The sequence below is a fragment of the Mya arenaria genome, chromosome 11 (assembly GCF_026914265.1).
Source record: "Mya arenaria isolate MELC-2E11 chromosome 11, ASM2691426v1".
Lineage (NCBI taxonomy): Eukaryota > Metazoa > Mollusca > Bivalvia > Myida > Myidae > Mya > Mya arenaria.
This window is the reverse complement of record NC_069132.1, coordinates 45619752-45763930: the sequence shown is the minus strand read 5'-3', so window position 1 is coordinate 45763930 and position 144179 is coordinate 45619752. Positions and strand designations below refer to the sequence as shown.

The 144179-nt window shown below is 35.7% G+C and overlaps 11 protein-coding genes and 3 long non-coding RNA genes across 15 annotated transcripts in view; 7 read left to right on the top strand and 7 right to left on the bottom strand.

The window, feature by feature from the left end:
• LOC128208581 (uncharacterized) overlaps positions 1–2504 on the top strand; it is a 4394-nt gene extending 1890 nt beyond the window's left edge. The window contains exons 2-3 of the mRNA XM_052912137.1: positions 34–168; positions 577–2504. Of these exons, the coding sequence (XP_052768097.1) occupies positions 34–168; positions 577–962 (521 nt within the window). The 3' untranslated portion in view covers positions 963–2504. The remainder of the gene's footprint in view (positions 1–33; positions 169–576) is intronic.
• A 6460-nt stretch (positions 2505–8964) lies between these two features.
• LOC128207122 (uncharacterized) lies at positions 8965–10793 on the top strand. The gene is made up of 2 exons (XM_052909887.1): positions 8965–9257; positions 9957–10793. Exons 1-2 carry the CDS (start codon positions 8975–8977, stop codon positions 10367–10369), a joined length of 696 nt encoding a protein of 231 aa, XP_052765847.1. The 5' UTR covers positions 8965–8974; the 3' UTR covers positions 10370–10793.
• A 10103-nt stretch (positions 10794–20896) lies between these two features.
• Positions 20897–22818, top strand: LOC128209236 (uncharacterized). The gene is made up of 3 exons (XR_008256963.1): positions 20897–21239; positions 21582–21981; positions 22227–22818. It is a non-coding gene; the product is annotated as an uncharacterized LOC128209236 (long non-coding RNA).
• Positions 22077–23425, bottom strand: LOC128209237 (uncharacterized). The gene is made up of 3 exons (XR_008256964.1): positions 23311–23425; positions 23036–23111; positions 22077–22323 (listed from the first exon to the last, which is right to left on the bottom strand). It is a non-coding gene; the product is annotated as an uncharacterized LOC128209237 (long non-coding RNA).
• Positions 23426–28869: 5444 nt separating this feature from the next.
• LOC128208580 (capping protein inhibiting regulator of actin dynamics-like) lies at positions 28870–31938 on the bottom strand. The gene is made up of 3 exons (XM_052912136.1): positions 31746–31938; positions 30985–31092; positions 28870–29132 (listed from the first exon to the last, which is right to left on the bottom strand). Exons 1-3 carry the CDS (start codon positions 31936–31938, stop codon positions 28870–28872), a joined length of 564 nt encoding a protein of 187 aa, XP_052768096.1.
• A 758-nt stretch (positions 31939–32696) lies between these two features.
• LOC128208579 (uncharacterized) lies at positions 32697–37951 on the bottom strand. Its single transcript, XM_052912135.1, has 4 exons — positions 37948–37951; positions 36428–36493; positions 35603–35794; positions 32697–33585 (listed from the first exon to the last, which is right to left on the bottom strand). Exons 1-4 carry the CDS (start codon positions 37949–37951, stop codon positions 33380–33382), a joined length of 468 nt encoding a protein of 155 aa, XP_052768095.1. The 3' UTR covers positions 32697–33379.
• A 21204-nt stretch (positions 37952–59155) lies between these two features.
• LOC128208578 (big defensin-like) lies at positions 59156–65068 on the bottom strand. The gene is made up of 3 exons (XM_052912134.1): positions 64928–65068; positions 59827–60034; positions 59156–59522 (listed from the first exon to the last, which is right to left on the bottom strand). The coding sequence occupies exons 2-3, from the start codon at positions 59978–59980 to the stop codon at positions 59398–59400; spliced, it is 279 nt and encodes a 92-aa protein (XP_052768094.1). The 5' UTR covers positions 59981–60034; positions 64928–65068; the 3' UTR covers positions 59156–59397.
• A 16004-nt stretch (positions 65069–81072) lies between these two features.
• LOC128207667 (uncharacterized) lies at positions 81073–84689 on the bottom strand. Its single transcript, XM_052910722.1, has 3 exons — positions 82734–84689; positions 82203–82519; positions 81073–82059 (listed from the first exon to the last, which is right to left on the bottom strand). Exons 1-3 carry the CDS (start codon positions 84292–84294, stop codon positions 81664–81666), a joined length of 2274 nt encoding a protein of 757 aa, XP_052766682.1. The 5' UTR covers positions 84295–84689; the 3' UTR covers positions 81073–81663.
• Positions 84690–90703: 6014 nt separating this feature from the next.
• On the top strand, positions 90704–99620 carry LOC128208939 (uncharacterized). Its single transcript, XM_052912663.1, has 10 exons — positions 90704–90936; positions 91720–91833; positions 92218–92350; positions 93456–93582; positions 94230–94358; positions 95378–95516; positions 95905–96012; positions 96559–97965; positions 98157–98249; positions 98788–99620. Exons 1-10 carry the CDS (start codon positions 90861–90863, stop codon positions 99618–99620), a joined length of 3159 nt encoding a protein of 1052 aa, XP_052768623.1. The 5' UTR covers positions 90704–90860.
• A 220-nt stretch (positions 99621–99840) lies between these two features.
• LOC128208938 (uncharacterized) lies at positions 99841–113215 on the top strand. Of its 2 annotated transcripts, XM_052912662.1 has the most exons (16): positions 104680–104811; positions 104946–105084; positions 107049–107219; positions 107326–107654; positions 107826–108044; positions 108186–108493; positions 108882–109002; positions 109184–109375; positions 109535–110234; positions 110419–110636; positions 110969–111136; positions 111400–111658; positions 111844–112004; positions 112189–112289; positions 112718–112854; positions 113075–113215. In XM_052912662.1, the coding sequence occupies exons 2-15, from the start codon at positions 105000–105002 to the stop codon at positions 112785–112787; spliced, it is 3102 nt and encodes a 1033-aa protein (XP_052768622.1). In that variant the 5' UTR covers positions 104680–104811; positions 104946–104999; the 3' UTR covers positions 112788–112854; positions 113075–113215. The 2 variants fall into 2 exon arrangements, with proteins under 2 accessions (XP_052768621.1, XP_052768622.1); XM_052912661.1 differs by lacking the exons at positions 107826–108044; positions 108186–108493; positions 108882–109002; ... (7 more) ...; positions 112718–112854; positions 113075–113215 and adding exons at positions 99841–100271; positions 100465–100566; positions 100677–102012; positions 102987–103060; positions 103267–103368 and having other exon boundaries at positions 103642–104811; positions 107326–107464.
• Positions 112826–118526, top strand: LOC128208577 (uncharacterized). Its single transcript, XM_052912132.1, has 5 exons — positions 112826–112854; positions 113075–113244; positions 113448–113638; positions 113829–114039; positions 114218–118526. Exons 1-5 carry the CDS (start codon positions 112826–112828, stop codon positions 116239–116241), a joined length of 2625 nt encoding a protein of 874 aa, XP_052768092.1. The 3' UTR covers positions 116242–118526.
• A 5049-nt stretch (positions 118527–123575) lies between these two features.
• Positions 123576–127094, top strand: LOC128207768 (uncharacterized). The gene is made up of 3 exons (XR_008256761.1): positions 123576–123668; positions 125967–126040; positions 126962–127094. It is a non-coding gene; the product is annotated as an uncharacterized LOC128207768 (long non-coding RNA).
• Positions 127095–133510: 6416 nt separating this feature from the next.
• Positions 133511–135674, bottom strand: LOC128209788 (big defensin-like). Its single transcript, XM_052913995.1, has 3 exons — positions 135648–135674; positions 134416–134662; positions 133511–133770 (listed from the first exon to the last, which is right to left on the bottom strand). The coding sequence occupies exons 2-3, from the start codon at positions 134648–134650 to the stop codon at positions 133646–133648; spliced, it is 360 nt and encodes a 119-aa protein (XP_052769955.1). The 5' UTR covers positions 134651–134662; positions 135648–135674; the 3' UTR covers positions 133511–133645.
• A 2505-nt stretch (positions 135675–138179) lies between these two features.
• LOC128209442 (uncharacterized) lies at positions 138180–141429 on the bottom strand. Its single transcript, XM_052913467.1, has 3 exons — positions 139754–141429; positions 139179–139495; positions 138180–139078 (listed from the first exon to the last, which is right to left on the bottom strand). The coding sequence occupies exons 1-3, from the start codon at positions 141312–141314 to the stop codon at positions 138659–138661; spliced, it is 2298 nt and encodes a 765-aa protein (XP_052769427.1). The 5' UTR covers positions 141315–141429; the 3' UTR covers positions 138180–138658.
• Positions 141430–144179: the final 2750 nt, after the last annotated feature.

Below are 144179 nucleotides of genomic sequence, written 5' to 3'. Positions count from 1 at the left end.
TGAGAAAGATATTACCTGATGTACCTGTTATAGTGCGACAATTCTGCGCCACAGTATATGAAGAGTTGTTAGAAAATTTGACAGAACAAGGAAAGGAAGCAGTGGAGGAGATAAATCCATGGTTGATGGTGACTTTAATTGACGTAGACAATCTGGATGAAGTCATTTGTAAGACAGCCAAAGGAAATGCTTTTTCAGAAAATAATTAGATTTAAGTCAAGTCTTATAACAAACTTCCAATTCACCAAGGCAGACTTATAACCTTGGAAGAATGGAATTACCATAGAATCTATATTAAAAGTTATTTTGCATGTTAGTTTGTCGTATACAATATTTGAGACATTTTTCATGTTTATTAAAGCACATAATTTTTTTTTTACTTAGAAACAGAAAACTAATTGCTGTTCAGGAGTCAGTCCATTTTATCGGCCTTAAAAATGTAAAATATTTTTTTCATCACAACTTTAAGTTAACTACTATGGACTGTCCCTTTAATTTCAACTAAACTAGTTAAAGATAACTGATTTCACCGTGTCTCAATAATACTCCTTAACAAAACATTATACTACATTTTAGTTGCTGGGAGGAAAGATTGCCTTTTCTATGAAGAACTTGACCAGCTTCTTGGCAAAGATCCAGACATTTCACCAAGGGTCACATTGAGTTCAACAGCATCAAGTACTTCAAGCAAGCCCACTGATTCGGAGAATTCAACAGCATCAAGTACCGCTAGCAAGACCAGTGATTCAGAATCTGATAAAGACATGCCAGGAGAGTCCGGTAAACAGAATAAGAAACCTGTGAAGCGCCGCAAGTCGCAAGCATCACATATTGAAGAGTTTCTAGAAACATATGTTGACAGGCAGGAAGAAAGACATCAGAAAGAAGTTGAAGAAAGGAGAAAGATGCATCGTGAGAAGATGGGCATTTTAAAATCTCTGTGCAGTGATTTGAAAAAGTGAACTGGTTAACACAAAAGCATAACCTAGCTGGTATGACATCTAGATAGATAGCCGTTTATGCAGTTGTTGAATGGACAGCTGTTATTTGTTCAGTTTAAAAAGTTAAATGTTTATAAAATTGTTTATCTGATGCAGATTAGTTCGGTAATAGCAAAGTTATTGCCCTTGACTTAGTCAGAATTTGCAATTTTAATTTTGTATGTTGCATACATTTGAAAGTGTTTGAGCCACAGTCAGGAAAATTTGCAGCTATATTGATCAGCAAAATTAGTTGTGCACCTAGTGTTTCACTTGTGAGTCCTTTTAGTTATTGCAGAGTTATTGCCCTTGACTTAGTTTAACTTGACAATTTTAAAGTGATATGTTGCTAGACCATTTTTTAAATGAAACTCATAATGAAAGAAAAGTATATTTTCAGGTTTGTCATAGTAAATTAGTAAAAATGTTTTTATGCAGGTTGAATAAAGAATGTGGCTGCATACATTGGACATGTTTTAATAGACTGGTAAAGTGGGGCATCTGTGTCCTATGGACAGACATTATTGGACACATTTCAAGTTTTATTGGAATTTCTGATTATATGCTTTAGGAATAAATTAGTAGACTATATGCAAGATGTATACAAAGATATTTGAATGGTGTAAAACTTCTTTTGTCTTCAATATTACATTAGCTAAATTGTTCTATTTAAGTATTTTGAAAGGACCAGATGCTGAAAGTATGCATGGCATTGAAAGTCAAAACCCTATGCTCTGACAGTAATGTTTTCTGGTATCTTGTTTGTTGTGCTGTTGGGTATTATAAAAATACACTTTTGCTTTTGTTTAACGTTTAGCATGGTGTGATAATGTAAGAAAAATGACAAAGCTGAATAACTGTTCTGTATTTTGACCGAATTATGTCCCTTATTTGTATTTGGAAAGTCTGTTTAAATTTTGTTTGCAAAACAAAAGTGGTTGTTTATTTAGGTCTTACCCTTATAGTTGCTATTAGGTCCAACCAGTTAGGTTGATTGTATATATTCAACCAGTGCAGTTGTTTGTTTAAGGTTTTTGCTGCAACAGGCATTGCATTGACACAAATATGTTAATGGGTATACTATAACAGGCTTTGCATTGTCACAAATAAGTAAGTTCCATACAGTGAAACCATTTAGGCTCTATAGGTTGGCATATTGCCTTGTATTCATCTGTTAAGTTTGATACATTTATGTGATTTTTATTACTAGTCAGTGTCATATCAACTGATATTATAACATGTTGTTATGTCTTTTATTCAATACATGTTGTTTTATGTAAGCATCATATTATGTGATAAAATTTATACATTAATTTTGAAACAAAAGCAAGACCAGAGAATTATGTCATTATCTATTGTTATTAACTTGACTGGGGGTAGCTCAGGAAACAGTATTACCTTATTTAATTCATAATGTGATGCTTCTTGTTTAAACATTTGCAATACAAATTTATCATTTTTTTATATTTATTTCTGTTTATACTTGAAAGTACAAGTATTGTTTTGAACACCAAATAAAGTTAAGAAAATCTACACATTTCAGTTGTTCTTTTTACTGTAAGTTGGCTGCAATGTTATCCCTTTTCAGAAATCCCTCTGCAGGAGGTCGAATTCCATGACCAACATTTAATCTGACGGGATCATTGTCTCTTTGCATAAATTCATCTATAATATCTGATTGCTGAATGCCGACATTATGCAAAACACAACAAGCCATAATAATGTCTACTGCTGTCTCTACCTTATTCACAACCAAGCTTGTAAGGCGTGGAAATCTACCCTTTAAAAGCCCAAAAGCTCGTTCTATGGACACTCGATTTGAAGACAGCAAGGAATTGAAATGTCGCTGGTTTTGGGTTAAAAATCCATTGTCCCGGTAGGGTGTCAATAACCATGTCTGCAGTGGATATCCACCATCAGCTAAGATATGATCATTTCCGCATAGCTCTTGTCCATGATCCCATAAATCAGAATTTTTCAATATTCTTGAATCATGAACACTCCCGGGGAAACCGGTAAAACAGTGAGTAAATGTTAAATCTTCTCTACAGACAGCCTGCAGTTGAATAGAATGGAATCCTTTGCGATTTATGTATGATTTTTGGTTCTCTCTTGGTGCACTTATTCTAATGTGTGTGCCATCTAAACTCCCAATAATATTGGGGAACCCATTTTTTTCTTTCGTAATGATCTTTAATGACTTGTTTTTGTTGCTGTGTTGGCCAGCTTATAATTTTTGTTCTCAAATGTCTTATAACTGCTGCAATAACAGAGTCCCGGGAGTTCAGGATGGTATCTTCTGAAACCCCAAACCTATCTGACAGACGGTGTATTGTATCGTGTGTCCCTAAGTACCACAAGATGATCATTAACTGTTTAGAGACTGGAACTGCTGGTCGTCCTCCGTGGCGAGCTGTTACAAAAAACTCTGGACAGTCTTTTAAATGATCATGAACTGTGTTGAATGTATCACGAGACAGTCGGATATGCCTTTGAAAACTTATGTCAGAGTAATTCGGGACAACATCCTCGACATATCTTTCTACCCTTATTCTGTCCTCTCGTATCCTATATGAAAAGAAAGAATATTTTGCTTGTTAAGACATTTATAACAGTAATTTTACTCTTTGAGAGATAGAGAGATATTAAGTTCATATTACACCAAACGACAATGAACCTTTCTATAATTGCATGGTTTCATTGAATTCCTCAGTTTCCACGATAATTTTTACTTTGGTTTATACAGAATTTATTTTAGTTCGATTGTGCAGGAAGCTATAAGCTTATAGACACACTTTCGAATCCGTTCCTGGAACCAAACAGTACTGAGCAATGAGTGTAACTTAAGTTTCTTGCTCAAGGAAACAACGACTTGCCCCTGTCAGGGCTTGAACCCATGCGGCTAGCGATCATTAGATTACTAGTCCGAAGCGTTAACTACTCGGTCATGCTTTACTTTCTCTTCATTCAGTGAAGATATTATTCTATTATAGTTCAGTGTCCGAATTTACCAATCTCTGATAAGGGAACTTGCAAGTTACCATACCAGTACGCTTTAAACAATGAAATACCGATTTGTCAACCATACTGTATTACTTCATAGCGGCTGCAACAGCAGGTAAAATTACCGCTGCAAAGAATTGTCTTCGAAATTGTCATCCGAAGAACTGTCAAGAATTTCGTCAAATAATAGAAGTTTAGCCGCCATTACTATGATTCAGTTCCGACAGCCAATTTCACTCGTTTGGCAGATTCTGTGGAAGAGTCGGAATTTGATTCTGGCATAGTTCCGACAGCCCAATCGAGCGCGCCCGTTAAGTCAACAAAGTTATAAACTATCTTTAATGTTATCTTTAAATTTGTATTACTCTGAGTGTTTCATGCACATGCTTTTTATCTGCAGTACTTCTTACACATACTTAACCGTTACATCTTTGCTAATTTAAATCAAATATATGCCTATTTTTAGTTTTTCGATAAGCACTTAGTTATATGACGGGTTAATACAGAGTATGCATGCCTGATAATATTGTAAGCAAACATTTAAAGTCATTATACTCATTAATTTGTAATAATCAAACACCTATATAACTTGTATAAGTTATGTAACTTTTGAACATGCATTGTTTATATTGTTCATTGAATTACATGCCATGTCACATATATTTTAATGCACCAGTCAATTGTAACCACGCCCCCCCCCAGGTCCGGGGAATAGCGGGGACATTGACATTCGGTCCAGTCAACCCCGGCTAAAATCCGCGTCCTGCGGGAACGAACTGATGGTAAAATCCTCGCAAAACGCCCCCGCACCCCAGGGACTCTTGGTAAGGCCCATTCCCCGCTATATTGAAAGCGAAGACAAAACCACCGCATTCACCCGGCACTGCGGGGACACCTGAAAGGTAAAAACACGGCCCATTCCCCCGGCTATCCCCGGTATACCCCCGGACCGACCGGGGGGCGTGGTTACAATTGACTGGTGCATAATAATATGTTAAATCACAGAAAAGTGTAATAAAAGAGAATATATAACGTTGTTAACTTTAGCAAAGTTCCGGAAAATCGGCCTATTGCCATGTATTTACACTATTCGTACTTTTTTTTATTATACCTAAGTTAGCTTTTAAAAAATATGTTCTTTCAGAATCGAACGTTTTAGAAGTATTGCCAATTGCAGAAAAATATGACGTGGAGCCTTTGAAAGAGAATTGCAAACAAAAATTGTTAAAATGGCTACAAAGATGTGATTCGAATACCAGTGAATCACAGGGGTGTGTGGACGTTATACTACCCATGTTGAAGATCTTACATACTGTCGTTCTATATTCTTACGAAAAGGTAACCGCCAACGCGATGTATAAAATTGCTCGCCGCGGTTCCGGGTTTTTTGCGTTTGAAGAGTTTGACTTATTCACAGAGCAATCTCGATTTTACAATTTTTCCGGCGAAAGTCCAGTGAAAACCAAGCATAAAGAGTGTGTCAAGCTTTTCAACGAACTTCCTTTAGAAATTCAAATAAGAATTTATCGACAGAGGCTTTTAAAGAAAGATGACAACAAGTTAGTTAAGTAAGCACTCCAAAAACATATGTAGATATCAAACATACTAAGCATTTGATTTTGACAACGATATCCGGATAAATGGGATGATGTTGATATACCTGCTATGGTTTGGGCAGAACAATGACAGTTCCACCACACGGATATATGTATTGAATACATTAAACATTGTGAACCAAAAAAGGTGCATCGGAAACCGATTAAATCAGCAATTATCGAATGTAATTAATCAATTAAAATTGCCATTCTTTGTGAGTATCCATGTACATGTTTAGTAGAAAGTTATAGTTTGTATATTAGTAAATCCAAACAAATACTATCTTTTATAGTTTTAGAATCTTTTTTCGATATTGTTATGGATTCATGATAAGCTCAATTATGTTGCACTTATTCTTGTTTATATTCACTTACAAATGTTAATTATTTATGGTGTTCAAATTAATAAACGGTATGTACGATGGCAACTGCATGAATTATCAAAAAAGTTTTAAAGGTACTTGCACATGTTTTTGGTAGTGATCTAAAAAAACGATCATTAATCCAACATTCGTTTCAAATACTTCTTGATTCAACCAAATTATATTTTAAAATTCACTTAAGATATCGTCTGCATCTCCAGATGTATTCATAAGAACGAATCCCACAATGTGACGTCACGCAAGTATTTTTCCTCTCAGCGAATCATATTTATCCACACAGTCACGTGCGATTGCATGAGACTGGTAAGGAGCATGTCCTAGGACCTTGGGTAAAGGAACGTTTTGACCACAGGATCATAATTTGATCTATTTAAGTCAACAGTTACTACATGAGGCTACATGCAAATCATCAAATTTTGGCCTTGTGTCTTTAAGTGTTTCGTATATGAGTATAAAGGAAATCGTGGACCGCTTAGGCGAAGCTACTTTTGACCACAGGACCGCCTCGGTGAAGGACCACTACATGAGGCTGTATTGGTTGGTGGTCACTGGGCTGGACATGTGAGCTTCCTACAGTGCAATCTCAACACAATACCACTCTCTCGCACAACATCATGCCAACGAAAGTGACTTAGTATTTATTTTACAACCATAGTCCATTTCACTCTCAATTTTACCGACCTGTCACCGAAATCAACAGACGCTATTATCCGAGAACAAGGTCGTCTGGCCAATCAAATGCTGGTAGAAACCCCCCATATATATAACTTCTGAAATAGAAATACAACTGTAAACATAGTTGTGATATTGGGGTTCGAACGTGTGAACCAGGAAATAATAATAATCACAAATTGCTTGGATAGGGGTTGTACAAATCGATTTCAAGCACATTAGAGTCGACTTTCATGTAAAGATATACACCTTTGCAAAGAATGGTTGCTACGGGCTTGATTGTTAACATAAATGTAAAACGTGACGTTCAAACAATGTCAAGGAAGATGAATTGGGTCAGCACATTTTGAAAGTGAAAGACTGCATAGCTTATTCCTACGCTAAATATTCCAGTTTTGTTTTTGCAATGATTCAAACAGGCCGCTCCTAAATACGTTTGATTTGTATGCAAACTTTGATTAATACAGGTTGGAACATAATTATTTAATACATCCCTATATCGGGTCTTACCTTGTCATTTTTACACATTGCACCCTTATACATCAACAATTTATGTGGATATGTGTACTGATACGTCCTAAATTATTATTATTATTATTATTATTATTATTATTATTATTATTATTATTATTATTATTATTATATATACATACCGTAAATGTCCTATTAAATATGGATACCCTAATAAAACGCGCTTGAGGTATCTTTTCCAATTCTGTGACATGAACATCTTAACCCTAAACACCTATAAAAGTCCTCACATGACCGTTATTCTAGAGCACCTGCTAACGTCATGCATATATGGATAAACATACCCTATTGTATACATTTGAAGGTGCCATAAAAATGCCAAAGGTTGCGTATTGATATATTGAAGCTATGTATTCAGTGGACCATTTTCTTTATTTACATAGCAAGGTATATACAGCCACGCTGCAGCGACTGATCGGTATTTCATGTTTTTGACTCGAATTTAGAGGATTTTTTAAAAGTTACTGAATGGGAGTTTTTACAAAAAAAAACACACGCTTCCTGTGCGTTTAATATGACATATATTGTATTTTCCTGATTTAAACTGAAGGTGATGTTATTTTGATGACATACATTTGTTTAATAGCAGAAAATTATTCCATCATTTGATTTGCGAAGGCAGTCATGTAATTATTCGCCACATGACTTATAATACCGAAACTATCTGTTGTTTTGCCTAACCACTGTGAAACGGACTTACGTGAATAAAGTTGTAAATACTGGTAAAATGATTTTTTTTCAAATTATTGCGAAACAAATCAGTCTTAGCTGATCAGTAAAAAAGTGTCAAGGTTGGAACTGAAATATATCAATTTGCAATCAACTTTTGAAGAATCGTCAATAGTTTGTGTTTTTGATTCCTTTGATCCAGAAGATATTATTTCGGCAAACATTGGCATAGCAATTCAGAACACTACCAGGCGGTCTCGCCACAAGCTAGCCTCTGCACTAGTTAGACTTTACTTTCGATCAACTGGTTAAGGCCTTTCGGTCAGACGTTAATGACAAATTCTGCTCCTGAACCAGGGTCATAAAGATGTTTGGTCCTGGTGCTAAAATATATGTCATTATTGGAGGATAACTGGTAAGTGTAAATAATTAAAGTTGTTTGTTTATGATGTTGATTAAAGATACATTTATTGATCAAGCACGTGTGTTTTTCATTCCTGTCAAATATTCTATAGTTAAACATGAATCTGCCGCCATGTCATTTATGTTCATTTTATATACCTCATTTGCCATATATTATGGTATGAGATAATAAACGTTGTTTGACTTGACTTGACTTTGACTTGAAAACAGTGGGATTTTATTAATTTGATAATATTACCTAATGGGCATGGAAAGAATACATTCAAAATGTTAGATGTTAGTTTCCCTGCTCTGGTCGATGTATTCAGAGAGGGACCCTGTGTTAAACATAAATAGTTCATTTTCTTATATAACAAGACCGTTCAATTGCAGATGTAAAAAAAAATCAGATATAAATCGGATTCAAATGTGTTGGGATTGGTGCTATTTTTGTATTTCGGATGTGTCGACTGTTTCGAGCTTTTCCCATAGATCCTGACATCTTCGACATAACGAGTTTCGACTGTAATTGGATTCCCATGTTATCAGAATGGTTAAGATATATATTGCCTATAGAATGAGTTGTGTTTTATATCATTCAAAAGGTTTGATAACATAACACATGATTTAGTTAAATCACTGCTCACTTATCTTATCGTACTGTACTTAAGATTATATCTATGCATTGCGTATCGACGGATCAATATTATGAAAATAAGACATGTTTAATAAATTTAAAATGGCTGAAAACAAGACACCAGAAAACGATAAAAAGAGTGTTTTTGAAGCGAAAGGTTTTGGAAGTGATGAGGTTGTTTTTCAATTCGAAACTGAGGAAGGGTGTGAGGAATTATACGCACCGAGATCGATTTTGGTATTAGCTTCACCTGTGTTTAAGGCTATGTTTGAGGGTAACTTTAAGGAAAAATCCGAGGGCGTCGTGAAAATCACAGATTTTTCAAAGAAGTATTTCTTGGAGTTTTTGCTGTGGTGTAATCCGGGCACTAAGCAGCCGATCGACGGTAATATATTAGTATATTTCATCCGCATTTAAATAAGAGAATTAGAAAGAGGTACTTCAGTCAAATTAAATCAAACTACAATTTTAAGACATGTATAGCGATGCAGAGCATTTGTAGAATATTGTATGTATAAATGCATAAATGGTCTCATTTCTATTTAACTGATTGTTTAGAACTGTTAACACAGTTATAAACGGTATCTTTGTTATCTTTTAAATATTTATTACTCTGAGTGCTTCTTTTACATACTTGTTATCTGCGGTACTTCTTACAAATACTTAACTGTTACATCTAAATTAAATCAAATATATGCTTATATTTCGTTTAACGATAAGCTCTTAGTTATATGGCGGGTAAGTATAGAGTATGCATGCCTGTATAGATTGTAAGCAAACAATTGTAGGATTACTGGTAGTTCAATCATACTACATGTAATCAATAATTTGAAATTATCATACACCCATTTGACCCGTATAAGTAATGTATCTTTTGAACCTGTATTATTTATATTATTCATTGCATTACAAGTCATGTAACTAATATCGTATGTTAAATCCCTGAGAAGTTGAATAAAAGAGAATATATAACTTTGTTAACTTTAACAAAGTTCTGAACAATCGCACTATTGCAATAAATTTACACTATTCGTACTTGATTTATTATACCTAAGTTAGTTAACATATTTTTCTTGCATTACAGAATCGAACGTTTTAGAAGTATTGCCAATTGCAGAAAAATATGACGTGGAGCCTTTGAAGGAGAAGTGCAGAACAAAAATGTTAAAATGGCTTCAAAGATGTGATTCGAATACCAGTGAATCACACGGTTGTGTGGACGTTATTCTACCCATGTTGAAGATCTTACATACTGTCGTTCTATATTCTTACGAAAAGGTAACCGCCAGCGCGATAAATACAATTACTCGCCGCGGTTCCGGTTTTTTTGCGTTTGAAGAGTTTGACTTATATACATACACTTCTTCTGCCTTTGGTCCAATGAAAACCAAGCATAAAGAGTGTGTCAAGCTTTTCAGCGAACTTCCTTTAGAAATTCAAATAAGAATTTATCGACAGAGGCTTTTAAAGAAAGATGACAACAAGTTAGTTAAGTAAGTACTACAAAAACGTATATAGATATCAAACATACTAAGCATTTGATTTTGACAACAATTTCCGCATAAATGGGATGATGTTGATATACCTGCTATGGTTTTGGCACGACAGTGACAGTTCCACCACACGGATATATGTATTGAATACATTAAACATTGCGAACCAAAAAAGGTGCATTGGAAACCGATTAAATCAGCAATTATCGAATGTAATTAATCAATTAAAATTGCCATCCTTTGTGAGTATCCATGTACATGTTTAGTAGAAAGTTATAGTTTGTATTTTAGTAAATCCAAACAAATACTATCTTTTATAGTTTTAGAATCTTTTTTCGATATTGTTATGGATTCATGTTAAGCTCAATTATGTTGCACTTATTCTTGTTTATATTCACTTACAAATGTTAATCATTTATGGTGTTCAAATTAATAAACGGTATGTACGATGGCAACTGCATGAATTATCAAAAAAGTTTTAAAGGTACTTGCACATGTTTATGGTAGTGATCTAAAAAACGATCATTAAACCAACATTCGTTTCAAATGCTTCTTGATTCAACCAATTTGTATTTTGAAATTCACATAAGATATCGTCTGCATCTCCAGTTGTATTCATAAGAACAAATCCCACAATGTGACGTCACGCAAGTATTTACCCTCTCAGCGAATCATATTTATCCACACAGTCACGTGCGATTGCATGAGACTGGTAAGGAGCATGTGCTAGGACCTTGGGCAAAGGAACGTTTTGACCACAGGATCATAATTTGAACTATTTTAGTCAACAGTTACTACATAAGGCTACATGCAAATCATCAAATTTTGGCCTTGTGTTTTTAAAATATTTTAAAGTGTTTCGTATATGAGTATAAAGGAAATCGTGGACCGCTTAGGCGAAGCTACTTTTGACCACAGGACCGCCTCGGTGAAGGACCACTACATGAGGCTGTATTGGTTGGTGGTCACTTGGCCGAACATGTGAGCTTCCTACAGTGCAATCTCCACAACACAATACCCCACTCTCGCACAACATCATGACAACGAGACTGGCTTAGTATTTATTTTACAACCATAGTCCATTTCACTCTCAATTTTACCGACCTGTCACCGAAATCAACAGACGCTATTATCCGAGAACAAGGTCGTCTGGCCAATCAAATGCTGGTAAAGAAACCCCCCATATATATAACTTCTGAAATTGAAATACAACTGTAAACATAGTTGTGATATTGGGGTTCGAACGTGTAAACCAGGAAATAATAATTATCACAAATTGCTTGGATAGGGGTTGTACATATCGATTTCAAGCACATTAGAGTCGACTTTCATGTAAATATATATACCTTTGCAAAGAAAGGTGGCTACGGGCTTGATTGTTAACATAAGTGCAAAACGTGACGTTCAAACAATGTCAAGGAAGATGAATTTGGTCAGCACATTTTGAAAGTGAAAGACTGCATAGCTTATTCCTACGCTAAATATTCCAGTTTTGTTTTTGCAATGATTCAAACAGGCCGCTCCTAAATAAGTTTGATATGTATGCAAACTTTGATTAATACATGTAGGAACATAATTATTTAATACATCCCTATATCGGGTATTACCTTGTAATTTTTACACATTTGCACCCTTATACATCAACAATTTATGTGGACATGTGTACTGATACGTCCTAAATTATTATTATTATTATTATTATTATTATATATACATACCGTAAATGTCTTATTAAATGTGCATACCCTAATAAAACGCGCTGGAGGTATCTTTTCCAATTCTGTGACATGAACATCTTACCCCTAAACACCTATAAAAGTCCTCACATGACCGTTATTCTAGAGCACCTGCTAACGTCATGCATATATGGATAAACATACCCTATTGTATACATTTGAAGGTGCCATAAAAATGCCAAAGGTTGCGTATTGATATATTGAAGCTATGTATTCAGTGGACCATTTTCTTTATTTACATAGCAAGGTATATACAGCCACGCTGCAGCAACTGATCGGTATTTCATGTTTTTGACTCGAATTTAGAGGATTTTTTAAAAGTTACTGAATGGGAGTTTTTACAAAAAAAACACACGCTTCCTGTGCGTTTAATATGACATATATTGTATTTTTTTCCTGATTTAACCTGAAGGTGATGTTATTTTGATGACATACATTTGTTTAATAGCAGAAAATTATTCCATCATTTGATTTGCGAAGGCAGTCATATAATTATTCGCCACATGACTTATAATACCGAAACTATCTGTTGTTTTGCCTAACCACTGTGAAACGGACTTTCGTGAATAAAGTTGTAAATACTGGTAAAATGATTTTTTTTCAAATCATTGCGAAACAAATCAGTCTTAGCTGATCAGTAAAAAAGTGTCAAGGTTGGAACTGAAATATATCAATTTGCAATCAACTTTTGAAGAATCGTCAATAGTTTGTGTTTTTGATTCCTTTGATCCAGAAGATATTATTTCGGCAAACATTGGCATAGCAATTCAGAACACTACCAGGCGGTCTCGCCACAAGCTAGCCTCTGCACTAGTTAGACTTTACTTTCGATCAACTGGTTAAGGCCTTTCGGTCAGGCGTTAATGACAAATTCTGCTCCTGAACCGGGGTCATAAAGATGTTTGGTCCTGGTGCTGACAATACCTACCTGAAGTGAATTTAGTTACATCTTAGTATATATGGTTTACATATAATACAAAATGTTCTGGTTCCATCCTCATTTCTGTTGATGCAGTTCGCATAAGGGCAGAAAATTATGAAAACTATGAAACCATATACTGTATTTTGTTAATGTGTACTTAACATGTAAATGATTTAAATTTATAAATTGTAGGTTATACAGTCCTTTTATCAATGCCTACACCGGCATCACTTTTATTATGTCAATCTTTCTAGCGCTTTTGTACATGTTCATACATTTGGCTTCATTGATTTAGAAACCGTATGCATAAGTATGTGCATCTTACTAATTAATTATTTAATTATTTTTAATTCGATGACTTCCATTTGCAATGTTGCAATGCCGTGCCACGAAATTGTGTTGCATGTACTATTTTGTGTCAATTATTCCATGTTACTTGTTAGAGAAAAATTAATCCATATGAAAATGTTAATCATTGCATGGATGGAAATTATGCTGAAATCGGGCAGGCAGGTTCTGAGAATAAGTTATTCATTTTGGTTGCCATGTCAACCAGATTTCGTCATGGACCACGTGTTTTAAAGGAATCCTAGAGCATTAACGAATGGAACATTCCTGCGATGTTAGTATTTATGCAAAAAAGCTACAGAAACAAGCTCAGTAGCAAAACGTTTAAACATAAACCCGGTTTAGTGTCACTGGGCAAACGCCAAAGACATAGAACACAAAATCACAAACAAGAAACATAGAACAGCACAAAGTTGTTTGAGGTAAACTGCTGACGACAGATGACGGAAGGAAGGCGATGGACAACGGACGGACGATGACAGATAATCATCCTATCACAACAGCTTATCGATCCATATTTGATTTAAAAGTCATAGTTTACACCTTCAATGATGAAAGGCAAACAGAAAGAAAATACAAAAAAAACCCCAACAACATCTGACAATTCTATAAAACCATGCAACACCTGTAGTAACTACACACATCGGTGTGGCACCGGTTGATGTTCTTGTATGGGCAACATGTCTCGTAGCGCTAACCTCAGATACCAGCTCACGAGTGGGACTAGACTCTAGTCTCTATCAGCATGCCTCTGTTACACATTCTCGCCCCCCAAAAAGTTTTTTCTTATCTTGCATACAGTCCAAACTCGCTATGCCGACATCGCTATATTCCGGTTCTGTCGAACTTTGTCCCCTGTCCCTTATTCTTATTATTTATAAAATGAATCTGCTTATGTCGAATGTTCTTATCTCGAACATTTTGGTATGTCGAACTCCTATTTCAGTCCATGTGATCGAATTTCTCACATTGTCTGTGTTCTTTATGTGGAACTGCAGATCGCTCTGTAGTTGCGAAGCGTTTATGCAAGTTTATGGTATGTCGCTAAATTACCGTGCTTGTCAAAAAATATGTCATTATTGGAGGATAGCTGGTAAGTGTAAATAATTAAAGTTGTTTGTTTATGATGTTGATTAAAGATACATTTATTGATCAAGCACGTGTGTTTTTCATTCCTGTCAAATATTCTATAGTTAAACATGAATCTGCCGCCATGTCATTTATGTTCATTTTATATACCTCATTTGCCATATATTATGGTATGAGATAATAAACGTTGTTTGACTTGACTTGACTTTGACTTGAAAACAGTGGGATTTTATTATTTGATAATATTACCTAATGGGCATGGAAAGAATACATTCAAAATGTTAGATGTTTGTTCCCCTGCTCTGGTCGATGTATTCAGAGAGGGACCCTGTGTTAAACATAAATAGTTCATTTTCTTATATAACAAGACCGTTCAATCGCAGATGTAAAAAATCAGATATAAATCGGATTCAAATGTGTTGGGATTGGTGCTATTTTTTGTATTTCGGATGTGTCGACTGTTTCAAACTTTTCCCAAAGATCCTGACAACTCCGACATAACGAGTTTCCTCTGTAATTGAAACACCATGCTATCAGAATGGTTCAGATATATATTGCCTATAGAATGAGTTATGTATTATATCATTCAAAGGGTTTGATAGCCGATCACAAAATATTTAGTTAAATCACTGCTTACTTCTCTTATCGAACTGTACTTAAGATTATATCCAAGCATGTGTTACGGATCAATATTCTGCAAAAAGGCTTGTTTAATAAATAGGTTATTTAAAATGGCCGAAGTCATGGAACAAGTCAACAACAATGATAAAAAGAATGTTTTTGAAACAAAAGGTTTTGGAAGTGACGAGGTTGTTTTTCAATTCGAAACGGAGGAAGGGTGTGAGGAATTGTACGCACCGAAGTGTTTCTTGGCATTAGCTTCGCCAGTGTTTAAGTTATGTTTGAGGGAAACTTCAATGAAAATTCCAAGGGTATCGTGAAAATCACAGATTTTTCAAAGAGATATTTCTTGGAGTTTTTGCTGTGGTGTAATCCGGGCATTGAGCAGCTGGTTGGCGGTAATATGTATATTATGCACTTTCATTCGTATTAAAATAACAGATTTTCAAGTTACTTATCGTGGGTGATCACCTCATTATTCAACTTTATTTACTTAAGAGAATCATAGAACTATTTAAAACACTGTTGAGAACTTGTAAAAATTCCAGTTATGGATCATATTAAGGTTTGCTTAAAATGTGTTACTTATTACAGAATCGAACGTTTTAGAAGTATTGCCGATTGCGGACTTTTATGCCGTGGAACCTTTGAAACGGAGGTGCATAAACTTAGTGTTAGAATGGCTTCAAAGATGTGATTCCAGATGTACCCGATCGTACAAATGTGTGGTCGAAATTCTGCCCATGCTGAAGATCTTACATGTTGCCGTGCTATACTCTTACGAAGAGGTCACCACAAAAGCGATTGATACAATTGCTCAACACGGATCCGGTTATTTTGCTTTTGAAGATTTAAATCAAACATCTAATAATCAAATCATAGAGTGCGATACCTTTGAATCTTGGCACCAAAAGTGTATCAAGCTTTTCAACGAACTTCCTTTAGACATCCAAATAAGAATCTACAGACAGAGGCTAATAAACACACGTGACAACCGGTGCAACGTTTTGCCCGTTCCTTCAGTATATTGATAAAACAAAACAATCGCAAATATGTGCATTTAATGATCGTTCACATTTAGCACGCGTTATTAACAATAGTGGCCTTATGTAATTGGATGATACCGTGGTTTGGGTAGGTTAATTGCAACCACAGCACGGCGATATGCATTGAATATATTATATAAATATTGCATGGCTTTCAGTGTGTCAGTACATATTGTCAGTATGTGGAAAGTACTGTTACCAGAGGCGAAGGCTAATGTAACCTAATTTCACCAGATATTACACCATTAAACTGATCACTCTCATTGGCAGAGTGTGATATTGTTTTGTGAGGTAAACCGGAGTCCATTGCAAACCAAACTCACACGCATCAAGACCGGGAATCGAATGCTGGTCGCCTAAGTGACAGGCGAGTGCGCTAACCACTGCGCTAACCGACATTTTTTGTGTTTAGTTGACTTAGGTATCTCGTTTTAATTATGGTGTTATAACACCATAGTTTCTCGTTTGAACAGCCAACGTATCTAGTTAAAGCAATTTTGCGTTGGTCACTTTAACGTGATAGTAGGTCGTTTTAACGAAAAAAAAACATTCGTCACCTATGGTACCGTAGACATCTTTTTTGGTTTTGAGAGAAATCAAAATGAGAGATTTGCAATTTGATTTCAACGGTTGCATAGAGGTGACATACGTGTTATGTGTTATATCGTAATAAACGACTTACAAACATTGCTTAAACGACTTAGTAACTCCTCTAAACGACTAAGGTTTATCTTCAAAACGTCTAAATTTCCCGTTAAAACAACTAACGTTTCTCGACTTACTACTTAGTCACTCGAATTGATGACTGACGTATCTCTTTAAATCGACTTGATATCTCGATTAAATGACTAACGTATCACGTGTTTACGATTTAGTAGCTCGTTAAGCGTCTTCATTTTATGTTTACACAACTTACATGTCTCGTTATTGAAACACGATAACGACATACGTACCTCGTTAAGGTGACTTTGCGTGAGTAGCATTAACGAGATTCTACGAGTTGGTAGGTGCAGGTTTTAACGAGATAACAAATACACATACTTTTTCTCGTTAATGTATTTCAACATACGAGTTTTAGCAGAAATATCTTGATTCCATATTTCCTTTCAGTATAAAAAAGCATTCTTTGGAATGCAAAAGAGAGTGCGCATGTCGATCCGTATTAATATGTTTATCCAAATGTTATGGTAAGCTTAAGTTTGAGTAACGTATTCCAATATAGTGACATCAAAACTTGAAATTTTCAAAAACTATGAAATGTAGATAATCAGTATGATGTCATGACCCAGTGTGTGTACGAAGACTGGCACGTAAGTTTATGAAAGAAATACGGTGCACGAAATACTTGGCTCTGATCGGTTTGTTTCTCGAGTTGAATTTTTTTAATTGCCCAAGCCTATTTGATGGATTTATGGTTAATATCTTGTTATTCAGCTATGTCTAAATATAAATGGTAATTAGTAAAAAACGACGGAGCTTATTTTCCAATTACATATTAAAATGTGACAAATTTTTAAGTGATCTTATCTTTATTGATATTGATCGGACGTTCTTTTTGTGTATTTTTGCTTTTAATCTTGATGACGTTTGTGGCTATGCGAAAGCTATGCTACGCGGGATCAAGCACCCAATAGCGGAATCCATGGCAATAATTCAGCTACGTCTGATTGACGCTTATTGCGCATATATTGGTATATGTTTATGTATGACATACGAGTACTTATTAAATATTTCAGGGAAATAATTATTTTTTTCTTTAATGTGAAAGAAAGTTGGATTACACTCAGTGTTAAGACTTAATTCCCATTAAAATAATGCAGCAAAGGCATTGGGGAAGGTAGATTACACTCAGTGTTAAGACTTAATTCCCATTAAAATAATGCAGCAAAGGCATTGGGGAAGGTAGATTACACTCAGTATCAGGACTTAATTCCCATTAAAATAATGCAGCAAAGGCATTGGGGTAGGTAGATTACACTCAGTATCAGGACTTAATTCCCATTAAAATAATGCAGCAAAGGCATTGGGGAAGGTAGATTACACTCAGTATCAGGACTTAATTCCCATTAAAATAATGCAGCAAAGGCATTGGGGAAGGTAGATTACACTCAGTATCAGGACTTAATTCCCATTAAAATAATGCAGCAAAGGCATTGGGGAAGGTAGATTACACTCAGTATCAGGACTTAATTCCCATTAAAATAATGCAGCAAAGGCATTGGGGAAGGTAGATAACACTCAGTGTTATGACTTAATTCCCATTAAAATAATGCAGCAAAGGCATTGGGGAAGGTAGATTACACTCAGTATCAGGACTTAATTCCCATTAAAATAATGCAGCAAAGGCATTGGGGAAGGTAGATTACACTCAGTATCAGGACTTAATTCCCATTAAAATAATGCAGCAAAGGCATTGGGGAAGGTATATTACACTCAGTATCAGGACTTAATTCCCATTAAAATAATGCAGCAAAGGCATTGGGGAAGGTAGATTACACTCAGTGTTAAGACTTAATTCCCATTAAAATAATGCAGCAAAGGCATTGGGGAAGGTATATTACACTCAGTATCAGGACTTAATTCCCATTAAAATAATGCAGCAAAGGCATTGGGGAAGGTAGATTACACTCAGTGTTAAGACTTAATTCCCATTAAAATAATGCAGCAAAGGCATTGGGGAAGGTATATTACACTCAGTATCAGGACTTAATTCCCATTAAAATAATGCAGCAAAGGCATTGGGGAAGGTAGATTACACTCAGTATCAGGACTTAATTCCCATTAAAATAATGCAGCAAAGGCATTGGGGAAGGTATATTACACTCAGTATCAGGACTTAATTCCCATTAACATAATGCAGCAAAGGCATTGGGGAAGGTAGATTACACTCAGTGTTAAGACTTAATTCCCATTAAAATAATGCAGCAAAGGCATTGGGGAAGGTATATTACACTCAGTATCAGGACTTAATTCCCATTAAAATAATGCAGCAAAGGCATTGGGGAAGGTAGATTACACTCAGTGTTAAGACTTAATTCCCATTAAAATAATGCAGCAAAGGCATTGGGGAAGGTATATTACACTCAGTATCAGGACTTAATTCCCATTAAAATAATGCAGCAAAGGCATTGGGGAAGGTATATTACACTCAGTGTTAAGACTTAATTCCCATTAAAATAATGCAGCAAAGGCATTGGGGAAGGTAGATTACACTCAGTATCAGGACTTAATTCCCATTAAAATAATGCAGCAAAGGCATTGGGGAAGGTAGATTACACTCAGTATCAGGACTTAATTCCCATTAAAATAATGCAGCAAAGGCATTGGGGAAGGTAGATTACACTCAGTATCAGGACTTAATTCCCATTAAAATAATGCAGCAAAGGCATTGGGGAAGGTAGATTACACTCAGTATCAAGACTTAATTCCCATTAAAATAATGCAGCAAAGGCATTGAGGGAGGTAGATAACACTCAGTGTTAAAACTTAATGCCCATTAAAATACTGCAGCAAAGAGATTCGGGAAGGTAGATAACACTCAGTGTTAAGACTTAATGCCCATTAAAATACTGCAGCAAAGAGATTCGGGAAGGTAGATACAACGACTTGGAATGAATAAATGATAGTGTATCATGCATAACGCTTTGAATTTTATATTTATTTAACTATTTAAGACTATATTCGAAAAATATGCATTTTTATAAATAAACTAACTTACATATTTTATTTACATTTATTTTATTTTATACTGCCCGTAAATTAGTTACATTCAAATAAATATTGATTTTCTTTATTAAACAAGAGGGTCAAGATGGCCCTATATCGCTCACCTGATTGAACAAAGGGTTATATACATATTGATCGGACATACTCGACATCTCCCGCCCGCCCACATGTGTAACTATAATATTTCCTATTTTTTAAGGGGCATGTTTAAACACGAAAAAAGTATTTGTTTAAAATGGTACAAAGGGCCATAAATCTTACAATATTTTAATTATTTTGGTATAAAGGTCTTATTAGGAAAGTTTATGTGAACATATATGGTTACCTTAGGAGCATTTCTGTTTCATATTTTAAAAATAGTAAATGGTTTCTGAAGAGAAGAGAAGATTTTCAAAGTTTTCCATTTAGACATGTAGTGGTCACTAGCCCCGCCCCTGGCTACCATGTTTTTTTATGAACTAACATGGCTTGAAGCAATTTGACAGAGGGTTAACTTAGAACATATCTGTGAAATTATTGTGAAACTGGGGGAATAGTTTCTGAAAAGAAGATTTTCCATAAAGACATATGATGAAAAGTAGCTCAGGCCCGTGCCCCTAGCGGCCATGTCTTTTACGAATCAACATGGGGTGAGGAAATTTGATAGAGGATCACCGAAGTAATATTTATGTGAATTTTTTTTTATCGGGCCAGTTGATTCTGAGGAGAAGATTTTCAAAGCTTCCTTATAGATGTCTATATAGACATGTAATGAAAAGTAGCCTCTCCAACTGACTGCCATATTTGTTATGAATCAAGATGGGGTGAAGGAATTTAAAAAAGGGTCATATAAGGATCATTTTTGTAAATTATTTTTATATCGGTCAAGCGGATTCTGAGGAGAATATTGTCAAAGTTTCCCAAGTAGACATATTTATCGAAAAGTATCGCCGCCCCTTGAGACAAGGAATTTTTTTACGAATCAACAATAATGGAAGAAGTTTGGTACAAGGTCACCTAAGATGCATGTATGTGAAATTATATTGCAATTGACCTTACGACAGCGGCTTCTAAGCCACGCCCCCTGATATCAAGGGAGCGAACTCTGTCTATGTCCGTCAAACAAACGAGGAAGTAATGGCGTCTCGTGTCGTTTCGCTTTCCGATATTCCTGACAAATTATCATAAATGTGAAATTACAATGCGAAAAAAATAGAAGTCAAAGGAATTTGTCACTGGCTGCTACATCGGAAGGCTCGATATATCTTTAGAAAATGACGATATCTAACATTTACGGGGTGAAATCTATCCAAGTCAGAGAAAATCGGATAGCCGCCATGTTGTCAATATTGACATCGATACAAAGGAAAAGCGTGTGTGTGACGCATACTGTACATGCAAACAAGGGTAAGTTTAACTTTTAATAACACCGGTCCTTCTTACAGTATTGTTGAAACACAGATTAAATCATCGCACAATATGAGTAAATCATAAATGGCCCGAATGGGGAACCCGGAAGTGACATTAAATAACAGTTACATGCCAGCTATACAGTATAATCTTGTATTCTATAGTATGAGCAGAAATGGTTTATTGGGGTTATGCATAAAAAGTTTCAGTTCTAAGCGATTGAAAACTCTCCTTTATGAATAATAATGTAATAGTTGACAAGTGACAATCGTGGGTGATACCAATCTGTAACTTTTGCATTGCTCAAACATTCACATGCTTTGATTTTTGTTCTTACAGAAATTGTGGAACATGTTCACACACTCTGGCTGTAAAAGTAGACCTGGGAGGAAAAGTGCCCCCGGTGTGGGGCTCGAACTCACAACCACCAGAACCGCCCGTCACTCTAACCAACTAAGCTGACCGGGCAGCTGGTTCTAACCCACACACACTACCCTCCCCCATTTACCGGTTTAGGCTGGTGGAGGGTCTCCTGCTATTTACCGTTGACACCATTAAAGTATTCAGATTGATGGAGATAAGGAAGTCCCCTTATTATTGTCTTCAACAAGCCTACCGCCACAGGGGACCTAGCATAAGACCGGAAACCGCCCCGCCCCCCCACACACATGATATTTGCCAGTCCAGGCAATGTCAACCGCAAGAGAAAACCAGTGATGACAAGTTTTACAAATAATCGGTAGGACCTATTTTAAAGCTTTTTATAATATTTAGTTTTACTTTGCTACATACAAAAGTAATGGACTATTTGTTCAGAGAAAAACAACAACCACAAAACATTAGCTATTATCTTGTCAATATTTCATTATGATATACATGTAGAAAGCAAACATCAAAGGCAGTAGCATTTACAGCTAGTATTAAAATATTTAACAATACATGTAACTGATTTATTTTAATATTGGCATCTTTTATTTATTTCAGGAAAGTGTGGTCTTTTGAAGAGAGTTCTTGAAGTTGTTCAGCATGTTGTTTTGATGGATTCTTGGAAGGATGTACCTCAATGATGTTAGCTTCAGTTCTGGAGTATAACACCAGTTGTTGCATATTTAATATCAGATTTATTAAATACATTGTTGTTTTGCAAACATTACTTAAACTTTGATATTTCTTTGGTGTTTATGTATGATATTGTAGGTGAATATCTCTTTATTGCAATGGCAAATATATTTTAAAATATATAGCATTAGCAGAAGTTATTTTTCACTGTTAAAGCTGCACTTTCACAGATTGATCACTTTGACAACTTACACAGGATTCGATTGCATTTATCATATTTTGGCTCGGAGAAGTTTGCTTTGTGATTTATATATTGGGTCTTAATTTAATGAATGCCAAAATAAGCCGATTCTGAGACAAAAAGTGTCAAACTAGAATTCTGTGAGAGTGCAACTTAAAGAATACTGTTAATCGAGTGTGCATGTGATCCGGACTCTAAACATTGGATGAACTATCATTAAATATTGTAGATTTACGTAAATGGCCCAAAATATAAGAATAACAATGAAAATATGTACATGTTTGACTTGTTCTTTATTCATAATAAGTCTAAGTCTTTACAGCACATGTTTGGCAGAATCAAGTTCTAATGAACATAATAATTGATTTAAATGTACAGTGAAATAAATTGTTTTACTGGTATACAGAAAATAATACCTTAACGATTCAGACCGATCTGTTCTCGTTTTGTTTTGGTGGCTCAAATATTTATCTGAGTTTTGGAGGAGGCCTACCTGGTGTGAGCTGGTCAAATACAGTAGCTGCTTGAGGGTCAGGGTTTTCTTGATTGGATTTCCCGTCGACAAAGTGCTGATATGAAAATAAGAAATCTATGAAATGTGTCGGAATGACAGCTCCAAAAGCCATTGTTTACATAGGAACCATACGAGTAGATGAGATTCGGAAGCATGCGATGGTTCGGACAAAAATTTAGTTGTACGATATTTCCTGATTTACTTTGAAAGCAAAGCAGTTTATAAAAACTACATAACGGTATCAACAAAAATACCTCTATCTTGAATGAAATCAATCGTGTCCATGTTGAACCGGATATTAAATGGCCATTAATGCCGATTTGACAACACAAGCCAAAGCATAAATGTACGATGTTTATAGTTTAAAAATAGTAACACTTATTTAGGTCATGCACGGACAATTTCAGTATTAAATAAATTTTGAGTGGATTGAAATAAGTAGTTTTGTTCAAAAAAATACTTTTGTACAGACGTATAGATGTTTCGCCTTTGAACGATGTTTCAAAATTTCCAAGTTCAGCTGTTGATGAGGTCTTCCACAGAGTCTGATACAGCACTTGCATTTTTCTAAATAACTCGCTGGTTTCGAATACGGAACGAATTGGAAGCCATCGTTAGTCGGCCTGGCTACCTTGTATCCGAATTACAAGTGCCATGACAACACCTTTTTACCATAATACTTAAAAAGGCGAGGAATTGCCAGCGCATGTATATGACGGACTCTGGTCAGTTTGACGGACAAAATGGCGGATAGCAACACGGCTTATCAGCCCTACATTCTGATTGGCTGATAGGACCTGTCAATCAAATCCTGTCGTAAGGTCAATTGGGCCAGCGGTTTCTGAGAAGAAGTATTCCTTTTGCTTGCCATGGCAACCAGAGTTCTGCATGAAGCCACTTTTTTAAGGAATCTGAAAGAGGACCACCAAAGGAACATTCCTGCGAAGTTTAGTTGAAATTGTCGAAGTGGCTAAGGAGCAGAAGTTATTTGAAGGCAAATGCTGACGACGAACGGACGATGACGGACGACAGACGGACGACGACGGACGACGGACGGACGACGACGGACGACGGATAATCACCCTTTCACAATATTTAATGAAGTGCTCAGCTGAGGTGAGCTAAAAAAATGATAGGATTAATATATGATTTTTTTTTTGTATATACCTCCCATGATCAAAGGCGCATTGAACAAAATATACACAAAAAACATCTGACCATTCTTTAAAACCATGCAACACTAGTATAGTATCTACACACATCGATGTGCCACTAGTTGATGTTCTCGTATGGATATGTTTCGCAGCTCAGACCTCAGTTACCAGCGCGGGGGTGATTGTGGGACGCTATAAAATGTAATAAAATACAAATGTGAGCTATGAAATGATTTACATTAAACGCTTATTATTTGATCAAGCTTGTAAAGAAAAGTGCAGCGTAAAAATAATTGAACAGACCAAAAAAGAACAACACTGTTATTGAATGAAATCCGTAAATGGTAACACGTATAAAGTCGGATCCAATATACCTTTCTGATGACAAATTGCAAATTAACTAATTGTATAATATTATATTATATACATGTGAATGCTTGACCGCTTATTAATAGCTGCAGTAGCACTTTCTTAACTAATCCCAGTCTAATTAACAAGACTACAGTTTACCAGCATACCAAGTTTGAGGAACCTGGATACAAGCATTCTTCAGTCATTGAACGAATTCAGACTTTCAGCTCAATGTCATAACGACCTTGACTCTTGACCAACTGACGTCAAAATATTTATAGTGCTTGTCATGTTAAGCCATTTCAATTATTGATAGGACACTGCGTATTTTCAGTTTAAGGTCACAACTACCTTGACCTTTGACCCACTGACCTCTAAAGCAAGAGAGCTCATCTGCTGGTTATGACAAACCTGCCTACGATGTTTGAGATCCTTGGGCCATAGTGTTCATATATTGATCAGAAACCGATTTTCAGTTGAAGGTAATCTTAAGGTCACCATAGCATTGACCTTTTACCAACTGACCTCAAAATCAAAAGGCTTTATTTGCCGTTTATGACTAACCTGCCTACAAAGCTTACGAACCCTGGGCCAAAGCGTTCCTCAGATATTGATCGGAAACCGCGGGGACGAACGGATGGACAGATAACTATGAGCCACCTTTTTTCATAAATCTCAGATGCTGTAATACTAACAATTATGGACTAAACGTTTAATGTTTTGGGTTATGAGTTAAGGGTGACACAAGTTTTGGGTGAATAAGGGAAAGTATATACCCTTCTAGTTTGTAAGGAAAACTGAGCTGGTGAAACATCTTAAGTCATTTCTTAACTTTAGTCGATTTCCTTATATGTTCATGGTCAAATTAAGTAAAAAACTACAAGTTTTTTTAACATAGAAGTATGTTTATTACATAATTAAAGTGCGAATAAAGGAGTTCAGATAACTTTAAGTTATTATATCATATGACCAGTGAAATACTTAAACTATGAAAATGACTTTAGTAAGGAAATGACTTAAAATGTTTTATGAAAACCAGCCAGCAGGAGCATATATGAGAAAATAAATTGAAAGTAATTGTAACAAGTTTATTTATAATAAAACCAGTAGTATCGAATGCTTTTATTTTGTCGTGAATTAATAAGACAGCAGTCTGTTTACCAGAATAAGCTTGATTATTCTTTTTTGGGGGTTGAGCTGGAGCCAAAAGCCTGGGGGCTTGAGCCAACGCGATGTAATGAATGTAGTTTCTTTCTTATTCCGGTGATTTGCTATGATGGTTCATCTAGTACACATTAAGATAAGAATATATAACTATTCATGAGTGCAAAAAATAAACAGATTTCAGTGGTAAAAGCATGTTGATTAAGCCAAATATGGTCATTGAAGACCTGTCTGTTTAATATGAAAGAACAATAAATGTAAATTAAGCTCTACAATATATTCATCTTCATTGTGCTGAAGTTATGTGAATATCGTTTTATAACTTTCGGCCAGTCAGCTAACGAAGGTGTTTATGGATCGAGGCGTTAGCCAGGGTCCATTCACCTTCGGGGGCTGACTGGCCAGTCCTTATAATGCCATATGGCCCGAAGTGGTGTGTAAATATTTCTTATATCATACCGAACACTTTATATTACCATTCAATAATTTTAAAGCACTTTAGATGTGTTTTATTGAACATAACTTATAATGTTTACTTGCGACAATTTTTGCCGTTGTGAAAAAAGCAAGCCACACTTACCAGTTGTATGACGTCAGCGGTCCATATTACATTTAGACGAGGTCCGGACCGGCCAAAAGTATGATATGGACCGCTGACGTCATAAAACTTGATTTTTATCAAAATGCAGTGATATACGGACCGACCGACTTTAAAAATACAAAGAAGGAACACATTTATGTAAGGTATAATATATATATATATATATAAACTCTTTACAGATTGCTGCAATACAATATATTAGGCAAGTGAAATACGTAATAATTGCTTTGTAAATACACAAAAATCATAAACATATAATTATGGGACCGCCTCGCTTCAATTACGACCAATTCAAATTGTGAAGTAGCTTGACCGGTAAATACAAGAAGTCATGCTTATATCTAAGCGAACGCTCTATTATTTATTACCAACCTCAAGACATTAAGTTTCAGACAACAGTATTGGCAGGTTAACACACAAAACTCATAATGTCTAGTGATGTCTAGTAATGTCTAGTGATGAAACGATTATCGAGTACAATCGATAAATCGTCGCTGACAATGCTATGTCGGCGACAATCGATAGTGGTCGCTAATGTTACTTCCGGTAAGTACGTATTTTTTGTTTTTTGGTAAAAGTCGAGTAAATGTCAATTTTTCTTTCAGGTAAATTCTCGTTGAGTTGATTTTAACAACGGAGGTCACTCTCTGACACAAATGCGTTGAATGTAAATACTTTTGCATAAAAACTTACAATCTCTCCCAAAATTACAAATTATTTATATATTTCATAAAATCTTCTTTAATAACATGTCTCTATGGTGTATTGGGAATCCCGGCTCGATGCATTCTGTTTTTGAAACCTCTTTTGGTATCGTTTGTAATTACAAGGGAAGTAATGTCAGGTGTGTCCAGGTTTCCTGGTTCGTTGTTTGGGGTGAAAAACGTCCTCGATTCGGTGAGTATAACCATTATTTATTTTGTTAAAACGATATTTTTTAGAAACGACCTTGTGCACCGAACGAAGAGCAATAAATTATTGCTAATTTACGAAGAAGCTTGTTTAAGATGAAAAGCATGGCCGTATTAAAATATCTCGTAAAAACAACGCACGTTTTAATAGGCTTACCGACTCACTCAATGCACTTTTTTTTCAAAACAACGATTTTATACCTTTCTCTTTCGTGTAATTCTCATCTGATACCGTGATATGGTCAATCAAAGGTATTGTTATTTTTCCGGGTGCAGATCGCACGTTTTTGGAGATGGATCAGCACATTTAAGTGAAATAAGATTCACAATTTTGACTTAAATTTCGAATCATAATAAACTTAAGACATTTCTAAACAACTATAATTTCCTTTTTCCTGTAATGATGCATTTTCTGCATTAGACTAAGCAAAATTATTGTTTAGTTTCTCGGCCACTATATTTCATTTTCATTTGCGTCATGTTTATATCAACTATTTGCCCAAAACAGTAAATAATAAATAAACGAACATCTTCATACGGTGTTTAAGTATTTGAAATGCTGCTTTATGCGGAGCACCGTTACGCGACCTAAATGCAGTGATATGTCTGCCGCATACTGTATGCGGCGGCGTGGTGCCTTCATGTCGCACTGTATACGGCAATGTTTCAGAACTCTTCATAATTCAAGAGTTAATCTATCATTTTCTGTCGGTATACACGTACAGTAATATTTTCATTCATGGCCATATTTTCGCACCTTTTATTGTGATGGCCAAAGGCATTACTGTATATCATTGTTATTATAATAATACACTTATTTATAGAATATTTAATAATAATATAAATAGACTGAATAAGCAATAAACGGAAGGCATAAAAATAAAAAATAAATTGCTAAAATAAGGCAATTAACTCATTTTTGAAGAATTGTCATTCCAGAATAGAGCTCTTAAAATATAATATTATTACATGTAGTTTTTTTTAGAACCACTGCATGAATTTATACAAATATCATTTCCACGGAAATGTAATATAAATCTGCCATTTAAACCTTCAAGTTTTGTATTATGATAAAATCCCAGGGTTTCAAATCTTGGGTAAATTTGTACGGGAACTAGCGGTGCTGGTTCTCGAGCCTGGCTCTCAGAGCCACCGCTCGTACGTGTGGTCGTGCATGGTACGAGATCTGTCTCCTCTCTTCTGTCTTTCCTTCTGGCTCTATGAGCCTCCATCGTACATGTGTATGTGGTCGCATATGTTTCGAGATCTATCAAATTTATTTATTTCTTAGCTTTGCCTCCCTTCCCAACACGCTATCTTCCCATTACACACCATCCCCTCTCTTCTTCTTAAATCTCAAAAACTTTCTTATGTGCTTTCAACCTCTCAACTTCCGCATCTTATCTCCTTCCTCACTCTTCTTCCCCAGTAACTTTAGCCAGTATCTCTGCCATACCTCCAACAATATCTTTACCACATTCTCTTCTCTTTCTCCTCTCTCTCAATTCCCTTTCAACTCGTATCTCTTTCCCCTATCTTTTTTCCCTCCTCTCCCCATTTCTTCTCCTCTCTACCCCCAATCTTTCTCCCCTCCCCTTTCTCTCCTCTCTTTTTTCCCCTCCTCTTTTCCCCTCATTCTCTCCTTCCCTTTCTCTCCTCTTTCCCCCTCTTTCTTCCCTCCTTTTTCTCTCCTCTCTTTCCCCTCTCTATCTCTCCCCTCTTTCTCTCCTCTCTTTCTTCCCCTTCTCTTTTCCACCCTCTTTTCTCCCTCTTTCTCTCCTCCCAATCTCCTCTTTTTCTCCCCTCTTTACCCCTTATCTTCTTTCCCTCCCCTTCGTCTCTAAGACTTTTCCCCTCCTCTCTCTCCTTTCTCTTTCTCCCCTCAGTTTTTTTCCCTATAACAATTTATTTTTAATCGCATAATTTCAATAAAATAAAGGCAGAGGCGCGGAAAAATATTTTATTTCATACATATTGTAAAGTTGCTTTAATACACGCATAACTAATGAACTTCAGACGAATGGTAAAATACTCTTCGAATATTGACAGAATCAAGAATGTCAGATGTCAGTTCTCAAGTGTTCTTTATAGTCGCCTTTACCAGTTGGTACCGAGGCTCCACTGACGGGGACAGTTGAAGGTCATGCCCGACACCTCCTACGGAGCATGGGAACAGTGGATACTAGGAGCTGCATCGTAAACATTAGAAGGCATAACATATTTTTGCTCAGCGATTTTATAGCATTCTAATGAACTTATAGGGCTTATTCCAGCAACCAATCAGTTAAATCCATTTGGTTACAATGAACATCATGTCCAGTACAAAATACCTTCTGTCCATTATATGTTTTAGAATGCGCATGCTACGAATTGTTTCGACTCTTAACATTTAAACAATTTGTTTTATTATTTTACACGAGCTGCCTACTCAATCTTTCTCCTTAAAGCTGCACTCTCACAGATTGGACGTTTTGACAACTTTTTTATTTTTTTTTGTCTTGGAACGAGCTGCTTTTTTTGCGAAAATCCATGGAAACCGCTGACAAAAAATTAGATAGCAGATTTTGATTTTTAAGTCCGAAAATTGATGTTTTTTTTGCATTTAAATGGCAATAGGTGAACGAACAATGATTTTTTTTTCTGATTACTATTTCAATGTGCGTTTTGATTAATAGATCAATGAGTTGAGGTCCGACCTATGAAACAATTGCTGATCGTTTGCTCATGTTTTCGTGCGGTCATATTTCACACATTCATTTTGAGGACATTTACTAACAAGGACCCACACAGCACAGCATCTTTAACGAGACATCTACTGCAATGTATGTTATGAAATGAAAATAAACAAGTGAAAGAGAAGAATAGTTGACTGCGACCATAAATTAATCATCAACTGTGCATTACTTTTAAATTGCAGTCAGAGCTTTTAGACATAATTTTCGAATAATTGTTCTCCAAAAATGTTATGCTTTAAGAAAATTAAAATTAAAAAGGATGATTGTGTTCATTTTCTTTCAGACGCCTTGTAATACATTATGCATTAGTTTGAGAAATTTGAAAAATCTAACGGTTAGTTTTAAAGACTCACCGAGTATAATTTCTACAACTGAGTTGTGGCGTTAAATGCCACAGTAGGATTGCCAATACAATGCACTACTAAAAAGTAATATTTAGATATGAAAATTAATAAGATATCATGGTCAATATCACAAATTGTACGAGATGTTCATGTTCGCATAGTCTCGAATACTGTGTGCTAGTACTTAGTTGCCAGAATTGTTATCATCTTTTTACAAAAGTCTTTGCTTCAGAATTCGAATTTGAATGTTGGAAGCTTTTTGAAAAGAGCAACGCAATTTATGTGCCAGGTTTTCATGGAGGCGTCAACAACTGCCTTGGCACCGCTAGATAGGTTGACAGTTTCAAAAGCAAAATAACCAGATCCGCACCGAGCAATATTTGCAATTACTTGTTCTATGACCTTCTCGTATGACACTGAAACAGCTGCATGTAAGATCTTTAACAATGGCTTAATTTCCCACAGGATTCGTGGCCGTTGTTTTCGACCCTCGAATTACACCTTGTAAGCCATTGTAACATTTCATTAATGCACTTCACTTTCAAAGGATCCACGGCATATTTGTCTGCAATCGGTAATACTTTTAAAACGCTGGATTCTGTAATGTAAGAAATATGATAGAGTATACATATCTAACACATTTTACACAAGCGTCAGCGTCTCGGTACCTGTACATGTTTCAATTGCAGTTGAACTATAGCGGTGTTTGAGAATCTCTCTTTGAACATGTTTGCTCACTGACACTCCTACTCCAACCTTTGTGATGAAGTGATAACCTGGTGAAAGAAAACACTTGCATAAGTTTTACTTGCATTAGCTTATCCTCAAGAAGCAGAGTCAGATAAAAGTCTCGTTTAGAGTACATAATGTTAATAGCAGTTAATAATCATGTTTACACAGTATTTAGTATTATAACTTATTGCATACATTTTTTGAAATATTTCGTATATTAAGATATTTATTTTAAGCACGGCTTCCCCAGATATATTATTCTCCTGGGTACGAGACCACTGAGTTTTTGTCCCACAAAATGAGATAATATGTCATCATATATAAAAAGAAGAAGGCGCAAACAATGATCCATCTCCAAGGCAACGGTTATTAACGAGGGTTAACACAAAAAGCAGAAGGTCACATATTTAACATGTGCCCTCGAAACCGGCTGGAAGCTGTTCATTCGTACAAGTATTTGGATAACTAAGTACTCCAAAAATGATACGCGCGAATTAAAACACGTACAAGTAGTTGTTTCAACCTTTCTTGCAAAAATTCAAACATGAATTGTCAATAATAAAAAAATATCAAAAATAATTTAATAGCTCAACTGGATGCTTAAAAGCGGAAAAAACGTTGTCTATATCATTACACTTTACTATTTGTTTAGACTGATAACTACTGTTCACATATACTTTAAAGCGAACATTATTACCACTGATCCCCTTCATAGTACCCGGATCCAAACACAGCAAAAACTCCAAAAAGTTCTTCTTTGAAAAGTCGGTGATTTTCACGACGCCCGTACAACTTTCCTTAAAGTTCCCCTTAAACATAGCCTTAAACACAGGTGAAGCTAGTGCTAAGAACGATCTAGGTGCGTACAACTTTTCACACCCTTCTTCCATTTCGAACTCAAAAACGACCTCCTCATTTCCAAATCATTTTGTTTCAAAAACACTTAATTAATCGTTGTCGTTTGCTAAAACCTCTTTTTCGGCCATTTCAAATTATGTAAATACTTCTTGCATAAAACAGCAATTGAATGTTTGCAGACAGATACTCCAACGTAAATCAATACTTTAGCAGTTCATATGATTTTATGTTTTGAAAACATGATAGATTTCGATCTAGTTATCTTTGGGTGCGATAAATGATTAAAAACAATCAACGATTTAAAGGGAAAAAATGTTTATTTAACAAAATAAATATCGATAAAGTCTTAGCTATTTGATATTGGCAAACGTTTAGTTTGGTCATATAGGTATGAACCATTTTTCAATTTATATATACTTAAACTCGCCAACTTATTGGGACTATAATCCTATCCATATTTATTGGGACCTACTAGATATAATAGTGATACAGGCGTCACTGTCCTATATACAGTATAGATTGACTGTTGGAATGCTATGTATATCAATATACATCAGAAAATCTTGAGACATAGGTACCTTTTTAGTGTCACCAACTTCTTGGGTCAGACCCATCATTTTACTGGGGCTTTAGACCCAATATGTTATATATAATATATAAAATGCATTAAGCTATTGGGTCGAATCGGTATGATTCCACGCTTATCTTTGACACTAGGGCTGAATGAATTTAAAATTTCAAAATGTATGGATTTAGATATAACATGTCTTACTTCTAGTAGACATGATGATCAGATCTGTTAACAAAATTGGATCAGGAACCAATTTCCAAATTGGCCCACCAAGAGGCTTAAGTCGTTTCCTGAAAGTGGGGACAGTTGGAGGCAATCAAAAACTGACAGCAAGACATTAGTTTTTTTTAACTGAATATTGTAAAAAGAACTTCTGGATATAAAGAAGTATGAACAATCAACCCTGTAACCAATTTGATATGTAAATAGTTTGGACCCCGTCGAGACAGCATCTGTAGTTGTTTCATCAGGATCCTATTTATTTGCTTTGAAGGTTTATATCACTTTGAAATATAAATAGGTAATTTTGCCTCCGACTTCTAGATAAAATAGAATGTTTGACAATATTGACAATATTGTCAGAAAAGAGCATCAAAATATTTTAGTGATAGTTCTATTATCAATTTTAATTATTACATAATGATTGTCCAATTTGTAGGGCTGTGGATCGCCGGTCAAGTGGCGATCCGATTCGATCCACGAGTCAGAGATGACGATTCACAGATCGAACCACGAATCATCAGCATTAATTAACGACCACATAAACACCTTACGAAAATCATTTTCTATAAAAAATCGTTTAAAGCTACGCTTCATTGTCAGAAAGCAACACTTTAAAGTTGCACAGACATCATCTAAAGATGGAACAGTCATGTTCTCCAGTTCCTCTGTAACACAGGAGATTATTTTGATTTCCCCAACTTCATGTTGTTTAACTTGGACCTTATTTGAGCCTTTGATCTTTCAGATAATTCGGCACATGTGTTTTGAGCCATGATTATGTCTGTATTGTGGACACTAGCTGCTTTTCTGGTGAGGTAACTTTTGAAAGCTCTTCTCAAAAATTCCTCAGCACTTTTTGTCCAAGGTCTCTTTTCCCCCCGTTTTCCTGAAAAAAATTACTAATCTGTCACATTGATCAATGCAAGATATAAATATATCCCATAAACACATTTAATATTTTACTCCTTATAGTAGAAGTGCATTAGAGCAAGTGATGCAATTGCAAAGCCAGTGCAGTTTCTAACTAGAGGTGTTTTCTGTCACTAAAAAAGGTCTCCCCTGTTCCCCTCTCCTTTATTTAATAATCAGGGGCAGTAACTCCATAATCATTAGCAGAAGACTGTAGGAAAATCCATGGTACAATATAAATCAATATTTTTTTTAGTCTTAAACATTTTAATGAACTTAATGTTTGACGTACACCAATCAATTTCGGAGTAACACAAGACACAAAGCTTAATACACAATTCTAAGTTATAATTGTCAATAACTCTGTAACTGTCTTTAAGAGACCAACAACTCATGGTGAGGAATATTCCCGTCAAGTTTGATGGCTGCACCCCAATCTGTTTCAGAGTAATGGGCTACACAAAGCCTATACAATTCTAAGTTATAATTGGCAATAACTCCGCAATCGTCTTTAAGAGACAATCCAAACTAGAACAGTCACTGAATGTGACAAATACCCCATCCGCCTCCTTGTCACAAACCAAGATGCCATCTGATACATATAAGTAAGCACTATATAAAATGCCTCAGTACAAGGGCAGACAACTCTAAAACGTCTTGGGGTATATGCACTAAAACTACGTCTTGCACTTCTACCATTCATGTTGATGATGTATACCAAGTATCATTGCAATCCATCAAAAACTGAAGGAGAAGTTCGCTCCACAAACTAGCTACCGTATTTAACAATTGTGCACAATGTTGCAAGAAAACAGCCTAAGTTCAAGGGCAGATAACTATCAAACGGCTTGGGGTATATGCACCAAAAATATGTCTTGCACTTCTACCATTCATGTTGATGATGTTTACCAAGTATCATTGCAATCCGTCAAAAACTGAAGGAGGAGTTCGCTCCACAAACTACCTACCGTATTGAACAATTGTGCACAATGTTGCAAGAAAACAGCCTAAGTTCAAGGGCAGATAACTCTGAAACGTCTTGAGGTATATGCACCAAAAATACGTCTTGCACATCTACCATTCATGTTGATGATATATACCAAGTATCATTACAATCCGTCAAAAACTGAAGGAGGAGTTCGCTCCACAAACTGTATATGTTAGCTGTGGACAGACCAACCGACCAACCGACAAACAAACCGCCCGACAAACAAACCGCCCGCCCGACCGACAGGGTGATTCCAGTATACCCCCCTCAAACTTTGTTTGATGGGGGTATAAAAATAGTAGGTGCACAACAGCTAATGGTGGTAATATTTCTGTCAAGTTTGATGCTGTACCCCAGGCCATTTCAGAGTTTCGCACAACACAAAATTTGTAATTCTTATACACCTCTCACATTCTAATTTTCAAGTTACTGTTGCATGTGGTTGCATAATTATGATCAATATTAAGTTATATGTAAAAAAATATTTTTTGATAGATCTCAAATGAGCTTGACCTTTAAGGAAAATGTAACCTTGACCTCTGATCTAGGTGAGCTTTGCTCAGGTGAGCTAAAAAATTGGATAGGAGCTTTTTTGAAAAAGCAGGAAAAAATAGAAACCATCTCAAAAAGGTAGGGAAAAAAAGAAATAGTAGGAAGAAAGAGGAACGCTGGAAAGCCTGTATTTGTCACCTGTTTTGATCTTATTATGTTTTACACAGTGAACCTAAGTTGTGAGTGAATAAAATAGCTGCTTCATACTGGTACTTGGCATGTATGTGCATCTTACAGTCACACATTTTTAAGTGTTCATTTATGTAGGTCAAGGTCACAGGTCTATATACAATGTATATAGGTCAACAAATGAACAGGGAGGGGGGTCTAAGTGTATATTTCTTTTTTGTCGATCTAATTACAAAAGGACATAACTTCTTTACAACTGTGAATGAGTTACATCCTTTTGGAATTAGATCGACAATATATAGTGACAATGATAAAGACAATTTACCACTAGATGTTGCAGGATCAGTTTCAACACTAGTCTCGGTCTGAGAGTCAACTGCCACGGTCTCTATGGGATCAGGATCAACAACCGACTTGCTTGTCTCAGTTTCTATAGGATCAGGACCTTCAACTGCCTCGCTAGTCTCCGTCTGAGAATATACTGCCTCGCTAGTCTCATTCTCGAAGGGAACAAGACCTGAATAAAATCACAGTTATGCATAAAAATCTGCACCTGAATGAGCATAAAAAGCTGCTTTAATAAAAGATATCATTGCAAACCTGCAAAATGTATGATGTCAGAAAACAGTGGTTACTATTATAAGGTTAAATGATGAATTGGCAATATTTTGATTATATTTATTTATACACGATCAGGGTCAACACACTTGTTGTTTTCCATTACCATCTGCTGAATCGCTCAGGATCTGTTGGAGTACGGCTCAGCCCATCCTTTGGGTTTCAGCAGATGACAATGGATGAAAAAACATATTGACCCTACAGTGTTCTGTTGATGGTCTCTGTCTACAGTACCAATCTTAACACATATTCCAACAGTTCTGAAGGTTGTAAATAAATAGTCTCTAATCTCCATCTGGTCTCCATGTAATCAGCACCTTTCAAATATCAAATTTATAAAAAAAACTCAACATTTTTGCATGTTTTAAATATAACTGTTTGTTGAGTAACTAGATTAGGCTAATCCAAATCAAAATTGTGTGCGTTTTACTTTTTTCATCACCTTTACCCAACATGTGGAGATATTGTTCAGACAAAGAACAATCTCAAAAGTTCACATGAATAAAATCACTGGAGAGTAAACTTTATTTACCTCTTTCCTCCGACGCTTCATCATCAGACTCATTTTCATCTAACAACTGGTTTATGTCTGGTAACTCTGAAAATTGCATTACACTGTATTATAAACAAGAGCACTGCAGAGTGGGTGCCAACGCTCGTCTGTTTTTTATGTCCGAAAATGGGAATAACTGAGTAATTAGTAAGGCCAGAGTTATGTGACCTTGTATAGATGTGCGTACTATTCCTAGGAACATGTGTACCAAGTTTCATTTGAAAATGTTGAACGGTTTTTGAGTTATGAGGTAAGGTTAAAGTTTTTGGACGACGACAACGACGATGCAGACGACGCCAAGACTATCACAATAACTCGACTTTTTTTCTTCGAAAAACAGACGAGCTAAAAATGTCAAACATTTGACTATGAATGGGTCTCACTGGTGCATGGCAATTGCCTTACTCTATTATTTAGTATTGTATGAATCAATCAAGCATCTGGGTAGAACAATCAACCTTCCGCAAGTTAGCCAGAAAACTTCCTCTCATCAAAATCCTAACACAGTGACCTTGACATTTAACCTACAGATAAAAAAAACCCCTAAAACTATCAATACCTCCGCCCCAGCTCCTGACACAACAAGGTTTTGTTATCATGGGCTATTACTCCATTATCGTCTTGAAGAGACAATTCAAAACGAGAGGCCAACTCTTGTCTGTTATTTCCTAAGTCCATAAACATAATTCTGACAACAAAGCATCACAGAGTTATGGCTCTTGGTCAGATTGTAGCCCTTGTGATTGTTAACAACTGTGTGAAGTTTCATTGCAGTAGCTTCAAGAACAAAGGTTAAAGTTTTTCATGCCTACATCAACCATGACGATGATGACGATGACAACAACAACGACAGTGCCGACTCCTATATACCCCTTCTCGAACTTGGTTTCTGGGGGTATAAAAATAAGCATCACCTACAGACCATGATCATCTATAACACCACATAAGGTAGTCCTAAGCTTAATGGGTTTCAATTAATGGCACTGACTAGATTAAAAATCAGTGGCCTTGACCTATTGATCAAGTTATTCAAGTTATTGAGTAGAAATGTTTGAGTGCACAGGCATTCTATATTTCAGATAACTGTGACCTTGACATTAATTTGGTTCCTAATTAAGTGTTGCCCTGGTGCCCGATAACGTAACCTTCAGAAATAAGATAGCTACTGGTAGTATTTGAGATTGGTGACCCAACAATGTATTATACATTTTTTTTATATATTCCATGAGAACTCTGAATAACTGTTGGTTCATAAAACAATTGACCCAACAATGTAATATATATGTGCTGTTCCATGCAAAAACCAGCATTAGTGACATCGAAATAAAATTGAGTAAATAGCCTCACAAAAGTGTTAAAAAATGATAATTTTTTCATGTCCTAATATGTCCAGGAAACAAATTGTCCTATACAGAATAATCAAATTAGAAACTGGTCATGTTTGAAAAAATCACTAAGTATTATATTTGTTGCCATGGTTACCCATGTTCTAAACCCACCCATATTCTATAAAATTGACTGTTGGTAACTTTGTACCACTGTAATTACTGTAAAAAACGGGTTGTTCTGTGTTTTTAGTTGAATAGAATCATTAAACCATTGTAATTCTGCTGAAAATATTTTAGTGTTGAAAATTATAACATTTTTCTGTAACTGACGTCAAAAAAAGAAATAAGATATAAGTGACGTCAAAACATACATTATGACGTTCGTAACGTCATTATTAAAACGGCATGGGTATATGTGTTCTGAAGCGGCTATCTTGTTTATTATTCACAATAATGCATTAAAATTTTCAGAAATTATAGAGAACAGTCAAAACTCTTTTTCCATTTATTAGTTCTGTTTTTGCAAAAATGTCAATAATGCGGGTTTTCACGTGGAACGGCCCATATATAACTTGCAAAACCCTAAGAATTGTTGGGTCATAAATTTTTAATCCATGGTAGCCCTAAGCTGAATAGTATTAAAGTTATTGAGCGGACAAGAATGGTTAACAGACAAAAAGACAATGTATTATACATTTTTTTTTAATATATTCCATGAGAACTCTGAATAATTGTTGGGTCATAAAAAAATTGACCCAACAATGTAATATATACTCAGTTCCAAAAGAAAGTGTGCACTTTTTTATTTTTCCATTTTGATTAAACGTATCGGTCTCGAATTTCGAACACTTCCTTTATAATGTATATATTCCATGAGAACTCTGAATAATTGTTGGGTCATAAAACAATTGACCCAACAATGTAATATATATATAACTTGCAAAACTCCAAGAATTGTTGGGTCATAATTTTTTAATCCATGGTTGCCCTAAGCTGAATAGTATTAAAGTTATTGAGCGGACAAGAATGGCTAACAGACAAAAAGACAATGTATTATACATTTTTTTTATATATTCCATGAGAACTCTGAATAATTGTTGGGTCATAAAAAAATTAACCCAACAATGTAATATATATATAACTTGCAAAACCCTAAGAATTGTTGGGTCATAAATTTTTAATCCATGGTTGCCCTAAGCTGAATAGTATTAAAGTTATTGAGCGGACAAGAATGGCTGACAGACAAACAGACAGAGGGATGGACAAGCGGAAGATGCGCCATAACAAAATACAACCAAAGTTTCTTTGGGCATATAAAAAGAAATGATTAACAAGAGCTGTCACAGTCACATGACACATGCCCCAAAAGGACTGGGTCTAGCATGAAGGGACTTTTTCACAATTGTGCATGCAATAGGGGTTGGGAGTGCCCATTTACGCACTAATGTCAAAGGTGAAGGTTTGTGATTTTTTAAGATTTAACTTACTGACCTACTTTATGACCTGGCCCCACCCTTGATTGAACTTGATCAAGATATTATCAAGAAATAATCCTGAGCTAATTTCAGGAAGATTGGGTAAAAAATGTGGCCCTTAAAGCCTAAATAGGATTTTTCAAAGATTTGACCTACTGACCTACTTTTTGACCTGGCCCAACCCATGGTCAAACTCGATTGAGATATCATCAAACAAATATTCTGACTGAATTTCAGGAAGATTGGGCAAAAAATGGGGCTCCTACAGGGTAAACAGGATTTTTCGAAGATTTGACCTACTGACCTATTTTTTGACCTTGCCCCATCCATGACTGAACTCGATCAAGACATCATCAAGAAAAACATCCTGAGCAAGTTTTTGGCCCGAGGTCTGACCAAAACTGTCACTTTTGTTTTGGCTTAAAGGGATTCAAAAGAGTTCCTATCCAATTTTGTCTACTATATATGATCATTTTCATCAGGTTTTGCAAAAAAAATTAATGACCCAACAGTTCTTAGGGTTTTGTAAGTAGTATATATTACATTGTTGTGTCAATTCCATTTGGTTAGCACTGCCTGATACTTCACTAGTCTTGGTCTGAGATTAAACTGTCTCACTAGTCTTGGCCTGTGAGTAAACTGTCTCAATGGTCATGGTCTCTATGGGAACAGGACTTGTATGAAAACAATTTATGACCCAACATGTATTCATGTATAATATGTTGTTGGATCACTGATCTCCATTACAGCTTGTAGCTTTCTTAGCTCTAAAGGTAACCTTAAGGGGCATCTAGGCAACATTGTTGGTTAATTCGGAACCATATTAACTGTCACTTTTGTTTTGGCTTAAAGGGACTCTTTTTGGGCCCCTAGCCAATTTTGTCTACTATATATCATCACTTTCACCAGGTTTTGCGAGAAAATTTATGACCCAACAATTCTAAGGGTTTTGCAAGTAATATATATAACATTGTTGGGTCAACTGTTTCCATCTGGTCAGCACTGCACTGCCTGCTGCCTCATTAGTCCAGGTCTAAGATTAAAATGTCCCACCAGTCCTGGTTTGAGAGTTAATTGTCTTACAAGCCTTGGTCTGACAGTTCACTGTCTCACTGGTCAAGGTCTCTATGGTAACATCTGTATGAAAACAATTTATGACCCAACTGTTATTCAGAGTTCTAATGAAATATATAAACTAGAAGCTTCGCACACAGAGGCCAACGCTCATCTGTTATTTCCCAAGTCCATAAAGGGGCATAAATTCTGATAAAAAGCATCAGAGTTATGGCCCTTGGTCAGATTGTAGCCCTTGTGATGGTGAACAACTGTGTGAAGTTTCATTGCAGTAGCTTTACTAATGAAGAAGTTATGGCCAAGGTTCAAGTTTTTCACACCTACAATAATGACGAAGACGACGACGACAACGACGACACCAGAGTCATCACAATACCTGGACTTTTTTTCTTCAAAAAACAGACAAGCTAAAAATGTATGATACATTGTTGGGTCACTAATCTCAAATACTAGTGGCAATCTTAGCTCTGAAGGTAACCTTAAGGAGCACACTGGCAACATTGTTTGATAATGGTTTAATTTGTGCCAAGTTGTATCAAAATTTACCTACCTTTGGGGGCAGGAGGTTATTTAACCAAAATAAACATATCAACTAGAAAATCGATGGGGGTTTCTCCCAAATCATCCTCGGGCTCCGCCCTCGAACGATTATGGGACAAACCCCGCTCGATACTGTTGCTAACAAGATATATGCCCGTAATTCACTCTTAGACATACTATAACTATTACTTATTTACAATGAGGCATCTGATAATTGTTTTATATCTAGGCAACAGAAAATGCTAAATATATGTGTGCCTGTTGGATTCAAACCTTTACATAGGTTACCAAATTGGCAATGTCCATGTCTTCTGTTTTAAAGATTTGAAACTTTTGTCATATTTTTAGTGCTATGTAAATGACAATAATGAGATTGACTCTTGAAACTACATTCTTAAATTTAGTAAAATTAAAAACTGTTGAAGCTTTTTTAAGGCAACATATTAAATTCAGCAGTACTCTGTTTAACTTTTAATCATATTTAAAGGCCACTTAATTTAGTATTTCTTTTTCCAAAGAGTTGTCGGATGACAATATAGCTCGCCTCTCAGGGCCATCTCATATCAAGGCCTTCTATGGAATATTTTAATGACTTGGTGCAAAACTATTGAAATTCCATCACAGTTGCATAAAATGTCAAACTGTATGTGTTTTTCCTATTGTGATAGCAAACACAATGTCTGAAAAAAGGCCTTGCATGCAAAGGTTTAACCAAAATACTAGGTCCAAAATGGTGCACAGTTTAGTCAAAGTTTATTCCAGAGTCTTGTGACTTGACATACAGGGTCACCTAATTACTGTGAATAAGTGTGTGAAGTTTGAAAGCAACAGCATACACAGTGTCTGAAAAATGTTTGCATGCAAAGGTTTAACCAAAAGTATCAGTCCAAGTATCAGTTATTGGACTTCAAACTCAGGGTCATCTAATGACCCTGAACAAGTGTGTAAAGTTTCAAAGCAACAGCATAATGTGTAAGTTTCAAAGCAACAGCATAATAGTGTCTGAGAAAATGCCATAACGTAATGGTTTAACCGGTCTAACCAAACCAACATGGAGCCTTAACACGGACGCCAGGGTGATTACATATTTAAGCTCTTCTGGTTTTTTGAATAGGAGAGAAAATAAAGACCAAGACTTCAAATAATAAGCAGTTGTTTAAAAAATAATTGTTTTATGTAAAAATGACTAATACAACTTATACTGAGAATAATGTGGCAGATTCACTTGATTCTGGTTAAGTCACTTCTCAAAAATAAGTTTATTTCATAACACTATTCTGTCGTGTTCTTTTTCAACCCTTACTCTAGACTGTCTCTTTAACTAATATCTTCAACTTCTTAACTGTATCTTTACCATTTAAAGTGGTTTAAAGAATAATCCATAGCTTGAGCTCTTATTACTAATAACACATCACAAAACTGTTTTAATTGGCAATGCTTTTTAATAAATTGTTATTAAAATTAAAGGTAAAATCCATCTGTTGCGTAGACTGCAGACAAACCTTATTAAATGTACTTATGTATGAAATCAAGAATTTCAGTATGTTCTGCTCATCCAGGTACTGTCTCCATATTCCAATACAAATTTAATTAGCTTTATACATAGAAAAGCCATAATACTGATAATAAAACAAATTCATTTTTGTAGTGAAGGAATGATTTAAGAAGCTAAAACACTACTTTACATAAGCAAAATAGCTGTACCACCTTTATTAAACAATCAACTGATCTAAAACATGTTTTTCTATAGCATTACCATCCCTAATCAACAAAACAAAAACATGACAGTTGATGTTTTATTAAATAATTCTCCATTTCCCATAGTGTTTTTCAAAGTCTTCTGTTTCAGAAAGGTTAAAATGTGTATCTTTGGAGTACAGTGTTATTGTTTTTCAAATAGACTGTAAGATAATTGTACAGTTTCTGATGTGTTACTATTACATTTAATATAAATCACAAGACATTACATACACTTTTCAATTATCAAGCAGTTCTTCACCGGTTAAATGTTTTTAATAAAAAATAAATGAAATTTTGGGCCTGAAATAAATGCCCAGTCTCATCTAAAACCACGATAATTTTAGGAGACCAGTATATTTTGAGAAATCAATGCTTAGCCAATAAACAAGTACTGTTAAAGAAATGCAACAAATGAAGCATACTTATTATGAATATTTCTTTTTAATAAACAGAATTATTAAAACCATTTCAATGAATGAATGAATGACTTTCACCACTAAATTTAGAATTGTTGGTTATTACAGGTTTTGGAATATATATTTTAACGAAATAAAAAACAGAAATAATTAAATAAACTGTTCATTTACCAAAACCTTATATTCAGACTAAATTGTGCCACCTTAAGAGTGTGGATTCTAAGCTAAAACACTACTTTACATAAGCAAATTAGAGGCAACACCTTTATTAAACAAACAACTTATCTAAAACATGTTTTTCTATAGCAATACCATTCCTCATCAACAAAACAAAAATATGACAGTAATGTTTTATTAAATAATGCTCCATTTCCCATAGTGTTTTCCAAATTATTCAAGTAGACTGTTAAATCATTGTACAGTTTCTGAAAAAATAAATCTTAACTACATTAATTCCATATTCCATTAATGTGTTACTATCACATTTAATATATCATTCACAAGACATAACATACACTTTTAAATTGTCAAGCAGTTCTTCACCAGATTAAAAAAATACTAGGGTCTGAAATAATTGCACAGTGTCATCTAAAACCATGATAATTTCAAGAGACCAGTATAATGTTTGATAAATAAATGCTAAGCTTATAAACAAACAAGAACTGCACAGGAAATGCACACGTGAAGCATAATTTCTATGTATATAATACTATATTTCTATTCCATTAACATAATTATTTAAACTCTTTCACCACTAAATTTAAATTGTTGGTTATTACTGATTTTGGAGAAACAAAACATTAACAAAATAACAGAAATAATTAAATAAACTTTTTATTTACCAAAACCTTATATACAGACTTAATTGTGTTGCAAAAAGTGAAGTTCCTGATCAGATGCCACCTTAGAATGTGACTTCTGTTCTAAGACTGAATGTTTTTGCAATGTTGATTTAAGTCGCATATGAAGGGGAAAAGGTTAATCATGCAATGGTGGCATTTGAAGCCTTCCCACATTTATGTCATAAATGTATTCAAGGTCAAAGTACATATTATTTATTCTTTAATTTAAATCATTGTCTATGTACACATCATTAACTGCAATAAATCAAAGTAAACTAGTGTATATAAATGTTATTTTTGATAAACCAAAATATTTAACTCATTTCAAGCTTTTATCTAACAAAAAGACACTGCATTATTCTTCTACATGGAGATGGCGTATTCTTTAAATCCAGTATAAACAAAATAAAATTACAGATGATTAATAAATTGATATAAAAAGTTCTCACATTGACATGCATACTGGTACATGTAAATAAACTTTAGCATGAGCAGTTGGCCCAAACCAGAAACACAGAACACTGCTTTTCACTTACATGGCTGGACACCATATTCAGGAGTTTAAGAATATACTACCTCAGTACCTGTAGTATAGGAACTGGCCCTAATTAACAAGCATAAGTGCGCATTTTCAATTACAGTCTGTCGAGATACAGGCTTCTAGGATAAGAGAAGCACCGTTTGGCTTGACATGTTGATTGCTCATTAGTGAGGCCAAGATTTTCTACTTTTTATGTACCTGTAGGATTGTGAGAAGTACATGTAGTTATAGTTTAATATTTGTGGAAAGGATGTTTTTTAGTTGTTAAATGAAGTAATTGAAGCATGATCATGATATACTTTATTGCTATTTCCCAATGTAAATAACTGGATATATACAAGTTTAAGCAAAAGCAAGGCCTTGATAGCCTAGTGGTAGAAGGAATAATAATTGTTTTGCATTAATTCACAAAACATGTTCTGAGTTAACCAGTGTAATTCCTTGTAAAGATTAAATGTTAACTGTTTCACAGTGTTGAGTGTTAATTAATAAATGTGCTTGGTAGTTGTAAGTCATTGAATAATTCTTTTCATGGGAGTTGCCATACCCAGGTGACTTACACAAGAATCTGTTAAAATTGTGCAGGCCTGAGAAATTGTACATTATGTTTCATGTATGCCAAAACAACAACTTTAAAATAATTACTAATGATTCTGAAATTGTACTTAGGTACATTGGTCCCCCAGCGTATCCAATCATGTTAAACAAATACAGTTTAACTAGGAACACTGTATTAGCTGCTTAACGCAGGGGTGTCATTGGTCCCCACACCAACTCATTGTTGCCAACTTTAAGTACAAGCTATTATTAAAACTAGAAATGTGATCATGGACACTGATGTCTCACTAACAATTCAATGTACTTATTTCTTGAAAGAGCTACTGGAATTGTCACGAATTTACATAGTATGGTACTACGGATAAGCAACAGGCTTAATCCACTGCATATATCATTACAGTCCCTCGTTTTGTCAACACAGACGAATGTAGAAAGGCCAAGGGTTATATAATGAGGACCTATTGTGTGTTGAAAAAGTAATGTTTGAAGGCCTTAGTTTGTTTTAAAATGATCCCTATTGATTATTAGTTCCTTATTCAACAGAAAACCATCCTTAATCGAGGTGTCAGAGGTAAGATATAAAGACATTGATAAAGTAAATGTGACAGGTTTCTTTTCCATAAATAGATATAAAAACCAATCATGGGATAGAAGTGACCAGGTAGCTCAGTGGGTAAGAGTAACCTGCTGGTATTCCGTTCTTATGTGTGTGCATGGCATTGATTAAGAACTTGACCTGACCCAGTTGTCCTGGGCCGACTTTACCAAGTGTAGCGTTTCCGCATCCGGCGGAAGTTTTACGTATGTAATACGTATGTGGTATATGCAGATAAGCATTACCAGTTTCTCATATGGATAATCAGGGCAGGTATATAAGGCGAGTCGACCCATTCATGGGTGAGCTTCTTTTCGATGAATGGATCGTCTTTGCCTTTGGCCCAGTGCACGTTACATAATTTGGCGCCCAACATGGGGCAATGAAAACTGCCAGACCGGAGTTGCCTTACCCAGTAATTTCCCAGGCCAAGACTCGGGACGAGTCTTCTCGGAGGGGAAAGTTATGTAGCGTTTCCGCATGGATTACACGAAACTTTTAGAATTCACTGTTTGGGCAAAGTTCGATTATAAAGAATGCTATTCTTTTTCGAAACTGACTTTCATTTATACTTTAATGCTAAAACAATCGAAAATTATTAATAATTAAACAATATAATGGGAAAATAATACACAATGTTTTTGGGTACGAGATGACCGTCGATTGGGTACGAGGTGACCAACATTTGGGTACGAAGTAACCAAAAAAAGCAGGGTACGAGGTGTCTTGGGTACGAGGTGACTGGCACCCTTCCGCATCATGCGGAAGTTTTACGTATGTAATACGTATGTGGTATATGCAGATAAGCATTTATAATACCAGTTTCTCGTGTGGATAATCAGGGCAGGTATATGAGGCGAATCGACCCATTCATGGGTGAGCATGCTTTTCTATGAATGGATCGTCTTTGCCTTAGGCCCGGTGCACGTTACACCAAGAACTAAATGACCCGAATTCATTATAGATATATTCATCTTAAGCTTTAGGTCAAATTTGACGCCTCTGTAACCTGTGCCAATTGTAGTATTGAAAACATCGTGACATTCTCAGGTCAGACTGGCCCTGACTGCATTGTTAGAGTGTAGATTCACCAATAGGAAAACAGGTATTTTGTGGATAATTTCGTCATATGTTGTGGGATTGAAATGACACTTCGCAACAGAGTTTATCTCTAATGATCTGTTATTCGACATAAGTTTGAGATCGATCAATCAAGGAATGAAAATATTTTTCGATTCAAATTAAATGAAAAAATATTGAGAAAAACACAGTGCCGATTTAGTCCAACTGAATTTCCATTTCTCAAGTTTAACAGGCTTCACTGTGTCTGCCAACAGTTGCTAGAGCTCAAAATGAATATTTTGTAACTGGAAATCAAAAGACTCACATTTTTCGCTCAGATTTTAGCTGAATCCTTGTTGAAGATATTCTCAAATCGTATAGGAAAATATATATTTTGGATATTTAAGTGATATTCGACGGTTCAAACTTGGGAATTTATTTGATCATGATGTGGAACTTCTTATTAACATGACTAAAAAATCAAACAAAAAGCGCAAGGATAGGAATAGTAGTGGAAATGATAGTGATTCAACAAACAATAGAAAACTCGCAAAACAAAGAGGCCCTTCAGAGGAACAATCTATTGACATTTCTGTCAGTGAAATTCTTGGTCAAACTAATTCTGTTTTATATGCAGAGGATAATGTTAACACTGCAGTAGATACTAGTGTATTTTGTGCGGACTCTGAGGTGAACGTTACCCCACCCATCAGCTCCAATATGGCAGAAGGTAGTAAGGAACCCACCAACTCTTATATTGTGAAGCTACTCGAAAGCATAAATGGCAGGTTGGGTCAAGTGGAAAATAAGCTGGGGGCACTCGATAAGCTTGAGGAAAGAATGGGGAATTTTGAGAAGGAACTGAAAAGTATGTGGGTTGTGGTGGACGAGCGGAACAAACGGACGGACGAGCGCGTTGCCAGGGTGGAAGAAAAGGTAGATGGCATGGACATTGAGACGGGGCTGCTGCAAAACAGAATCTCAGACCTTGAGAAAGATAGAGCCAGTTTGCGGGACGATGTTGCGTATTTGAAATCCCAATCAATGCGCAACAACCTTGTGTTTACTGGGATTCAAGAGGACGCCGGTCACGAATCTATTGAGGCAACAGAGAAAAAGCTGCGCAAGCACATCCAGGAGGCGATTAAGATTGCGAAAGAAACCGCCGAGGGCTTCCGGTTCGAGCGCGTTCACCGCTCCCCGAGCGCACCGACTCCAGGCAAGACGAGGTCTATTGTGGCCAAGTTTACCTATTTTAAGGATAGGGAGCTTGTACGTAGGCAATACAAAGAGCTTATCGGTACGTCCTTCAATGTGTTCGAACAATTTCCCCCGGAAGTGGTTGCCAAGCGCCGCAAGCTCGTACCGAAGATGAAGGAAGCACGAAGACTTGGTAAGACTTCCTGGATAGCCTACGATACGCTATATGTTAACGGTGTCGCTGTAAGGGACTAGGGATGCGTGGAGGATGAACTCCGTGTGCTCTCCTGGAATGTTCAGGGACTTACTGCTATTAAGCAAAATAGTGCCGATTTTGTAAATATTATTTCATCTCATGATATTTGTTTTCTTTTTGAATCATGGAGTAATTCTAACAGTAAGATTAATTTGAATGGTTATGTTTCGCATAATTTATATAGAAAATTCCAGCATAGGAATGCTCGTAGAAATAGTGGTGGCGTTTTAATATATTACAAAGATCATTTAAAAGATGGTATTACAGTTGTTAAAAATAATTTAGACACTATTGTTTGGCTTAAACTCGATAAAACATTTTTTAATATGGACGATGATGTATATATTTGTGGTGCTTATATATGGGGAGAAGACTCACCAGCATATAATACTATCAATGTTGATCTTTTTGAATTGTTAGAAAATGATGTATCTTTTTTGAGGAACTAGGGAAAGTCTTTGTTTTTGGTGATTTAAATAGCCGCGTTGGCAATAAGCGTGACTTTATTACTCACGATCATTTTAATTCTTCCATTGATGATATAGATTATGAGCCTGATTTTGCTTCTATTAGGGCCTCAATCGACCCTAGAGTTAACAATCATGGTATACGTTTATTAGATATTTGTAAATCTAAATGTTTACGCATATTAAACGGTCGAGTAGGCAATACGAACCAATATACTTATTTTTCCCATAACGGCTCTTCTGCTATAGATTATCTTTTAGCACATGAGCGCAATTTTTCATTGTTAAAGTATTTTACAATCGGATCATTTAATGAGTGGAGTGATCACGCCCCGTTATATTTTTCAATACATTGTAACAATAAAACACCTAAGCTTAATAAATACAATGATGTTAAGTATAGATGGAATAGTAATTGTAAAGCTCAGTTTCGAGCAGGAATTATTTCTATGTTACCACAATTTAATACTGTTGTTAGTCAAATTGATTGTACAAATAAGGAATCCGTTAATAATGTTGTAAATTCGTTCACAAATATTGTTCGGAGTGTGGCGGATCCTTTATTCTCCAAACAATGTACGTTTAGTGATGTACCTGTATTTGACAACGATGATTGTATGAGAAATGCAGATTGGTTTGATGTGGATTGTATAAATGCACGCACTTGTTATTTAGACGCTTTGAAATTGTATAATGCTAATAAGAATGATGAAAGTCGTTTGATATTATGTCAAAAGAGAAAGTTATATAAAGATTTGATCCGTAGAAAAAAAGGCCAAATGTATAGACGTAAAATGCAGGAAATAGAAAATTTGAAGACACACTCGCCAAAAGATTTTTGGAAGTATTTTAAAACTAAAAAAAAGAGTGCAAAGAACAATATTTCGTTAGATGAGTTCAAATTGTTTTTTGAAAATCTTAGTAATAATAAAGTAGATTGTTACAATGAAGAAGCAGAATCGTTTTGTAATAATAATGACTTCAGCCAGCCTAATATTGTATACCCTGAATTAGATAATCCGATTAGTATTGATGAGGTGAAGAAAGCTATTAAAGCATTAAAACGTTGTAAATCTAATGGTAATGATTGCATGTTAAATGAATATTTTATTGAATGTGCCGACATACTTGCTGCACACATATGTGATATATTTAACTGTATTTTGAACTCCGGTTGTTATCCGGATAAATGGACAGTAGGGATTATTGTACCATTGCATAAAAAAGGCGGTGTAAATGATGTTAACAATTATAGGGGTATTACTCTAGTTAGTTGCTTTTCAAAATTGTTTACGACTGTATTAAATAAACGCATTGAATTTATATGCGATAACAATAATATTATTTCGGACGCACAATTCGGATTTCGTAAAGGTCGATCGACTGTCGACGCTATATTTTTACTTACGTCATTAGTGCAAAAATATATGAACGAAAATAAACGATTGTACGTTATATTTGTCGATATGATGAAGTGTTTTGATACTATTTATAGAAATGCGCTGTGGCTGAAATTATATAAATGTGGTATTCAAGGGAAAATATTGAATGTTATGAAAGATATGTATCAAAATGTTAAATCTTGTGTAAAATCATGTTCATCATACTCAGAATACTTTAGTTATGCAGTTGGCTTACGACAAGGGGAGGTAATGTCCCCAATATTATTTTCACTATTTGTCGAAGACCTAGAATTGTTTTTACAAGATAGCGTTAATTCTGGTATAAACATAGATGACGTTATATTAATTATGTTACTGTTTGCCGATGATATGGCCATTTTAGGAAAGACACCGGCTGAAACTCAACATCAATTGGATTTACTTAATACTTATTGTAATACTTGGGGTCTTAGAGTAAATACAAATAAAACTAAAATTATGGTATTTCGTAAGCGCGGACGTTTATTAGCGCATGAAAGCTGGACCTATGATGGCCAAAACATCGAAGTCGTTAGCGATTTTAACTACCTAGGAACTGTTTTTAACTATACTGGTAATTATGCATTAAACCAAGAATATTTAGCTGGAAAAGCTTTAAAGGCTTTAAATGTGTTACTGTATAAATGTAAAGAGTATGATCTAAAGCCTCATATATTTTGTCAGTTGTTTGACGCCTTTGTAGGGTCTATATTAAACTATTCATGTGAAATATGGGGTTATACTAAATCGAAAGAAATAGAACGTATTCATTTGAAGTTCTGTAAAAGATTATTACATGTTAAAATCAACACTTGTACTGCTAGTGTATACGGAGAATTAGGTAGATATCCTTTATATATTTCTAGATACATACGTATAATTAAGTACTGGTTGAAAATAGCTAACACTAATAATATATTGATTAGTGTTGTATATCTGCAAGCAGTAGCTGATAGTAATAAAGGATATTCCAATTGGGTTACCAATGTTAAAAAACTTCTTAATGATTATGGTTTTACACATATATTTGATAATGTACAAAATGTAAACGTAAATACATTTGTTCACGAATTTAAATGTAGAGTTATAGATACATTTAAGCAGGAATGGCATGGTTCATTATCTAATAGCTCTGTTCTTGATATGTATAAGGTATTTAAAAATGCATTCCAGTATGAAGAATATCTGAATATACTACCAAGGAAATACCGACTTTATATTTGTAGATTACGATTATCTGTACATCCATTAAGGATACAAACTGGACGATATGCCAGAAATAATACACCGCGCAATGAACGCTACTGTATGTGTTGTAACCATCTTGATATTGAAGATGAATACCATTTTGTATGTATATGCCCATGTTATTTAGTTATAAGACAGAAATACATTAAACGTCATTATTATGTTCGCCCCTCCGTGTTTAAATATCACCAACTATTAAACTCTGTTAATAGATTTGAGCTTATTAAGCTCTGTAAATACGTTAAGGAATCACTATGTATCCGTAACTGTATTCTAAACAATGATACATAATTCTGTTCATCCTCTTTTATAGCCTGTTTATGAAGCTGTTACACTACTGCGTTTACATATTTATACCTTATAGTAGATAATAATAATTGCATAACGCTCCTGTAACACAAATATTTGTTCAACTTTTAAACTTACCTTGTACAAACACATGACATATTTAAGTGAATTATTATATGTGATTAGACAATGTACATTAGTATAAGTCTTAATAAAATGTCTGTTCTGTTCTGTTCTGTTCTATCTTTGTTTATATTTTACACGCATTCTTCATGGGGGCGGCCATCTTACGTCAGGAATCAGCCGAGGAGTTCCGATTGGAGAAAAGCGCAATCGGAACTACTCGGCTTTCTCAGTCGTAAAACCATACAAATATACACGAAACACGGTGCGTGTATATTTGGCGACCCAACAGTGAAATTGCGACCCAATAAATGTGTTTAGGAATACAGGTTGCAATCACGTATTTGACCCTGCAGATACATTTAAAACAAACAATTATGTTGGGTCCTTATATGTTGGGTCTTTGACCCAATATTGAGGTATGCCCCAATAAATACACCGTGGACCCAATAATTCGGGTGTAAATATAAACAGGGCCCCAATATTTTAGAGGTTTTAAAACTATATAAATATATATATATATATATATATATATATATATATATATATATATATATATATATATATATATATATATATATATATGCACTTATGTTACCTGGTGTTGTATTCTACCTGCGTATGTAAATATATATAAGCAGGTAGAATACAACACCAAGTAAACATAAGTTTAATTATGACATAAAAAGCACACGAAAAAACAACAACATGACAACGCATCTATTATTAAATTTCATTACATTATAATTCCCTTACCAGTTGGTTCGAGCGGCTTCACCCACAGGGACGTACAAGTGAATGCCCATTCTTGACCTTGCAATACACCCTTCGAACGGTGGCTGCTAGAAACTTTTTTCTCAACGATTTGATATCATTGTAATGAAGTTATAAGACTCATTTTAACAGCCATACTTTATCTGCTTAGTAAGGCCATACGCTTACAATTACCACCAAGCTCGGTATTGAATACCTGCTCTAATCAACACCAAAATTACTGTCAACGTATTTTCATAGATAATGAGTTTAGCACTTCATAAAGATTTAAGAACAAGACATATTTCGTAGATCATTAAACACGAACTGCATGCTTCAACCGCTGCCCGCCTTAAGAAACATCAATAATGTTGGTCTACTATGTTTACTTCTTAAATGAGAGTGTTGAATAATGAATGAATGAACACTTGATTGATCGATATTTGTATCGTTATATTTAGTACTTGGAAAAAAAATCTGAGCATGTGCTCATGTTCATTTGCGGCCAAACCTTCACTCTTTCATTTTGATGACTTTTACTACGGAGAATACGGAAGCCAGCTCACACATACATCATATATGACGGGTGTTTATCTATAGTCACACTCACCCAATACAGTGTCATGAAGATCATTTACTCATGCATGACTTGTGAACTATAGAAAAAGACAACAAATACTTGACCCTCGCCAATTGAGAAGCACAGCTACAAGAAAACAAAATAGCACGCCAACATGGTGCATGGTAAAGCACTCACAATAATTTGCCATACTAATGATGCAAGGATATTACAGTGACACGCCCAATAGCCAAAAAAGTAACGCAGACCCTTAATTAGAGACACAAGCTTAAGGTGTCACAGAACGAGAGACAGAGAACGGTACAAAACAACAAAGACAGACTAGAATGCTAGACATTAACACATATGTAACATTCGTTCATTGCTGCCTTTTGCACTATGATGGCAGATATGCATTGAACGGAACAAACTGTAGATATTAAACGTACATACAGACTAGCTGACATGTTTGCAAATGACTTTGCCAACTGTGTGCAAATGTGGACTTCTTTTTGTGTACTATTATTTATCTAAACAAATGGGTAATATCCGAAAAAATACTTTGACTACTTGTAGAAGATACAATTTTTATTGAGAACGGTTGCATAACCTACCCAGCTGTTGTGTTTCAATGCCATTTGTGTTTAAACGTCTTGCGAGTGTGGAAAGGCGTCCATATAGTGACTCTCACGTAAACACTTTTATTAAGTCATGCTTATGCATATGTTGTAGAGGATTAAGTTATGTAAGTATGCGAATTAGATGCGACTAATACCACAACACAACAATAGCATTGTCCAATTTAATTTTATGGTTTGTGTTTCAAGGAAAGGTAGATGTAAGTTATTTTTACTTAATTGACAATGATACAAGTTCTGTATAATTGTTATTTGTATCATACAATAAAAACTTCAGATACACACTCAATAAACAAGAGAACAACACAGAAGTCATACATTATTTGGAAATATTTTGGATATTATGGTTGAAGCAGAAGCAAATAAATTTTAGGTTCTGTTGCACAGTTTATCAACTAATGTTTGATTTATTCTCTAATTTCATTTTTCTCTTTCTAGCGTTAACTTGTGAAAGAACCATTCGTAACTCGTCGGCCATTTTTATCGAAAACAACCTCGGATGTATGCCGGAACATCAGTTGAAGTAGTAATCTTTTGAATTATATCATTAATAAAATGTAGTGTTTAAGAGTTGTATTTATTGATCTAAGTTTAAATTGATTGCCAGTGAAGTGTATTATTGCAAACATAATTAAGAGAGTTAAGTCATAAAGATAAACTGCTAAATAAAATTACTACGCGATCTTCTTGCAGCGGACTTAAACGTACCACTTTTTGAGTATGTAAACCGTCCAAATACATCCGAGGTTGTTTTCGATAAAAATGGCCGAGGAGCCCCGAATTGTGAAAGAACGTTAACTGGACATATGGTCAAAGTCCACGAACAGCTGGTGCCAATTGAACATATCCTATGTGATTGGTTGTCTAAGGTAGATGTATATTGAAGTCAGTATAGAGGCAAGGGTGCTGCGCAGAAATGGGGTCAACAGAGGAATTATTTTCTGTTCTATGTCACCTTGAGTACCAGATATACTTGTAAGCAAGTTGCTTATATATAATGTCCTCATGTGAGTAACAAGTTTTCAAGTTATCCAAATTATGTACAATACTAAAGAACAACACAACATGTTGCGGGGGTAAATGCTTTTATACGATAGGTGTTCGAAGTAAGATAATTGTAGCAGTCGCCATTCAATATTGTCCATATGAGTATAAAACAAAGAGAATAAGTGATGAACAGGAGTTATCACTCTACATATTTTCTTATTCCATGCTGCCATTCACTAAATTTAAGCGTCGCATGGTCATTGTTATCACAAACAAACTATGCATCATCAGATTACATCTCGGGTGTTGTTATGCCCGCACACTCCAAACATTTAACCAGTCACATCTATCAGCAAGTTGGTAACATTCCCCATAACCTTCTTCTTCAGCCGTGTTCTGATGTTTTTTATCAACCGTTCTTGCACAACACTTTGCATTGCTTTAAAAAGTTGAAAAATAAGACAACTTGTGTAGGTTTTATTCTTTGACGTGTCGGTCTTTTTCAATACAGAAATTGTTTTGGCATTTCAACTGTCTTGTCAAAACGAAAATAGGTACACCAATGCCATCTTCTCGCTAACAGCATTATTTCGATATGGTAAGATTGATAATACATCAATGTCAATATTACAAATGGCGTGAGATTTTCACTTGTGCAAATTCTCAATTGCTGTGTTTAATACTTAGTTCTCAGTCTCGTATCATTTATTTCAAAAGTATTTTTTTGAGAAATCGGATTTGAATATCTGATGTAAATTCTTCGTTAAGCTTAGCGCACTTCTGGTGCTAGTATTTCACGGACAACTTTCTTGTTACTGCCAGATTGGTCAAAAGTTGCAAAAGAAAAATAACCGGATTTGCACCGACCAATATTTAGAGTAGGCGGTCGGTTATCTCCCCCAAGTCGTATCTGTAGGTGTCACTGTGACCAATAAGGTCGATTATTCTTTTCATGCTCGGAATCGTTAACAAAACCAAAGTTAGTTAACAGTCGTTGTTTAATTTGTGAGAAAAGTTGAACTATATTATGCCTGAAACCACTTGCGTTCCTTAATTAATGCTCCAGAAAAGAGTGACATAAGTTCCCTCAGGATAATTCACGACGAAAATCGTGCATGCACGCCATAAAATTGGGAAACATCAAATATGAAAGTCGGTCACCGAAGACATATTCGTACATCTGTGAAAGTCACTTCGTATCACACACTTAAATACGCCGGTAAGAAAATCGATTTTGTTCGACACAATATTGAATACTAAATTTATAAGTGTTTCATCGTACGACAATATCGGTTTCTTAGGTTTTTGTTATTTCGTTCCTTGCTTCGTTTAAGTATTATATTTTGACATATATATTCGAGACTTCTTCATAGTGTAGTAACAACTGAAGACCTGAACTGTTTAAAGCAAATAGCAGATACTCTATTACAATACATATCATATATAAACTGGTGGGTAGAAAAATTATCACTGCAGGCAGCAGGAACTTTGAGGGTAAACCCTATTTGAGTAACACTTATGTGAAGGAAAAACCTTAACCTGTATGGTATTTTGTCAGTATTTTATGTTGTCGTAAAAAATGTTTGTATACCTTTGAGCGACATAAAAACACGCTGAAATCTGTAATACCCTGCCAGGGCTGCGTTTCAATAAAGATTTTTTTATCGTAAATAGAAATTATCTTAGTGGCATAGTTTCATTGTTTTATTACATATTCTAGTGAATTGAACTCGAGTCAGCATTGAAAATGAACACCAAGTTGAGTAAATAAAAATAATCGATGTACATGTATTGTTAATCTTTATACAGGTTTAAGATCATTGAAGTTACGACTGTAATCCTTTATTGAAACGTGTCTTTGTATGGACTTGCCCTGAGACCATATTGGAAGCCTTAATCCGCAGAAATCGGTGCGATGCAAAGGAAACGCAGGAACGTTAAGTGAAGTTTGTTCATGTACTTCACACACTAGACCCAGCAGTATTTCAGCTAAATCATGTCTACCATTTAGGGAGTAACTAGCTTTAAGCTATCCATAATGTTTAGTATCTCCGAGAGTATTATTGCTTTTACCGTTGTAACATGGGTGTATAAATGTACAAACAATGGAACGACCTTGATATTGAGCTTAATCAGGAATAAGTTCTATATTATAATTTTGCTACATTTACTGTATTTGCTGCTTCAGGTTCAAATCAACATTCCTACATTATTTGAAAAGAAGAACAAAATGAACAGTGAAACTGTTATACGTGATAGATTTAAAGCAAACGTGTTCATATAGAAATTATTATTGGACTTGTCAAGCCTATCGAATTCTGTTGGAACCCATGACTGCCACAGCTAACAAGTGCTATGAACTTCTCGTATGTCAACAGAACAGCTGCTTGTAAGATTTTTAACATGGGCCGAATATCCTTCTGTTTACGGGATCACTGCTTTCGAAACTCGATCAGAACATTATTAGTTATTCTAAAATTTCATTATGCATTTTACGTTCAAAAGTTCAACGTCATATTTGTCCGCAATTTGCAACACTTCGAAAACATTGGACTCTGTAATATAAGAAATGACATAGCGAAGAAATATTTGAAACATTCAAACATAAGCGTTAATAAAAGAGAGTTGGGACACACTACTTAAACGTGTACGTTTAAGACTTGTACAAGTAAAAGTGCAGTTGAACTGTTCGTCTGGGAATGTCCGCTCACAAAGCGCCTTTTCTGTGTTTTGTACATCATATCTCGGTTGTTACCATGTTAAACTATAGCATATTTCAATCCATTGCACGATCCTACTCAAACCTTTGTATCGAAGTTATCATATTCAACACGTGCCTTCGATATCATCTAAACGCTGTAAATTCGTACAACTTGGTTGATTGTGAACACCAGAGTAGTACACCCGTACACATGCACGCACATAATATCGTTTTCAACAGGATATAAATACATTTACAATTATACATTGACAATTTCATAGTACAGTATTATAAGCTTGAACTGATGTATACATTTTTTATAAACGTTTAAGCACACATTATTAACATTCATCATCATTTATAGTGCCCTGTTCAAAAGCGCAGCAAAAACACAAAAAGTCCTGCTTTTTGAAGTCGGTGATTTTCACGACGCCCATAAACCACCCCTTAAAGCTTCATTTAAACAAAGTTTTAAACACTATTGAGGCATATGCTTAGAACGAACTGAGTGCGCAACTCTCACACTACCTTCTTCTATTTCGAACCCGAAAACGACCCTCTCGTCTCCAAACCCTTTTGTTTCCAAAACACTTCACTGTCGCTGTCGGTTACTTAGGGTCTTATTTAAGACTCAAAACTCAAAAACTAAAATTCTTATTATGATGATATTATTATATATTTTTTTAAACAAAGGATGGATGGTAACGATTGTTTAAATGTTGCAATTTACAAAGTGTTTTACTTTTAGAATGTAAAAGTAGTGTTTGTTTTTTTCTGAATCTGAATCTAGAAACTGTATATATTTTAAAGGAACCAAAGCGATAAGACTTTGGTCAGCTTCAAGTTTAAAGTCTTGCAACATTCTCAAATGCCAATCAGGAATAAACTTTGTTTCCATTTAGTTGCAAAGCTGTTACCCTGCTCACAAATTAGATGGCTTTTAACGAAACATGGCAACATTTTAAAGTGTCAGTTTTAATTATTTAACGTATTCACGCTTTAAACAAGTAGATAACTTGCTGCAGACATATGCCAACATATCCATCGACAACTAGCCCTGTCAGGAATCTCATAACTTTAATGAGTATATGATTTCTTAAGCTGTCAGTAAAATTCACTTAATACATCACTGTTCCAAGCAATAAAAATAACACTGTTATGAAATATTTTATAACATGTTAATCAGACGGCAGCGCGCATAGAGCTTGGACACAATTCAACGTCATTTCCGTTTATTTCGCATACAATTTGGCGTGCTTTTCTAAAAAGATATTAACAGGTCTTTTTAGGTCCCCGCGAATATTATAAATTAAAATAATTGTTTCAATAAAAGATCGCAATAAATTTCACTTCTTGAACATATCTGACGTTAGATTGAACTTTTGGTGAAATATCATGATTGTTCGTTCGAGTGTAAGATCGCAATACATACGTCTTTCAAGAAGTTAACGACATATTATTATACACAAAACGAATTTAGTATGAAATAAACACGAGTCCCAACGCTTCTCGTGTTTTTTTTTCGAGTACAAAGGTTCGCCACGTTTAACAGTCAGAGTTGTGGACTTCGCGTGGTGGTTTTGTCTCTTCTGTACCAAGTTCCATTTGGAAATGTTTAACTGTCTCTGAGTTATTGCAAAGGTTAACGTATTTGCCAGCTGACACTATCTCGACCTTTTTTCTCCTAAAAAAATAACAACAACAAACGAGCGTTTTAGAAAATTAGATCTTCACAATATTGTAACGCACTGGATGAATTTCATGCAATCTGATTAGTTGAGGTTATTTAATTTGCGACGATTAGAAAAGTGTATTTGGTGGGTGGTACTTTGTGTTCATTTGTAACAGAAAAGTGAATTTTAATGCCATAATCTTTTCGGTATAACAAAGCAAAGAACCATTTATGATCATCTTTATTTTGATTGACCATAAGTCAATACATCCAAAACCGTTCAGTTTGTTGTTTAACAAGCAATAATTTTTAACTGTGAATATTTAACATTCAAACAAATTATGACAATCGGAATAAACAAACCATGTGTTTTTAAAAGAAAATTAGAAATTGATCAATATAGAATTCATAAGACATTATATATATAGCTCACACGATAAAAGACACACAGGAATATGAACAAAACTATCTAACAAAACAACACTTGTAGTTTCCGCATACAGCGCTATGGTATTCGTTGACGTACTCGTTTGAACGGCACGACCAGCGGCAATATCCTCGGTTACCACCGCACGAGTGATTGTCGGATGCTATAAAGATAATAAAAGACAAATGTTGATTTTATGAAGAGTATGATGTACATGAAGCGCATTTGCTTCTTCTCAACGAGAAATAAATTCATATTATTCACATCATAACGTTATAGAATGATTAATAATCTCAATTCAAAATTGCTTTTATAATTGTCCAAACTTTATGATAATACTATTTATTATAGAAAAAGACAAAACAAATGTGTAAATTGAACTCATTCGCACTACATGTATATGTATACTATTGAGGACGTATTGCATTTTAGCTAAATTTAAAAGGCTCATTCCATCTAAATCATACATGTCCTAGTCACGCGATATACAGCCAGTGTTGCAGCTCCGTAGACCGCGACCAGGGCAGCCCACACCCATGGCGATACCGCTGCTCCGGCATAAACCGCTATTGGTACCACAACAACAGGTGCTGCATTGTTGAGTTTAACGTTTGCAGTCATTGTCAACAGGAACAGGTAAAGGGCACAGTACCCTTTTTTTTGAGTCCATTGTTTCTATAAAGACACGTCAGTATATTAAAAAACACACAACCTTTTAGATATGGCATTCAAAATCTGCTGAACTTTTAAATAGAGCATAGCAAACTCTTAGCCAAGAGTGAAATATTTACTTGTTTGTGTATATAATGGCTGCGTTTTTGTAATCTAAATAGTATTTATTATATAAATATAATAACATATTCGTCTGTGATTTAATAGAAATTTATTCAATAAATTCCATGGCCATTTTAATAAATTTCAGCTTAATAAATAAAAGGAGTATCAGTGACGATGGCAGAAGGCTGTGATTTAGAGAATGGACTTGCGATGAGCAAACATGTTGATTTTAATTTCGATGTGTGGCGGGCAACCTAAAACTGCCACCTAAAGATACACATTGTCTAAGAACGGCGAAACTCCATACACTTGAGGTATACAAGCTCGTGGAATTAAAGGACCTGAAGGAGGCGTGCCAGTTGGTTGTACTAAACTTATCATGAAGGGTATTATTAAGTGTTATGGCAGTTCCAATGACGCCAGTATGGCACAGGGTGCACAAGAAGGCGCCGCCCAAGAACCAAGAAGTCCCGCCTAAAACTTCGTCATCATGAGCGCTGATTTGTCCGCTTATAGCATACATATGAATCTAAGGGCGATTCTGACAATGAAAGCTACGTCCCGCAAAGCGGTCCAAATAACCAAAATCCTTACGGGGAAGTGTAAGAGGCGTCGCCAAAATCGAAGAAAGGATTTTGTGTTACACTCTGACCAAGTTAATTAGGCAACTCTCATCCTGAAGACCGAGGAAGAAAACACCCTTATTTGGGAATATATCTAAAGGAGTTAGGAGCAGCCAACATTCGGCTGCTGAACAGTGGACAACTAAAACGACAATAAGGTACCTTTATGATTACAAAAAGGTGACGGAACGGCAAATCCAAAGTCTTGCGGGTAAACTGAACATTCTTACTCGATGTATATTCATTTTGCGGACGTTAAAATTCGCAGTACCCTTCATGTTCGTTGGTCGTTTGTTTAAGAAAGAATATGATAGGAAGCTTTTCTGATGTCCTGTTACACGTCGAGTTCGGTGTTTGAACACATATCCGTATAGATCCAGCATGGCAATTAGTCAGGTCATATTTTGAAAATAACTGCGCATATTTGTTACAATTTTGAAACATGGTCAGAATAAACGAATGGTTGTTACGACGTCAGTAGAAATGGAAACAAAGTCGGCAAAGTATTACTGAATAAATCGAGTGTTACATTTCTTGAAAAGGGAGTTTAAGATATTTCTCCAATTTCCAATAGTGTGCCTGACAACAACGGTTTAAGAATTCACAGTTATTTCCCTTTGTTTACATGTGACTTTTCCATCTGTAAATTTTGACATTTGACATGTTCATTGAAAGGATTGCTGAAACTTATTTGCATTGAGTTAAATAGTTTTTGACATATTTCTTAGAATGTACCCACATACAGGACTATTTGAAGTTATTGCAATGTACATGTAGATTCTTTACAATTGACATGCTCCATGCAGATCAAGGATAAGTGGCCTGTAAAAATAATTTTAAGCTGTGAAAAGATTAAATTCCTCGTATAATTAAAACATGAAGAGTGTATATCATTTTATTTTTAGATCAGATGATTTGATAGCAGCTAGGACATCAATCTTACTAACCACAACAATGCTCGTTAGGGGAACTTTAGTCTCATTTGCTCATTAATTATGTTTTTCTAAACGTAAACAAAACAGAAAAAACTCGTCTTAAAATTCTGAAGCGGCTGTTTGAATAAGGTTGGAAAGTACATCATACCATTTACTTTCAATCTTTTCTTTTCCTTTAAGTATTTTTAAAACCGTTTGTTTTCGCAAGACATACAACGTTTCATACAAACAGATACAAATATGTATAAACATTTATATTTAATTAAAGGAATGCAAATTTAATAAATTTTATTAATAAAGTTTAATTTCGTGTACGGCAGGTGAACAAAGTCATTATCAACAAAAACATTTTTAACACAAAAAACCCCTCGTGTGTGCAATGGTAAAAAAGTTATTAGATGATAAAAGTTTAATTGACAATTTCAATTTATTTTCATGTGTGTCATGTTAATATGTAGAATAATAACGCTTCATAATTTTGCACTATTAACAGCAGGCATGATTGGTTGTTGCTAAAATGGCTCCCAAGTCATGTACCACTACAATTGAATGGGTGAAGGGTTACATGTACATGTACGCTACTTTATATCAAAAACAAGACATGGACGTTAATGAATAAGTTGGAAAAAAACAACACATTTTAAGTTTGTTTTATGTTGGTTGCATATTTAATAATATACTTTTAATTGTTTAATACTGTCTATGGTTAGGGTTTACATTTTGTTCTTTCGTATTTAAGTATTTACATAGCAATGGCGTCACCGTTTATCTTGTCGGCTGATTTTAGTTTGAATTATGATATTTCTTGTAAATGTTTTTTGTTTATAGTCTAATGGTCATTACTTATAACTAAGCAACCCTAACTTTAATTGGCAGATAAATAGTTCAGGTATCTATGAATAACAGTAAACCTGTTCTTGTTTTGTCCCATGCATTTAACCTGTCTCGGGTGCACACACCGTCAGTTTACTAGCTAAATAGATAAAACACTGGTAGTTGAATGAATATATCACATATGTATTTGTACGTTCACTTTCACGTTGCCTTTCCATAAGTCAGAATAATATCCCGAAGAGTTTCAAACAGTGTTAACATTTCGAATGGCTGAGTTGTTGAAAAATATAAAGCTTAGATAACCTAGCCATCATTGTGAAATAAATCCAAAATATATTTTTTATAAGAATACCAAACCATTCTATGATAACATACAGTATGTGTTCTTGCGCATTGTAATACTCATTAGATCAGGAAAAGAAAAAAATATGAGAACGTATTTCTTTTATTTTTTAGTCAAGTTGGATCAAAGGTCAATTTTATTTTCCTGAGATTTTATATTTATGATGACAGTTGTTTACATTGTACAGGTGCAGTTAAACAAATGTTCTTCAGTTGCAATGCAGTAAACTGTTAAACATCCAGTCTTGTGGTTATAAATAATCTTAAAACTGACAACCGCAATGCTATATCGCAATGGTTTTGAAACAAACAATATCATGTTGAAACTGCTCATGACTTAGCTTAGACTAGATTGGAGCTTTATTAATAGTATGTTTTATAACATGAGCTTAAATGCGATTGTTATACTTCATTTTTCGTAAGGTATGTTGAGTGTGTATAATGACATATGTAAGTGAACTACTTCATTTCAATATTGATACCATGGAAAATGTACACTTTGATAAAAATAACAAATCAAAAGTGATTCTTAACACATAGCGTCTAAAACATAAACTCACAAAGCATGCACTTTATATTATCTGTATGCTAGAACATAACAACAAATCGGAAAAAACAACAACATTAACTTAGAATCATAGTCAGCATGGCAATGTTATTGAATATATTTAACATTTTATAGCAATTTGTTTATTCATTGTAATTTTAGATAATCTGTATGAAGAACTGCTATAATTTATTTTTCTTGTGTTACATCATTTTTGTTTTTCCATGGTTGGAATTTCTGAAATGCATTAATTTGATGATCTTGCTGTAAAAGTTGTAAGTTAAGGTAATACGAAACATTATTTGGGTTTTCGTAGCTTATATCGTAAACGCTGTATGATCATTAAATGATATGATATACTAAAACACCTTTTATCTTTATTTTTTTTGCAATTAAAACGTGTTTGGTGTTTCAGGGTGGCTTTAGAAATCAGTTGCCATAGCGACACATTTTCGTTGATGAATGTTTTTGTTGTTGTCATGACACTTTTTATTTATTTTTTCCTGCATAAGTGTGCGTGCGTTTTTAGACTATTCTAAATAAAATGTAAGTTATGGTTTTACGTTTTGTTTATAGGCACTAAAATTTAACAACAATAACATATTTTTCACGTGCCCTATTTAAGCGTAAATTGCCATAGCAAAACCAAGAGTTGAGATATTCTTCCACTCAAGCTCCCAAGATGGTTCTGCTTCGGGTTAAGCTTAAACTCAAATTATGACGTTTCAATCTTTAGTGCCCTTTTAACAGGCGTTTTATGATTTATGAAGGCCCCACTTTTGAATAATCCAATTTGGCCTCCAAAATTCAAAATGTCCTCCATTTCTATTATAATGTTAATATGTAGTTGTGTTTCTTACTATGACCTGAATAAATACATTTTTAGTGGCATTTAATAGCTATTCAGATCTTGAAAGAACGCTATTACAGATATCATACAAGTATTCATAAAAACAATATTTTCTGCTGCCATAGTATGATTTTTAGCTTAATTTGAATTTTATTCAATTCAATTCAATTCATTATTATTTTTTTTTACGAATAAGGTGAGGCTTTATAACAGTATAAGAGCTACACATAAACTCGAGTGTCTCTAAATGCGCTTAATGTGTTTTTTAAATGAAGTATATCTGGTACTGAGTATGCTTAAAAAGAGCAGCACACGGGTTTCCGGACTTTGCCAAAGTGTTGTCTATTTGACACATATAATGGTTAATAATTGCAATTTATGATTAAAAGTATGATATAGAAGAAGCCCTTTGTTGCTATAAGAATTGTTTGACGGCAATCTTGGACAAATTTTAGGAGGATCCTGTGCGTTTTTAACCTAAACATGCTTATGCATTATCAGTCATACTGTGCACACTTTGGTGAACATTTTTAACGTTATGACTGGACTAAGTAAAACAGGTTTGAAATAAAATGTTTATTTGATAATAGATATGTTGTAAGCATGATCATAGTAAGTATTCATCATTCCAAGTTATATCATTCAAATGAATGTATCTACCTGATTATAGCAGCTATCTACGTGTTATCCAGGCAAGAGATGGCAAGGTTTTGGGCCGGTCTGCATCTATATGTCAAGTTTTGCACACATCCTGTTTGTCATAAATTATTTCCATATAAGGATTTGTTTTGAAATTCATTTACTAAACATGTCATTTATAATTGGAAAGAAAGAGACATACGCAATAACAAAATATAAATTATGCGAATGCGGTTTAAAATCCTGTTTCAACGTTAAATTACAAATGCATGGTTTAGTGAACAGTTTAAAACAACATGGTGGAACTTCAGTGTGTTACCTTTATTATACCTGAATTTCTTAAACACATTGATACCGGATATGGTCTTTATCTTAATGGTCACCATTGGTATTTCAAAACACGTGTTCGATCACTGTCCGCCATGTTGTCTTTTTTTTTCAAAGTGAACTATGTTACGTAGGGAACGAAGGACGAAATCGCCTCGAGCGGGTTTCGAGTTTTGTTAAAAAGAAGAAGTTTTTTTGTAAAACAAACGATAGACTGGTTTTTATTTTATTGGACACAGTTACAACAAATACACAGCACGTGAAACCGACGTAAAACCAGAACTTGGTATTATCAACAAAACGCACTAAAATAACAGAATAATGTTTAGGTGATGCTTTTGAAATGGACTGTCCATGTTTGTTTAGTTTATGAATAATAGGAACACTGGTGTATTATTTTACAGGTGGAATACAACTTTTTATTTTTTTTGTCTTGGAAGGAGCAAATTTTTGCATAAATGTTTGCAAACCAATGATTTAAGATTGCTGACAAAAAATCAGATCGTAGAGTTTCAAATTTACGTTCCAAAAATGTTTTATGGCTAAAACCGTTACTAACGGTTTAAAGATGCACTCTTACTCCCAAATAAGATTTACCACAATAATACAATTGTTTTAATATACCAGAAAGGATGAATATATGGCGAACATAATGGTTCTTATGAAGGATACCGAGTTTGATTTTGACAGAAAAGTGTAGAAAACACGGTATTTCTACCTTATGAGACTATATTAGACAACAGAAATCTTTTAGCATTCACCAATCACTTAATATTTTTGTGTTTTAGCTATCAAATATACGGTCACAATCTTGTTATCAGTAATTCATATTTTCCGTTAACGCATTATTTAGTAAGTAGTTTAAGGTTAATCACTCAGAATTTATTTTTGTTATACATGTGTATGTATTGATTTTGAATTAGATTGCCACTTTAAGAACAATGGGTAACACATCAATATTTGAATTTAAATCTAAAAATCTGCGATCTAATATTTTGTCAGCAGTCCTGGTTTTCATGGATTTTCGCAGAAAAATGGCTAGTTCCAAGACAAAAAATAAAAAAGTTGTCAAAACGTTCAATCTGTGAGAGTGCAGCTTTAAGACACATGCAACAAAAGATTGAACTTTACTAAGTTATGTATCCTTATAAGTATAAGAAGTGTGCGTTTGAGTTAACATTTACACCATCTACAGAACATGTATATTCAGGAAGATATTATGGCCTGATATAAAAATGCAAAAGTGGAACAGTGTATTTTAAATACTAAAATGTAAAAATAAAAAAGGGATCTATATCACATAATACTTCAATAGAAAGCACATTTAAAAATAAACGAATACCTGTGAAGAGGCACAAGATTAATGCCTTACAACAAAGATAGCCTGTGAAGAGGCACAAGGTTAATGCCTTTCAACAAATATATCATGTGAAGAGGCACAAGGTTAATTCCTTACAACAAAGATACCATGTGAAGAGGCACAGGGTTAATGCCTTACAACAAAGATAGCCTGTGAAGAGGCACAAGGTTAATGCCTTTCAACAAAGATATCCTGTGAAGAGGCACAAGGTTAATGCCTTACAACAAAGATACCCTGTGAAGAGGCACAAGGTTAATGCCTTACAACAAAGATATCCCGTGAAGAGGCACAAGGTTAATGCCTTACAACAAAGAAAGCCTGTGAAGAGGCACAAGGTTAATGCCTTACAACAAAGATACCCTGTGAAGAGGCACAAGGTTAATGCCTTACAACAAACATATCCTGTGAAGAGGCACAAAGTTAATGCCTTACAACAAACATATCCTGTGAAGAGGCACAAGGTTAATGCCTTACAATAAACATATCCTGTTAAGAGGCACAAGGTGAATGCATTACATACCTGTGAAGAGGCACAAGGTTAATGCATTACAGCCCTGTAAAGAGGCACAAGGTTAATGCCTTTCAAAAAAGATATCCCGTGAAGAGGCACAAGGTTAATGCCTTACAACAAAGATATGATGTGAAGAGGCACAAGGTTAATGCCTTTCAACAAAGATACCCTGTGAAGAGGCACAAGGTTAATGCCTTACAACAAAGATACCCTGTGAAGAGGCACAAGGTTAATGCCTTACAACAAAGATATCCCGTGAAGAGGCACAATGTTAATGCCTTACAACAAAGATAGCCCGTGAAGAGGCACAAGGTTAATGCTTTTCAACAAATATCCCGTGAAGAGGCACAATGTTAATGCCTTACAACAACGATACCCTGTGAAGAGGCACAAGGTTAATGCCTTACAACAAAGATAACTTGTGAAGACAAAGATACCATGTGAAGAGGCACAAGGTTAATGCCTTACAAAAAGAAAAAAAGATAATTAGGTTAATGCATAACAACCCTGTGAAGAGGCACAAGGTTAATGCCTTTCAACAAAGATATCCCGTGAAGAGGCACAAGGTTAATGCCTTACAACAAAGATACCCTGTGAAGAGGCACAAGGTTAATGCCTTACAACAAAGATACTCTGTGAAGACAAAGATACCCTGTGAAGAGGCACAAGGTTAATGCCTTACAAAAAAGATATCCTGTGAAGAGGCACAAGGTAAATGCATTACAACCCTGTGAAGAGGCACAAGGTTAATGCATTACAACCCTGTGAAGAGGCACAAGGTTAATGCCTTACAACAAAGACATCCCGTGAAGAGGCACAAGGTTAATGCCTTACAACAAAGATACCCTGTAAAGAGGCACAAGGTTAATGCCTTACAACAAAGATACCCTGTGAAGACAAAGATACCCTGTGAAGAGGCACAATGTTAATGCCTAACAACAAAGATATCATATGAAGAGGCACAAGGTTAATGCATTACAACAAAGATATCCTGTGAAGAGGCACAAGGTTAATGCATTACAACCCGGTGAAGAGGCACAAGGTTAATGCATTACAACCCTGTGAAGAGGCACAAGGTTAATGCCTTTCAACAAAGATATCCCGTGAAGAGGCACAAGGTCAATGCCTTAAAACAAAGATACCCTGTGAAGAGGCACAAGGTTAATGCCTTACAACAAAGATACCCTGTGAAGACAGAGATACACTGTGAAGAGGCACAAAGTTAATGCCTTACAACAAAGATATCATATTAAGAGGCACAAGGTTAATTCATTTCAACAAAGATATCCTGTGAAGAGGCACAAGGTTAATGCATTACAACCCTGTGAAGAGGCACAAGGTTAATGCCTAACAACAAAGATACCTGTGAAGAGGCACAAGGTTAATGCCTTACATCAAAGATACCCTCTGAAGAGGCACAAGGTTAATGCCTTACAACAAAGATACCCTGTGAAGACAAAGATACCATGTGAAGAGGCACAAGGTTAATGCCTTACAAAAAAGAAAAAAGATATCCTGTGAAGAGGCACAAGGTTAATGCATTACAACCCGGTGAAGAGGCACACGGTTAATGCATTACAACCCTGTGAAGAGGCAAAATGTTTATGCCTTTCAACAAAGATATCCCGTGAAGAGGCACAAGGTCAATGCATTACAACCCTGTGAAGAGGCACAAGGTTAATGCCTTTCAACAAAGATATCCCGTGAAGAGGCACAAGGTCAATGCCTTACAACAAAGATACCCTGTGAAGACAAAGATACACTGTGAGGAGGCACAAAGTTAATGCCTTACAACAAAGATATCCTGTGAAGAGGCACAATGTTAATGCCTTACAACAAAGATATCATATGAAGAGGCACAAGGTTAATGCATTTCAACAAAGATATCCTGTGAAGAGGCACAAGGTTAATGCATTACAACCCTGTGAAGAGGCACAAGGTTAATGCCTTACAACAAAGCTACACTGTGAAGGGGCACAAGGTTCATGCCTTACAACAAAGATACCCTGTGAAGAGGCACAAGGTTAATCCCTTACAACAAAGAAATGCTGTGAAGAGGCACAAGGTTAATGCCTTACAACAAATATACCCTGTGAAGATGCACAAGGTTAATGCCTTACAACAAAGCTACCCTGTGAAGGGGCACAAGGTTCATGCCTTACAACAAAGATACCCTGTGAAGAGGCACAAGGTTAATCCCTTACAACAAATATACCCTGTGAAGATGCACAAGGTTAATGCCTTACAACAAAGATACCCTGTGAAGAGACACAAGGTTAATGCCTTACAACAAATATACCCTGTAAAGATGCACAAGGTTAATGCCTTACAACAAAGCTACCCTGTGAAGGGGCACAAGGTTCATGCCTTACAACAAAGATACCCTGTGAAGAGGCACAAGGTTAATCCCTTACAACAAATATACCCTGTGAAGATGCACAAGGTTAATGCCTTACAACAAAGCTACCCTGTGAAGGGGCACAAGGTTCATGCCTTACAACAAAGATACCCTGTGAAGAGGCACAAGGTTAATCCCTTACAACAAAGAAATGCTGTGAAGAGGCACAAGGTTAATGCCTTACAACAAATATACCCTGTGAAGAGGGAGGCACAAGGTTAATGCCTTACAACAAAGATATCATGTGAAGAGGCACAAGGTTAATGCCTTACAACAAAGAAATGCTGTGAAGAGGCACAAGGCTAATCCCTTACAACAAAGAAATGCTGTGAAGAGATACAAGGTTAATGCCTTACAACAAAGATACCCTGTGAAGAGGGAGGCACAAGGTTAATGCCTTACAACAAAGATACCCTGTGAATAGGCACAAGGTTAATGCCTTTCAACAAAGATACCCTGTGAAGAGGCACAAGGTTAATGCCTTTCAACAAAGATACCATGTGAAGAGGCACAAGGTTAATGCCTTACAACAAAGATACCCTGTGAAAAAGCACAAGGCCTTTCAACTAAGATACCCTATGAAGAGGCACAAGGTTAATGCCTTACAACAAAGATACCATGTGAAGAGGCACAAGGTTAATTCTTTGCAACAAAGATACCCTGTGAAGAGGCACAAGGTTAATGCCTACCAACAAAGATTCGTGAAAAGGCACAAGATTAATGCCTTACAACAAAGATATCCCGTGAAGAGGCACAAGGTTAATGCCTCACAACAACGATATCCCGTGAAGAGGCACAAGGTTAATGCCTTACAACAAAGATTCGTGAAAAGGCACAAGGTTAATGCCTTACAACAAAGATATCCCGTGAAGAGGGAGGCACAAGGATAATGCCTTACAACAAAGATACCCTGTGAATAGGCACAAGGTTAATGCCTTTCAACAAAGATATCCTGTGAAGAGGCACAAGGTTAAAGCCTACCAACAAAGATATCATGTGAAGAGGCACAAGGTTAATGCCTTACAACAAAGATATCATGTGAAGAGGCACAAGGTTAATGCCTTACAACAAAGATACCCTTTGAAGAGGCACAAGGTTAATGCTTTACAACTAAGATACCCTGTAAAGAGGCACAAGGTTAATGCCTAACAACAAAGATTCGTGAAGAGGCACAAGGTTAATGCTTTACAACTAAGATACCCTGTAAAGAGGCACAAGGTTAATGCCTAACAACAAAGATTCGTGAACAGGCACAAGGTTAATGCCTTACAACAAAGATATCCCGTGAAGAGGCACAAGGCTAATGCCTTACAACAAAGATATCCCATGAAGAGGGACAAGGTTAATGCCTTACAACAAATATATCCCGTGAAGAGGCACAAGGTTAATGCTTTACAACAAAGAAAGCCTGTGAAGAGGCACAATATTAATGCCTTACAACAAAGATGTTATGTGAAGAGGCACAAGGTTAATGCCTTACAACAAAGATATCATGTGAAGAGGCACACTGTTAATGCCTTACAACAAAGAAAGCCTGTGTAGAGGCACAAGGTTAATGCCTTACAACAAAGATACCCTGTGAAGAGGCACAAGGTTAATGCCTTACAACAAAGATAGCCTGTGAAGAGGCACAATATTAATGCCTTACAACAAAGATATCATGTGAAGAGACACAAGGTTAATGCCTTACAACAAAGATGGCCTGTGAAGAGGCACAAGGTTAATGCCTTACAACAAAGATATCATGTGAAGAGGCACAAGGTTAATGCCTTACAACATAGATATCCTGTGAAGAGGCACAAGGTTAATGCCTTACAACAAAGAAAGCCTGTGAAGAGGCACAAGGTTAATGCCTTACAACAAAGATATCCCGTGAAGAGGCACAAGGTTAATGCCTTACAACAACGATATCCCGTGAAGAGTCACAATGTTAATGCCTTACAACAAAGAAAGCCTGTGAAGAGGCACAAGGTTAATGCCTTACAACAAAGATATCCCATGAAGAGGCACAAGGTTAATGCCTTACAAGAATGATATCCCGTGAAGAGGGACAAGGTTAATGCCTTATAACAAATATATCCCGTGAAGAGGCACAAGGTTAATGCCTTACAACAAAGATACCATGTGAAGATGCACTAGGTTAATGCCTTACGTCCCAAATTTTGTAAATCTATTGCACATTTATATAACGATGAAAAGGCGTCGATTGTTTTTCCTTATCCATGTATTTGTACGTTAACACGCGGAAGAAGGGTCCTTCTTTAGCGAGGAAGCCGTGATTCACCTATAAAAACGCAGAAGCCGTGACTTGTACACTTACAACGATTAGGATGTACAATCGACGCATTTGTATTGTTATTTAGTGTGCCATAGATATACAAGATTTGACAGGCGTGACAGGATGAGAGAATTTTCTGTAGCATCTGTTTTTAAATACTTCCTGATGAAAGCCTATTGGACGTTTTTGTCCTTCAACTGAGTTAATATATTTTCTTTCTCTTTGAGGAGCCTAGAAAAGTATTAAGATTCCTCATACAGTCACGTGGTTTAATGTCCGCTTCATTAATTTTTATAGGAAGAGATTCAATACGCTTTTCGTTTCTTTGAGATTTGAATACAATGACTTCCGTTCTTTATTGTTAGAATACCAAAATATATATGATTAAACTTTTCAAAACACAATGAAACGATTGAAAAGGTAAACAATAAATCGTACATCGTAACCAACTTAAAAACATGAACTATCACACAACACATGAAAACACCACCATGATTAATTTTCATCAAGAAAAAAATTCAAACTCTTAAATCGCCTTTATCAGTTTGTCCTTACGGCCCATACAGCCAGATGAAGGCCTATTTTGACCCTGCCCAGGGTTCATGGTAAAAGAGGCTACGAGGAATATACAGCATGTGCTTAGTCCATTTGGTTACACTGGACATCAAGTCTGGTATTCACAACCTGCTCCTATCATAACCAATGAGTTGACAACAGTTCGAGAAGTGTCATCGTATGGACTGTTTAAGCCCTGCTGAATTATATATTTCAATGATCATTGAAACAAGTATTGCATGCTAGAATCGCTCGCCTTAAGAATTGTCAGCTTTACTTAGATTTTTTCTTAAAACGGAATTGGTGAACGAACAATAACCCTTTTCTGTTTACACTTTTAATGTACGATATCCTTGTTTTGCTTCACCTTAGATTGAATCACTGATCGTATGCTCATGTTTTTCTGCGCATTATTATGCTGGTGAGTTTCACTAGCAAGAACCCAGACAGCGCGCTTTCTGTAGCAGTAGCAGTAGCAGTAGCAGTAGCAGTAGTAGTAGTAGTAGTAGTAGTAGTAGTAGTAGTAGTAGTAGTAGTAGTAGTAGTAGTAGTAGTAGTAGTAGTAGTAGAGTAGTAGTAGTAGTGTAGTAGTAGTAGTAGTAGAAGTAGTAGTAGTAGTAGTAGTAGTAGTAGTAGTAGTAGTAGTAGTAGTAGTAGTAGTAGTAGTAGTAGTAGTAGTAGTAGTAGTAGTAGTAGTAGTAGTAGTAGTAGTAGTAGTAGTAGTAGTAGTAGTAGTAGTAGTAGTAGTAGTAGTAGTAGTAGTAGTAGTAGTAGTAGTAGTTGTAGTAGTATTATAGTAGAAGTAGCAGCAGCAGCAGCAGTAGTCGTAGTAGTAGAGTAGGTGTAGTAGATGTAAAAGTATCATTCATAAAAAGACAGGTGCTCTTAGCAGGTTAATATGACGTGACATCATTTCAATTTAGTCTGCGTCATTCGCTAAATACGATGCGCTTTCGGTAGCGTTTTTACAAACGACCTGAGACTTTACGAGACGTTCATGAAACGCCTTTTTAATTATCGTTAAGATGTTGGTAAATAATAATATCGTAAATTTACGATAAAGGCAGACCGTAAAATCTATTTGAAACGCACCCCTAATTGTCACATGTAGGGTTAAATTATTCTATGCGCATACGCATCGGAAGGCGGTAGTACGATGAGGATATCACGACAAAACGTTGATGTTAATGCGACAGTACTATGATGATAACGCGACTGTACGATGATGATAACGCGACTGTACGATGATGATAACGCGACTGTACGATATCACTGTTGAACGATGTTGAAAACACGATAGTATATTGCATTATCATCATCGTACTGTCGTATTATCTAGTTTTCGTTCTCGTATTCTCGTTTGATCGTCCTTGTACTATCACGTTTTCGTTATTTTAGTTTCGTGATCTCGAGTTTTCAATATCGCACCATCCAGTATCGCGTTTCAGATCAACATAGTAACAGGCGATGGCCCAGACGGAATTCCGTATATCTGAAGTATTGCATGTAAGCATTAAAATGTTTAGGGAAATTATTTCTAATGTATAACCTTCGTTGGAAAATGACCCGTTGGGTAAATACTTAACAGTATCAAAGTTTAATGTTACACCGGCGAACACTTTTTAATCTTATAGTTTAAGTTCGTTGTTGCGTTATTTCGACATATATTTAATTTTCTGCAAACCATTTGGTTGATCAGATTACAGCATTACAAAATAATTTTATTGCACAAAGCTGAATGATCCGAAATCAGCATCAAACATTATACAGGTTTTTCAGCAGAAGCTAACATTTTAAACCTCAAACAGAGACGAAGTCGGCACAATAGGCGTAACTATGGTTTTGGTTACATAATACATGACTATCAGCGTTTGTTCAAAGACTTAAAGCTGCACTCTCACAGATTTACCGTTTATCCATCTTTTTTTATTTTTTGTCTTGGAATGAGCAATTTTTTGCGTTAATACCTGCAAATCAGTGATAAAGGACTGCTGAAAAAAGATCAGAGCGCAGATTTTCATATTTCCATTCCAAAACCATCAATTTTGGAAGGGAAATATGAAAATCTGCGATCTGATCTTTTGTCAATAGTCTTGTTCAAACATTTCTTAAATAATTTCCATGCTACACTTAATAAGTAATTCGCTTAAAATGCTTAAAATCTCATAGACTACATTACTGTCAATAAGTAGCCATGTTACAGGAAAATGGCATAATAATTAAAACTTCTTAAACAACAATGATTATATAGGTGAAAATCTTTCATTTACATAATACAAGAAGTCATTTACTTGTATAACTTTAGTTGGTCCTGCACTTTGACATACATTGAAATCTTTTATATTTCTAATGACATAATCAACAGTTAAAGCTTATCTTATTTTTTTAAACTTTATCTTCATTTTCTTATCTGATGTACCTTCATTGAAATATATAACGTCCTCGTTCGCTTTTAAAAGAATATGTCTTAATATATGTCTATATAATTATTGATTAAAATTCAGTGCACGTGCTTAAGTGATACGTGTATTTATAATCAATATAACAAACATAACTTATGTGTCAGAAACCTTTAACTACTTACTAGATAATGCATTTTGGGGAAATATCCATTACTTATAACAAGTTTGTAATCGTGTATTTAATAGATGAAAACACACAAATATTAAATGACTAGTTGGTCCTAAAATATTTAAAGAGATCAATGATTTTTCATAAGGTAGAAGTCCCGTGTTTAGTGCACATTTCTTTTAAATTAAACACAGTATTCTCCATAAGAACCATAATTTCGATATTTATACATACGTTTCGGAAAATTAAAACAATTGTAGAACCAGGGCATTCTTTTACGAAGCCCCAATATAACTGCATTTTTGAACCGTGTTTGTTAACAACGTATTAGTCTTACTTTTGGCTTTAGTCATAATTGAAAAGCACGGACGCTTTTCTTATAAAGTCTTCTTGATTATACCATCTATTATTTTCATTTTTGTTCTAAACATTCAAATTCAGCTTATAATAAAACAATCCTGTCGTTTATCGTGAACAACGTCATCGAAAAGTATAGAAGACATTCCAAAAGCATCGTTGGTTTTTGCGTTATTTAGCTATTAATCAGTTCATGAAATAAAGGCTCACAAACACCATCAATTTATTGTAGCAAAAATCTATACATTGATGAATACCATAACATGTTAGATATATCGACACTAAAATTCGGCCTTCAAATGATTGTATCACTGCATTCGGAGCTCCTCGGCCATTTTATCGAAAACAACCTCGGATGTATGCAGGTACATCAGTTGAAGTAGTTCGTAAAATTTTGAATTATATCATTAATTAAATGTAGTGTTTTAGAGTTGTATTTATTGATCTAAGTTTAAATTGATTGCCATTGAATTGTATTATTGCAAACATAATTAAGAATCCCAAAAGTTAAGTCACAAAGTTTAACTGCTAAATAAAATTACTACGCGATCTACTTGCAGCGGACTTAAACGTACCACTTTTTGAGTAAGTGAACCGTCCAAATACATCCGAGGTTGTTTTCGATAAAATGGCCGAGGAGCTCCAAATGTGTATCACTGTACAGGTCAGCAACCAATTGTATAAACATTGGTAAATAATTACCTAGATAAATAATACCACCGGTTAATTCCTTGGTAATATTACCAAGCCGGTAAATGCGATGTATTTATAAAAGAAATTACCAAGGTAAATATACAAGGTAAGGGTAATATTTTACCTGCGGTAAATTTTACCAAACTGTCCCATAATGCAATAGAGTGACGTCATTTCCCCGCACAACTGTCAGATAGGAGCAATTATTTTTATAAAAAAACACTTCCACATTTCATTTTTATACTTCTTTGCAAAAGGCAGATTTAATGACGCACTTCATTAAATCGGTTCAACAAGTTATATAATGAATATTCAACAAAATAAACCAGTTTTTTTAGCTCCTTCCGTGGCTAAAATAATATCACTAAAACACAAACAACACTTCAAGGTGTAGGTTCATTCTAAATTCAGGGGTGTGACTCTTTACTTCTTTCAAATTGTTTCAAAACGGTCAACGAATAACACATGAAAATGCGAACATCATTGCAATGATGTGTTAGTAATAATGACACAATTTATCCGAATATAAACTGACAAGAAAGTATACCCTCTTAACCAAAATACAGAGAATCACTTGAATAAAATAAAATGGCATAGTCCGTTGAGCTGTTTTTCCACTATTAAGGAATTTATAGTCAGTTTCAACTTGTCATAGAAATGATGCACTGAGTTTCATATAATTGAAACTTATTAACGTGATCAATATTTTTTTCTTTAATTCTAATTATAAATGTGTACCATTGTTTTAGTATTTCATGTATCTTGCAGGGACTCAATAGTCCATTTTTATATTTTACCCTAAGTTACTGGTGTGATTGAGAATATATGTAGTTATAAGCAAACACCACTTATTCTTTTAGTATCAACATATTATAAGTTCACTTGACCTGTCTATATCTCTCTTATGTAGTTAACTGGATTAAAATGTCATAACTTGAAAACTTTGCCATTTAATAGATGCTGCATCAAATCATGTTGCTAATTTCATAAGAGTTTAAAACTACATGTAACATTTGTTTAAAATATCAGTTATGTTATAAATTATGACCAAATGATCTTGAATGTTTTACTTTGATTTTATTGGTAACATAATTTATGTATGTACAACTATATTTTTACTCCTATGTTTGCAGTTACCTCTATTATTAAAAGTGGAATAATGTATAATTAATTTAATGGAATTATTTTTAGTTTCTGCCTACATATGCCATCATTGCTTCTGTTTAAAATAGAATGAAACATGACCTCCTCAGTTTTTGTAAGCACCTGCTAAATATTAATACACACTGTTATAATATTATAAATCTATCCCATTGTCGATGTCAAATTTTAGTGTTAGAACTTTGAAGTACTTAGTCATATAGTCATTTTATCTCCATTTCACAGGAGCATCAAGTCAATAAACATGGAGTGAAATTTTTATTCCTTAACTATGAATGGTATTAAATTCAAAATCAAAGACAGTACTTATGTAGATACCATATATAACCAGTATCACCAATGATAAACAACATAGAATACACTAGCAGGACCAGGGAGTTAACTGAGTGATGTTTCCTTGACCATATGTTTGTCATATGACCTTGGTCCACCACTGGTAGGAGTCTAAAGATAATACTATCTTATAATCATTAAAAGTTTATATTGTATTTGAATTTTAGCAAAATGTCATATCTTAAAAGATTGATAAATGACTATTTGGCGAGGATATCGAAATGAGCAACTTGGAAGATCTTTGGGGGGTGGGGGGGGGCGGGGGTGAGGGGGGCGGTATTCTGTTAGGGCCATTGTTTCTAAAATTTAAGGTAAGCAAACAAGCCACCGCTAAGTGAAGATGGGTTTCATGCTAAACAACCCAATATTAAATAATTTGCTTCCACTCAAATGACAGCACACTGCATTTTTGATTTATCGATGAAATCGATGATTTTTATAACACAAATAATTTACTGAAGATAAAAGCAACCTTTTAATTATCTCACTGCCTTTGGTGTCAGGAATACATATTCTAACGTACCACATGCTCTGCTGGCTTTCAATGGTAAAACGCCTAAAATAAGAATTCATATTGATTGTCGCAGTTATGAAATGGTTTTGTACAATTACACATAAACATGACAAGTCATGTTAATCGCAGAACTGTATATATAATAATTATTATATAAAGTATATAGATAACAAAAAATCATATTAGAGTACGTTGTTCTTCAAATAATATTTATTCTGAACGTTTAAACGCAAACTGCAGTACTGCACTTATCACATAGGACAGAAGCAAACTGTTTTTATGTTGATTTTTCTAGCCTATATATACATACAAGATATACAGTGTGAATATAGGTAAGGGAAACTGAATGTCCCCTGTGCCAGGCTGTGGTACAAACAATGTTACAGTAGATCATATTTTTTTAAACATGTTTTCTCATTTTTTTATTTAACTTCATTACATTAGTTGCTGGATAGCATTTTTCTTGTTTTTTTAGTTCTTATGTTATTTTTTTTACAACAGTTGATGTTTTTATCAAATATTTACTTACATATTATCAAGGTATTGTACAGCATCTGGTACAATAAGCAATCACTCCAATGGGCGCTTCTTTATAAAAGAAAACTGTAGAAATAGACTGTAGCCTAAAGTAATTGTCATTAAAAATGACGTCAGTGCTTTCATTTATTGTCCAATGTTAACAAGCGGTTAAATTTGATTGTAAATATGTGAACAAATACTCAAAATATGTCTGAAGTGGGATATATTTGTACACAGTTAGATCTAGACCTGTAATCAAGTGTTGGTCTCAAACCAGTGCATTGAATTTAAAAAAAAAATGTGGAATTATTTAAACGCGAAATAAGGTAAATACATTCTTAAACAGTAATTTATTTTGTGTCACTGTTAATGTGCATGACTTTGATGAAATTGACTCCGATGAATATTTTTAAAGCATAAATTTGGTCACACAGTGGTTTTTGGCGATTTCTTATCTCTGTATTCCTGTCTTTTGTTGATATGGATGTAATGGAACAGTTTTCTTTTTACATAGTTTCAATTTGTCTTTAAAACCGATGAACTGAGTTATGAATCGAGCGTTTGTTTTTATCTCGTCGGCCATCTTGATTCCGGTAACTGAGACGGTAAATCAATTGACTCACCTCTTGGACGAGGGTAAAGATAACCGATAAAAGATAAACGATTTCGTTATTTCTGTACTAGACCTTTTCTGTCTAGTAAAGTTGAAATTAACATGGGGCTTTACATACTACAAAACACGTCGACATCGTTTCGGCTTTAGTTATTGAAACATATTTATACTGACGTTACTATCTGGGCAAAAATTAGTCTCATGAAAAAGAACAATTTTCGAATAATTATTACATCCGCTTAATCGGTTTTCAATTTGCAGTAAGTATTAAGTTTTGATAATTGGTTTGAAAAACTCTTGTTGAGTGGTCTGTGACCTTTTGGGTGTAATAGCTTAGGGTGTGCCATAATGGTGAGTTTAACAAGTGCTAAAGTTGTTATAGATACTGCAGTTAATGGTGAAGACATACATAATTTTGTGTATTTTATATATTATTTGTTGTTGCTGTTTTTAAAAAAGAGAGAATAAATTATTTATTTTTTTGTACGGGCCTATGAGTAGTACAACAACAAAAAAAATATTGATAGGGCTAGTTTTGTATTTAACTATATCGGAACTAGTCTGATTACATTGATTACAGATATAGGGACCACTAGATATTAATAAAGGTGATTCGTCAAGTGTTGAAATGAAGTTTTCCCTATAATGCGATTTTAATTTTGATCTTTGTACGTCTTTGGAGTCCGATTGAGTCAGTTTGTCATACATTGTCGATTCGTGGGAGTCCGACAGTGTATGCTGATGGTCACTTACGGTATACAGGGATCTCATCTCCGCCTTTCGATACTGCAGGGGTTTAATGATGAAACAAGTTACTGAAGCAACCTACCACAGACTTTGTGTAACAAAACACCTCTGATTGGTTGCCACAAACATTGCGATAGTGTGTCTGCTAGAGAACGGGCCACTGTGATGCTTCCAGAACTGTGTGTTTTATGTTTGATGCAGTAATGATGAGGGTCATATCAACTTAAATAAATGTTGAGTTTAAGAGTTTGAAATCCTTGATTTCTGGGTTTGCCTACCTGTGCTTATATACACGTAGGAAGTTTAAACAGACTAAATGTTAATAAGGAGTCACATATATTTTACGTGTTATAAGAACTTAGGAGTGAATTTTGTGCTCCAGGTAAAACATATAAAAACAGATGTTAGTGTATTAGTGGGATCCATTTTCCATTAAAAGATGAAGTGCGAAATTTCTGAAGATGTAAATTTGATTTTTTAAAAAAAAATTCTGATCAGATGATATGAACGTCGAGAGGAAACATTATATATAATACAAGTTTGCTTTATAAAAAAAACATTATATTTTGTTTCTGATAATTATAAATATGGTAACGCAATATGAAGATCTAAAAAAATGGAATAATATGAAGTGTCTAATAATGGAAAATACTTTTTGTCCGATTTTTAAACAGTTGTAATAATACAAAATAAATAACCACTCATCTACCGTTGTCGAGATAGGTTTGGACTCACAACTACTTATGCAAAATCGTGTTTAAACTATTGAACCGTCTTTGAAGAACCGATGTCTTATACATCGAGCGATGTAGAAGAAGATATAGTAAAATAAACGTTAAGGGAAAACTTCTCGAAGTATAAAACAGTTATAGTTTAGTAAATTTGTTTTGATTATGTCCGATTTCACTGCCAACAATTTTAGTGCAAGTAAGTCGGGATGTGTTGTAAAATAAGCTCTGACTGAATGTATATTCTCTACTTAAAGATAGAGTGTACATGTTTTAAACTGCTTGCTATATGTTTTGATGACGACGTGTTCAGTTTGAACTGATGTCGTTGACAACAAACCGATTTTAATTATATGTTATAGTACTGCTCGTACAATTGAATACCAACCTCAATATCAAATCGACGAGATGTAATGGTACAGAACAACTATCACATAAGTATAAATACACAGAGACACAGTCATACCCTATTTAATTTATAAATGAAGTGTATTTGCTGAATTTTCAACAGCTATTGATACATAATATATTGTACGCACAGAAAATGTGTACTTGTACAAAACACTTTACATCTAAACAGATTGCCTCTTGTTCTTAGATGTCTTACAAACAACTATGTAAACACGTAAAGGGGTCGTTTGGTTCAGATTGTATTAGTCAATTTGGATTTGTTTTCGTTTCCATGCGATGATAGTAAGAGCGAAACACAAAGTAATATGAAATTCGAAAAAAATAATAATAAAAATACTTTAAAAGTGTTTAGCGACAGTTTTAAAAATATATATACTTGTAATACATAACAAATATATAATATAATACAAATTCGTACGAATAAATGGGTGTTTGTGAATACTGTCATAGATGACATTCATTAAGACAATATTAACTTTTTTTTTCGTTTTTATTTGATACGGGCTCTTATGATAACCTATTAAAACATGTTCACGTAATTGATTTCCTTGACATACAATTTGCGTATTTATAATTCGCTATTATCTTAATTTGAGCTTTTAGGTTGACATATCATTTTCAAGATAACTTTTAAAGTGCCTTGAATTAAGCTCATCGTAATTTCCAAGTCACTTCTAATAATTACACACGACTGTATATTATTTTCTCTAGTCTTTGTCCACCCTCTTTTCTGTCGAATTCATCGTTACCCAAGCGTTTTGACTGAAAATGTTCAAAGCACATCAGAGCAACGTGCCATTTGGCAGCGTTGTGTTCCGGCCTTCTTGTCCAGGAATTGCGAAAGGCTTTCATCGATAAGTCAGGCTTTTCCTTCTCTCTCCAAATGCATCCAATCAAATTCATCGCGGTCTCAAAATGGCACAAATTATAATCGTCTTCAAGAGTAGAAATCATCCACAGAAATGAATGGTCGCTGCACTCGTCGTGATTGAGCTTCTTGTGAACTCTGTACAGAAGGTAGTATAACAGTATTTTGGCGTCCACCACAACATAGTCAAACCAGTAAAGTGCATCGGTCTGAAACAATGTACAAATGTTCAGAATATGTTCAACGTAAAGTATTTTAAGCACTCGTGTTTGAAGTTTATGAATATAAAATCTCCAATAACTTGTTTTTAATGGTAACGGCATAGTACGTTCAAAGCTATAATACAATTTACCTCTGTAAAACAAGATCTAAACATCTCATATTGAAGCTCTCTTGGCAACAGTCCTATTTCTGTTGGTTGAAACATGACACAAGTAGCCATGTGTGACGTCAAAACGTCATTCAAGGTCGGTTCCTCTGTTATCACTTTTTCTAATAGTTCTTCATTAACCAGAATGGTAGTTGTAATATCTCTGTCCACACACAATCTTTGAGAAATAACATTTCTTTGCAGGTTGGCATCTAGGTTGCGCAGTATTTTTAGGCAATCTTCATACTGTTCCAAAGCGTACAAAGCCGTTGCATACTTGAGACTTCCACTCAGTGCATCTTAAACAAAACCGTTTTATAATGTAAACATAACTAAATCGGGCTACACATATGTAATCAAGTAATTATATTTGATAATTAAGTCATGACATACACATGTTCTGAAAGATTCAGCTTTATAAAAGCATAACGTAATGTATACATTTCAATTTGAAATCTTGAACTCGCTTAACAAATAAATTGATTTGGTTTTAATCATACACGTAAGGCTGACCTGAAAGAAGACCTTTCTCAAGAAATTGAATTGTTTCTGTCGAAAGGGTTTTCCTGCCTGTAAGTTTGTCATTCAATGCGAGGTGGGATCCAAGAGTGGCAAATACATATGGCAACACAAAGTGCATTGCGTATTGTGTATCTTCGAGCGGTTTCAATGACATGTCCGCAACTCTTTCTGCATTCTGTAAATCTTTGATAAAACGGCGAAGTTTTACAATTGCTCGAGCAATAGTGTCATTTTTTGAAAGTATCAACAACATCAAGTGTCGTGTTAGAATGGCGACTTCACTTAAAGACTTATAATGAAGATTGTAAACTGCTAAATGCAAGACTCGTTTGGCAGCTTGACAGGCGTCATTATTTGGTATTATATGATTGCCATTAGACATATGCAGTCCGTCTTCATCTCTGGTGGGCGAAAATTCATCCTTGAGCATAATTCCAACTCGGTCGCATCGGAGCTTAAAGAGATACCCTGGGGCGTCTTGCAAAACTCTGTCAAGCACATCAACAACTCGTTGCCTAATGCAGGCATCTCCTTTCCAGATATTGGTCAGTGGCATAAAGTAGCTTGGTACAAAACCTTTGCTGATCCATCTCTTCAAAAGGTGAACACATTTAATGAAACAGGCAATCAAATTTTCTTCAACCCAAACTGCTGTATCCGTTGTTTCCATGCAAAAAAACATACTGGTTTTGCATTGGTATGATGTTAACGATTTTCCGCTAACAACAGGTTTCACGAAATCTTCTTTGACCATCTTAAGTAGCACATAACATTTATACTGAGTCTCGCTTAAGCTCAGCATAATCTTTCTTTCCTGGAGAGAATAGGAAAGCCTCCACTGCAGGTGCTTCTCTGGTGATTCAGAATGTCCTGTCGGAACGAAGAATATGCCGTACTTTCCAAAGTCATGTCTGACGTCTTGACTTGGAAATCCGTACTTTCGCTCTCGTGTGAAGAATTCCTCAGCAATTCTTGGCCATTTCCGACATCGAAAGGAGGGTTTATGATCTAAATCTGAAAACCCTGGTCTCTTCAATGTTGTTCCAGCAGGACCATTTCTTTCATCATGATCCATTGCATCTAGCATTCCACTATTGACCACAACGTCTATTCCGTTTGCATCTTTGGATAACGTGATGATGCAATCATCATCCTCAGCCTTTACAAACTGTAACTTTGTGAAACCAACGGGTGTGTAATCGTCTATAAGCATCAAAGCGTAGTTGAATTCGACTTCGTCGCGGTCTAGTTGTAACTCTTCCTTGTAATATTCATCAATATCTTCTTCTTTTTCAAACACTGGCATACTAAGGAAACACATCATAATGTCTTCATCGGAATTCATACCAGGTGTTGTTGTACCTTCACAAGCACTTCCAAAGGTATATACACCGACTTCCCTTTCTTCAAAAAGAAGTTGCATTGTTACTAGAACATCTGAAACTAGTTTCCCATTTTGCCTAAGCTTTCTAACATATTCTGATGCGCCAGCTTTGTCAAGTACACCAAAAAGACAAACTGATAGTTGTCGTAGATATTCTGTATTTGACATGGTTAAAACTTCAAAGAGTCTTGTAAACTATAAAGAAATACCTTTCTTTCACGCCATATTGACATAAAGCTAGACCTTAAAATGCTGCCAGGTATTTCTCATACTAATCATGGTGACTAATGACAAATCAGTTTTATTCACACAACCCGTTGACTTTTCCTTTAAGTTTTCGTGAAACAAAACAGACTTAAACACAAGTAAAGCTTATGCAAAGAAACATATAGGTGTTTTGAATGTGTCATATTCCTCTGTATCGATCTGAAAAAATACATCCTCGCTCTCAAAACATTTTTTTCACTGTTTTATCGTTGTAGTTTATAAGTTGCACATGTTGGCCATATCAATTGGTATTAATCCTTCTTTATATATGACTGCGTGATCGGCGTCTTCTTCGATTAAAGTTTTAATGAGGAATAATCTATATCTACCTATATCAATTTTCATCAATGTTTGTATATAGTATAATGAATCAGATATATAACTTGACTGAAGTTCCTTATTCATTCATTGCATTTGTTAAAATGACTCATTGAATACTCTTTTGTTAGAGTGTTAAAGGATATATGATCCAAACTTTTCAAAACAGAAAGAAACGATTGAAGTGTGATAAGCATGCTGATCGAGCCAACTCAAATCGATTAAGACCTATCTGTTTAATAGGGACAAAAATAATATACAATAGTGGTGAGATATATATGCCTCAGGCTACAAGACTATACATATCTATATATAGATATAGATATGTATAGCCTTGTAAATACACAGAAATGATAGAAGAATCTTAATTTACGCCCACGTCAATCATGACCAACTTCCAACCATTAAAACACTACCATTATTAATTATTATAAAGTATAAAATCAACATTGAAATCCCCTTTACCAGTTCGTCCCAGCGGTCATACAGCCGATGCATTCGGTTGAAGGGCAATCCTACCCTTTCTAGACGCGTACTTTGACCAGCCCAATTACGTTCATATCCCCGATAATGACATCAATCCCGCAATTCATTACTTATATTTACACCAATAGTTCATAATTTCATTCAATAATTGTTAAAAAAAATACTTCATTTCATTTCAGAAAACCTTTATGTAATCCTTTCTTACCCATTCTGTAAATAGAACGACCCAACTGTAACCGGAAGCATATCTTCAAATGACGTAACAATAACGCGGGAAAAGATCAACCACTTAAAATCACTTTTAAACGTAAAATTGAAACACTTATGACAACAATACATTTAAAATATTATTAATTAACACTTTCTAAAATGTTAATTTATAATTTACGAGACCTGCTGACACAATACAAACAATAACAAGGTCAATAGTTTTCATGCATATTGTTATGCGAGGAATTGCGAACCGAACATATCCAAAGATGTTGGGTTCATCGATTAATAAACGCAATTGCCGATAGGCAGTTAATTTAAGGAATGGCAGTATTATGTCCTGAAATGAACATAAACGAGTAAAAGAGATAGCAAGTAAAACAACCCTTGCCTTAAAATTGTAACAACAATAAAACAAAGTGAGCATAATTATGTATTCAGATATGCATGGATTTATGATAGCTGGCTAAAACTCCATATATGGTATTGGAAACTCTTTCGAAAGCTTTGAGAAGTGAATTGTGTCGGCTGATCACTGCAGACGGGTAGGTTTATATTTGCTATGTGGTGTTGTGTGTTCAGTGCCTGTAAGGTCTTATCATTGTGCCTGTAATGTCTGTTTGAAATTCTTTGAAGAACTTTACGTATTTTTGGTGTCAGCATTACATCGTCATCAACTCTCTTGGCTCTGCAAGCTAGGTAGAAATTGTAAAAGAAAAAATACTGGATACTCAACGACCAGTATTTACAATGGCTCTGATATTTTTGGACGACAATAGAAGAACTGCATGTAAAAGCTTTAACATGGACAGAATTTCCTGCTTTCTTAACTCGACCCAGACCCAGACCTTTTTAGCCATCCTTACATTCCATTAATGCAATTGATTCTCGAAGTATCCACAACAGATTTGTCCGCAATCACCAACATATTTAAAACTTTGGTCTCTGTTATAAGAACAAAAACATCTAGTAATAGTATATACCCGTTTAAACAAGCGTATACATAAGAATGTTTCGAAACTCTACTTGTAGTTGACTATCCGGACAAGGTAAGTTACTGTTGAATTAATAAGTTGTTTACAATTCCCTATTGGATTGTGTAGACTCACTGATATAAAAACTTTCCTCGTGTTTTTGTTAGTGTTCTTATTACATGTACCATTGAAACCACGTTAAAATAGGATACACTTAAAATCACGTCCGTGAAATTGGCAGCCTAGCACCTGGCAGCGTAAATTAGCGGCATGGCAGCGTGAACTGGCAGAATAGCAGCGTGAAGTCAGCAGTCTAACAGCATGGCGGCCAGGCAGCGTAAATCATTCGGAACGCCTCGGCCATTTTTATCGAGAATGCAGCCTGGCAGCGTTTTTTTCGGGTTTGAAAACATGTATGTCTGGATTTCCGTGTTGCAAGATGGGAAAACCTTCATCATATAACGCTCCTATACGTGGTATGGTAAGGTGAAACTAAATAACCGCTTCAATGGCAAAATAAGGTGTTTTGAAGTTGAAGACGCGCTTTTTTCACAATATGCTATAAGGACGCACGATATGTCTCGATTCTACAAGTTTCATGTAAAAGTCGTCCACGTATTTGCCTACGATTTACTTCGTTTAATCATATTTTTTTAAACCGAGGGCTATCGTCACTATGGCGAAAATTGCTACAATTGACCCCGACTTAAAAACGTCTTGGTGTAACGCAGTAAATAGTGAGCATGTACGTGGCCCCGGGAAGCATCGGAATACATTATTAGTTGTCTCTATAAATCGGGAAGGTCAAAGAATGCTTTTAACTGTTTAAAACGGTCGTGGCGCGAAAACGATGGGCACTTCGATTTTCAAAACTAAATATTTGTTTACAGAAAAATAGAGCTACGGCGGGTCTATTTGACCCTTGCGGCATTTATAAATTTGACAACGGACTTTAAAATGAAGCATATTTAAGTTTTAATCACTTCCCGGTTTAAGACAATACTTCTTTTGTTATTTTTACTTTTTAGTTCTATGGAAGAGTGAAGAAGTGAATGAAGGTGAATATTAACCAAACACATATTGTAATGCACCAGTCAATTGAAACCACAGCACCCCCAGGTCTGGGGAATAGCGGGGACTTTGACTTTCTGTCCAGCCAAGCCCGGGTAAAATCCCCGCAGGGCGGGGATGAACCGCTGGTAAAATCCTCGCCAAATTCCCCCGCACCCCAGGAACCCTAGGTAAGGCCCATTCCCAGCTATTTTTGGCGCGAAGACAAAACCACCGCATTCACCCGGCGCTGCGGGGGCACCTGGCAGGTAAAAACACGGCCCATTTCCCCGGCTATCCCCTGTATACCCCCATACCTGGGGGCCGTGGTTACAATTGACTGGTGCATAATGTGATGAACCTGAAGGCTAGAGTTAGATTAAAACAACTTAAACTCTGAGACTAAGATATCTATAATATTATGAAGAGCAACACGCAATGACTAGTGCTATAAAGAATTTCATAAAGCACAGGGCCAGGGGATTGGTGTTATACTTTCATATATAATATCAAACTCTTAGAAAATATTATTGACCTAATGCATACCAAATCACATATAACACCATTGCCCAGTTCACGAATAGTCAAGTGCTTTATATATGTTAGCAAGTTTTGTACGACGCAGCAGTTAAAGGAAACGTACTGCAGTTATGTAGACTTAAAAGTCTATGACATGTTAGACAATCAACAGCATGCCGGTCTCAAAAATATGAAACGACATCATCCTTTGTAGTATGAAGTAAATGTTTGTGTGATCATTATTAAGAACAACGCAGTAGATGTTTAAATGCTCTTTTGGAGACTTGCTCGTTCTGTTTGTTATATTGTCAACTTCATATGTAATATCGCCAGTGTCGTTGAGCTTGCTCTGCTTTACCAGGAAGTGTGAGATTTGTATTGTATAGTTATTGACATATTCAGATTAAACAAACTTTGAGAAATTAAATAACTATTCAGGGAGGGAACTCTTTCTCATTGCCGTAGGTTTATTTGTCCGCCCTTATTCATTTTGCGCCTTTCTCATTTGTTCTTTAGTATTAATCTCGTTCTGACGTTTAATTTCTACAACATTGAAGTAGACGTTTTTGAATTTTAAAGCTGTATTTTTGTTATTTTGTGGCCCAATGAACATTGAGGATTTTTCTGCTCTTTAAGTTGCGGGCGTGCTTGTGTGTGTGTGTGTGTGCGTGTGTGTGCGTGCGTGTGTGCGTGTGTGCGTGTGTGTGTGTACGTTCGTGTGTGTGTGCGTGCGTGCAAGCGTTCGTGCTGCAATGTTTTGGCGCACAAGAAAATGTCGCCAACTATTAACTTGGCTTAGCATGGAGCAATATATCTTAATATATATCTATAAACAAATATCGGTGTAATTAGCATTCCATTGGAAAGGGATATATCATTGGAACCCTAGAATGCCTCTTGTCATAATTCAATTTGCGCTACTAATAAACTACCTTTTATAGTTTGAAACACTTCAATATAATGGCAAAATGCGTGCATATATCAGGATTGTTGTACATATTGGTACTGCACCTTTAAGGTCAGATGCGAACGGATCCATACACATTTATTGTATAAACATTTCATTTCGTATAACTTTATCATTTCTCCAGTGACGAACACTCTTTGCTCATCGATTTCGGTAAAGATCCTGCATTCTTCGTCGCGCCTTTTGAACATCACTGAGAAAAGGCAAATCTTATCCAGGCCGTAAATCATTTGTGTTTATATTTGAGTGCTTACAAAATACGAGTTTGTATTAAAGTGATTAAAAGCAAGATGACATATAATACATTATTATATTCATTAATTATCATTGGTTAAAATCGTTTTGAGAGTTTAAGAAATGGGGAATAGCAGCAGCAGCAGCAGCAGCAGCAGCAGCAGCAAAAAGAAACCGGCCACTAGTAATACACATGCTTTATTGATATATCATTATATTTATTATCAAACGGCATTGACAGTTAGTGCCGACATGTATGTTTCTACAATGTATCTACAATTTTTTTTGTAAATATATCAAATGTAATTAAATATAATTAAACCATCTGCCCAAATTATCGAAACACTTTATTATAGGTATTCGATGGGTAAAATAGTCAAACTAGTGATCATGCATTTTAAAATTTGGTACTTGGCAAGCCAATACGCGAACACAGAACGTTTTTGCAATCATTAATGGCGAAAACGATGATTGTTAAATCATAAAATCTTTAAAATTGATACTAAAGCCAAACATATCTTATAAAATAGATTATGATTCCGCTGGTGACATTTCTTAAATTATGTGGTCTTTATATTAACGTTATGTTATTTTGTTTCAAAGGTAAAATAAGCGTTACGGTGGCGGCGGTGGCGGCTGTGGCGGACGGAACGGTGGAGGGGGTGGGCTTAGTAACGGGGGCGGAGGTTACACGTCAACAGAAATAATAAACAATACATTTAAACGTGCACAACTCTGTATATTTTGGAATTGAACAGGGCTGACCCTACTCATCAGTGTCACATAGGAAGAGCAGGTGTTGCTTCCATGTACCATGCGCCAAGCTTTAACCGAATATAAAAAGTAACAACATCCTAACCCTTTACCATTCGGAACTCCTCGGCCTTTTTTCTCGAAAACAACCTCGGATGTATATGGACGGTTTGCATACTCAGAAATCGATATTTTTTAAGTCAATACGTTTCTCCAATATATTAAAACTGTGTAATTCATCATAGAAATATCACATAATAGTACTAGTGACAGTGACATTTTTTTAATAATAATTAAAGCTCTTTGCAATCAACTCATACAAACGCACACGCGCATGCGTACAATTATGTAAAGGGCATTCGGAACTCCTCGGTCATTTTTATCGGAAACAACCTCAGATGTATGCCGGTACATCAGTTGAAGTAGTTCGTAATTTTTTGAATTATATCATTAATTAAATGTAGTGTTTAAGAGTTGTATTTATTGATCTAAGTTTAAATTGATTGCCAGTAAAGTATATTATTGCGAACATAATTAGGATTCCCAAGAGTTAAGTCATAAAGTTTAACAGCTAAATAAAATAACTACCGTACGTGATCTACTTGCAGCGGACTTAAACGTTCCGAGGTTGTTTTCGAAAAAAATGGCCGAGGAGCTCCGAATGCAAAATCGTAAAAAGTGCATTTTACGAAGTGTGAACGAGTCCTGTTACGTCATATGTTTACATATATGTATTGGGACAAGGTCATCCGTTATGACTATGTTTATCTTAAAATATATTAAACCAGACGTGCAAAACCCGATTGAACCAAATCCGTTAACTTTAAACAAGTTTTCTGACAGTGGTTTGCCAATTCATAAAACGGATTTTAGATCCGGTGTTAATGTGCTAGTTTTACAATACAATCATGCTGTAATATAAACTAGGTCTGTTTTAAAGATCTGATGAAATCCAAATGGCGAGGAATTCGTTATTAAATGTTTTCATCTTTCTGTGTTTTCTCAATTTTCTTCTGACGGATTCTCAAATAGGTAATATTCTATTGAATTTGTTGGTTTATAAAGATACCTTTTATACCGTCATACTTCAGTGGTCATTTTGAACAAAACGCTTCAGTTTATAACGAGACCAATAATCAATATAAATATGCAGACATGCTGATTAAGATAATTGGTATGAGTGTAGCCTTCTTATATTGTCTTTAAACATGTCCGATGAAATTCTTATTGTAGCAAATTGAGTGTGTTTTAAAATATGCCACACGCCATAAAGCATCACGATTCTGGTGGTAAAATCCACGGTCCATGAATACATAATTATAAGACAAATAAAGCGATTGCGTAAAATTAGTGTTTGCCCTACATTGTCAGCCAATCAGGGGCGCTTGATTTTTAAAGTGTATCGTTTCTTATTTGTGAAGAATCGTAACTTATTTTTACAGACGACTCTTCAGGATTAAGGAAATTGCTATAACTGCGCATGCGCATATAGCCACGCCTACTGTGTGCAAATGCAATGACGCAAGTTCAGTGTCAACGCTGATTAAAATGACGTCACAATATCTTGCATTGATTGACAGGTCTTTTTGACAGGCGCACGGCTTAATTTTTAAGATGATGCGATTTGGGAGGGGCTAACACTAAGTTGGTTAACCACGGTCGCTTCGCTGCGCTCCGCTTCATTGGGTTACTTATTCACGAAGAAATTACTTAATTAACTCTAACCCATTCCTAGTTTCTATATCAGTAACACTTTTCATTATTGTTCAAGCACGAATGTATACGTCCCGCACAACTATTTATATCTGATTCCAGTGACGCCAGATTCATGCAACGTATCCCTGACGTCATCGTTACGAGACGACCAGTTTACGGCGTCCTCTCAATACTCGGACAGACATAATGCTACCGCCGCCAGATTTAACAGCGGTAGGTCACTTTTGCCCTAAATGTTCATTGCAAGTTAGAAGCCATCTCGTCGCTTTTCGAGTAAAAAATATGGATGCATCATCAAATATTGTACAATGCATTCTCTTAAAGTCATGGTCAGTATGGTACTGCTATTCTATTCTTCTCCCTGTGCCCTTCGTCTTTTGTTGCTTTGAGGAGTCTCTTATTACAATCATAGCTGTTTGCATCAACAAGGGACTGATACTTCCATGATTATGTCGGACACTTAATTGCTTTTTATATTTATATTTGTTGAGCCACGCTTTTGGTATAACATAATATTGTACCATGTCATCTTCACACATGGCGTTTCTTTTTTACTTCGTAAAAAGAACGAGTATAAACCCTTATGTTTCACTACAGTTGGTTGGATAGCGTCCACTACTGGGACCCAGCATCCCTACGAATACTTGCAGGTGAATTTTGACGCCACAATGCAGCTGACGTCCCTGAATTTCACAGGTGCTAATACTGGATGGTACCCAAGTTCTATTAGGCGAGTGTTTATTATTTTAATCAGAGTGGAAACTTAATAAGTAATAAATGATAATATATTATTCAAACACTAAGCATCTATTTTGAATCTCTGCGGAAGCGTTGTTACCCTCTGCCCTTCTTACCCGAGCAGAGCTATTGAAAAAAGTGTCTTCTTACGGTTGTAAGCAGACCGTGCACGAGAATTTCGAGTAATCCCACTAGCCGATACATTGTTTTTAGAAAGGCCATGATAATAATCTAATGTTTTTCTTTTGGAAAAAATATTTCTATTTATCTATTTATAAATCTGTATTTATTTCTTTATTCATGCATGTATTTGCTCACTAATATATGCAATACACTTATCGTTCTATCAGTCAGATACAGATACTCGTTTTTTCTTCAAAGTGTCCTCTTACAGACGTAAGAAACCTTTTCGATAACACCAATTTTATCCTCGGCTTCTCCTCGTCCTCCTATCTATTACATATAAAGTGCAAAGTTACAAAGAATGACACAGATCTGAATCAACTTAATAATCGATAGATAACTTTTAACCTAAGTTGATGAGAGGCGAATGGTCCCAAGTCGAAGGTTTCAAAGAATAGATTTACACGGACTTGACTTTATGTGTATCTTTTATCGACGCAGGAGCTCCTGGGTTGGTTATCGCCTACGTCTGGGGCGATGATTACGAACAGTCTCAATTCCAAGTCTAGACTTATAAAGCATGTTTATAAGGGAACAAGATTCATAATTAATCCATTTCCTTTACAAAAAAATGTAAATACTAGTAAAACATTCAAAAAGTAATATATATTTCAGCAAATCTTGCCATCAATGCTTTGGTAAAAGGAAAATAAAAATAAAATGAAGTTTTGCCATTATGAGTCTAAATTCAGAGATGATACTGTTCGCAATCACTGCCCTGGACGTAAGTGAACACGTGCCCTAGAGCTCTATGCGTTAGGAGCTCTATGTGGCGTATTAAGACGTATCATGATCAGCATTTGTAAGACGCTTGAGTATTATAGAATCAGTTTTGACAAAAGTCCGTGAAAAACGCCCCGTTTTCTATTATCCCAAAACACATACTTAATTTAAAGTTAACGCCCGCATAATAGGTTGTCGTACAGTGACGATGGCCTATTCTGGCGACCTTACACAGGGCGGCTGTCCACGGACAGTCTCGGGCAACTGCTACCTCGGACCGCGGCCGTCACCTCCGTCAACCTTGACCCGCCCATACTGGTAATTCAACTTTTGTTATTATTCAAACTATTGTTTTGTCGGTCATACTTTTTTTGCACCATTTACGATAATTTTTAATGGCAATGCTTACACCTGTATATCAGAAACTTTCCGAATAAATTGGTCAATTAAATTTACGATCTTATTTATGCACCAGTCAATTGTAACCATGGCCCCAAGGTCCGGGAAATCGTGGGACTTTGACTTTCGGTCCAGCCAAGTCCGGGTAAAATCCCCGTCCTGCGGGGACGAACTGATGATGGTAAAATCCTCGCCAAATGCCCCAGCACCCCAGGGACCCTAGATAATGCCCATTCCCCGCTATATTTGGTGCACCGCATTCACCCGGCACTGCGCGGCAACCGGTAAGGTAAAAATACGGCCCATTTCCCCGGCTATCCCAGGTATACCCCCGGACCTGGGATAGCCGGGGTTACAATTGACTTGTGCATAAGTGTCAAAGGTACCGTATACGAAAACAATTACGAAATGTACACATGAAATGGCTAGGTGATTCCTAAATTTAACCACTCTCAATTTTCGCAGAAAAACAAATGACGCACAGTGATTAAGAAAGGGGAAAGAAATCCCATTGAGGTAAGTTGGTAACATAATTAAATCGAGTATATCATGCTTTATGGTTACAGGCTCAGCGATTGGCTATAAACGTGGTGGAGATGTACGGCTACGCTTCGCTGCGCATGGAGTTGTTCGGTTGCCAGGCAACAAATCAAGTCCCGCTCCGCGCCGGTACAGTCGTCAACCAGGATATCCAGGTAACCGTGGGCGACTTCCGTTACACATATAGGCGTTGATTTATTCTTTAACTAATTGCATGTTTACAAAGTTGGTTTCGCAACATCTGATACTGTATAAATCATCATGAAAATACCAGTATGACTAAAAAGTAATAGTGCGTAACCGTAATAATTATATCTCATGTGTCTCCGTTCCGGACAGAGGGCACGCACGTAAGCTGGTATAAATCTGTATTTATTCATTTATTAATGCATTTATTTGCTCACTAATATACGCAATACACTTATCGTCGTATAAGTCAGATACAGATACTCGTTTTTACGTCTCGGACGAAATTGGTGTTCGTCCTAGTGAAACGGCTTCTTACGTCTGTTCGAGGACACTTTTGAATCAATACGATCGCCATACAGATTCATATTAACTCATTTAGGGAAGCTCTAACAATCATAAGCTAATTACAACAGCCAAATTCATTTCGTCACTGATGGTTTCAATAAGCGGTAATGAAGAAACTTGCTCCAGCTAGTATAGAGGCATATTGCGTTCAACACCATGAAAGTTCGCATTTTGGGCTTCTATACCATTATATCGGCAACGGGCCGCGCCAAGACTACCTACTTGATTGTTAAAATATACTAAGAAAATAAACACTAACCATCATTAAGCAGTCTATATAATCCAAGACTTTAGAATGGTTTGAGCGCTTTAATGAAGACCGTTAACTTTTGAATTTACAAAAACCCCAAAATCAGAAAAGCTTGCCTTCATAAACAAAATGATAATGTTTACATTCTACGAAGTATCCTTGATCCTGTAATATGAGACTAAAGATTGTTCACGAAATTGGTATCGGGCTTAATTTTTAAGCAGAATGTTAAAAAACGTTTCGACTGATATATTGTATTCAATCTACTCCCTAACTAAAACATGAACATTGAAATAATACAGCGTCCTAAAAACTTCAAAATCAATTATGAAGTGGTGCTCACTATGTTTCTTTCTATAGCTCTCAACAGTTATGTATTGACTTTACAAGGTTGACACGACATGGATCCCCAACCAGAACCCATTCATCATTGACCGACACCTGATCGTCCGACCAGGCGTCACTTTAACGCTCCAAGCTGGCGTCAACGTCGTCTTCAAATCTGCAGAGGTCGGCATTGACGTCTTCGGTAAGACGTAAATATTGACTTAAAAGCATAACAACTTCAGCGTTATTTGTTTGAGATAGTCTAATGAGACAAACACTTAAATAATTAATCAAACGAGAAATACATTTATTATAACGAAAATAAGTAGTATGCTTTAAAATGGAACATACGTTATAATTATATGAATTGATGATATACCTTATAGATGGCTTCTGCATTAGGTGCAAGATTATAACCATTTTTAATAATTTTCTTAAAAACAACTTGTACATAAGTATTGTATTTAAGTTCAAATATATTTTAAATTGTTTCTTTTCACTTTGCTCTCCTCTATATATGAACTTGACGAGTTCTTACATTGCTCCACTTCTTTCCTTGCATTCCTGTTTAACACAAACTCATCTTTCAGGTACGCTAGTTACAGAGGGGCTGACGGGTTTGCGAACGGTGTTTACTTCTACCTTCCCCGTTATTGCGCGGTCGTCCATGTGGACGGGGTTGTCACAAAAAGCAGGGGGTACGTCGTCCTTTGGTTGCTCATCGTTTTGTTTTAACGTGATATAAAGAGTTTATTAACATTAATATATTTTATCGTTCGAGTAACGTTATTGAAATATTGAAACAATATTTGAAAAATATATACAAGGCAATACACTGTATTTAAACTTACTCCTATTGAAGATGAAGAAAAGATAAATACAAGCGTAAAAATGCGACTGCAGTGTCTACAAAACCCTATATTTTTCAAAGTATTTGGATCATAGTTTTGCAAAATATTCGTCGCATGTCTTTTTTGTTATCGAAGAAAACATGTCAATACACTTTCATCGCGTTTGGTGTCATTGTCACCGTTGGCGGTGATGGAGTAGCCCAAAAACGTTAGCTTAAAACGCCTTAAAGATATTGACAAGGAACTTGTCAAGTACACGTATTTTCAATATGAAGTGTAACAAAAACACGTGTATCGTTTTCTATCATAATAAATCCATTATTCCCATCTACGGAGAATAGGGACGAGAGTTGTCGTTTTTTTGTTGTTAAGAAATTCTCTTTTCATATTTAGGAAAAATAACCCTACGTTATTCGCTGGTCCGGCAGGCTAAACATGGTATTAGCGGCAACGGCAGCAGTGTAAGGCTGATGAATACTGAAGTGCATTCATGTATCGCTGGTATAAGACTGGCTGGTGGTGCTGGTAAATCACCAGCACAACCGATTTTGTTCGGCATGAGTATCCACACTAACGAATACGGCATACAGCTACATGGCACCGTAGAAGCACCCACTGTCTACATTGAAAACTCGAAGGTTGACCGCAACACCCGCAGCGGAATAACAGTCTCAAAGTGGGCTGCAGTGGACCCTTCGGTGATAAGTACCAATTTTATAATGTCAAACTCAAGTGCCAACAATAACTCCGACTATGGACTACATGAAACACTATCACTTCCAATTAATATCAGCGTTCATGAATCGTCCTTTATCGGGAACGACGATGGTGGTATTTACTTTTACCATTACTATCCATACACATACACAGACGCATATAAGGTAGTACTTAATGTGACTTCTTCCGTGTTTACCGACTCGGGGTATGGCATATACTTCTACTGCTATCGATGCTACTTATATAAGTATGCTCTAAAGAACAACACCTTTTCAAGGTTACAGCAATCAGTCTACATGTATGCTGTTTACCTCTTCGACGGGCAGCACAGAGAAACTGCGGCCATAGATAATAATGTGTTTACATTAAACAAAAAAGACTTGTATATCGACAATTGGAAAGGGAATGTGTCGGTAACTAGTAACTCATTTGAAGAATCATCGGAGACTGTAAGAATTCAAGATTCGTCCGGATTGGACACGTCCGCAGTTGCAGTGGTTGTTGGAAACACATTTAAACAACTGACATGGTCATGGTCATCATTCGGTATCTACATTCAAAATGTCCGAGGAAAATTGCTGAACAACACATTCTTTAACTGTTCTTCGAGCACCCTTGTAAATCTTGCAAACAGGTATGACCATGAAGTGAGGTTCAACAGGTTTATCAACACTTCCAGTGCGTCGTGTTACCTGCACATAGACGAGAAGTACAACCACAGCAATATGCTTACTGCAGACCAGAATTACTGGGACACTGCTGATAACACGCGGGTAAAATCAAAAGTCTGTGACTTCTTTCTGAACTCGGAGAAATCGGTCATTTCCATAAACTCAATTTATAACGACGCAGATCTAACGACTCTTGTTCAGACCCCGAATCTGGACAGTTTTACATACACTTGGGATTCAGGCATGAATGCCTTTGTTGCTGGCGGTGTGATATCTTCTGTTGCTAGCATTCCAACGCTTACTGACATAGACGTGGTTGTAAATAGAAGTGTTATTGTTCTGCCTGGCGCTCAAATCACCATGACAGGAGTAGCAGTCAACTTCACAGACGACCGAGGAGTGATCGTAAGAGGTATCAGAAATACTAATTATGGTTAAGGATTTAAGATAATTCTTGAATAAAATTGAAATGTATTTTATACTTCTGTGAGAAAAAAATCACGGAAAACATAGCCGTCTCTATAAAGTTGTTGTATAAAACACGTTTTGCATATTGCAACACCTAAACAAGGTCCTTATTAAATGTGTTATCTGTACTTTTAGGCAATATGAGGATTGAATCCAGCTCCAAAAGGATATCGGTATTTCGGAGACATTTAAACAACGATTGGAACGGGATCAAGCTCTTTGATACCGGTAAGAATATATTTTTCCATGAACAGTGACCTTGTACATGTATTAGTATACTGTTTAATACGAATCATACGTACATGCCACAACAACAGCAACAATTAAACGGTAGTAAACATTCCGCAACCTGATGCACGAAATGCGCCGATTGTTCAGACCTTTGTTAACGTTAACAACGTTTTAATAGCGGTATCGTTATGAGCTTGAAAGGTTGTACATTTTATGATGTACTCACAGACATGATTAAGACAAATTGAGCTGAAACAGTTGTCTCAAATACTGTAAAAATACTACAGATCGCAAGTGCATCAACTACACATCCAGTGAAGTAAAGATTGGAAAGTCAACAACGATACAGTTACCATCATTTTCGTAACTTTAACAAAGTTCTGAATAATCGGTCATTTGTCTGTTATGTTGGATGATGCTAAATATTTCAATGTTCATAGGGAGGAGGCTGCACTAGAACGCACTATATATATATTGTCATTGGCATGAGCGAATATTATATGAAAGTAACCGCAATTTAACCAACGTATTTTAGATTTCATTGCAAGAAGTACAGAATTCTCAGGCGCGGTCTCGGCCATAACTATTGGAGGAAATGCTGCCTTTATTTGTACGAATTGCTCTACTGGCGTAGCACGGATTACCAGATTCATCTACGCATATGAGCATTACGGCTATGCAAATGTGTCTCTCATACAGTGCAACTTGTCTGCCATCACACACATAATTCAAATGTCCACTGTAGCATTGTCTTCTATGAACGTTAACATAAATGATAGCATTCTGCAAAGTGGGCAGAATGTGGTAAATTTACAAGATAGATCGTCGGATTCGACCGCTCGTGCTGTTAAACTAGCTATACAGAATAGCGATTTGTCCTCAAGCGGATATGATGCTATTTTTATACGGGGATGTGCATACGTTTTAAACTTTACATTGAAAGAGTCTGTCGTTTCAGCTACCCGCTACAGTAATATATTATACATAAATGTGCCCTCAATTGATCTTGAAGCAAGCGGAAATAATTTTTTTGATTTCTCCAATGCTATATACATCTATTTATGTCAAGCGCTTTCAGACAAGGACATTCCTTCAAATTCAACAATCAACAACTTGATTAATATTGAAGCAAATACATTCAACAGCACATACCCGGGTATCGACATTTACCTTGACAGCTATTACGGATATGAAAGAAACCATACCTTTGAGATAAGGAATAACGTTGTAAATCCAACAGTCCCTGTTCAGAGAAAATTCTTACAGACTTACCTACAGTATCAGTACGCCCATACACTTTTGCTTACATCAAACAGAATCTCTAAGCTACTGGACACTGTTTTAGATATAAACACTTCATTGAAGTGAACATTACAAACAACACCTTTTCGAACAATGTTGTGTGCCTTTTATATCAGGGAACACCATGGAGATATTTCAAAGGCCTTAACATTTTAAATAACAATTACATAAACAATTCTGCTGCTGATGGGATTGTTCAAATACAAGCAGAAAAGTTTTGGGATTCCGGTGTTGAACTGTCTTACAATCACTTTGAAAACAACACAGAAACAGTGATAACTATACAAACAGTTAACATAAGCATGGCCTTTAATTTCTTCGAAAATCCGAATGCAAAATTTAACCTGAAAGCAAGCGCTATTGCAAGTTATGCAGCAAAGAACATTATTGTGAATGCATCCCTCAACTTTTGGGGAAGCGATGATCCAAAAGAAATAGAGAATACACTTTTCGATGCGGACTATGATGGCACGTTGTTGGATGTAATATACCGACCATATCTGGGATCAAAAAATATATCGGATATCCAGAACAGAGTAATCAATTTCGTTTCTGGGAATCGAATAGGAGGACTGGTAGAGGGGAATGTGACATTATTGTTAACCGGAAGTCCCTACACTGTCGTTTCTAACATTGAAGTTGGCGTTAATGATACATTGAAAATCGAGGCAGGAGTTGTCCTTCGATTCAAATCTGATATCGGCATTATTGTACATGGTAAGAGCTGGTGATATTTGCCATTTGCATGTAAGAAGTTATATGCAACCTTTTGAATAATAAATAGACCAAAGTTTACAAAATATACACGAGTATATATACACAACACCGCCATAAACGTTAATGTTCATATATTTTAAAATTGCGTCAATTTTTAAACGTTAATGATCATTTTTTGTTTTTCACATATAAGGCCAAATGGATGTTCTTGGTTCCCCGGAAGCTTTGATAGTCATGGACATGGATGCATTCGAATCATCATGGAGGGGAATTGAATTCTCGGCTGCTGAGAAAGGTATGCTTCATGCCATTCTGGCTCAGATTAACGTGTATGATTAATTTATTATTGTTTTGTTATTTTATTTTGATAATGTTTTTATTTATTGCATTGTTTCGTACTTTCAGAGTCACGCATACAATATTTAATAATTAATAATACGAAAGGAGGAATAAAAACGACATCTTCCACTTTCCTAAAAAATGTGACGTCTTTGAACTCGGATTCGTCTGGAATTCAGATATCCCTTACAGATTCTTTGAGTTCAACATTATCATCAATAGCTTCGGAGTTGGCGGCCGTTAATTGCTCTAGAGGAATTGTCATAGTAGGTCAACCTACAAACTTGTCTACACTCACAATAACCTCTTGTTTGGTGTTTAATAATTCCATGTACGGCATTGAAGTATCAACAAGCGGAAATGTTACTATTAATAGTTGCATCATAAACAACAACGCAATGTCAGGATTAAAACTTGAAATGCAGAAATACGGCAGACTGAGTCTCAACAAGTGTGACGTAAAGAACAATTTGAAACGAGCCATAGAGGGCACGATCACCGGCGGCCTGAGTATTGATAATTGTAACATTTCCGATCACATCATTGGACATTACAACTATTGGCAAAATTGGATTGCTGACAAGTTCATTTACGTTGTTGTCAACTGTCAATTGGGTGAAAGTTTTGTTTTTATAACTAGTTCCCTTTTCTTAAACAACATTTCCGACGGCATACAGTTGACGATCAGTTATTATAACTTTGCAAACATGTCAGTGTTAATAAATAATAACACATTTTCTAAGGGAAATAAGACATTCCGCTATCAAAACGAAAACTACTACTATCGAGAAAGAACTTGGAACACTATCAGTTTTATGAATAATGTTATCGAAAATGTGAAACCGTTAAGCAATAGCAATAATGTTGTTTTGAACGAATTCATCCTCGGTGAACATGACGAACTTTTTATTGATAAAAACACTCTTGTAAGAAATCGTGGAGGATCAGCCTTTGCAGTAGGTACCGTTTATTTGGTTCATGTTATCAATATGACTTTTACTGGCAATACATTTATGGACAATGATTTCACTTTTGCAACGGTTGATGTTAGGTCACAGGTTATAGCAAACATCCACAGGAATGTTTTTGAACATTTCGGGCAACAGATATGTACATTACGAGCTCCGGCGTTTGATATCAACTACAAGATAAACGCCACATACAATTTCTGGGGAACTGACAACTTTTCAAACATATTAGAATCCGTTTGCGGTTTCGAGAAAGACATGGGACTGAGTTTTGTGTCCTACATTCCCTTCTTCACCGATGGTCGATTGAAAACACTAAGGATGCCAGATAATTTCAACTCGGCGGCTTATGGTGGCGAAATAACGGAAGCGGTTTCTTTATATACAAAGGACCACCCAAAACCGATACTTATTTCTCGTTCAATACTGATCAGGTAAAAAACGCATACAGTATCATTCATGTTGCGAAAGCTATATTCCCTGTCCACACCGGATATACCAGCTATTGACCCAACTGAGCATGTGCTTATTATCTGGAAACTAGTTTTCTAACATTTTTATTCGTATCAGTGAAAAACTAATCACTATCATCGCGAAAGACAAGACGTATATCAGTGTATACTAGTTAATTTCAAAGACACATTGTGAATTTAATAATTCGTTTTAAAGAGAACGAAATATACATCATAATTATATTAAATTCCAAAAATACCTCAATTGACTATATCGTAGCGTTTTCAACACTCAAGAGCATTGGGTCCAGTCTTTCATTCCGCCATAAAGATCTTACTATAACGACCGGTTGTTATCTTAACACTAGGAATTTTGTCATTAATACCAATCATATTTTAAACTTATTTATGTTACTACGATTGTGAGTTATTATTAACAAGTTATTACAACATTATATTAATCACTCTCGTTGGCACGATTTTACGCGATATTGTGGCCTCGTGTTGTTTCGAAAACCGGAGTACCCAAAAGAAACCAACTTGCCCTGTTTGGTGACCGCAATCCAAACTCACATGCGGCCAGGCCGGTGATCGAACCCGGGTCGCCTAGGTGTGAAGTGAGTGTGCTAACCACTGCGTTAACCGGACAACCAATCATTTTCTTCCCACTGATTCGCATATGATCGACTATTTAAAGACACATTTTATCCACCGGTTACCGCATACTCCGTCTTCCAGCGATAAGAATCAAGTATTGTTTATCTCGGAGACAATGGCAATGCGAATATGATATGACGTCACAAGCGGTGACGTAGGTAGAGCATTCGTTTCAAGAAAGCCGGCCACTAAAATAGAAAAATACGATTTCATTATACCGCGATAACGCTGGTTACATTTTACTGTAAAGCCTATTTTGTTTTGTTTCCAATGCGCAATTCTCTTTGTTTTTATTCCAGACCTACAGGATCATTATTGATTGAGGAAGGTGTGACTTTACGTTTTGAAGAAAAGCGAGGAATATACGTTCAAGGTATCGCAATTATCTTATTAGTCTCGTTCAGTTTCGATTGATTTTTTCACTTGAAGAAGGTTAATACTAAAACTACAATTGAATGCATTTTCATTTTGCGCTGTACCAGTCGTTTAAGTTTTCATATTCATGTTTTAAATAGATAGATATAGATGCTTGTTCAAAATAGTGTATTTCTTCTTTATTTTAAAAGTAATTCGTTTTAGGTTCTTTGAAATGCTCAGGAACCACTTTACCCGTAAGACTGGAGAGCAGCGGTTATAGATATTCATGGGTTGGACTGTTTGTTAACTCAACGTCCATACTTGGTATGTTTAGCGCATGGCGATTTTATAGCGTAATTTGTTTCTTTCAAAATTGTTTAAAATGTTTTGTTTTTTTTAAATTAATATCATATTTACCTAATTAGACATATGATGATATTGTCAAGAAGTGCCGTTAATTCATTCATTTTATTTGAGAGAACATTTACATAATTCGGCTGAGATTTTACAAAACATATAATTAGCATTTATACATGTTTACTCAATATAAACTTGATTATTTGAATTGGATTTGATCTTTATTTTTTATGTTTATAGAGCAAGACAAAACCCAACTGATAAACACTATATTAAAGGACACTCAAAATGGAATCGTTGCATACACACAAAATTTTGAATTTGTCAAGGGAACTATTTCTAATTCTGTTACCAACTGCTTACTGCTATATCCATCTATTACGCGCCTCACTATATATGACTTTGAGGGAGCAATGCTTGAAAATTGCACACAGAAGGCAGTGTTTGTAGATGGAATAGGTAAAACGGCTTTGGTGAATGTTAACATAAGGAACTCGAAGACAGGCATATATGTGTCTGGAGCGGAGGGTTCGATTGATGTAAGGTCTTCCAATATATCACTGATACATGACGTCGGAGTTGAAATACAGTTTACATCAGCGAACGCTGCTGGGAATGTAACGATCGAAAACAATATGATATCTAAGTCATTTAGGGGACTAATTATAAACGTTGGAAATGAACGAACGGTCAACACAATAAAGATATCACGAAACTCTATTGCTGATGCTCTCAAGGATGCTCTGTATGTAAGATTTCCATCTTATCGTTCATTTTATGTTTATGGAGACCGAAGAACAGTTGAAATAACACTAAATACGTTTCACAATTCGTGTGGGATTTCGATCGAAACATGGAACACTGCTAATCTGACTTTCAACAACAACATTGTTAAAGATACTGTCTGTGTAGATTGCGAATGTCTTTTCAAAAGCATTGCTCTTGGAGACGGACGACACACTGGAACAAGAAGATTTGATATGTCAACCAATGCTTTTGAAAATATAACCGCAAAATGTATTGTTTATCTCGAAGACGATGACAATGCGAATTTGAAAGGGGAATTTTTGTATAATAAAATAACTGAGACACATACAGCTGATACCACAGTGTTAACCAGAGCTTACTTTATAAACATATCTCAGAATATATTTGATAATCCTTTATCAGCATTTGATGTAAAGACCTCGCTTGAGGGACAACGCATACTAAATGCTACAGGGAACTGGTGGGGTAGTTCTGACGCAGCCATCGCTTACAATCGCATATATGATCAATGTCGTGATCCAGGACTGGTTTTCTTTAATGTTGATCCAGTCGTTACTACACTCACGTTAGATTGCAGCAATGTGAACAATTGCTCCCAGAAAGGTGAATGTGTGCGTCACCAAACATGCAGATGTTCTTCAGGTAAGAATTTCAAACGGTCTTTAAATCCTGTTCCTAGCGTAAATAATGTATTTACATCAATATTCTTTACGACGTCAAACGCCTAATAAAGTATAAAATGTTGTTTTTAAGAATTTCAAATTGTAATTTAACAGGATGGACTGGTCCTTATTGCACGGAATTTGACTGCGTTGGTGTCAATAACTGCTATGGAAACGGTGAATGTGTTGGTCCGAACGTTTGCGAGTGTAATGAGGGATGGAGCGGATCACTTTGTATATTCGCATCATGCAAGTACGTGTTGTTGATTCTTGTTGTTTGGACTATGTGCACATTTAACGAACAACACAATATGAGCATAAGAAGCCGCACTTTTTAGGTATATATCTGGTGGTTCATTGTATTTTTATACTCATTTGAAATGCTCTGTCAATGTTCGGACTACATTGAGGAACATTTTATTCGAATACGATCTACACGACAATATTTTGGCTACTGGGCATACTTACCCTCCATCAAAAACCCAATGTCAGTACAAAGTCATTCGATGTGAGATTCTGGTCATGACATGGCCGACTAAATCGACTAAAACCCTGATCGCCGTGCGACGTAGATTTACAACGTCGTCTCGTCGTTGGATACTCGTCGGTCGCCTGTCTAAATGAATTTTCATCTGACATTTATGGTGTCCATAAAATTGGTGAACTAAACATTGCTGAAATTTGAACCGATCGGAAAATATTAGGGATGGCAACGAATAGTTGGTACTCGAGTACTCGGACAATCTTCCGATCGAGTACTCGGGTACTCGATTACTCGGATAACTTTAATTTGTTTTCGGGAAAGACAAGTTCGTGTATACATCTATATATCGTTCATATATAGTGTGCGTTGGTCGTAATATTGGCCATTTTCATTATTGAATAGGACTTTCATTATGTACCTTACCAGAAAAATCAATAAAAATGTTGTTTCATGCTTTTAATTTGTCCTTTTCATTTCATTTTATACATACACATGTACTACAATATACATGGAAAGAAAAAAATGGATCATATTCAAGCGTCTAAATGATCGAGATTACACTCAATAATGTACAACATTCAAAATTGCAATGAACGAAAATGATTCATAAATTTATTTAGTTGTTTACTGTACGAAATAATATTTAAAACAGCAGTTTTTAATACTGAAATATTCTTGTTTATCTCATTAATTTGCATAATTCATGAATTAAGATATCCACCAATCAATTGTGATAATCGTTGCAAAACATACGCCCATTCATGAATCATTGCTCGTAACTAATTCACTCGTCAACGTCCATTGTTTGGTGAAAACTCTCTAATTGGTAAACAATACAATTGTGTAGGAGATGTACTGCTATCAAAACTTCGCTAATTGACATCAGTGATATTTGCAAATTAGGGTCCTTTGTTGACAGTTTGCAACTCTCGCAACAACTGTCACTAAATTTATTAGGGTCATTTGTGTACTTTTGATAAGAGTGAACCATAAATTGTCGTCTTGGAAACGCGCCAGATCTGATACTTAAATCTATAAATCATGAATTTGAAGAATTTTATAAAAAAAAATTTGTTCGAGAACTCGAGTAGTGATTTGGTACTCGGGTACTCGGTTGATTGATCGAGTACTCGATAACTCGGGTACTCGTTGCCATCCTTAAACAAATTTAGAGGTCCAATATCGGACCGATATAGTTTTAAATATATATAAGATAGATATCGAGCACGATATAGAACCGATATCCTACGGTTGGTGAATGTTTTTGATTTCCCTTTTAAATATGTCGAATATGATCAAATAAAGAAATTTATGAAAACAAAATTGAAAACTGTAAATAAGTTGTTTTATACATATTGATGTAGATCATTAGCAATTTTCTTACACTTTTATCTTCTTCTTGCATCTGTGCATTTGCAAAGCGCCTCAAGAAACTGTGGTAACAGTGGAGAGGAAAGTGATCAAGTATTTGTCGTTGCTCAATAGAGCAGTTGTAGGTCTAAATAATCTATTTTTATAATAAAATGATATTATTATTTATAATTATAATTATCAAAATAATGATAAAATCCCACGTCAAACCCACGTCGGAGTCCGACGTCGAGGCGACGTCAAATGTTTGCTGGGCCTGTAGTTTCTATTTTATTATTCTTAGATTGTCATTCAATGGCGTTTTACGTACGTGTGATATACAATACATATATGCAGTTAACAATAGCTTTAATTTTCTTTAGAAATGTTCACGACTGTAGCGGGAGAGGGTTTTGCACCCAACCAGATAGATATCTGCACATGTTCGCAGGCTTTCACCGGTGTCGACTGTGGTTCCTGTGTGCCGCTGTATTGGGGTCCCGACTGCAGACCTTGTCCGGCTTGTATACATGGTTTATGCAGTCTTAACTCAGGTATATTCAAGAAATTACAATAATTGTCTAAAATAAATTGTTTTTAAAATTCATTAGCACTGTGTGTTGTTTTTGTGTGTGTATACACATTTGGTCTTTCCAATAGGACATTGCGACTGTGAGGACGACAATTGGAGCGGTTACCTCTGTGACAAGTGCAGTGAAGCATTCTACGGTCCAGATTGCCTCCCTTTAACTAAAGTTCTTGATATTGTGCCGAACCAAGGCATTGACAAGGGCGGTAACTCGATACATGTTTGGGGTCACAATTTTCCAGAAACAGCAAGTCATACCTACTATTGTAAATTTGGAAATACTATTGCTAATGGAACATGGATTGCATGGAATCACGTTGTTTGCGTTTCTCCACAAAGTGCAGAAGGATCGGTAATACTTGAGATCTCTCCGAACGGATCTAAATATACAAATGACAAGGTACGTTTATTTTTCTACAAAGAGTTCTAAATGTTCGTTTGCATGTGAGAAACAAGTTGTTGTTGTTTTTTATCACAAAACCGTTAAAAGTGAAATTCGTTGTCCGAATTGGGACTGTATCAAAGTAAACTCTTTGAAATTGTACATTTTTTAATGAATATGTTTTTATAGTTAACATTTAACTACTACGCCACGTGTCCACCGGGATCTTGCGGCCGTGACCTTACACCTCAACATGGACAATGTTTGTTCGGTGGCTGCACGTGCTTCCTGCCTTGGGTTGGTGACACTTGTTCGACAGAACTGATGACACCTACCATTATTGACCAAGGCTATCAACAAACAGTCGAGGAGAGCATGAAATACTCATTGCAGCTCAATTTGATAAAGGTATAAAAGTGTAACGCGTTCATTTATTTCTTAACGAATGTTGAGCAAACGGTCTATTCTAGCAATACCTCTTTATGAATATTTCACAAAGCCAAACAGCTCACATTCGACAGATTTTATATAATATCTCTACCTCCTCAGGGCGACCCACCAGTTCGATGGTCATTGTTAGAGGGACCACAGGACATGATCATTGATGAACGAACCGGAATGATATCCTGGTTGCACCCCCTTGCACGCTCTCAGTCATACCAAATTCGCGCACAGGCTACAAATACAATCGGAAGCGATACAAAGTCATGGGAGTTATCTGTTCCGTTCTCTTATACAGCAGAAGTTGAGACTTCCGAACCTTCAGGAACTCTTGCGAGTCCGCGACCAGTGCAGATACAGGGTCGAGTATTATTTTCAAGAGAGGACAACCACAGGATGGTACCAGTTGATTTAGAGTACGGGACTGTTCATTTCGAAGTTTTATACTCCAATACAAAGTGAACGTTTTTGTAGCAAGATAAATTCATAATGAATAAGTTATGATATAAATAATTGCAATTGGTAGCAAAGTTGTTCATTTCAAAATTAGCAGATACAAATTTGATTTATCACATGAAGCCGTTTCAGCAATACGTGGGTGTAGTTATGTTCCTATAAGAGTGCAGTACTACTCATCGAAATTTTGATGAAATGACCCTCAGGTCCATCAACCATTTATACATGAGTCTTTCTTTCTTCTACTTACACAATAGGTGCGCCGAGTGCTCATCATAGAAAGGCCGCGAACATAATTTGATATTGTATCTTATGGCTCATAACTAACGACCATTCTTCATTTTACAGAGTAATAGAAGTGCAGACCGGTCGCAAAGTTGTCATTCACGAATGGTCCAACCCGTTGTCCCCGCAGTTTTTCTTAGCAAGATACTACCCACGGGCTGATGATGCCGGACAGTTTGTTGCAGTAAGTGTGTTGTTATTTTCTAGTAATTATGTCGTTTGTTGCTTATTCATATCAGTACTTAATGAAACCGTTTGAATTTTCGTATATTACGATAACGGTGTTTTATCACTACATGGGCAAGTCCAGTATCTAAACTCTTGTATAAGTATATACATATCATCACATGCCTATATATTCATAGGTAGCGCGTCATCCCGGCGCAAGCCGAAACCCCAATGCCAGTGTGAGCTGGTATGTTTTGAGCATTAGCTGTGAGCCGGCTTCTGTCAGTGTTGAAGAAAAAATTCTGAATGAAGAAGGATCAGTAGTTGTTCAGAACGTTTCAAGCCTTGTGAATACAGGAAACCATCCTATCACCAACATATCAGCTATGGTAAGTAATTCTTGCCAGTGCCAGCCAGCCCAGCGGAGTCCATGTACAATTAACGTGGTCGGTCGAGCCGACCACTATACAATACAACTATATAATGGAGTATCCTGTCAATTTTTGATGTAATGCATTGCTTACATATTTGGATAATGTGTTTTACAGGTTGAGGGCATGCCAAATGCATTTGTGAGTCGATATTCTAACAAAACCTCAAACCTGAATATTGAAACTCTTCAACCTGGTGAAAAACTTTGGTTCGATTTAGTTGTCAAAGATGCTCGTCCACTTTATGGAACGATATTTGTTAAATTCAGCACACCGGGGGGAACGAGTACAAGACTACGATTGTCTATTCGTCTGACTATTCTTACACCATTACTCACTTTTTTGCCAAATTCTTTAAATGGAAACATCATACTTGGTACCCAAAAGATTTTTGATGTTAGAATCACCAACGAAGGAGAGGTATCAGCAACTAATGTTGTTTTAAGTCTCCCAAACGATGCAAGGATATCGATTGTCTCTTTTGCAAATATAAATGCAACAACAGACGGTGTGGAAGGGGAATCGTTGACAATAAACCCTGGGCATTCTGCACAACTCTCCCTCTCTGTTATTATCGGAGGAAATGAAGCTCTTGGTGAAATGCCTGGTGTCATCTATCTGAACTCAGACCTAACTTCAACACCACTGCGGTATAGATTCTACATTACATCCATCCAGCAGTTTAACTTAACATTTACAGTAAAGGATGAATACACGTATTTCGCGGCAGATTCGCCCTTAGTAAGCAACGGAAAGGTCACGCTTGTCAACCCACGCCGAGCTTATTTTGAAACTCGATACACCACAAATGAAACTGGTAGTGCTTTTATTTAATATTAAGAAAATGGATTTGCACAATCTATCGATTTATTATGTCCTTTTGAAATGAAATGTCAAATAAACGTTTCCGATTGTAAATTTTATAAATAGTGGACTTCAAATTCGATACAAAAAAGTTAGATTTAATGATAAAATCTTTTCAAATAATCCAACTTGTACAGGTTTCGTCGTTTTTGAGGACATATACGAAGATGTGTACACCCTGCGGGCCGAAGCGGAAGATCACGCCTCCTACAGTGAAGTTATTTTGGCCAGCGCCAACAAAACCCAGTTAGACATCTTCCTTCAACGAATCGCCGTCAAATATACGTGGTCAGTTGAGCCCACCACCGTACAAGACGTTTATATCATTCAGCTGGAGTCTACGTTTGAAACTTACGTAATACCATTTGTCTCATTAAAAAGATATGGACTAGAATAATTGTGAATTGTTGCTTTCAAAACTTTAAAAGCTTTTTTTTCTATGTTGCCCCGAGTTTGTTACAATTAAATAACAAATATATCGTATTATTAGAATTCTGCACTCTATTTAAATACTAAGGGACTGAGTAGATTGTATTTCCTAAAAACGGACTCTGCTGGTTGCTTCCGTTTTGTTTAGTAGGAAATCACGTTAATTGCAAACATTTAAGACGGCGCACTTGTGCCTCTTACAATGACACTTATGCTTTTAAACGAGGAGTTTAATACTTTAAGAAATTATTTCCTCAGGTGCCGATGCCAGTAGTAACTATCGAACCAGCTAAAGTCAACACCATTCCGTACGAGCTGGAAGAACTTGATATAATAAATTTCAACATTACAAACCACGGACTTATAAGAGCGGATAATGTGAGGTTTACTGTGCCACAGAACCATCCTTATCTGGACTTTGAACTCGTAAGATCCTTCTTTCACCTTGTTTCTCTTGAGTGGCCAGTGAACGTCGGGCCTTAGGGCCATTATGCCTCTAAGCAGGGTATTCGTGATATATTTGACTATGTGGTTTGTCGCTGTAGTTTCCATTATATTATTAGTATGGAGCTTGATGCTCGCAAATCGATTTTGTCATTTAAGTAAATTAGAACATCAGTCAACGTTTGGTATTTGTAAGAAATGGTCTCTTATAAAATTGCAAATACACAAAGCTCTCTTCAAAACAGACTGTGGACAATATAGGAAGTGTGGCGGCAAACACATCCATTATTGTTCCTGTACGAGCCACATTAAAGAAGAGAGTTAAGCGTAATGCAGTAGCGGCCTTTGTGTGTGGACTGGCAGTATTTTATGACTATATCTGTGGTGGTACTCAGACCCGTGGTTTAGATGTGACGTTGACGAGGGAATACCCAGGGCGTCCACCGCTGCCTTGTGAACTTGGAAATGTAGGTGCAATTGGAGGCGTGGAAGGTGGTGTGTCATGTAAGTATGCCGACAAATGAGTGCTGAAGACAAATGTTCATTTAGTGTTATAGAAGCAATTTTCAGTAATAGTCGATTGTTTTCATGTCGCAAATAGTTGCTTAATTTGTACATAGTTAATGCATTTACACCCAGTATATTTAAACATGATGTCCGTTCGTTAAAACCCTATTTTATTATTTCAGACACTGGAGGTAGTTCAAGAACTGGAAGAGGGTCAGCCGTTTCATACAACCCCACAACTCCCCTGTCATGCAACTGTGCAAAAACACTCATTAAAAGCTGTGCTCTAGCGTTCCACCCTATTCTCGGTTGTGGTCTTGCGATTAGCGATTTAGCATCCGCCGTAAGCTTACCCATTACGTTCGTTGCCTTTCAACGTTATAATGTTGTTTTTGTTATTTTTTTCTCTCAAAATAATGATGCAATCACACGTACTTCGTTATTATATGTGGTTGTGTTAGCACTTCTGCTTCAAGGTAAACGTCGTTAGATGTTCGTTCGCTTCTATATTTAATTGCATTTTTCAGGACAGCATTCTTGGTGGTATGCTTGCTGCTCTGGACACGGCAATGGCTTGCGTTTTCGGCGTCATCTGCTCACTGTGTGGCCTCTTTTATACCGCTCTCAGGTAGCGTATTATTTTCTTCTTCTTATAAATAAAAACGAATGTGTGGTCCAGGCTTCACTCGCTTTATAAACTTTAGGCATTGAAAGGATTGGTATGTCGGTCTATCATATCTTGAATAAATTCTTCATGGTAGCGCGATGTGTATTTTCGCGCTGGTACCAAACTATAATGAAGAGGAAAGGAAACATGAGGTACCCTCTTGTTTGCTCAAAGAGAACGAAAAACATGACCTTTCTAAAGAGTTTTTGCTGAAAAGTGAAACATATCGAGATTTAATATAAAACATAAAGGAAAGGTTGTTTAGTGTATTGTAAGTAAATGTTAATTTCCATGTGGCTGAATAGAACCTCGTTCATTTCTTCTTAAAATCGCATTTACATCAGAAATCCATGTCATACTTTAATTAAAACAAAACATTGGCATTACAGATGTTACATTGATGTTGCCAACAACTGTGGCGGCGCAAGACGAAAAGTTCTTCCGTTGTGGACAACTTGATGAACACGGCGAAACCAGTCGACAATTTTCTCTACATAATGGCTGAAGTTCTCGGAGACGACGCAATGTAATAGATTTAACTTGATTTTTCTCTTGATTGGATATAATTTTTATGTTTATACTCTATTTTTTTAATTGAGTGTTTAATAATCAAAAGCATTTTTTTTGCAATGTATTTTCTTTCATCAATACGACTCTTGACTATGTATATCGTATAACGGAACTGCTCACTGCACCCTTATTAAAGGTTTAACAATAATTACTTGTAAATACATTTTCGTTTAAAGGTATGATTTGAACACAACCTGGTACCAGACTTTCAAGCAGACTGTGTCAGACGACAGTGATCTGGGTGTTGGTTTGTCCAGTCCTGAATTTGCCTCAGTCTTGAATAAAATCACAGAGGAAGCTTCGAAGGCCGTTTTGACGCAATTTTTACACCGTTGGAATAAAACAGGTGACCAGTATTTTCTTTTTTCACTCGTTTTCCTCCTATGATTAAGTCGTCCTTCTCCGGTTTTAAATGGCACCTTCTGAACTACTCATCCTATGCTTTGCATCTCATTCTGCCCAAATCTTGACATGAATTCCTTATTATCCATATAAAGTAATTCTTAGGCTAGTTATGGAATTAACAGGCAAAATATGTTTTTTCTCAAGCTGCTGCTTGGGAGAACGGAACCCTGTCGGGATCATCAGACTCGAGCACTGTGATCAACCTGTCTCGTCTGCAGCCCTGCTTTGAACAGTACAGCCTCGATTTGCAGGCGGCCAAGATCAAGGGATTCAACTCCATATTTGAGGACTTTGACCATGCGTCCAATGCATACAAAACAGCTGAAAAACAAGAGGTTTCAAAAGCATTTCTAATCCAATTAAGTGATATCAGATAACATTGTCTTTCTGTTGTACTCGTTATACATTAAATGTAAAATTTACGTAATTTGAATGTAAATTTACTTAATATTAGATGTTTTCATGTTTTTTGCGTCTTAGGTGCTTAATGAATTTTTTTTTAATTAATACAAACTACTTCTATAGAGTCAAACCAGTGGAGGAGGGAAGAACGATGGCGTATGTGCACGTGTACGAGTCTGGATAATTCAGGAGCTTGTCCTTACTAGAGACGCTTTCAACGCCCGTCTCGAAATTGAGAACGGGGAAAGCTCGAACTTGGAACTTATATACGTCGAGATCGAAATACGACAGACATACGGAACTGGAGAGCTGCTGATTGACAAATTTTCTATTGGTATTTTATCTTAAATGTTTATAAATTCATGTGTTAAATTGTGTGACTAACATGTTTAGTACACTCTAACCCAGACTTATACTTTATCAATTGTCACAAAGACTAACATTCATTTTATTGCAATGTGTTCAAAATGATTGTCCTTAGAATAATAACACTTCTCCTATTGAAATTTTAGGCTCGCCGACGTTGGTCGGTATCACAGATGTGGACGGAACAGGCCGGCTGTCAAAAGACATATCGGGTTCGGCAGAATGGCTCATCATCCCTTACTCTAGCGCCGCCCCTGAGGATGATATACAGTACGACATTGGGGGGAGACTCTCGTACAGCGTCGGGGGTTCGGAATTTTCTGTTCCGCTTCTACCAGACACAATAACGGTGAAGCCAAATCCCAGTTTAATTGTTCACTATTTCCACGAGAAGTACGTAAGGGGCGATGACCCCATTACTCCGGAGACTGAACCTATTGTACCATTTAGTCTAGCTGTGATGGTCATGAACAATGGCTTTGGCGTAGCAAGGGCGTTGAAAATAACGTCAGGTCAACCTGAGATAATAGAAAATGAGAAGGGACTGCTGATAACGTTTAAAATAATTGGAGCGCAGCTAGGTGACAAGGCAATAACATCATCTTTGACAGTTGACTTCGGTGACATTTCGTCCATGACAACTAAAACAGCCAGATGGCTACTTACAACCACCCTAATGGGAACGTTTTACAACTTCACTGCAACATTCAAAAACATCAACCCCCTCGGAGACCCGCAGTTGTCCCTGATGGACGAACTCGGGTATCATGAACTGATTCACTTAGTGCGGATTGAGAATGTATATAATGATGATGGCCTGGATGACTTTTTGGTTAATGACCTTGTAGATGAGGAGGGTATACCTGACCGCCTGTACAACAGTAATGACGGGGAAGATGTGGCTAAAGTGGAAAAAGCTAATGCCATGGATGACAGTGTCAAAGAGTTTGTACGGTCTGCGACAAAAATATACAGAAATTTAACATTTAGCGTTCAAGCAAATGCGTCGATTTATTTTTATTTGAGATTTGAAAACACTTTCTCAGAAAGCCCATTATTGTATGCAGAAACCAATAAAGACGAACGACCGCTTTTGGTAGACAAAAATGTTTGGCTCACATCACACATTCTTGACATGGAATTGATTCATTTATTGGATATTGTAAAAATCAACACTACAGATATGATGTCTTCTAATTATACATTGACGTTCGGCCCACGAAATATGTATGCACCACGTTTCAACAGTTCTGCTTATTCGACAACTATATCTAGACGACTGGCAAAGGGAACCGCAATTGTAACGATTGATGCGTATGATATTGACAAAGATGACTTTGACATGTATATTGACACATACAATGCCAGTAGTTTTGTGATTGAAAAAATAAGTCAGACAAGCTATGAACTAAAAATAGCAGATGAACTGCATACAGGGTTTTATACTATCCCAGTAGTTGTGCGTGATCATGGCATACCCGCCTTGGTATCGGCGATGAACGCATCGATCGAGGTGAACGACGCGGATGCGACGGGCACTACACATGTGCGTTCTAGTACAACTACGATGTCCTCTGACGTCACGAAAACAACGTCATTCTCCGGTAACACTCCTGAAATGACATCAAGCGTTTTAAATCAGACTTCAACGACGGCATCACCGATGACTGTTTTTACAACCGCAAGTTCAAACACAACAGGTTCGACGCTAGAAACAACAGCTGTGCAATCTTTGTCTACGGCAAATCATTCAGCTTTTGCAAATATAACCTCAGCGACGACTTCATCGACGAATTCACAGTTGACAGTTTCTACTATCCCGAGTACAAACACAACAGGCTCGACAATAAAAACAACAACAACTATGCAATATACATCAACGGAAACCCCTTCAGCTGTTTCAAACGTAACCTCAGCGTCGACTTCGACTATCGTAATATCAACTGTTTCCGATTCTTCTAAGGGAACAATTTCATCAACAATAAACATCACCACTACACCCGTTATCAAGACAACCGAAGAAACGGACGTGGGAGAGTCGGAAGACCTTGCCACGTGGGTTATCCCAACAGCTATTGGCGGCGCTGTTTTTGTTTTAATTGTTCTATTCATAATTGTGTTTGCTTATACCCTAAGAAAGAAATCCGGTTCAGGAAACTACAGAATGTAAAAAGGAAATGAAGAACACGAGAGCCCATTAATCAAAATTGGTAGTTATCATTTGTAAAGAAAGACATGTGACTACTTCATTTTTGTATTCATCCTTCGTCAAGAGCATGCGTACTACCAACTTTAATTTTGCATTCATCCTTTGTGAAGAAAGAACATGCGTCCTACTAACTTCATTTTGTATTCATCCTTCGTTAAGAAAGAACATACGTACTACATCTACTAACTTCATATTTGTATTTATCCTTTGTAAAGAAAGCATGCGTACTACTAACTTCATATTTGTATTCATCCTTTGTAAAGAAAGAGCATGCGTACTACTAACTTCATATTTGTATTCATCCTTTGTAAAGAAAGAACACGCGTACTACTAACTTCATATTTGTATTCATCCTTTGTAAAGAAAGAACACGCGTACTACTAACTTCATATTTGTATTCATCCTTTGTAAAGAAAGAACATGCGTACTACTAACTTCATATTTGTATTCATCCTTTGTAAAGAAAGCATGCGTACTACTTACTTCATATTTGTATTCATCCTTTGTAAAGAAAGCATGCGTACTACTAACTTCATTTTGTATTCAACCTTTGTAAAGAAAGAACATGCGTACTACTAACTTCATATTTGTATTCATCCTTTGTAAAGAAAGCATGCTTACTACTTACTTCATATTTGTATTCATCCTTTGTAAAGAAAGAACATGCGTACTACTAACTTCATATTTGTATTCATCCTTTGTAAAGAAAGAACATGCGTACTACTAACTTCATTTTGTATTCATCCTTTGTAAAGAAAGAACACGCGTACTACTAACTTCATTTTGTATTCATCCTTTGTAAAGAAAGAACATGCGTACTACTAACTTCATATTTGTATTCATCCTTTGTAAAGAAAGAACATGCGTACTACTAACTTCATTTTGTATTCATCCTTTGTAAAGAAAGAACATGCGTACTACTTACTTCATATTTGTATTCATCCTTTGTAAAGAAAGCATGCGTACTACTAACTTCATTTTGTATTCAACCTTCGTAAAGAAAGAGCATGCGTACTACTAACTTCATTTTCGTATTCATCTTTCGTAAAGAAAGAACATGCGTCCTACTAACTTCATTTTCGTATTCATCCTTCGTGAAGAAAGAACATGCGTCCTACTAACTTCATTTTCGTATTCATCCTTCGCGAAGAAAGAACATGCGTCCTACTAACTTCATTTTCGTATTCATCCTTCGTAAAGAAAGAACATGCGTCCTACTAACTTCATTTTCATATTCATCCTTCGTGAAGAAAGAACATGCGTCCTACTAATTTCATTTTCGTATTCATCCTTCGTGAAGGAAGAACATGCGTCCTACTAACTTCATTTTCGTATTCATCCTTCGTGAAGAAAGAACATGCGTCCTACTAACTTCATTTTTGTATTCATCCTTCGTGAAGAAAGAACATGCGCCCTACTAACTTCATTTTCGTATTCATCCTTCGTGAAGAAAGAACATGCGCCCTACTAACTTCATTTTCGTATTCATCCTTCGTGAAGAAAGAACATGCGTCCTACTAACTTCTTTTTCGTATTCACCCTTCGTGAAGAAAGAACATGCGTCCTACTAACTTCATTTTCGTATTCATCCTTCGTGAAGAAAGAACATGCGTCCTACTAACTTCATTTTCGTTTTCATCCTTCGTGAAGAAAGAACATGCGTCCTACTAACTTCATTTTCGTATTCATCCTTCGTGAAGAAAGAACATGCGTCCTACTAACTTCATTTTTTTGTTTGTATCCTTCATAAAGGAAAAACGTGTGTGCCATTAGGTCCACGTTTTGAATTGCCACTACCTCCTTGTTTGTATTCGTCACTCGTGAATGTGGGTAAATAAATGTTTTGTTGATTACTAATGATACAGTTTTAAAACACAATGTAGAATTTTCAATTTTCTATTGTGCTTATATACATTTTGTTAATAATTTCTTAGTTTTTATTTGAAAAGATTTAACAGAAAAATATCATACTTTTGTGGGTTTTTTAACTCCAAAAATAATAATCTAAATGATATGGTCGGTAGATAATGGAACTCATTTAAAAATGTTTTTCAAGTACTTCTTAATTAAGGTGTATATTTTTCTATCTGTTATTGTTACTGCTGAACTATGTGTTCTGTACTTTACACATGCAAGTAAAAATAAAGCTGTTACGTATTTCGTACGAACACATGGATGATTACACCGTCAGCTTATTACAATAAGATTGATGTCAGATACTTTGAAAATAAATATATAAATATTAATAGGTAAATAATTGAAAATTATGTTTTAGTCCAACCTGAAGCATTTTATTATTCACATTTTTGAATACTTTTTTCGTATTGTATATTCATTGAATCAGAATAATAATACTTACATATAATTATTCTTTTAAATTAGTTTATTTAGTTCGATACAGGTATCAATAAAATGAAAGTTCACTAACATCAAAATATTGTTGAATTTATGATGGGCATAATACACATGTCATGTCTTCAGTTTTCGATGTAAATGCAATGAAGTCAATTTTATATTGTATGCTACAATCGTACGGAATTTCCGTTAAAACGAAAATGGAAAATCCCTGAACACGAAATATATGAACGGATTCTTTCGTCACTTTCCTGTAAAAATGTTTCCTTCAAACATTTCTTCCAACAAAATAAGTTCTAATACAGTATCAAACTCGCCATAGAAATGATTTTTAAGCACAGAATACTTTCCAGCAAGGTTTGACAGAAACTCCAACATTAATCTGCTACATCAGAAGTCTTCTCTCCGTGTGACATGAACAAGTACATATCATATTATAGCCTCTATTCGCATATCACATAAACACGAAATGTACACATTATAGTTCAAGGTCAATAATATTTACGCGTAAAGCGCTGTTTGGTGTTCCGGATGCCTTAGTGCTTTACGGACGTTGAGAAGTCGGTGCACATTTCTGCCACTTCCTGTCAGTTAATAGAGAACATGTCGGCCTCCTGGCTTCCAGGGGTTATCACGTGGGTGGGAGTCATCTCCCAGGTATCGAAAAATTGGCGGTCGATCTTCTCTGGCTTCGACTTCTTCGGCGTTGGCCACAGCTTTACTTCCTTCTTCTCGGGCTCAGCCTCCTGCCATCGTGCCCTTTTGCTTCTCCTGTAAGAATAATATCAACGGTAATAGTGTAGTATTTAAATGATAGAAAAGAAGTGCCAGAAATCAATGAAACGATAATAACCACTCTTCGACGGTTATATGCATGTTATAACCTTCTAAACACGATGAAGCCATTCACTTGTCGACATCTCGCTTATTTTTGCGGGCGTACAGTTCGAAATGCATCAGGTAAACTCCAGCAGTTATTGCCAATTTTAGCCTGATAAATTAACACAGTGATTAATTAAAAGAAAAGGCATTATCAACAATTACCTTAGATTCTCTGACTTCCTCTGAGTTTTCCTTGTCCATCACAGCGGCTCCCTGGACCGCGCGCGCAAGGTCGAGTCTGACCTTGTAGCCGTGCGGTCGCTCCCTACTAATAAACCATGATGAACACTTGGGCATTTATATCTAAAAAATCATCCATATAGTCTCAAGCTTTATTTCAAATTGTTAAATTTTAGATTGTTATAAAAAAGTACAGTCATGTAGCCAATATTAAAAAATATTAAAACAAATATATAGACATTTCAGAGACAAGACCAGTGGATATCCTGGTTAATGCCCAGTGGATATCTAGGTTAATGCCCAGTGGATATCTAGGTTAATGCCCAGTGGATATCTAGGTTAATGCCCAGTGGATATCAAGGTTTATGCACAATGAATATCTAGGTTAATGACTAGTGGATATCTAGGTTAATGCCAAGTGGATATCTAGGTTAATGCCCAGTGGATATCTAGGTTAATGCCCAGTGGATATCTAGGTTAATGCCCAGTGGATATCTAGGTTAATGCCCAGTGGATATCAAGGTTAATGCACAATGAATATCTAGGTTAATGCACAATGAATATCTAGGTTAATTCCCAGCGGATATCTAGGTTAATGCCCAATGGATGTCTAGGTTAATGCCCAGTGGATATCAAGGTTAATGCACAATGAATATCTAGGTTAATGCCCAGTGGATATCTAGGTTAATGCCCAGTAGATATCTAGGTTAATGCCCAGTGGATATCTAGGTTAATGCCCAGTGGATATCAAGGTTAATGCACAATGGATATCTAGGTTAATGCACAATGAATATCTAGGTTAATTCCCAGCGGATATCTAGGTTAATGCCCAATGGATATCTAGGTTAATGCCCAGTGGATATCAAGGTTAATGCACAATGAATATCTAGGTTAATGCCAGTGCATATCTAGTTTTATGCCCAGTGGAAATAAAGGTAAATGCCCTGTGGATGTTCAGGTTAATGCTGCCTAGTGAACATCTATTTTAATGCCCAGTATATATCTAGGTAAATGTCCAGTGCATAACTAGGTTAATGCCCAGTAGATATGTAGGTTAATGCCCAGTGGATATGTTGGTTAATGCCTAGTAGATATCTAGGTTAATGCCCAGTGGATATGTTGGTAAATGCCTAGTGGATATCTATGTTAATGCCCAGTGGATATCTTCGTTAATACCTAGTGGATATCTAGGTTAATGCCCAGTGGATATGTTGGTTAATGCCCAGTTGATATCTACGTTAATGCCTAGTGGATATCTAGGTTAATGCCCAGTGGATATCTAGGCTAATGCCTAGTGGATATCTAGGTTAATGCCTAGTGGATATATAGGTTAATGCCCTTTGGATATCTAGGTTAATGCCCAGTTGATATCTACGTTAATGCCCAGTGCATATCTAGGTTAATGCCCAGTTGATATCTAGGTTAATGCCCAGTTGATATCTAGGTTAATGCCTAGTGGATATCCCGGTTAATGCCTAGTGGATATCTAGGTTGATGCCCAGTTGACATCTAGGTTAATGCCTAATGGATATATAGGTTAATGCCTAGTTGATATCTAGGTTAATGCCCAGTTGATATCTAGGTTAATGCCTAGTGGATATCTAGGTTAATGCGCAGTGGGTCTAGGTTAATGCCGAGTGGATCTAGGTTAATGCCTAGTGGATATCTAGGTTAATGCCCAGTGGGTCTAGATTAATGCCTAGATCAAACATTTAACTTATATCAAACATTTAACCCATCCAAGTTCCCGCTTTACTCAACCGAGATCAAACATTTAACTTATATCAAACATTTAACCCACCCAAGTTCCCGCTAAACTCAACCGAGATCAAACATTTAACTTATATCAAACATTTAACCCACCCAAGTTCCCGCTAAACTCAACCGATATCAAACATTTAACTTCGATCAAACATTCAACCCACCCAAGTTCCCGCTTAACTCAACCGAGATCAAACATTTAACTTCGATCAAACATTCAACCCACCCAAGTTCCCGCTTAACTCAACCGAGATCAAACATTTAACTTAGATCAAACATTTAACCCACCCAAGTTTCCCCTAAATTTAACCAAGATCAAACATTTCATTTAGATAAAACATTTAACTCACTCATGTTTCCCCTAAACTTAACTAAGGCCAAGCATTAACCCTCCCAAGTTTCCCCTAAACTTAACCGATATCAAACGTTCAACTTAGATCAAACATTTAACCATCCAAGTTCCCGCTAAACTTTACCGATATCAAGCGTTTTACCCACCAAAATTTTCCAAAACTTAACCGAGATCAAGAGTTTAACCCACCCAAGTTTCCACTTACCATAACCGAGATCAAGCGTTTAACCCACCCAAGTTTCCCCTAAACGTAACCGAGATCAAGCGTTTAACCCACCAGAGTTTCCGCTAAACTTAACCGAGATCAAGCGTATAACCCACCCAAGTTTCCGCTAAACGTAACCGAGATCAAGCGTTTAACCCACCCATGTTTCCGCTAAATGTAACCGAGAGCAAGCGTTTAACCCACCCAAGTTTCCGTTTAGCGTAACTAAGATCAAACATTTAACCCACCCAGGTTTTCCCTAAACTTAACTGAGATCAATCAATTAACCCAAACACAATTGTGAAGTCCTTCTGATAAACAGTACTTCTTGTTTCCAAAAAATACCTATTATCCATCTTGTTATAAACGGAACAACATCATTTTTATAAGGTAGAATTATTTTTCAAGCAAGAAAGTATACTACCTATGACCACGCGGTCTAGACAACAACATCGATCAAAATAAACTAGTGACAAATGTTTCTATAAGAGAAAGCCCATTTCCCACTTACCACAATTTACAGTCGTTTTGACGGTTTTGACCTGAATTCTGGTCGTACGACTTCCTCCTCCTCCTAGCTGTTGCCTCTCCTGGTAATACCGGGCGTCGTACATTTTCGGTTGCTACGGGACAGAAAGCAAGCACAGTTATTAATACATATATTACTACATTCAAAATACATATGTTTGATACAAGTTGGATTCGAATAAACAATGTAATTTTACTGAATAAAGCATGCATACAATTGGACGTATCTAATGTATAATGTGATTTCTGGATGCATGGTGGGCCCATATTATGTTGGCATCGTTTTTGGAAGGTGCCCGCTCAGGGCAGCGTTCATAGTAGGGGCAATCGGCTGAAAAGTTACAAACCGATTTACCGCCTGTCTCGGTCGAAGAAAGAGTGCGGTTTTTCAATGCTTAAAACACCAGTAATATTCAATAGCTTACAAGAACATTAATAATTATGCAATAAATCTATAATTTTAAAGCATAAAGGATATGTTTAAAATACAGTACTTAAGAATGCATGATTTATTTATCTTGATTTTTTCCTGCGCGAGCTGACCGTTACATTTAATGACATTGGACTTTTTCCTTTTTTTGGCACCAACCAAATTACTTGCTAAAAAAATAAATCCGGACTCAAGCTTTACTAGAGTAAGGGCCAGTTTTATTAAACTTCGTACGAAGTCTGATTTGCATACGAACTTCGTACGATGTATCTCAGGCTGTTAAGCCGTTTTATTAAGAATTTCGTACGAACAAGCACCTGTTTCTTCGTAGATCTACGAAAATTTCTACGAAAGCTCTTAAGGTGGCGTACGAACTTCGTAGACTAAAAAATGGCCGCCACAACAACAGAAATATTCTATATTGGCGATCTTTTATTTATTATGGCGTATTTTAACAAAACCAACTGCCAAATTTCAAGACAGAAGACGACTCTGTGGAATCTGCAACCCGGTGAGTAAATTAACAAATCGTTACGACGCCGTTTTGACTAAATTTTTAGGGGACGCAACCTCGCGCCAACTGTCAAAATGTTTTGAAAAAACAAAATGCTCTTATTTCAATGCATTTCAAGAGTTTTGTTGTGATAAAAACACTGGAATATAGACTGAAATACTATCCAACCATTAGACTCATGGTATATGAATTTTACGGTGTTTTAAGTAAAACAAACAAGCTAAAAACAGACTGATTTTATGACAGTGTTTTCATCTGTCAAAGTTTTTATCATTTTTCTATAACTTGCTTTGACTTTTATTTACAAGATTATCATGTCTCTAATAGTGTTCAGAAATTCTAAATCAACATTGAAGCTTATGAATTTAATAGTTGCCTGGGGGTGGGGATGCGGGCGGGGTGGGGTGGGTCAAAAAGTTAGTCCACCTAAATGGCCGTCAACGCGTCCTTTGACGATTTTGTTTTACTATGGCAGATTCGTGACGTCCACCATCCCAACAAAAAGTACCGAAGGGTCCTTGCGCAGAGAATCTACGCGGCCACAATTTTGAAATTATCTCCGTTAGAAATTGAAATTTCTACGAAAATATTAAATATTGCCTACTTTTAAACACATAATGTGACATATTTATTTATGTCACTATGCCAAAAAACATGTTCAGGTGTACTGGTTGGAGAGCAGTAGCCGGCGGAAAGCAGTAGCCTGCAATCGCTTTTTATTCGTGTGTTTTTTTTTTAAAATCTTCTTAAAAAAGGTGAGAATTGTAAATCCAAGCAACACCATTTGCATCGAATCCAACACAAAGCGTACGTTTAAACATTTTATTTACAAAAGTATTGGAAATGTCAAAAAGTTTGCCAACTTTCTCGTGGGGGATGATCACATGAATGTTACTGCGCATGTGCAATTGAATAAATTTGCATATCTAATTATAGCACTAGCATTTACCGACAGTCAAGTGTTGGTTATGGACGACTATTCGTCGATGAATCACAGCAAAATGTATTTTTAAAAAAGCCTGTTGAAATGATATTTTCATATTGCCCGTCAATCGCTTTCAAACAATATTGAGACATATTAATTTTTTTATGTATCCATGGTGTGGTTTTAGACGCGTTGTTAAAGCAAGACTACTCCAGTGCTTGGTTACCAGTATTACTTCCCTGTTCAATAGAGGCGCCCCATGGGGAAATTATACTTAATAAGCCGATAAATATCTGTTTTATAGTCAATGAGCGGTACTGAAATAAAACTGCCAGGTACTGCTTCTCCTAATCCGTAAATTGGCACTAATTGATTACCCCCTTTGTGGCCCCCATTAGGCACGCGCTTCGTGACGACACAAATTTTAATATTGTTAAGTTAGTAGACCTTTACCCCTAGTTTAATAAAATGTAAATATTATTTCCGTTACATTTTGATATACCGAGAAAATCTCAATCTCAAACACTGCCGGCTACTGCTCTCCAACCAGTACATGTGTCGATTTTTTTATCAAGTGTCCCAATATCTGTAAATCTGGGACAAATCTGAAAGGTTGTGTACATGTATAAAGATATTCGTGACCAAGAATATATTTATGTGAAAATAACGGCTCTAATGACAAATTAAATCCAGTTTAGATCACTGTCGGGTATATATTGAACAACTTTGTCATTATTATTCAACATCGATGCATAATATAACTATTTATTCTTTCGCTCAGTGTTAAATGCTAGAGAGTTTTAGCGTTACAGGGATACATAAGTGTAATGTTGTGAGCATTGAAGCTCCGCCTCTATATGCAAATTAGTAACCGCCCTGCTAAGGCACCAAGGTGGAACCCCTAGAAGTGTCAGAGAGGCAGTAGGATTCAGATGTAATCACATGTTATACACTTGTAGAATAAATGTAGTAAATATTTAAGTGTCTTTATTACATACCTACATTAAAACACAACAATAAGAAATGTCAAAAAAAAAAAAAGTATCGTTGATTGCTCATTATTGTAGCTAGTCAAAAAGTATTTTTAAAATATCCAGAGCAGCCAGAAAGTAAGCATAAGCTCTATTGGTCACAGTTGGGAGACTTGTTTGTCCCAAACTACATTTTTTTTCAATCTTTGACTGGGGACTCCCTGTTTGCAAGTTTGTGCTCTATCAACTTGGCTCAAAGGCCCCTGGAACTTAAAATAACTTAAAGCTTGCAGTTGAATTGTTCAACCAGCTCTACAAACTGTTCCTGATAACTTAATTTGCAAACAATCTGACCTGTGTGGGTTAGTACTGGGACACACTCATGAACCGTATAATATTAGTACGGTAAACCTGGGTGCAAAAATGGGACAGGTTCAGATCATGAACCCCACGACTGATGAATACTTGAGCTCAAGCTTTATTAAAACAGAAACCACCTGGCATTTAAAGAAAAATGTCGACCATTTTTTAAGCTTCAGAAAAAACAGCCTGTTTATAAATAGATTATTCATTTTTATTTCAGATCTTGACATGGATCCAAGATGCTGGTAACTAAGCGGGACGGATTGTTTCACAGAACTGCAGGTTTCTGGATGGGTAACTAAATTTCCATATTTCCGGTTTACTTGTGTTATTTATAATCAAGATAAAAGTTAATACACCACAAGAGCAAATCAAGTGGAAATCATGCATTATGTATGTATTTACAGTCAGTTTGTAGCATATTTTTTTTTACCAAATCTCAATTTAATACAAACTTTTAAGCTTATCATGCATATAGTTTGATGCACATTCTATAATTATAATATTAAAGATGTGCAGCATATATATGGAATGATCCACACCACTGGATACTGTATATATGTAACATTGCATGTGAAAATGCATAGCAACAAGTGATATTATCATATAAGACTGCTGAAAAAATCACATTGCAAGTTTTCATATTTATTTTCAAAAATTGATGTTTAATGCATTTTTCAAAAACATTAATTTGCGACAGAAATATGAAAAACTGCGATAAAATATTTTGTCAGCATTTTTGTATCGCTGGTTTTCAGATGTTTACACAAAATTGGCTCATTCCTGGACAAAAAAATAAAATATGATCAAAACTGTTAATCTGTAAGAGTGCAGCCTTAAAGAAAACAAAAGAAATAAAAAGGGGGTTTAATGATTTCTAGCAGATAAGTCTGTTGTCAAAGAACCAAATTCAAGGTATCATTATAGCCGTCCGTCATGTCAGAGACAATACACTAATGTTATTGTATTATATTTGTATATGATGTATAGGTCCTAATTATTAGGTCTATAAATCCGGCTTTAAGAGATTTTGAGTTGTGCCCTTTATCTAAATGAGAAAACAACAGATGCTATATTATACGTATTTTACAAGTGGCTCTGTGAAATATTCTGTGACTGTTAAAAGGTGTAAATTTAAAATATCTTGTATATGTACTCAATTTTTTTTTTATCATTGTGTTTTTGCTCTTAAATAATTTTTGTTTTTCGTTTCAGAGACTCAGCGCCATGTCACAAATACTTCAGAACCTAGAATGAAAGTTACCGAAAGAGCAATAGACTTTCCAATCTCTACAAAATTCATCTTAACTGTTCTTCAAGGTGATACTTGAGACTACCAAAGACTTTTTAAGGACAGAATTCACAAAACAGTTTATGCCACCATCTCACATCAAAGGATTGTGCTTGAGTTGAACAGCCTTCAAACAGACACTGTTTCAACACCTTCAATGGATTCATTCTGATTCAGTTTACTCTTGCTGTGATCTGAGCAACTATTTACATCAGATCAACATTTTCAATTGTTTAAACTTGAAAATTCTGTCTTCTTGCAACTCACATGAATCTATTTAATGTGGACTTTGGTGTTGACTCTATACAGGAAGAAGAGACCATCTTTATACATGCTGGCATATCATTTAAAAAGGAAACAAATTTTTTAACCAACATACTGCACTGTTATGTCATCCAAGGACTCAGCTACTGACTCAATTTATAAATACTTCAAAGGAAAAAATGTCTCTGTCAATGTATTTACTGTTGTGCATAATAAGACATTTTTATTATGCCCCCTTCGAAGAAGAGGGGTATATTGATTTGCACATGTCGGTCAGTCGGTCGGTACCGTCTACCGTCTGTAGACCAAAGCTTGTCCGAGTGATAACTCAACAATTCCTGGACGTATGGTCATCAAACTTGACATGAAGGTTTGGCCTGACCAGTAGATGATTTTAGGGCTCATCGGGTCAAAGGTCAAGGTCACAGTGACCTTGAATGGTAAATTAATTTTAAAGCTTTTCCGAGTGATAACTCAACAATGCCTAGACCTATGGTCATCAAAGTTGGGCCTCACCAGTAGATGACCCCTATTGTTTTTGGGGATCATCGAGCCAAAGATCAAGGTCACAGTGACCTTGAATGGTAAAAGGTTTGTCCAAGTGATAAATCAACAATGCCTGCACCCATGGCCCTCAAACTTGACTCGGAGGTTGGGCCTTACCAGTAGATGACCCCTATTGATTTTAGGGGTCAAAGGTCAAGGTCACAGTGATCTTGAAAGCAAACTCGACAATTCCTGGACCAATGGTCATCAAACTTGACATAAAGGTTGGGCCTGACCGGTAGATGACCCCTCTTAACTTTGAGGGTCATCAAGCCAAGGTCAAGGTCACAATAACCTTTAATGCAAAAAAGATAACAAATTTTCTCCCAGTGATATCTCAACAATGCCTGAACCTATGATCATCAAACTTGACATGGAAGTTGGGCCTGAGAAGGAGATGACGCTTATTGATTTTAGGAGTCATTGGGTCAAAGGTCAAGTTCACAGTGAACTTGAATGCGAAAATGTATCGAGTGATAACTTGACAATGCCTGTACCCATGGCCCTCAAACCTGACTTGGAGCTGTGTCTGACCTGTATATGACCCCTTTTCATTTTGGGGGTCATCGGGTCAAGCGTCAAGGTCACAGTGACATTGATTGAAAAAAACTTGTCTGTGTGATAACTTGTCAATGCCTGAATCCATGTCCCTCAAACTTGGCATTTAGATTTTTGTAGATCAGCTGATGACTCATATGGATTTTGAGGTCATAGAGTCAAAGGTCATGGTCATAATACACTCTATCCTCACACTTTGAATGGTCATAATCTTAAAACTGCCTCAACGGCATCCAATGCCAGTGACTAATCAGCTGTCATTTCGGTCCATGCTTATTTCATTCAATCGTTCATATAATCCTGACAACATGGCGCTCAGGTGGGGGCATAATGTTTGACAAACATCTCTTGTTGATACTTGGCTCATTTCTTACGTGTAGCTGTAACATTTTGGGCAACTTCTCAATTATTTTGTTTAAGACATTTTTCATCCAGCTCATCTAAGCCTAAGTTAGTGTTCATGTTAACTTTTATGACTGCCTGTTTATTGTACTTTTTATCATTTATTTTCAATGACTTTTTCTCAAGAACCATTTGGCTAAGTATGTCTCCTCCTGAAATAGACTAATTCTTTTAGCTCGAGCTGTCTGTCTGTAACAAATTGTGTCTGTTCCATGTCTCTTTAACCTTTTGAAGGATTTGATATAACTTCCCACAAATGTACACCATATTGAGAGGAAGGGTTTATTATTATAACTGTTGAGCAGTTTCTGAACTTGACTGTATTATATCTTGCATTTACCTCAAGCTGTTAAGTGAACAATATAACATCGACCAATACAAGGAACTAAACCTTCTAGGTCACCATTTTGGAATAAAGTAATACTTAAAGCTCATATTTCCATAAGAATCTGCTCATATACAGTTTAAATAGCTTATACAAGTATATCATTTCAACATAACATCAGATCCTCCACTGTTTTATGTTTGCAACATTTTTGTTTTAAACTTTGATTTATATATCATGACTTTTATGAACAAATACCAAACAGCAACTCACAGATTTATGCTCATTTGGGCAGAATTTTGTAAATCCAAGCATTGTCATTTGATATTCAATGCTTTTTGGCAAATTGGGGCATTTTCTGTCACATTAAAATCAATATAAACAATAAATCTCCAACTTCAATATTCTCATATTTTTGTGCCCATTCTTTGCCAATTATTTGTTTGTCTATTGGTATACATGTATGTTAACGGTATTCATACTGTTTGTCAAAATAACGAATGAATACAATGTTTGAAATATTTTATTTGTTCATAACTTATTTAATATGACAAAAAGATGACTGCATTTTATTTTATTTCACATCATGATCACTCATAGAGCGAGACTTGAAGAAGTATAGTGATATAGCCACAGATGTTTGTCTGACTTTCTCCTACCCAAGAGGGCATGTGTTTGAATCCCAAGTTGGAAAACACAGTTCAAAGGTCAGTTGATGTATCCTGATTGCAGGCAAAGAGAAACACTCTATGATGGGCACCTTTAAAATAGAAGATACATAAATCTTTACTATTATCCATAAAACGTGAAAGTTGTTAGTAAAATAAAAAGAAATGGTCTACCATTTCTTTCAAAAACAATTCTTGATAATATTTCTTGTAAAAGTACACATTTATCTTAAGAGATAAAAAAAAAACATTACAGTACAAATTTGTTTTGTAAAAGCCATTTCTCAAATTCAAATGAAATGCCTGCCTTGACAGTGATATTTTGTACTATGATTACATATATTGGTAAAAAGTCGGTAGTTTGCAAGAAGCAGTAGCAAGTATTTTCTTATTTCATACAATGTTTTAATGGTAATTGCATCTGTTCTTGAAAGACTGGGTCTAATAACAATAAAAATCTAATAATAATCCTACTCCCCGATTACTGTTTGCATAGTTTTTGCAATAGTTGGTTTAATCATACGCTGGGATATACAGTCATACCCAATGCTTTTCAGTGATGCAACACTGCATCTCAGATGACTGAGCTTTTCTTTCAAAAGATTGCAATCAACAACAAACAAAGAGGATACTGTAATTGACAATAGGTATACCTATTTGTAATGACAAATGCCATTTGTATACTGGTTAGTATATAGAATTGTATATTAAAACATATTTGAGTGTGTAAACTTACATACCTAAAGATACAGTTCAAATAATATTCGCTAACTAAACTCTGTCTTAAATTTGTACTTCCGGGGTTTTCAATCGAATAGAACAAAGAATTAACGAACGTAATAGTACATTTACCTTTTGGGATGTGATTATTTAACATGTTAACGCCATAACAATTATTATACACAATACAAGCGATTATAAATTAATATAGTTGGTATCGAAATGTGTCATAGCCTGAAAACATTGCAATGTGACACAGAAACAGCTGATTAAACGGGTCAAACCTTGCCGTAGCAACCGTAGTCGACAAAAGGTTACCACCCACTATATTTATTAAAATAAATAGTAAATATCTATTTTGATTTTTCGAAAAGCGAAGCAGATCAAATCAATATTTGCGAATTTATTTTAGTATACTCACATCTACGGTTTGTTTACATTTTTAGTCCGATTCTTCCCCCTTTAGAAGAGTAATTACGTACAAAAGCGTTAATAAAACGGTCGCAGAAATCATCGTACGCAACTTCGTAAGAAGTGATCGCTTGCTTAACATGCATTCATAAAAAATAGTTATGCATGACGAAAGTTGGCCCTTTAAATAACCAAACTGTCAATAGTTGATAACAACGACGATTTTGAAACCAGGCAGCTCTCTCTGTATATTTTTCTGCACATACACCAGAGGCACAGTCCCTCAGCACTTTCATTGCTTTGATTTATGAGTAGAATATGTGGAAATGATACGGATAAAATATTACAAACACTATTTTTCGGCCTTGAAAGGTTGTCAGCTCCGATTTGAGTTCAAATGAAAACCGAAATTACAAATTGCAATTACTTGATCTATATACTTGTTCCAGTCACTTACTTTGCATGTAGCAATACCTTTTCAAATAATACCAAACATAAAATGGATCACTAGACATAAATATTTATCTGAATGTTTACACACATTGTTAATTTTATTCCATTAAATAACACCTGCTGTAAATATCATTCATAATGATTAAATAAAAATAGTTTGTGAACTATTTTTTATAGTATAAGTCATATTCAATATATTTATTTGGGATGAAAATGGTGCTTATTTTATTGTCCAGTTTTCTCTTATTGTGTTTTATTTCGAGTCAAATCGAAATTATACAATCGTTTTACTCATGTTCATTTGATTGTATCTGTGGACAATATTTTTTTGCATGAGGCTGTCTAAAAATCGCATTCTCATTCATCAGAGGTTCGATCGTGATAAAATCTACTCAGGTGAAACGTACGTAACTCTGGTGAACGAGAATGAAAAATCGGTATATAGCCGAATATAAATTGAATAAAATACCGCAAATTAAAATGTACATGGGTAAATTCGTACACATATCTTAATGATTTAATGATCTAAACGTATATGTAAACATGTCGTCATGTGCGTACAAGTAGCACTCCACAGCCTCACTTTTACAAATTGTTGCAGCAGAAAAACATGTATAATAAATAATGAAAATATTTCAAAATTAATTCAATAGCTCGACAACTGAAATCTTGATGCGATGAACATGTTGTTGTTTTGTTGTTTTTATCTGCAGCACAGCATTACTTGTTTGGACTTTAAAGCACCTAATTAACATAGATCCCCTTCATAGTGCCCGGATCAAATCACAGCTAGAACTACCAAAAATCCTTCATTGAAAAATCAGAGTTTTTACGACGCTCCCATATGTTTTGGCAAACATAGTCTTCATGAACACTGGTTTAGGCCAATGGCAATGCAATCTTGGTGCATACAATTTCTCCCATCCTTCTTCTGTTTCGACACAAACACTACCTTCTCGTTCTCAAATTCTTTATTTTAAAAACGCTCTCCCGCCTTGTCGATTACTAAATTCTTATTTAGCTTTGCAGAACGTGTTTTCATCATAAATCACATTTTAAGGTGTATTGCAACGTTGTTGATTTTTTTCCAAAATATAAAAAGTCCTTATTGATGCAACATGAAATTTTCATCAAATCAGTCGTTGAAAACGGATCAGTCTTAAATTCTAATCAATAGCAGGTACATTTTAACGATCGACTGTCCAATGATAAAAAACCCCACACCTACATGGTGTGTCAGGATAAAACCGAATATTATGGCAATCTTAATGGCAAATATTCTTTACACGCAAATAGTCCATAATATATTTTACCAAACCCCTTTTTGACATTGGAGTCCCTTCGCTCTGTATGCTTGTGTGAGGGACGAGAAGTGCGTGTGTGTTCCGAGATTATCGTCCGAAGAATTGTAATAATTGATTGAGAACTTTAAAAAGTCTAAGTTAGCTTGTTTTATAGAAAGTAACAGATACCATTCTCTGCTCCGCTTCATGTCTGATTATATCTCTTTGTTATTACATAGGATAAAATTGATCCTCCGATTCATTGCGCTCAGATAAATTTATGCATAGAAAATAATGTTTTCTTAATGTTTGAAATTAACTCGTGTGTGAGAGAGTCAGGTCCCTTTTTTGTCGAGTAATATAACACTTATTGTAAAGGAAATAATAACAGCAACATCATTGGAGGTTCAGAGCACTACACGTTGAAGCGCAAGTCATTCAACACGTTTCGATGCACAAGCAACACTCAACAATTCAAGAATGCTGGGTGTGCAATTGTCGGTGATTGACAGAACACAACTTGAAATAACCATGCGGCGCTTTGATTTAAATCGTTGATATAAGGTGTTGCAATAGTGATTCCTGTTTTTTTATACATCTAGCTGATTAAACCTCCACTGTCTGTTCAATAAAGACTATGTTTCATTTTCTTTAAATGTTCTGTAAATAATTATGGAAGTCAAGGGCTTCTAAGATATACTGTTTATAAATAAACTTTGATCAGCAATACTTCTTGAACCTGTGTTTTAACAAATGATAATACTAGTGAATTGTTTTAAGCCTCCAAAAATTGTAAGTGGTAGACATATTGTGTATTTGATACCCAAACTGGAACCGTTTATAACATTTATTTTATTCATTTCATATACAGATACATTAATTAAGTAAAATCACAAACCAATATAACAAAATTTGAAATCCATTGAAATATCAATTAATTACATGACTATCACGCTATAAAATGGTGGTCATTATAGTTTATAAGGGTCTGCAGCAATCGTAGTTTCCACACACTGCTGAGTTCCATGAGTCAATGTACTCGTGTGAAAAGCAGCTGCTACGACACCAACCCCGATTGTTGGCACATGAGTGACTATCGGACGCTGTAAAAGAGAATATCACCAAACTTTTTATACCTTTAAAATACACATGTACAATTAATCTCGAATAGCATTGGAATACATTTTTCTGAAATAAATCTCTGTTTTCTTACAAAAATCTGTCGGTTTAAAATTATGCTTATTAAAAAGTATGTTCAATTATTTTCTGATTCGTTATATAACTACAAATCTGTTATTTTTTGCTGTTTACATGAAAGCTTTCAATTTGAAGTGAAATGAACTATTCCCCGTTCAACAAAAAAACTGTTACCTTCTTGTGCTATGACGTCATTTGAATATCCAAATTTATTTTTAGACGGCGTATCATTAACCTTTTTTAACACTTTGTTTAAAATAAACTTTCATCAGGCAATAATGCAGATAATTCTTTTTTGTTTAGATAAACATCAAGTATTTAAAACAGTTGTTTTATAGGTATTTAGGAAACAGTAATAACTGTGGTCTCTTTGTGTCGGGGATGATATTCTTCACTGTACAGTTCAGATGTTGTCCTCTCAACCTCGGGACAACTTAGTTGACTGTTACACAAATAACCATGAATTAGCTCTTTCCTAATATGTATAACCGACATACAATTACATCTTTATATTAAAATAGCATTATTACGTAAAATAGATTGCAACATACACGTTTTGGACACGTTATATTTGGTGAGCTCAGCTATTCCATAGGCAGCCAAGATGGCAGCCCAGACCCAAGGCGATACCGCAACACCCGCGTACACCGCAAGGGGAGCCACCGCAATTTGGCGCCTCTCGTCGTCCACATCACGTTTGTCCTCTGACCGTGCAACGGCGAGCATGGGAGCAGTGATTGTCAACAATAACAGGTAGAAAAGGGAGTACACTTTCTTTGATTCCATGATTCTTGCAAGCTGTTAGAAAGTGAAGTTTTAGGTTAATTTGGTTGTGTGTTGTTTACCATCGTACCGCGGATAACAATGATGTTTGATACTCACGTTTCCGTTTAAAGCTGCACTCTCACAGATTAACCATTTTCACACCTTTTTTGTTTTTATCTTTTATTGTCTCGGAAAGGGGCAAATGTTTGCCTTAATATCTGCAAACCAATGAAATAAGATTGCTGACAAAATCTCAGATCGTAAATTTTCATATTTCGGTTCGAAAATAAATGTTTTATGGCTTAAACCGTTACTAACGGTTTAAGAAAAATGCATAAAACATCAATTTTTGAACTTAATATAAAAATCTGCGATCTAATTTTTTGTCAGCAGTCTTATATAACTGGTTTCCGTGGATTTTCGCATAAAATGGCTCGTTCCAAGACAAAAAATAAAAATGTTGTAAAAAAACGTTCAATCTGTGAGAGTGCAGCTTTGAAAAAGTGAATACCTTTTGAAAAACATTAAGCGTTTGATATTAAACGATCCTTTTATATGAAAATACTACTTTTTTAGACAAACATTTTATATGTATGAATTAAAAGATATACTTAAGTTGTAATATGTGAATGTGTCTCTCGCTTCGCTTTCGTAAAGATAAAGACATATAGTCTTATGCGTTAAGAACTTCATGCAACCAATTCAAACGATACAGCCCAACAGATCAACCTATTTACATCACAATCAAAACGTATTTTCCTTCTCGCAATATAATTTGATATAATTCGTCGACAGATGACAGAAAGTATTGATATATTCCGTTGACCTGTCTCTCAATAAACAATACAATAATTATAAAAGACTAACATAACTGTGACTTTGATACAAATATACAGAGAAATAGCTATACTATTCAACAGAATTATTAATTAGATTTTTTTTAAAGTTATCTGAATAATAAATTAGTCATTCATATATTGATACGCTCAATATTTTAGCATCTTTCACTTGTTCTTACCTTTGGTCCTTTGATGCGATGGGCAGTCGTTGTTCATATTTATACTCTTTGTGACGAATACTCATTCCACGTGTTAAGTAGTACGTGCATCTACGCAACAATACTTACCAACAAAGGTGTAAACAAAAAAGGTCGTTTGGTTTAAACAGATAGAACATGATTGTACATAGTTTGTTTTTGTTTTTGTTTCCATAATCTTAACTTTGTATCTAGTTCAACGAAAGGCCATACAAAAGTGATTGTATGTTAAGCGTCAGTTACCTATTCCAAATACTATCAAAGAACAAACAGGTAACTATCTCATTTGGACATTTACAGTTTATATATCCAACAGATGCCACGTAAAGCAGTTCAATCATTTCCAACCAAAATTAGAATGACATGTTCGTCTACGAGTAACTACATTGCTGCTAATTTTTGTTACTTCTATGTCTTGTCTCATATCACCATGTTTAGCTCCGGAAACTGACCATTTATAAAAAAAAAACCGCCCAATTATGAACATCAAGTTTCTGACAAAGTTCAAAGCTTATCAGGCGAGTTATGCTCGATCATAATATAATAATTCAACATGGCCTTGTTAATCAGAACATTAGCTCTTATAGTGTATCTATCTTGAATTGGTGACACATACGTCAAAATCGCAGACAGCATTTCAAAATCTTTCTATTGTCTCCGTCTAAGTAAATATAAATACTACAATGTAAACTAAAAGGACAGACCCGGTGGCAAAACATCTATAAAAGCCCTGGTTTTATTTTTGCACAATGCAGTAAGGCCCAACACATATTTAAATGAGGGGAACACAATGTACAACACATTCACACCACACATTCATCAACATACTTGTGTTAGCAATTGTTGGGGCTACCACTTTTGAACGGTCAGCCAAACAGGAGGTTACTTAAAGTTGAAACTAATTCATGAACGAAAAACCTCACACTTGTTCCATACTTTATAAATAATGTTAAGATTTAAAAGATAGGCCTTATTTAAATCCGTATCATTTTGAAGACAATGAATAATAAGGTAAACTGATAACGTAGCTGCGAAAACGAATAGGTATAAAACGAATACATTCAGAGATCACCTGCACACGAATGCACCCAGCCGAAACAACACTTTTTTCTGGAGACATTTATATACAGATATCTTACATGAATACTGTAAGAAAAAAGTTATACAAATATATGGCAAGTTGAATTCACACGTAAAATATATAATACGTTAACTAGTGATTGATTATACCGGATAATGATTGAACTCAAATTCACTCAAACGTACGCCACATATTGTTCTTTTCAGGACTAGGGTTTTTATTTTTAGACCTTTTAAGTGTTTACCGTTTAAGCCGAAATTAGCATCAAAATCGATACAAAGAATATACATTTTGTTTCAATGCCAATACAGTGTAGAATGTGAAAAAAACGTGTGATCAGCAAAGACGCAAAAGCCGACAAAACGTTTTTGCTCGGGTTGTGAAAGTATATGAATGTCCTTTTCTGGTATATATTTCAATAGTAAAAGCGTTCTAAAACTTCTACAGTACATCTAAGAAGTAAGATATAAACATCTTATATGCAGGGGTGTATCCAGCAATTGACGTTAGAGGGGGTGTAACTTAGGGGCGCAACCTTTTGGCATACGCCCCTTCATCAGAGCCGAAAGTATGTGGCATGGACTATTTGCATGGTGGTATGAGGTGACTCTCTTGAGAACATTTTAACAACTTGTAGTCGGAACTGGTGCTTTTTAAGCGTATTTCATTACGTTTTTTTCTTCTCCCATATTGAAATAAGAAAGTAAACTTGTACATATCTACAGGGGGCGCGTGCCCCCGCCCCCTCTAAATCCGCTAGTGATATGGACACTCTTTTGCTGACAGATCTATTTTCTTTCTTTAAAATAATATTTTTTTTTGCAAAAATCATTCATAAGAATGGTAGTTCGTGATCTCTGACAATGCAAAGTCTTTGAAATGTTACATTACAACGCAAATTGGAATCAACGTATGTACCGTATAATTTTCAGGCAATTTCGGTTCAAAACACTTGAGTGTTTGAGACTTTCTTTTAGCGCGTCTTAAATAAACACGTAATAAATTGTTTGAATAATGATTTGGTAAGCATTAACGATACAATACATTTCAAATGAAGGAATTTGGCTCATTAAAGCAGGCAAACAAAGAACACTATACCTACTAAGATAATCTCAATAAAAGAATATCAAAAACTGAAAACTATAGGAACAAGCTCAGAAGTAGAAACTTTAAAAAATGTGTATAGACACAAGGCAAGGTACCAGGCGGTAAAAAACTAGAGACACAACACACAAAAACAAACAGACCGCATACTCATAAAATCAGCTCAAACGATAAATGGTGTGATTTCCGCATTGAAACGGTCGATGAAACACGAGTATACTGGTCATATGGCCACAACCACACACTTTCCAACATTCATCATGTATTACAGAATTGAAATTATAAGCCTCAGCAAGACTGGTATTGAATAACTGCTTTAATTGGTTTTATTCTTCAGTTGTTTAAAACAGTTTATTTTATAATTAATTTTAAAACATTAAATAGAAATCATCGATAACCTGGGATAAAAGTTTCTGCAAAATAGTTTAATAGGTTTTAAACACTGTTTTCGGGAAAGGTACTGTGGATCTCAGCTCTTTCATGCTTCTGTGCCATCCATTTAGTTTTATTGTTTGCTAAGTACATGTTTATTGGGTAAGGGGTTGAAACTCTTTTTTCGGTTTATAATAATTTAAAATAAACATTTTTCACCATTTTTGACTGATACTATGGTTTGGGAAGAGCATAATCATGTTTGTTTTTCGGAATTTCATTGTAACGGTGCTCTTTTTAAGTGAGTGGCAATCACGTTTCTCGGAAAAAAGAAGTTTATCGATCATGTTGTTTACCATTGATACCCTTTCCAGCCTTATTATGGACATTCCATTAGAAAGATTTCTTTAAAAGATCCTTTGATGAGTTCATCAAATTATTTAAGATCACCACTGCTCAAATACACACGACAGTATATAATTTTCTCTTCAATTTGTCCAGCCTCTTTTCTGTCGAATGCGTCATTCCTCAAGCAATTAGCCAGAAAATAGTCAAAACACATCAGAGCAACGTGCCATTTAGCAGCATTGTGGTCGGGCCTTCTTGTCCAGGAATTGCAAAAGGCTTTCATCGCTAAGTCAGGTTTTTCCTTCTCTCTCCAGATACATCCAATCAAATTCATTGCAGTTTCGAAATGGCACAAGTTGTAATCGTCTTCAAGAGTTGAAATCATACACAGAAATGAAGATTCCCTGTACTCGTCGTGTTTGAGTTTTTCGTGCACTCTGTACAAAAGGTAGTATAGCAGTATTTTGGCATCCACCACAACATAGCCAAACCAGTACAGTTTATCGGTCTGAAACAATTTCACAAATATAACAAGAACATATTAAAAAAATACACTATTTCTAAATGCTTGGGTATTGTAAGTTTATGAAAATGATATCAAAATGTACCTCTGCGAAGCAAGATCTAAACATCTCATATTGAAGCTCTCTTGGCAAAAGTTCTATTTCCGTTGGAAGAAACATGACACAAGTAGCCATGTGTGACGCCAAAACGTCATTCAAGGTCGGTTCCTCGGCAATGATTTTATTCAAAAGATCTTCACTCACAAGAATGGTTGTTGTGTTATCCCTTGCAATGCAAATTCTTTGAGATATAACATTACTTTGTAGGTTGGCATCAAGGTTGCGTAGAAGTTTCAAGCAATCTTCGTACTGTTCCAAAGCGTACAAGGCCGTTGCATACTTGAGACTTCCACTCAGTGCATCTAAAAAGAAAAATCCGTAAAATGTGAAAATATTGGTTTAACCCAAAACAATGTCAATATGTTATCTGGACTAAACATATGTTTAGCAAAAATTTAGTATGTGATCCTTTAGAGGTAAATACTAGTAATGTACTGATATATTCAGAGAAGATATAGCTTTGTGAAAGCAAAACATAAGGTCACCAATACAATATGAAATGAAATTCGCTTTACGAATCATGCAACGAGTTGGTTTATAAAGATACATAAACGTTTTACCTGAAAGAAGACCTTTCTCAAGAAATTGAATTGCTTCTCTAGAAATGGTTTTGTGGCCGGACAGTTTGTCACTCAATGCAAGGTGTGTGCCTAGATCGGCGAATACATACGGCAACACAAATCGAAATGCATTTTGTGTGTCTATAATCGGCTTCAGGGACAACTCTGCAAGTGTTTGTGTATCCTGAGAAACTGAGATAAGACGGCGGTGTTTTTCAATTGCTTGAGCCATTGTATCAGTTTTTTCAACTAAGTTCAACATCAAGTGTCGAGTAAGTTCGGCGACATGGGTTAAAAACGTGTAATGTAGATTGTAAACTGCTAAATGCAAGTTTCGTTTGGCAGTCTGCAAGGCGCAAGTACTTTGGTTTGAGTCATTGTCACTGGTGAAATGCAGTCCGTCTTCATCTCTGGTTGGTGAAAATTCATCCTTGAGCATAATTCCAACTCGGTCGCATCGGAGCTTAAAGAGATACCCTGGAGCGTCTTGCAAAACTCTGTCAAGCACATCAACAACTCGTTGCCTAATGCAGGCATCTCCTTTCCAGATATTGGTCAGTGGCATGAAGTAGCTTGGTACAAAACCTTTGCTGATCCATCTCTTCAGCAGGTGAACACATTTAATGAAACATGCAATCAAATTTTCTTCAACCCAAACTGCTGCATCTGTTGTTTCCATGCAAAAAAACATACTGGTTTTGCATTGGTATGATGTTAACGATTTCCCGCAAACAACAGGTTTCACGAAATCTTCTTTGACCATCTTAAGTAGCACATAGCATTTATACTGAGTCTCGCTTAAGCTCAGCATTATCTTTCTTTCCTGCAGAGAATAAGAAAGCCTCCATTGCAAGTGTTTCTCTGGTGATTCAGAATGTCCTGTCGGTACGAAGAATATGCCGTACTTTCCAAAGTCATTTCTGACATCTTGACTTGGAAAACCGTACTTTCTTTCTCGTGTGAAGAATTCCTCAGCGACTGTTGGCCACTTCCGACATCGAAAGGAGGGTATATGATCTAAATCTGAAAACCCTGGTCTCTTCAATGTTGTTGCAGCAGGACCATTTCTTTCATCATGATCCATTGCATCTATCATTCCACTATTTACTACAACGTCCTTTCCGTTTGCGTCTTTGGATAATGTGATTATGCAATCATCATCCTCAGCCTTTACAAACTGTAACTTTGTGAAACCAACGGGTGTGTAATCGTCAATAAGCATTAGAGCGTAGCTGAATTCAACTTCATTCGGGTCTTCTTGTAACTCTTCCATGCAGTATTCATCAAAATCTTCTTCCTTTTCAAACACTGGCATACTAAGGAAACACATCATAGTGTCTACATCGGAATTCATACCAGGTGTTGTTGTACCTTCACAAGCACTACCAAAGGTGTATATCCCAACTTCCCTTTCTTCAAAGAGAAGAAGATTTGTTTCAAGGACATCTTCAACAAGTCGCCCATCTTGCCTTAGCTTCCTCACATATTCTGATGCGCCAGCTTTGTCTAGCACACTAAAAAGACAGAGCGATAGTTTTCGTAGATATTTTGAATTTGACATGGTTAGAACTCCGATATTGTTAACTTAAATCGTTTTCGACTTCCTCCTGCGTCATATTGAAACGTTAAGAGATCTATATTTGTTTACTGTGTATATTCCATAACATTCATCCTAACTTGAGACGATCAAATATATTTTGTGATAAGTACTGATAACAGCTCCCGATATAGATTATGTCGACCTGTATATTTATCTGTAATGTTTATATATCTTGAATTGAAATAACTTGTTTCAATAATGAGTTTAAATGACAAAAAGACTTTGTTGAAGAATGCTAGATTTTGTCTATTTCAATATGATTATTGTGACTTCGTCTTCGAAAATAAACACTATGGATGCTATACATTAACGACAAAATAACAAATTTAACTATGTGGTAGTTATATAACGCCAGCATAGAACAAAACTGAATTGGAGAAAATCTTCAAAGATGTTTTACAATATCTATCAGTGTATAAGTCCCGATGTATCGTAACAATGAATACGCCGCTTTTCCCTCACATGAATCATGTTCGCTAACGATACATGCCTGTTGATTGAGTTTTTCAAAAAGGTCTTTTTCTTGTCATTTTTTTGCGATTGAACCAGCGACTCATTGGTTGACAGTCTGGTGTATTTCCACTAGACCACATGTACAACGGCTTTGTTTATGCAAGTGGGGGTAACCGTTGTGTGAAGTGTTTTATCACTGATTAATTTGTTCTTCATAAAATGAATTGTGTAAGGAAATCAAAGGATTCGCTGGCTGTCTCAAAATGGCGCATAATTATTAACTAACTTCATTTCGCAATAAGTTTATAGTTTTACCAATATTAATTAACATTAAATTGGAGACCTGCGGTCACCATAATGATATTTTTCTATAACGTTTGATGCTTACATTTGATTTTAGTGAAGGTAGGTTTAGTGTTTACCGGCCCATTCTAAAAATGATTACTAATTTCTTTATTTCTCATGTGTATTGACCTAAAACTAATTTAATCATGTTATTGCATGTGGATTTATATTTGGATTACTTTATTGAGCAAAATGATTTTAGAAATTTTCAATTCCACACTGATTTAAATTTCAATGATGTTGCGGCCTACTTCGTGGTCATGAATCATGAACATGAATGCACAGTGACCTTCGGACTTCGGGTCATGAATCATGAACATTAATGCACAGTGACCTTCGGACTTCGGGTCATGAATCATGAACATTAATGCACAGTGACCTTCGGACTTCGGGTCATGAATCATGAACATTAATGCACAGTGACCTTCGGACTTCGGGTCATGAAATATCAGTGGTATGTTGCCCTTGACCAGAAGATGATCGGAATACGAAGGTCATAGGTCACGGTCTAAAATGTTATGAAAACTGTGTCCACACAATCTACTGACTGAACAGTTTTCTGAATAACAATTACACTTCTGTGGTGGGCTTTTTTCTTTAGGAGTAAATGACCCCTTTTTAAAAAGCCAATATATTTTTGACTAAGCGGTGTTAAATATCTTTCAAATGTTTATGATTTGTTCAATTAACTATTGTTTTAGTAAAATATAGTCTTTACACTGAGCATGTAACATCGATCGACGTAATTATCGCGTAAGAAAACTATTTTAGAGTATTTCTCAAGTGACGTTCCACGACCAACTATATTGCTCAGCTGTCATTATTCTCGTCCATTATTATCTCTTGCTAGCTTTCAGCGACACGGGATATGAACGTGATTCGATATGGCCCCGTCGGGTATCTTTTCTGTTACTGCTGTCGTCGTCGCCCTGAGAGATACCATTTACAGCCATTAGAAATAACGTTATATTTAGCACATTTGATGTTAAAACCTGGTGCATTTCAGGACAAGCGACATAATTAACATTCATAGCATAGTTTAGTAAACATGTCATTTTTATATATTTTTATAGGTCTGTGGTGTATGCTAAAGGATATATTGATATGTTGGGTCCCGTTTGCAATATATTCAGCAGGATTATGTTTTTTTTTCTATTCGTGATTGTTGTTTGTTGTCCCATTTGCCTTAATCTGCATAATTTGTCAAATCATGCAGGTATGCTATTTTGGATATGTGTAAAACACATTTTACTATTTCAGTCAATGATTTTTGCCAATTAAATAAATGCTCATCAATTTTAATGACTTTGCCATCTTAACAATGTAATATGCACATACGCAGAAAAGTATTTTCTGAGAGTCTGTAAGCATGTGACCAGATTTTTAGCTCCACTATTCGAAGAATAAGGAAGGCTTTACTACTCGCCCCGTGTCGGCGTCGTTGTCGGTGTCGGCGACCGGTTAAAATTTTAGGAGAAGTTAGGATTTTCACTTTTAACTCCAATGCCCTTCATCTAATTCACCTAATACTTTACGACGTTTTCCACATAATGTAGTAAGATAACACCTCCATATTATCCTTTTTACAAGTTATGGCCCCTGATTGACCTTGGAACTTCGATACAAGTTATAGGGCATTTTATAGTTTTAGGGCAAGTTGGGATTTTAATAAAGTATAAAAACTATACCCCTCATTTGATTGACTTAATACTTCGCACAACCCTAGAAATAAATTATGATCTTTGATTGTTTTTTGTTTTTGTTTTTCACAACGGAAAAACAAGTTATTAGAATGACTTGCGTCTTTCATCTGGCGGGCTGGTGGGAGGGCAGCGTCAAAGTCACCTTTTGTGTCGAATAATTTTAGCCTTTTAGCTCTGTTTGACATATAGTGTCTATAGTGTTTGACACATACGCAGTCTTCCATGGATTTGCGTTTGAAGCCCCTAGGATCAAGGTCACGGTCAAGGTTACGATTAATAAAAACATAGTTGGTATTGAATAACTAAAGTAAGGGTTGATATATTG

Bases quoted from the DNA above. Each gene is read 5' to 3' on its own strand.
- LOC128207122 (XM_052909887.1), top strand. From the start codon at position 8,975: ATGGCTGAAAACAAGACACCAGAAAACGATAAAAAGAGTGTTTTTGAA. The intron at 9,258-9,956 runs GTAATATATTAG...CTTGCATTACAG, and splicing joins CACTAAGCAGCCGATCGACG to AATCGAACGTTTTAGAAGTA.
- LOC128208580 (XM_052912136.1), bottom strand. From the start codon at position 31,938: ATGGAAGAAGGGTGTGAAAAGTTGTACGCACCTAGATCGTTCTTAGCA. The intron at 31,093-31,745 runs GTAATAATGTTC...TTCTTTCACCAG, and splicing joins TACTATGAAGGGGATCAGTG to GTTATCACTTCATCACAAAG. The intron at 29,133-30,984 runs GTACCGAGACGC...AAATTGTTATAG, and splicing joins TGCAATTGAAACATGTACAG to GGAAAAAAACTGAGGGGAGA.
- LOC128208579 (XM_052912135.1), bottom strand. The intron at 35,795-36,427 runs GTAAATAAAGTT...GATTTTATTCAG, and splicing joins TGAAGCGTCGGAGGAAAGAG to GTCTTGTTCCCTTCGAGAAT. The intron at 33,586-35,602 runs GTAAATTGTCTT...AATTTTTTTCAG, and splicing joins TGATCCTGCAACATCTAGTG to GAAAACGGGGGGAAAAGAGA.
- LOC128208578 (XM_052912134.1), bottom strand. From the start codon at position 59,980: ATGACTGCAAACGTTAAACTCAACAATGCAGCACCTGTTGTTGTGGTA. The intron at 59,523-59,826 runs GTATGATTTAGA...TTATCTTTATAG, and splicing joins ATATCGCGTGACTAGGACAT to CATCCGACAATCACTCGTGC.
- LOC128207667 (XM_052910722.1), bottom strand. From the start codon at position 84,294: ATGTCAAATACAGAATATCTACGACAACTATCAGTTTGTCTTTTTGGT. The intron at 82,520-82,733 runs GTCAGCCTTACG...GTTTTGTTTAAG, and splicing joins TGAGAAAGGTCTTCTTTCAG to ATGCACTGAGTGGAAGTCTC. The intron at 82,060-82,202 runs GTAAATTGTATT...ACATTGTTTCAG, and splicing joins TTAGATCTTGTTTTACAGAG to ACCGATGCACTTTACTGGTT.
- LOC128208939 (XM_052912663.1), top strand. From the start codon at position 90,861: ATGGCGAGGAATTCGTTATTAAATGTTTTCATCTTTCTGTGTTTTCTC. The intron at 95,517-95,904 runs GTAAGACGTAAA...CTCATCTTTCAG, and splicing joins GGTCGGCATTGACGTCTTCG to GTACGCTAGTTACAGAGGGG. The intron at 96,013-96,558 runs GTACGTCGTCCT...TTTCATATTTAG, and splicing joins GTTGTCACAAAAAGCAGGGG to GAAAAATAACCCTACGTTAT.
- LOC128208938 (XM_052912661.1), top strand. From the start codon at position 99,857: ATGGCCTTTAATTTCTTCGAAAATCCGAATGCAAAATTTAACCTGAAA. The intron at 102,013-102,986 runs GTAAAAAACGCA...TTTTTATTCCAG, and splicing joins TCTCGTTCAATACTGATCAG to ACCTACAGGATCATTATTGA. The intron at 105,085-107,048 runs GTACGTGTTGTT...AATTTTCTTTAG, and splicing joins TGTATATTCGCATCATGCAA to AAATGTTCACGACTGTAGCG.
- LOC128208577 (XM_052912132.1), top strand. From the start codon at position 112,826: ATGGCTGAAGTTCTCGGAGACGACGCAAT. The intron at 112,855-113,074 runs GTAATAGATTTA...TTTCGTTTAAAG, and splicing joins GTTCTCGGAGACGACGCAAT to GTATGATTTGAACACAACCT. The intron at 114,040-114,217 runs GTATTTTATCTT...TTGAAATTTTAG, and splicing joins GATTGACAAATTTTCTATTG to GCTCGCCGACGTTGGTCGGT.
- LOC128209788 (XM_052913995.1), bottom strand. From the start codon at position 134,650: ATGGAATCAAAGAAAGTGTACTCCCTTTTCTACCTGTTATTGTTGACA. The intron at 133,771-134,415 runs GTATGTTGCAAT...TCTCTTTTACAG, and splicing joins ATATAACGTGTCCAAAACGT to CGTCCGATAGTCACTCATGT.
- LOC128209442 (XM_052913467.1), bottom strand. From the start codon at position 141,314: ATGTCAAATTCAAAATATCTACGAAAACTATCGCTCTGTCTTTTTAGT. The intron at 139,496-139,753 runs GTAAAACGTTTA...TTTTCTTTTTAG, and splicing joins TGAGAAAGGTCTTCTTTCAG to ATGCACTGAGTGGAAGTCTC. The intron at 139,079-139,178 runs GTACATTTTGAT...AAATTGTTTCAG, and splicing joins TTAGATCTTGCTTCGCAGAG to ACCGATAAACTGTACTGGTT.